This window comes from Tympanuchus pallidicinctus, unplaced genomic scaffold (genome assembly GCF_026119805.1).
Source record: "Tympanuchus pallidicinctus isolate F22 unplaced genomic scaffold, pur_lepc_1.0 scaffold7, whole genome shotgun sequence".
NCBI classification, from domain to species: Eukaryota; Metazoa; Chordata; class Aves; order Galliformes; family Phasianidae; genus Tympanuchus; species Tympanuchus pallidicinctus.
The window spans coordinates 28,688,176-28,796,840 of NW_026294791.1; the positions used below are offsets into that span (position 1 = coordinate 28,688,176).

At 38.9% G+C, this 108,665-nt stretch overlaps 4 protein-coding genes across 7 annotated transcripts; 2 read left to right on the plus strand and 2 right to left on the minus strand.

Moving 5' to 3' along the window:
• The first annotated feature begins 1,096 nt into the window (after positions 1-1,096).
• Positions 1,097-5,096, plus strand: PDC (phosducin). The gene is made up of 3 exons (XM_052665717.1): positions 1,097-2,037; positions 3,719-3,879; positions 4,569-5,096. Exons 1-3 carry the CDS (start codon positions 1,977-1,979, stop codon positions 5,094-5,096), a joined length of 750 nt encoding a protein of 249 aa, XP_052521677.1. The 5' UTR covers positions 1,097-1,976.
• A 4,744-nt stretch (positions 5,097-9,840) lies between these two features.
• ODR4 (odr-4 GPCR localization factor homolog) lies at positions 9,841-33,273 on the minus strand. Of its 2 annotated transcripts, none has more exons than XM_052665696.1 (14): positions 33,169-33,273; positions 32,567-32,701; positions 32,023-32,154; positions 31,542-31,637; positions 30,506-30,612; positions 29,413-29,449; positions 29,148-29,288; positions 28,386-28,481; positions 27,799-27,864; positions 18,896-19,024; positions 18,128-18,218; positions 16,972-17,157; positions 12,203-12,295; positions 9,841-10,912 (listed from the first exon to the last, which is right to left on the minus strand). In XM_052665696.1, the coding sequence occupies exons 2-14, from the start codon at positions 32,663-32,665 to the stop codon at positions 10,845-10,847; spliced, it is 1,341 nt and encodes a 446-aa protein (XP_052521656.1). In that variant the 5' UTR covers positions 32,666-32,701; positions 33,169-33,273; the 3' UTR covers positions 9,841-10,844. The 2 variants fall into 2 exon arrangements, with proteins under 2 accessions (XP_052521656.1, XP_052521657.1); XM_052665697.1 differs by having other exon boundaries at positions 33,212-33,233.
• Positions 33,274-33,714: 441 nt separating this feature from the next.
• On the plus strand, positions 33,715-78,454 carry TPR (translocated promoter region, nuclear basket protein). 3 transcript variants are annotated; one of them, XM_052665661.1, is made up of 51 exons: positions 33,715-33,897; positions 35,412-35,516; positions 35,842-35,915; positions 37,686-37,782; positions 38,180-38,283; positions 38,873-39,037; positions 39,765-39,857; positions 39,967-40,047; positions 41,155-41,242; positions 41,733-41,873; positions 42,656-42,747; positions 43,583-43,780; positions 44,330-44,437; positions 44,963-45,189; positions 46,533-46,696; positions 47,029-47,168; positions 47,282-47,430; positions 47,773-47,935; positions 48,360-48,494; positions 49,202-49,342; positions 49,481-49,649; positions 50,146-50,312; positions 51,672-51,824; positions 52,517-52,633; positions 53,444-53,647; positions 53,731-53,915; positions 54,349-54,496; positions 54,878-55,015; positions 55,695-55,826; positions 56,669-56,799; positions 57,125-57,335; positions 57,665-57,811; positions 57,974-58,172; positions 59,352-59,557; positions 60,261-60,322; positions 61,299-61,507; positions 61,806-62,078; positions 62,867-63,009; positions 63,861-63,944; positions 65,684-65,884; positions 67,245-67,376; positions 70,342-70,432; positions 70,884-71,068; positions 71,896-71,964; positions 72,790-72,884; positions 73,491-73,597; positions 75,327-75,422; positions 75,582-75,738; positions 77,059-77,177; positions 77,724-77,822; positions 78,248-78,454. In XM_052665661.1, the coding sequence occupies exons 1-51, from the start codon at positions 33,747-33,749 to the stop codon at positions 78,301-78,303; spliced, it is 7,101 nt and encodes a 2,366-aa protein (XP_052521621.1). In that variant the 5' UTR covers positions 33,715-33,746; the 3' UTR covers positions 78,304-78,454. The 3 variants fall into 3 exon arrangements, with proteins under 3 accessions (XP_052521621.1, XP_052521619.1, XP_052521620.1); XM_052665659.1 differs by having other exon boundaries at positions 33,716-33,897; positions 62,861-63,009; XM_052665660.1 differs by having other exon boundaries at positions 33,716-33,897; positions 62,861-63,009; positions 72,793-72,884.
• Positions 78,455-78,493: 39 nt separating this feature from the next.
• On the minus strand, positions 78,494-96,690 carry PRG4 (proteoglycan 4). The gene is made up of 12 exons (XM_052666767.1): positions 96,601-96,690; positions 96,115-96,117; positions 92,687-92,803; positions 91,307-91,399; positions 86,184-87,482; positions 82,761-85,802; positions 81,999-82,088; positions 81,694-81,833; positions 80,912-81,068; positions 79,876-80,055; positions 79,536-79,661; positions 78,494-78,597 (listed from the first exon to the last, which is right to left on the minus strand). Exons 1-12 carry the CDS (start codon positions 96,674-96,676, stop codon positions 78,494-78,496), a joined length of 5,427 nt encoding a protein of 1,808 aa, XP_052522727.1. The 5' UTR covers positions 96,677-96,690.
• Between the last annotated feature and the right edge of the window lie 11,975 nt (positions 96,691-108,665).

Genomic DNA, 108,665 nt, shown 5'->3' on the forward strand with positions numbered 1-108,665 from the left:
TTCAGTTTTGGGCACCTCAGTACAGAAAGGACATGGAAGTGCTGGAGCAGGTCCAAAGAAGGACATACAAGGCTTGTGAAGGGCTTGGAGAATACGGCCTATGAGGAGAGACTGGAGGAACTGGGGTTGTTCAGTCTGGGGAGGAAGCTGAGGGGAGACCTTATTGCTCTCTTCCAATATCTGAAAGGTGCTTAGAGCAGAGTGAGGCTGGTTGTCTTCTCACTGGTGATAGGTGACAGCACAAGGGAAAATGGCCTAAAGTTGCACCAGGGGAAGTTTAAGTTGGATATCAGGAAATGCTTCTTCACAGAAAGGCTTGTTAAGCACTGAAATAGGCTCCCCAAGGAGGTGGTTGAGTCACCATCCCTGGATGTGTTTAAAAGCCACTGTGATGTGGTGCTCAGGGACATGATTTAGCAGAGAGTTGATAGAGTTAGGGTAGGATGGTTAGGTTGTGGTTGGACTTGACAATCTTTAAGGTCTTTTCCAACCTGAGTGATTTTATGATTCTGTGGTTTTATGAAAGAAAATTGGGTCCAGTAACAGGATTTATGCACAAAGACCTACCTACAGATATACCTACATAAAGAATTTCTACTGGTTTCTTATATACTTTCATCCCAAAATAATTTTGATTGTTTTGATTAATCACCAGCAACATATGTGTGGAAAGACTTATACTCACATTTACTAATTAGAATTACTAATTAGAATTAATCCCAATGCACCTGAGAATCAGATCCCTCGTGTGTTGCTCAGCCACCATTCCATTTTGTCCTTTGGCTCTAATTGGTAAAAAAAGAAGGTGTATATATATCCTCTTGTGCACACTGGAAACACACTGAAGCCATTCAGGTCTAACTCATCAGCAGCTTTCAAATATGCCATTCTTGGTTGTGTGGCCAAGAATTTAGGATTTGCTTTAAGATTCTACCTTAACACATGAACAGTTAAAACTTAATAGACCTGGTCTAGACTAAATGGGAATACTCAAATTGTCTGCCTTAAAATTCCTGTGAACAGTGACATCTGTTCAGTGTTCAGTGACAAATTACAGTTTTCAACTACAAACGAAACCGTTTTTAACCTTCTGACACAGAAAATTGATCTGCTTGTGGAAGCTGCAAGACCCCAAGAACATTAATTGTGATTATCAGGAAATAGCAAACACCACCTTGACCAGATGAGACCAAATGGTCTCTTCAAATCCTGCTGCTCTGTAATGCTCTGGCAGTACCCAAAACTCATCTTCTGAATTCTTCACACACAGAAACCTCTCTCTTCCCTTAAAGAGCAGTGGTTTTACTTCACTCCTCAAAAAAGGGTACAGCTTGGGCACTGCTGTATCACTGTATTCTATGGTTGGTGCCTTGCTCTTGGGTTTGTTCTATAGAACAGGTAGAAGAAAACAATTTATACAATATTTTCTGTTCCTTAAAAGCTCAGATGAGCCAGTACAAGCAGTCTAGCTCCAGGATATTCTGAAGTCCATTGCCAACAGGTACAAGTACTTAGCTGCATGCTCTGTATGAGAAATGAGCAGTTCAGGCAATCCTTAAAAATGAAGACATTGGCAGAATGGATAATTAATAGGTTTCCACTTTCAAGGGGAACAGAGTCCCATTGCAGAAAAGTTTACAAGCAAGTCTGTGCTATATACAGACTATGCTCTGAATATCCTATGATGACTATGAATCAGCAGCCTAGGCATTCTCAGTGTTTGTTCATAGATCTTTTAGAAGAGATTGACGTATCATCCCAGTTGCTTTTTACAGCAAAATAAACTCTACACCTATGTGTATTCTGACCTTCACTGACACCTAACTGCTACAGAAAACTATACATCACGTGCCATCTTCCTGTAAACATATCCCTTTTCTATCCTGTTTTTGTTTTTTTGTGGGTTTTTTTTTTTTTGTTTTTTGTTTTTTGTTTTTTTTTTTGAACCTGCAGCATCTTCTACTCCAGTCACCAACATGGAAGAAAATGCAAACACCAGTTTGGAAGAAGATTTCGAAGGACAAGCAACACACACAGGCAAGAAAACTGACTATACTTGTTTTCTAAAAATAAGCAAAACCTCCTCTGATCACTAAGGAAGCCTAGAGTCCATCTACACTAACTGGGATGCTGAAGTCCTTGAACAGAAATGTAGGCTCCAAATCCATTGAGAATATATTTTGTATTAAGTGACAGCTCTCATGGGAAGGCAGGTAATACCAAACCAATTTCTGTGACAGTCATCCTCACATCTCAAACAAATGACAAATGTAGACACTTGAAAAAGCCTCCAACAGCAATTGCCCAATGCAGATCTTGTTGTTTTATTGTTTCAGTGACAAACAAACTGCCATTCTTCTTTTTGTGGGAAAAAAAACCAAGGTTACAAGGTTCCACAACAAAGGCTGAATTATTTTTTCCTTCTTTTGGAAGGAACATTCAGTGCTGAAATTGCATCTATTGATTCTTTTGGCAAACACAGCATAGCATTTAAAAGCTTTAAAGGCATTCTTGGAATCACAGTTCTTTTTAATCCAGCGCTCGATCACTAATCCTTTTCATGAGTACTGACACTGCACTCAATTCTACGGACAAGTATCACTGCATCCTATCTCCCTAACAGGTAACTATATATGCTTTAAGACAAGCATTCCTCTCTGTGCTCTGAAGGCTTCTTTTCTTGTGCTGTAATAACTTTTGTAGCTCTTGTAATAACTGTTTTTTAGGGTTCTTTCCCAAGAAGCCTTGCTGCTGTTGGCTAAGTTGGCATTTTTCAAAGAGTCAAATGTAGGGTACTATATCAACACTTAGGCTTCTAAATAATTTTTAAAATCAAGTCACTGTATACTTAAAGTGTTATCACTATGCCAAGACTTACAGGTTAATTCCTGTCTTGGAATCTTGTTTGCAAAAGATAGTTCATCTTTCCTTTCCATCTAGGGGGTGTACTGCTTTTAGCTGCCTTTCAAGATATCAAAATCTAATCCAAAACAGACTCTTAGCAACTGGCAACACTACTCTCTCTCACGAGTGGGAGAGCTTAACTAGCCGCTCCTGAATTTCCACAGAAGTAAACTTGATCTCTGAAAACATTCAAATATTCCTTGGTTTTACTTTATGGTGCAAATTTGTTTTGTTTTGACAAAACAACATAGGAATTTTGAAATGAATGTCTTCTTTTTCTTTCTCCATTCCAAAATTTAACCAATTCAATTAACCAGTTCCAAAGAGCAAGATCTGCATTACCATGAGAGTTACTAGACCACTGCCTTACAGGTTACACTTCCAGTGGAATATACATGGACTTAAAAATAAACAAAATCTTGAGGGCTCCAGGATCTCACTTTTACAATGAATTCCAATTCCTTGTGCCTGGTATGCATTCAGACCCTGTCCATAAGGAAAGGCAAATCCACATTTATGAAGCACTGCCTTTGGCCAAGGTATCAGTTTTAAAAAATTTCCACAACCTCATCCTAGTTAACTATTCATGTAGATCACTATAATATTTTTTATGATAATGATATAAACTAGATCACCTCTTCTGGAGGCTAGTGAATACACTGATTGTAATGCTCTGATTCTCAGCCCTCCTGGAGAGTATTCTGAAGGGAAAAAGAGTGGATAAACTGCAGCATAGGTAGGCAAGCGAATAGAGGGCAAACTTGAGGTAGCTTTTTGTTGCCACCAGTTTCTCATCTAACAACTTCTCTCTTAGGGCCCAAAGGTGTGATCAATGACTGGAGAAAGTTTAAATTAGAAAGTGAAGATAAAGACTCCTTACCCTTGAGCAAGAAAGAAATTCTTAGACAAATGTCTTCACCACACAGGTCCTTCAGTAAAGATGATAAAGATACCAGAGAGAGATTCTGCCGTAAGGTAAGAGAAAACAAAACACAACAAAACAAAAAAAAACAAAAAACATTTTGATTCTATATAAAACACACAATGCCATAAACAAGAAAATCCTGAAATCGTCAGCCTTAATTCCTCTGCAGCTTAGCAGAGGTCACATCAGACAAACAAATCAGAATTACTGACAGTAACTTTACTTTGTATTTATACTGTAAATATAATATGAAGCATCCTCTTGGCCACAGACCATACCACAGTCACAAAGTGGCATGCACATACATAGTGCCACTGAGGAATAAGACCATATTCAAAGAGAAAAGACTGACTTGCCAAGAGAACAGCAGCATTTGACCTAAAACACAGACCCAACCATTTATATAGCCCTCTCTCTCTCCAGAAGGTTTAAAGCTCTGTAAAATAAGCAGTACACTTCACAACAGTCACACGACTCTGAGAGCTTGACCCTTCTTTCTCCAATCCCTGCTTTAATATTCTATCTTTGGTTAGGGCAACTAAAAGTTTGTAATATGCTTAAAAGTCATGGGATGGGATCTTCATACTTATCTCTTCAGAAGCCATGAAAGAAACTGTAGGAAGTTGTTCTTCTAGCTAAGCTTTCTATGCAGTGTTCTTTAGATAGTGACTTCTTATCTTTCTGTTTGGCTATCAATAAACAACCACTTACTCATACAGTATTCTCTCAATATTCACAGATGAGTATGCAGGAGTATGAATTAATAAATGATGAGAAAGAAGATGAAAGTTGCCTACAAAAATACCGTAAGCGCTGCATGCAAGATATGCACCAAAGGCTGAGTTTTGGGCCTAAATATGGCTATCTGTGCGAGCTGCAAAATGGAGAACAGTTCCTGGAAGCCATTGAAAAAGAACGTAAAACTACCACTGTCATTGTTCACATTTATGAAGACGGCGTGAAGGGCTGTGATGCTCTGAACAGCAGCTTAACCTGCCTTGCTGCTGAGTACACTACTGTGAAGTTCTGCAAGATCAAAGCCTCTAATACTGGGGCTGGAGATCGCTTCTCAGACGAAGTGCTTCCCACTCTGCTCATCTATAAGGGCGGAGAGCTTCTGAGCAATTTCATCAGCGTTTCTGAACAATTCAATGAGGAATTCTTTGCTGTGGATGTGGAATCTTTCCTAAACGAGTATGGGTTGCTACCTGAAAGGGAGCTTCCAGCACTGGGAAATGTCAACACGGATGAGCAAGATGTTGAATAGAAAGCCATAGTCCTCGCTGCCTTCCCTTTCTCTCCTGCACATTATATATCATTCTCAGTAATACCCACCTCATTTAGAGAAGGCTGTCATTGCTTCCTAAAGAATTTCTGATATATGCATATTTAAATACTCCTTAACTATTAGCATGTGAATTTTTAAGCAAAGCACATACAACAGCCAGCAATGTACATAGTTATTTCTACACCAGGCACAAGTAACAGGAAGAACAAGAGATGATACTGGTGATCTGCAAGAAACTAGGCAAGCACAAAATTAAAAATCAAGGGCCTGAGCAGGTCTCTGCTATGCACAAGAATGACTTCACATCAATAGGAACAGAACTGATCCGTGCCTGTGCATACAAGAAAAGCCATCTCCATCATCAGAAATTATGGAGAGTCCTGGCTCCACAGATTCACTTTCCCAACTACTTTCAGTAGGAACAAGACTTAGTCAATTCATTTAGTTTTAAGGGCAAACAAATAGCCTGAAGCCCTTGCAATCTTAAATGGCTTAGGTACCTAGGACACTGCTCCATTTTCCGCATTTAAGTCTCAGTAATTGTGAAAATACAACAGTTAACACAAACAACCTACCAGCTAATTTCAGTTCATCGTTTCTCCGTGTTTTGAACTGTATTATTTAAAATATTTGCAAGCTACTGAAAAAGTATATTGTGCTTATGTAATAACTCTGAATAAAGCTTAACAGCTTTCAAAAACTGCCATGAGAAGTGCAAAATATGTTTTTAATCTGTAACGTTAAAAATGTGGGAAGTATCAGAAAGCGCTCATTTATTCAAGTTTTTATCTTTAAAGAAAAGGATACTGCTGATAACAATTTTAAAACTGATTTCAGGAAGACACTTTGTAGATTCCCTACACATCTTACTCACTGCTTCTCTGCACCATGTGAAGATGTTCCGCTTTTGCAGCAAGACATTAGTAAAGTTTCAATAATTTCTTTTGCTAAGTGGCAAATCTGAAGGCTAAACTTTACTCTAAAAACAGAGATATCTGCATCTTAACTGCAGTTTTGCTGATAATGTCTGATATTACCAAAATCTTCTGGCACTCATCAGATTCACTTACCAGTTTCTATTTGATTTGCTAGCTTCACATTTTGACCACTTTAGAGTGAGAGATTCAGTTTTTCTTCAGGTCAGGATTCCATCATGGAAATGTCTCCTTGTGAGAGCCTGAACATGGATCAGTGCGAATGTACAATTCAGCATCAAGGAGCTATGAGATATGGTTTAGAGGCTTGTGGTAGCAGTGGTAATGGGAGGACGATTGGACTAGATGATCTTGCAGGTCGTTTCCAATCTTGTGATTCTATGATCAAGGAACTATTGCTGTGCTCTAACCCACGCTGCATGACTTAAAAGCAGGCTCCTGATCACTCTTTTGAACACATTTTTTTCTACTTTTCATTCATATAGAAAATTCACAGGGTAAACCAAAGTTACACCACTTTCCAACAGATCTGCACAACAAAATTATTGTACTTTAAAAAAAAATAAAATTCCCCTGTAAAAACCTGCTGTAGCAAGATAGCTTTTCAAATAAAATGGTTAGAACAAAACTTCGGATTCGTTTTAAAAAGCGTCCACTTTTAATGGCTATCAAAATATTTCTGAATTTATTTTCAAAATTGTTTTGCCATGGATTTATGTTTTAACAGAGTATTCAAAACCTTACCCTGCATAAATTAAGCAATAAGAATGAAGTTTCATATCTTAACAACACATCAGCTCCTTTAAAATGTGAAACAATGCAGGATTTTATTCCCCCAGGAGGTCAAAGACTATCTTCTCAAAATTTCATGAGTTCTGTGTCATAAATTTCTGAAGAACCAACAAATACACAATACCATACATTTTTCTGACAGACCCCTGATTGGGATAAAACTGGCAGCAGTCTTTTTCCTTAGACCAGACCCTTCCTCTCTTCATCAAGCATGATGCTTACTCCTCAGTTACTAGCATCTTCATTTCCTCTTACTGTTGCATTTGCATCAGCATGCCAACTTTTCAAAAAGCTACAAATTATAGATACACCTACTATCACATGATCATATAGAAGGTTATGCAGAAAATAATCAATTATATTTTGTCCATCACAAATGCAGCTAGCTTCCTGTGTATCAAGACATTTATCTTGGGTTTGGCTGTTTTTGTTTTTTGTTTGTTTGTTTGTTTGTTTTGGGTTTTTTTGGTTTTTGTTTTTTTTTTTGTGAAATATTTGAAACAGGAGGTATAAAAGATTTTTGTAATCCACACACGGGAAAGTCTCCAAATAATTGGTTGGAACTGAACACTCTTGAGAATTCTTCCTTCTATCAAACTTAATTCAAAAGTTGGTAGATGAACTTAAGCAATCTAATCACATAAGCTTCATTTCTTTGAGAAATCAGACTGAAAACAAAACCCCTTTACAAACAGTAACCATCCCAGAAAATGCATTAATAGCTCGCTGTAAGAAACAAGCTGACACTCCAATTTAAAAGACAGATTAAACATGCTTAAGCAGGATTTCTGTCAATCTGTAGTTAAAAAAAGAAAGAGAAATGTGACACCAAGCCTTAACAGCTCATGACTAAGTTTCAAATAAAGTTCTGATCACATCCTTATTTCTGCTAGAAAAGAAAAAAAATAGAACCTTGAAAACATAAAGCAAGACTTGACTCAAACACCACCAAAGGTTCTTGAATAGCAAGCAGCAAATGTTTCAACAATACAATGGGAGAACCCTTTCTGCTTCCTAAATATGAATTTATTCTTCCGTTTGACTCAAAATGGCAGGAACCCTACTGTGTTCACATACACTGCTTCAGACAAAAATGAAGGTGGGAAAACTATCAGTGGTGTCTCTGATGACTAGATTAAAGACAGAAGCTCTAGAAGGAAGGATCACATCAAAATAATACTGTTTAAAAGTGAAGTATTTCATATTTCATAGATTTAAACAATGTAAACAAACAAACAAAAAACACAATAATAAAGACAAGCAGAGAAATAAAGTTTGTATAAAATTATTCCATAACTTCAACTTTACAACTAACAACTACACCTGAAGAAGACAAATATTCAGACATGGAAGTCTCAAAAGCCCCTCTAGACTCCTGCACATTAAAATAAAAATACGTTCTTATCCAGGGATAAGGAGTTAAACATCTCAGTTTCAATCACAATGGAATTTTCACAAATTGTAAGCTTTAGGAGCTTACAGTCAGAAAAAGGACGTGCTTATGTAAAACCTGAGAAAAAGTTAAGAAACAGTCTAGTAATAGACTTTAAAAGCTTTTAATTTTCCTTTAAAAAAAACCAGTATCTTAGGTTGTCAATGGCTAACAGTGGAAAAGGGATGGGAAGCAGAAGACAGTGAAATCATCTTGATCAGTTCTGTAATTCTTAAACAAGCGAGAATCTGCTTTCTTCTACATCCACTGGTTCTCGCAGCACAACGACTGGAAGGTTCAATCTGTAGTTACAAGACAAATTACTCTTTTTTTCTTGGACAGGGCTAAACTGTTTTTGTACTGCAAAGATGAAGTCTCCTGTGATACAAAGCAGAGAGCTTATCCAGAGGAACTTTGTTCTTTGCGTTTCAATATCGAAGTGAGGTATTAGACTTCCACAGATCCTTGATACGTAAAAAAGATTAATTTGATGGTCTGTGATAACACTGTAAAGAGTATTTACTATACCCTGAATGTGCCTGCATGTGCAAAGGGTAATAGAATTCTTCCCTAGGTGATCCACAGAACATCTAAACAAGCTGTACTTTTTACACAACTGCCAAACAAAAAAACTATTGGAAGAGCATTTCATCACTATTTTCCTCTTGGGTGTAACGTAGCACCTGCAATGTTGTTCTTCCCATCCTTTGTGGAGTTGTGAGCAAAGCAGCTACAAAAGAACTGCTTTGTAGTTTTACTTCCATGGAGGCACTCTGCAGTTAAGAACACTTCTGTTTACAAATCAGATGGGCTGTCTGAGACTGAAGAAGAAAACTTAAAACAGTGTTATAGAAACAGTCCCTTTTTCGGCTTTCCTTCATGGTGCTGTATATAGAAATTGCAAGTAAACCTGGGTGAGAGACAGGCAAGTCAAGCAAAAGACTTGCAATTCATTGACTTTGTTGTTGGTACAAATATTCTATCTCATACAGAATGATTTAACCATGAAGTGAATCAGACAAATAGTCACACACACATATGAATATCAAGCAAATACAAGTTTAAAAGTGTGACTGTTTAAAATGCAAGATGTTACTTCTATGAAACCAAGCTTGAGTCCTATCGAGATCTGAGCAAGAATGAGGAAACAGGACAAGGATATTAAACAAAAAAAAAAGAAAAAAAGAGAGTGATAGAGAGAGAGAGGGAGAGAAAACCTTTATTCTTCCCATTACTTCTGTTCCCTTATAATACTCTCTTTACTCTGCTACAGCAGAGTAATTTTTAGACCAACCATATTATAAAGCATATTGGTAAACTCATCTCATTTTCTGGCAGCACTCAATTTCTATTTGCACAGAATATGACTCATCTACAAGCTATGCAGCAGTTGATGGACTTACCTGAAAACAGTATCTTCAATTATAGCCTTCACTTTTCCCTGAGAGGCCCTACTTGACAATACTGAGCACAGAGGAGCTGCATTCCACAATAAGTTACAAAACTAAAAGTAGATAATTTTACCAAATATGTGAAAACAGAATACACAGACAAGGTAAGAGGATTTCAAATGCATACATCCCATTCTTGCTTTTTATTGAAAGTATTCAAATACATACTTACATACTTGATTATGTTTTAGAATCTAATCTTTAAGTGTTCCTGTGGCTTTACACTAAAAAGAAACCTGCAGTGATATTTAACTGTGCTCAAATCTGAAATTCCATTCTACTATGATTCAGATCCAAGCAAACATCACGTTTCATATATGAATTACCTTTATCAACTTTACAAGAACTTTTCCTTCCCCCTGCATTCCTCATGTCAAGTTTAGGATAATGATATTGCCCACTATACCCAGAAGAATATCTAATCATGGAAAGTTACCTGCATGTGGTCTAAATATCAGGATTAGCAAACAAATTTTGACAGCTTAGTTATAAAAAAAAATAGTCTTTAACAGCTGCCTAGATGCAGATCAGAAGTAACAGGATAAAAGGCAGCAGATCCACAAAATTCTACACATTTTACTGATTTTTGAGTTCTCCAGGTCTTAAACTAAGTTATTTACAATCTGAATTGGCCGTCTGGAATATTATCTAAAAAGTGCATGTGGTGAGACGTTGGCTTTGTAAAATCCAATTTTCCCTTAATTAAGTTTAATAAGATGAGATATCTTTTAGCAAAGGAACTCCCGAAGTAAGAATTTTCATACTAAGTAACTCTGCTAATATTACCAATAGCCTGGAAAATACCAGCAGTAACATTTTATGTTAAAATTAGAAGCTAGAGGAAAACGGAGGTTCAGTGTTGGTTTAAGGACACTTTCTACACCATAATGTCATTAATTTACATAAGAGTAACATAACTAGTTTTGTATAAATTTGATTTACCTGCTACTTGATATATTAATTGCATGCAGGAACAAGGTAGCTGAAAATGTAGCAATTTATATTGCGCATCTAACTGGTGGTTTTTAGGCAACAATCCTCAACTACTGGTATATGTTTCCATCTTGTATAAATGTGATTACCAGACTCTACTTCAGTGAGGCTGCTTTGCTCGACTTTAGTCGCTGAAGTAATTGAAAGAGAAGATTGATGCAAAGACTGCAACAGCAACTGCTATTACCACACCTAAAAACAACAAAGGAAATGCTTTCGGTGAGCAGCAAGTTCAGTGAGTGGCATAGTCAGCAGCTAGGGTGTGGAGGGTAGGGTCACTATGAATGACAAGCAAGAGGAGATACAGCAAAAGCCACCCCAAAAGCTATGCACACCACTGCTCAGCCTACATTCAAAGCTATGACCTCAGATAATTAAATTACAGAAGCTTCTCATAAAATCTTTGGTCAGAGCAGGCTCCTTCCAAAAACCAGTTGACAGCACCTTCCCTAGTAACTCGGTCATGCCCTGCCCATAAAATAAGGCAGTGACTCCACACTACTGCTTAATTCTAGGAATACAACTAGCATAATACCCAAAATCTTCAGGCTTGAAGAAACAAAAGCTACTGAGTTTTTCCACAGAGGCACCAGGGTTAGGGTTTTTCTCTGTGGCACTGCATCTATTCCTTAAGTCTCTTTGTACCACAACAACAATTTGCTTGTTGATTAATAGTTTGTTACTGTTGCAGTTGAATAAAATACGCTGGGGTGAGAGGAAGGACTGATGACTGGAGGGAATAATTTGTTATTGTTACACTATTTGCAAATCTAACAGACATTAATACTTTTCTCCATTAAAGTTATCATGTTCTAGAATTAAGAATTAATAGAAAGCAAACGTTATAGTTGACTAAAGTGCAATTATTGTAATACAAAAAGACAGCTAAAGCTCACAGCAAGGAGAACTGCAGTAAGTGCAGATAAATATATGAAAGCTGGAAAGCTGAATCAAGGGGATATAATGGAGAGACAGCAATTGGAAAAATTCTGTAGCTGCTCTTTCCTCTACTGAGGCTGAGAAATACCACCCAAGCCCATATGTATTCATCAAAAGAAGAAGCTTAGTGAGTCACTAGCCAATTTAGGGATGCCTGTTCAACAAAGCCACTCAGATGTGGGTTTTTTTCCCAACTACGAAATTACAGAAGTGATGGCTCTCCAATAACTTAAGCTTTCCATATTGACTTGTAGGCTGAATGAACTATAAGCAGCACTGGTTTTGTTCAAAGAGCGAATTGATATTTCTCCAGAAACACCCTCTATCTACAACAGTAAAGTTCTAGAAAAGCTACTGCATCTCTTCACAGAAGCAATGAAGAGGGCTTTTTTGTTGTTTTTTGTTGTTGTTGTTGTTGTTGTTGTTTTTTAATTAATCTTACCAGCTGTGAGAATAATAATAATGCTGTGGAAGCAAATTATATAGAGAAAGGACCCATCATAATCCCTACACTGCCACAGTAGAAATAGGGAGGTAACATACCCATATTTTGTTGAAATTTCAACAGCAGTGTTGCTTCCGTCAGTTGTTTCTGTTTTGTATCATCCATGTTTTCGGAAATTGGACAAATACCAACTGCATGGAAATCAAGTGAACAAGTAAATACCAGGTGAAAAGATAACATTTGCATTTCAAACCTGAATTAATGCAGAAGACCATAAACTTCCTATCAACTTCACAAAGTAGAAAAATCAGCTTATCCCTGTAGAAACAGCAGCAACAGCACAGTATTAAAAGATTTCCCTTCAAAGCCATTTGTGCAGAATTTAGGGTACATGCAAAATCTACTGCCACTGAAACAGAAAGGCCAGCATCATTCACCTGCTGCACAAAAATAAATGTTCTTTTTGAAGCACAGAAATTTCTTTTCAGAAGTCCCTAAAAAATATACTTCCAGAACAGGAATAGAGGATCTACTCTCCTTGGAACAACTACTAAATTCTTGGGCTGCTCATCCAGGATGAGAGCTTAACTATTTCCAGACTGATGGAATTCAAACCCTTATCTATTTCCTTTCCAAAGATTTCTCTAATCATTTTGATATAACCAGTATGTTGGAGAGAAGGGAGGAGAGAAAGAAGACCTCTACATGAACTTGCTTGTTTATCCCACACAGAGTGAGCACACTTTGGTCTCTGCAGTCTAACGATAAGGTCACTTAGTGGTGGCCATGGGCCAAATGCCTTCAGTTGCCATTCCTGTCCAAAGCACAGTTTGTCAAGCATCAAAAGTTTTAATTACAGTTCAGTAATTACTACTGCATTTCTGCTGTGGAAAAGTACAAAGGAACTGGGAGAAAGTGCTTGTGCTATTGCAGTGAGATTTGGATGCCTTCAGAAAGAAGGGAATACAAACACAGATACAAGAAACTAACATGCTGTTCCTGTTCTGAAGACGAAGGAAAAAACAACAGCAGTGCCAATACTAAGTCTACAAAATATTGATCTAAATTAAAAAAAATTAAAAAAAAGGATGTCTCATTTTCAGAGTGGAGTTGTTTATCAGCTTTAATTACAAATTACATAGCTGAGTAATAGAAGGCACATCTCATTATGATTCATGTGCAGATGATTCATGGAAATGTACTTTATCCTAAAGTCGGAGGGAAATGTATAATCTAAATGTGTGATCAGATAGGTTGTTTCTGTCATCTAAGATGAGTCATGTGTACACATCTTCAAAATCTTAAGTCAAACTTGCACAAGATCTTGCTTTTCACAAAAACATTCAAACTAGCCATTTACAACCTGTCTTTAGCCATTTCTATTCCTTAATCCACTGGCTTTGTATAAACTCCATGGCAGCAATTAAGAACTGCCTGATACAAAACTTAACAGGGTATCTTTAAATTTACACTAATATGTATGCAAATATAAGCATAAATATGGCTGAGATCTGCCAGCAAGCTTCACATTATGTAAAATAAGAATAAAACCATTCAGTGCATGCATTGCTTTCTTGAAATCATCTTAACTTTAATATCTGAGGCTGTTGTTTCATCATTATTTTTTCTGAAGAACAGAACTTCATCTTCCCAAAATATGAGCAGAAATCTGTAGTGTGCAATAAGTAAATGATTAACAGTTACATGACAGCTTTTTAAGTACTGTACCCAGTGTAGTAAGAGCACCACATTCTCTCAAAATTACTTAGAAGAGTTTTCAGTTCCCTAAAATAACCTCTTGCTTTTAGAGAAGTTGACTGCGTTTCTTGGGTCCTTTTTAAAGTCCAGATCTAGCAGGTAACTTTCTGCTCTACCTCTGATGCGCAAGTAGGGCAATTGGTGCCCTCTAAATTTACATTTCTTCGCACTGTTCTAAGAACAGCTACACATTTCTGAAAATAATTTTGAAGCTATACATCAAGGCAGCAATGCCCAGTTATTCATGAAAATAAAGAAAGAGAAGAAGCAAAAAAGAAATACCCTCAGGCTATTTACTTACTGAAGGCATTTATACCATTAAGTTAAGGAAGACCTATATTCGAAGTAGTTGTATTATAAACCATATAAAGTTTTCGAAAGCAGAATTCTACGAATCCTTAATTCCACAGCAATTCCTCAATTTGCTAAAAAAGGTGGAGAAGAGATTACTATCACTGTCTCATCTTCTCAGTCTACTTAATACCCCCACCCTGAGGATGAACAGGGATTTAGAAAAGCCAGTCATAAATGCAGACCTTTCAATTGCTTGCATTAAAGTACCAAATATCTTGAAACCACAGGGTTGAGCTGCTTACATCTTTCAGTTACAAATAGTTCTGGTTTTGCTTTTTATTTTCTGTGTAATAATTTTAAAGCAAGACCTCAGAGTGACCTGGAGAGATGTTCAAGTGATTAAGAAAATAAAGTTGCAGGTGACAGCAACGGGCCTTATGAAGTCAGCACATGAACCTGGCCTTCTCCAAATATCTTCATTTCACATGTGCTGGGTACGTGCTTCTTAATCATAAATCTTTTCACAGTATTGACTGGATGGTCTTCTTATTTATATTTTAAAGAACATTAAAAAAGGCACTATTTGAAAAGCCTCCTTAAGTTTTTGATTTTTAAACAGGTTTTTTTTTTTTTTTAAGTAAATTTTCTGCATAACTTTGCAACAGATATCATTTCTCTCATTAATTCAAGGTCAATGTCTAAAATAACAGTAACTGCGGTATAAACAGGGAGATGTCAAGATTTGCAGCAAATCAGTTTTTATACCATATACTGAGTACTAGAAATATGTTTAGTAATGATAATCAAGCTTTGAGAAACAACAAATGCTGGCCATATTAGAATGATACATTGGGAAAGCACAAGGGAAACTCCAAACTTTCCTGTCACAGAACTATGTTTACAGCAATACACACAGGCTAAATCTCAAAGTATCAAGAGAGCTGTCAAGCTGTAGAATTAATGCTTTTCTTTACAATAAAGCAAGGAAAAACAACATAGCTAGCAGGTCTGGTTTGTAAAATAGCCTTCTGATGCTAATAAATTGAAGAAGCATTTTGATAAATCTCAAGTTAATGATTTCTTAACAGTAATCATCAAACAGCACTGCGTGGACAGCATAATTACCACCAGGAGCAGTGCCAGAACTCATTCTTATGGGCAAACATTTTGATGTTCACCAGGGCGAGGTCAGTCTCATTTCTTTTGTAAAATCTTCTTGGTATGGTTTTCCTTTTCCTCTTTTATGCATTTACTGTAATTCACATTTAAAAAAATCCCACATATCTAGCTCCATAACCAGTAAGTTACAAGAACACAGCTCTACTCTGTGAGCTATCCAGACATCATTTTATACATATTAGCAGCTCCTAGACTTTTTGATGCACTGCTGTTAGATTAAGTACTGCCTTTCTTCCTACCTCTGGATTCTACATCCTTACGTAAGCAGTAAAGCTGAATTGAATCATCACCTCTTCCCACACCTACCTTCAGTGCTGCATTAATTTACTTCCATAAGTTACATTAATTGTTTTAAGTTATTAGTTTTTACTAATAACTAGATTTATGATTAATAAAAGGTACTGTCATAATACAATACAGATTTTTATTGCCTTTACTGTTTTTTCTCCAGGCTCTTACACTGTGCACATCTTTTGCTTCTCAATTCAACGAGTCAGATTCACTGCTAAGCTTAGTTAAAACCTAGAAAATCCAATAATTTCAGAAAGATGTAAGAACTTATGGTTAGTTCTGAAATTAAGAAATTTTTAAAAAGCAAGTGAGCAAGGGGGTCAAGAACATCAGGAATCACAGTTCAATTTAGAAAGCACGCTCTTGGCTATGCTATTTTTGTCCACTAATACCAATATCAAGAAGATATCACTACTATTATCTAAGAAATAGTGACAATTTTTTGTACTTGAACTACAGAACTCTATCCTGCAGCTCACAATGACACTGGGATGGGAATTTCTTCCAAGAGACCACAGGCACTATTACTAGATGCATTTCAAATACAGATTTGACTCCAAGACTGAAATCAAACTCTTATGGACAAAATAGGGTACAATCTAATTCAGATTATACAGGAAAATAAATCAGTAAAGTTTCAGAAAAGAACCAATAACTAGATTGTAGCAAAGCAAGTGTATTAAATAGAGGATAATAGTTTCATGAGATCATAAACTTAAAAAGCATTCAGTAGAAAAAAGAAAGATCTGAGGGAACCACATTCTCTCCAAGTGAACCACAAAACTTCAGTTTTGAGCACTGCATTCAGTACATAAGAAAAAACACTGAGAACAAAGAAGAGACTTCATATTTTTGAAAAAGTAATGCTAAAAGCACTCAACTTCTTTTTCTATCTAGTATCAGAATTACTCTGCTCTTCAACTGCGAAGTTGAATTACTGTAAAAATAAGCAGAGTATAAAGCTTAATAGATTTTTCTCATAGTTTATCCACAAATACAGGATGAGCACAAATAAACATTGTTCAGCTATATACTTACATATCTATTATAGCTCATGAGCTGCAACCACGGTTGCATAGATAATAAAATCGGTAAGAAAGTGCAATATAATTACAGTGCTCTGTTACAAGCCAAAAGCGGATGCTGCAAGAAAACATACAATTTTTGAGAAATATGTTTAAAACATAATTAGATAGATATAAACAAGCTTCAAAAAATATTAAGCAAACCAACTTTAAACACACTAAACTCCATGTCTGCATAAAACTGGCCTTTTTTTACTGGCCAATTAACACTTTGATAATTTCTGATGCACTCCATCGTGGCTCTCAGATACTCTATTTACCTGTGTTAACCTTCTCTGCTATATGGATATCTTCAGCTTGCACAAATTGGTCCAACATCTCAACAAAATGTTCCTGAATTTCTCCAGCAGCCTCATCACCAAACTTATAATCACTGAGCATCACACTGGATCCAGCAAAAGGAACAAACAGTCTTTGAGGTAAGACATGATATACCCTCTCAAAATCTAAAAGGAAAAGGGAAAAAATACCATCTAAATAAAAGCCTTGATAGTTATGATAAGATTCCCAACTAATCCCTGACAGAAAGACAAAGCTGTTGCAAAAGAACTGCTCAAGGTTTCCATGTAAAAATCCTGGTTACAAACATGGTTTGTTTAGATGTTTCTATTTTATGAAAGATTTGGCTGCTATTATACAGATGTTTTTAGTCTCTCCAGAAATATCTGAGAGACCTCCAAAACAGACCACAAATTCTTAACAGATCTTTTATCGTGTTTAGAATGACTAGCAGAAGAACTCTGGGAAACACTGCAGATAAGAGCATGCACAGGACAGCATATAATTTCAACACCACAAAGGCTGCAAACACTTGGCTGCTTTATTCTCTACCTACAGCCACGAAGGAAGGGTGCCCCCTAGAGAGGAAACTGAAAATTGCATGCAACTGAAAACTTCAAAAAGGAGTTGAGATAAAGTTGGCTAACAGAAATGCAGAATGCTACACAGGTAACATAAGAACAAGCAAGGCCATGCCCACAGCTGGTTCTTATAATCTTGCCAAATTTTATCATATCTTTCATTTTAATATTAGTAGGAAGAAACACCGTAGAGGGATTTTGTAAAAACCGCACACTACAAATTAGGAGTTCAATTAGAGTTTGAACTACGGAATTTTGAAAAATTAAAGAATTCACAGTCAATGAGAAAAGGGTTGAAGTTGTATTTTATGGCCATAAGAAGTGAACACAAACTTTGTGTGAAAACTGTGTTACCAAAAAACATATCTGGACTTAATCAAAACTCTCCCGACTTAAGAAAATGTCAATGCCGGCAAATTGAAATTTTGCAGTTTGTTTTGGTGTTTTTTTGTGTTCCTTTTTTTTCTCTAGCAGAACTTCAGTAAGGCAGCATAGCTTTTTACAAGAACAAAAATGTATTGCAAGTGTAAACGTTTTTTTTTCTCTGAATTCCTACTTTTTTTACAATGTCCTTCATTTATTATGAGATCCTCAAACAGTATTTCACAGCGATCACTCAATGTGTTTATTATGTCTCTCTTCAAAGCCTGCAGAAGGAAAAAGTAAAAATCTGAGCAACACAAAAGACATTTGCAAACCTTTCTGTTAGTAAGAAACAAGAACTGAAGTGCCTCATAGGTTGAAACCATGTTGAAAGAATAGTTCTCCAGAACATAAAAAGCTCTGAAGAAAATTAAAATTAGAGATAATCTTATCAGATTTTAAAATCTCCAGTGGGAACTGAAAGTTCAATAAACAGAAGCTAGCATTACAAGAACTAGTATAAAATAGAAAACAACAGAGATGAAAAGCAGAGAAAAAATTTAGTATTGCTAGAACTGATGATTTCTGGACATCAAAATCAAACAAAAATAATGACAACGCATTGACTCGATAAAGAACAAAAAAAACCACTGATCAAACAAAGTTGTATTTTACCTTCTGTGTGTACAAAATTACACAGTCTGCAACATTTTCTTAAGAAAATCTGTAACAGCCTAAACACAAATTATGCAAAGATTCACTAAAGAATAGTTTTAACAGAAGAAATAGTTGAAAAAGTGAAAAATGAACTGAACCTGCGCCCTCTACCCCAGTGATTTCAGAAACTAATCTATATGATCAAGGGGTGAACCCCAGTTTAGGCCACACCATTTCAGTGATGAAAAAAGCATGATAAATTTTACATATTTTGGAAAATTATTTCTGACAAACTAGACATTACCTGAATAGCTTCTTTCACTTTTGGCTTGTTGTTATGTACATAGGCTCTGCACTTCACAGCACCTTTGAGATTTATGGAACCACTGCAGACCTGGACTGTTGCTGTTGATCTGTGACTTGAACCCTGGGACTGAAAAACAAATGTGCTTCAGTTTCATCTTGTTACCTAAGGCACTTGCAGCACGAGTAACAGAAAACACAGCTAGGACATGAAACGCATACTTTAAGATGTTTACACGTAACCTGCCTTCCCTCATTATTTCTCTTTTTCTTTTTTAAGTTTTGTTAATTATAACTCAAAATATCTCTCCTCCTCAATTATTTAAAACTTATTCTTGTGATTTAAATATTTGTGTCTGTGATACTTCCGAAACATTTCAGGAAAGGGATGGTAAGTACTGGTATCACAATCTAGCAAGCTTTTAAACATTTTTTTTTAGTAATTAAGTAGTTATTTTACCATATAATAAGCATAACCTAGGGTATTCAGAGAGCCACCCACCAACAAGCAGTAATCATACATCTATCTAGTATCTATTATATTATATATATAAATAAATAATTATATATATATATATATATATAAATAAATAATATATATTTATATATCGACTATCTACATCTATGTTGTATTTAAAACTGCATCAACCTGTTTCCTAGAGACAGGTTCCTTATTTACAAAAAACGAGTGCATCCTAGGAAGCATTTTAAGATACACCTGGAAACACCCGGATGTGTAACTTCCGCAGGAACTGTGTAATCAACTTCTGTTATGACTGGAAAAAGTAAACGTAACTCTCACTTTTTAAAAAGGAAGGAATGGAAGATCCAGGGAACTGCATCCCCAGGGAACTGCATCCCATTCAGTCTCACCTCTGCACCTGGCAAATCCTCCTGTAAACTATGCTAAGGCACATGGTAGGTGACAGACAACACGGACTCACTAAGGTTAAATTGTGCCTGGCAAATTTGCTGGCCATCTACAATACTGGTGGATAAGCTAAGAGCAACTGATGTCACGGACTGGGAATTGTCCAAAGGATTTGATAATGTCCCACACAACATCCTTGTCTCTAAAATGGAGAAACAGATTTGGCAGATGAATCACTTGATAAGTGATATTAGGTAAGGAATTGCCCAGATCAGGCACATCCTGCAGCCCAATCCAGCCTGTCCTGCAGCCCAGCCCCTGCTCCGCACCCTCATGGCAGTGGCTCTTCCCATTGAGCGGCCTGGCCCAGCCCCAGGTGTGCACCCATTGCTGGGCAATGACCAAACACCAGTGCCAGCTAAAACCAGGGCATGGGCAGGGCGCAGTGCAGTGCTATCTCAAGTCGTGGCAAATAACTGTATGCATTTTGATTTGTTGGCTAAACACAGTCCTGTGAACAGCAAAAAAATTCCAGCCTTGCTTTCCATTGTGATAAAGGAATTTGAGAACAGGTTTCAAGAATGCTGAAAAAAAATCGATTTTTCAATTTTTTTTTTTCTTTTTACTTTTTGGTCTGAGGTCAGTGAGATTATTAATAAAGTTCAACAAAACCAAGTGTCTGATTCTGCACTTCAGTTACAACAACCACGTACAGTGCTATAAGCTTAGGGCACAGTGGCTGGAAAATTGCACAAAAGATCTGCTGGTGTTGGTTGGCTCAACTGAACATGAGCCAGCAGTCTGCTCCATCAGCCAAAATTGCCAATGGCATCGTGGCTTATATCAGAAATAGTGCAGCCAGCAGGAGCAGGGAGGTGATTATTCCTCCATACTCAGCTTTGGTGAGGTCACACCTTGAGTGCCGTGCTCAGTTTTGGACCCCTCAAAGCAAGAGACAGATCAAGACCCTGGAGAGTGTCCAGAAAAGGGCAATGAAGCTGGTGAAGTGCCTGGAGCACAAGTCATGTGGGGAGAGGCTGAGGGAACTGCAATAATGCTGTAGAAGTCTCAGGGGAGACCTTCTTGCTCTCTGTAACTGCCTGAAAGAAGGTTGTGGTGAGGTGGCAATCAGACTCTTCCCTCAGGTAAACAGCAACAAGGGTAAGAGGGAATGGCCTCAAATTGTTCCAGGGGACGTTCATGTTGGATATTAAGAATTTCCTCTCAGAAACAGTGGTCAGGCATTAGAACAGGCTGCCCAGGAAAGCTGTGGAATCATTATTCCTGGAGGTGTTTAAGGAAAGGGTAGATGTAGCATTTAAGCATATTTTAGAATACTGGTGATAGATCATGCGTATCCAACCTTTTGGTTTGCCTGATACACGTTTTGTGAATAGAAATTGTGTTGGGCCACAGATATGTAGGCCACTCCAAAAGTAATGCCTCCTATTTTTTTCAAGGGAAACAACAACATATACAGAGTGCACAATAATGTTATTTGATAGAGCAAATTCTCAGCTACAGAATACTATTGTTCAATATAGTCACCACCATTAACTATGCATTTTTGCTAGTGATAAACAACAGCCTGCATCCCATACTCATAACAATCCGACCCACTGTCACCACTGCTGAAACAAACCACCACTCACATTCACTGTTTGGTCTCAATAACAATTAAGAAAGTTTTAGTGAATGTCAATTGGTGCAATTTTTTTGCATGGAGAAGTTCAGTGACATACCTTTACTTCACACACACATGCACATCAGATGCCATTTTGTCAGACTGCCCCTCTGCTGCCATCTGCCACATGGCAACAAAATGTAACGGAATATTGGTTGGAAGGTTCAACCTTTACTGCCATACCACCAGCATTTGCCTCTGATGTTATGGGCCAACATAATAAAACAGGAGGCGTTACTTTCAGAGCAGCCCTCACAAAATATACAATTCTATAATTAAATTATTTAGTATCAAAACATACTACTTTAAAATATTTTTCTTAAAATACTAAAAAAAATTTAAAAAAAAAAAAAAAAAAAAAAAAAAAAAAGAGAAACAAAAGCATAAAACTTGTGGGATATTTGACTTTGTTTTTGTGAAACTAACACACCGGTCAGATTTGATGGCAGCAGCTGCAATTCGTAGTGAGACATTCAGGTGTTCAATGATTTTTGATAAAATCTTTTACTTCTTTTGTACTTCCACCTTGATGGTAATTGTTCATAATGTCTGTACTGTCAAAAAGCAATGAATATGAATAAGGCACGATTGTGAAACAAAGGATATTTTTTCCTGCTAAGATAGGGATTATAAGAGTCTAGTAAAGAACCACGATCAGATTTTTGAGTTGAATACCTGACTGCAACTCTATACATTCCATTTGAAAATTTGCAGGTCATGTACTTATATCAATTGAAAATGATCTCACAAATGTGAACTGTTTTTTTTTTTCTCTCTCTCTTTTTTTTTTTTTTTTTTTTTTTTTTTTTTTTTTTTTTTGCACCCAAGGGACAGGCTGCCATTCAGACTGACCTACACAGCCTAAGCAATGTGCCCTGGACAACCTCATGAGGTACAATAAATCCAAGTGCAAAGTCTTGCACCTGGGTTGAGGCAACCCCCACTACCAATATAAACTAGGGGATGAAAGGATGGAGCACAGCTCTATTGAAAAGGACTTACAGGTACTGCAGGATGAGAAGCTGGACATGAGCCAGCAACGTGCCCTCACAGCCCAAAAAGCCATCCATACCCCAGGCCGCATCAAAAGCAGTGTGACCAGCAGGGTGAGGGAGGTGATCCTGCCCCTCTGCTCTGTGCTGGTGAGACCTCACCTGGAGCACTGTGTCCAGATGTAGAGTCCTTGGTAGAGACATGGACCTCTGGGAAAGCATCCAGAAGAGGGCTGCAAAAATGATCCAAGGGTTGGAAGACCTCTCTACAAGTACAGGCTGAGAGAGCTGGGGCTGTTTGGCCTGAAGAGATGGCTCCAAGGTGACCTGCAAGTGGTCTTTCAGTATCTAATGGGCAGCTATAAGAAAGAAGGGGACAGACTCTTTAGCGGAGTCCATGGTGATAGGACAAGGGGAAATAGTTTCAAACTAAAAGAGGGTAGATTTGGGTTTGGTATAAGGAAGAAGTCTTCTACAGTGAGAGTGGTGATGCACTGGAACACGTTGTCTAGCTATGTGGTGGAAGTCTCATCCCTGGAGACTTTCAAGGCCAGGCTGGACCACACTCTGAGCACCTGATTGAAATGTGGATGCCCCTGCTCATTGCAGGAGAGTCGGACCAGATAATCTTTAAAGATCCCTTCCAACTGTAAAGGTTCTATGATTCCATTTTCAAATTCCTTTATCAAAACAGAAAGTATAGTTGCATATTCCTTGCTGTTCAAAGCTCTGTCTTTAGACAGTGTATCAAAATGCATATAGTAATTTGCTATTGCTTGAGTCAACACTGCACAGCACTGCCCCCCCCATGCTCTGGTTTCAAGTGACAGTGTTCACAGCACAATGACAGTTTAGCAGTCACTGAGAGATTGGTGTGGGGCCGCCCTGAGGCGCAGAAACACTGCCTTTAAATTGCAGGAAGGGGGTGAGCTGCACTGTAAACCGTGCTGGGCAGGTAGGACATGCCTGGATCTTAATGGCCTTTTGATGATTCTACATTATACATTTCGTAAGTATCCCAAGACAATTCCTCTTCACTCAAATGTGGCCCAGGCAAGCCGAAAAGGTGGACATCCACTGCCTAGATGCTCACTCAAAAAGTTACAGTCAACAATTCAGTGTCCAGGCAGAGACAAGTGATGAGCAGTGTTCCTCAGAGGTTGGCATTGGGACCAGCACTATCTAGCATCTTTGTCAGTGACACAGACAATGGATCTGAGTGCACTCTCAGCAAGTCTGCAGGCAACATGAACCTGCATGATGTGGTCAATAAAAAGGATGCCATCCACAGACATAGACAGACTAGAAAGGTAGGTCCATGTGAAGCTCATGAAATTCACCAAGACAAAGAGCATGATCCTGTACACGAGTCAGAGAGATCCCAGACATGAATATAGGCTGAATGGAGATTGAATTGAGGATCGCTCTGGGAAGGACTTGGAAGTGTTAGTGTACAAAAACTGAACACAAGCCAGAAACGTGAGCTTGCAGCCCACAAAGCCAAACACACCCTATTGTCACACCTAAATCACACCTGCATTAAAAGCACTGTGACCAGCAGGGTAAAGGAGATAACTGTCCGACTGACTTCTGCTTCTCTCTCGTGAGAACATACCTGCAGTGCTGCATTCAGCTCTAGGGCCCCCAGCACCAGAAGGACACAGAGGTGTTGGAGTGAGCTCAGTTGAGGCCACAAGGCTTATCATGGGTCACATGCCGTCTGATCTACTATAAGACATGTTGATGAGGCCTTCTTCCTTCAGCTGCAAGAGGTGTTGCACTCCCAAGCTCTGAACCTAATGGGGGTTTTCAACCACCCGGATATCTGCTGGGAAATGAACATGGTGTGCTGCAAGTGATCCAGGAGACTCCTGGAGTCCATTAATGACAACTTTCTGGTTCGAGTATTGGACAGACCAATCAGAGGGGAAGTGCTGACAGATCTGGTACTCACCAGAGCAGAGGAGCTGCTTAAAGAGGTTAAGATTGGAGGCAACCTGGGCTGCAGTGACCATACCCTGGTCGAACTTGTGATCTCGAGGAACATGGACCAGGAAAAGGGTGGAGTCAGGACACTGAACTCCATGAGAGCAAACTTCAATTCCTGGAATTCCAAGGAATTGTTGGATGAGATCCCCCAGGGAAACTCCCTGTAGGGACAAGAAACAAAACAGAGCTGGCAGTGGTTTAAGAACATGTTTCCAAGAGCACAAGAGCTCTCTGTACTCCAGAATAAGATATCAGGCAGAGAAGGCATCATAGATGAGCAAGGACCTGCTGGTCAAACTGAGGGAAAAGAAGGAAAAGTATAAGCAGTAGAATCAAGGAAGGGTGGCCTAGGAAGAATACAGGGATGCTGTCAGGATGTGCAGGGATGAGATCAAGAAAGCCATGGCATGGATGGAATTTAGTTCAGTAAGGAATGAAGAAAACCAGGCGGGTTTCTTTGGGTACATAGGTCATTAGTGTCAGGTGAAGGAGAGTGCACTCCCTCTGAAAAATGAAAAGGGAAAACTGGCCTCCTCAGATGTGGAGAAGGCTAAGGTACTCAGTGAGTTCTTTGCCTCCGTTTCCACTGCCAGTCAGGCTTCTCAAGTATCTTGAATCCCTGAACTTACAAGCAGAAGTCAGGGTAGCAAAATCCCTCCCAGACTAACAGCAGAGCAGATCTGAGACCACTCATAAGGCTGACCGTGGACAACTCTATGGGACCAGATAATATATATCCCAGGATCCAGAAGGAACTGGCTGATGTGGCTGCCAAACTGCGCTCCATCATATCTGAAAAGTCATGGCTGTTAGGTGAGGTCCCTGGTGACTGGAAAAAGGAAATCATCCTCATTTCTGAAGAAAGGGAAAATGGAAGACCCAGGCAACTACAGGCCAGTGAGTCTCAGGTCTGTGGATGGGAAGATCGTGAGGCAGATCCTCCTGGAAGAGATGCTAAGGCACATGAGATAAGGTGATCTGAGACAGCCAGCACAACTTCACCAAGGGCAGATCATGCCTGACCAATCTGGTGGCCTTCTATGGAGTGATAGCACTGGGGGGGACAAAGGAAGGGCGACTGATTTCATGCACCTGGACTTGTGCAAGGCCTTTGACATAGTTCTGCACCACACCTTTTTCTCTAAATTAATGAGATATGGATTTGAAGGGTGGACTGCTCAGAGGATAAGGAATTGGCTGGATGATCATAACCAGAGGGTTGTTGTAAATGGCTCTGCTTCCAGATGGAGGCCGGTCATAAAGCAGTCCCCCAGGGGTCCATCTTAGGACCAGTGCTCTTTAACATCTTTATCAATGACTCAGACTGTGGGATGCAAGTTTGCAGATGACACTATGACACTGAGTGGTGTAGTCAATAACACAGAAGGAAGGGATGCCATCCAGAGGGACCACAACAAGCCTGAAAAGTGGGCCCATGAGAATCTCGTGAGGTTCCATAAGGCCGAGTGCCAGGTGTTGCACATGGGTCAGGGCAATCCTAGCTATGAGTACAGACTGGGAGATGAACTGTGAGAGCAGCCCTGCCACTTGGGGTCCTGGCAGATAAAAAGCTGGACATGAGCCAGCATGTGCTCTTGGAGCCCAAAATGCCAATGGTACCCTGGACTGCATCAAAAGAAGAATGGCCAACAGGGAAGCGGGAGGGGATTGTCTCTCTACTCTGCCTTTGTGAGCCCCCCTCTGAAGTACTACGTCCAGGACTGGGGCTCCCAGCACAAGAAGGTTGTGGAGCTGTTGGGAGTGGGCCCAGAAAAGGGCCACGAAGATTATCAGAGGACTGGAAACCTCTACAATGAAGAAAGGTTGAGGGAGTTGAAACTGTTTAGCCTGGAGAAGAGAAGGCTACGGGAAGACCTCATTGTGATCTTCCAGTACTTGAAAGGAGCTTTCAAGCAGGAGAGGGACCAACTTTTTAAGCAGGTAGACGATGATAGGACAAAGGGAAATGGATTTAAACAAAAAGAAGATAAATTTAGGCTACATGTTAGGAAGCAATTCTTCACTCAGAGAGTGGTAAGGCGCTGGAATAAACTGCCCAGACAATTTGTGGATGCCCTATTCCTGGAGGCAGCCTAGGCCAGGCTTCATGGGTTCTGGGCAGTCTGATCTAGTGGTTGGCAACCCTGCCCAGAGCAGAGGGTTGGAACTGAATGATCTTTGAAGTCCCTTCCAACTCTAGCCCTTCTTTAATTCTATGAGCACCTCTCTTATGGAGACATGCTGAGAGAGTTAGGGCTTGGTAAGTTAGAACAGCTTTCCTGTATTTAATAGGGATCTACAGGAAGGATGGGGAGGGACTCCTCCAGAGTGCAGTGTTAGGACAGGAGGGAACAGCTCAAAATTTTTGAGAGTAGATTTAGACAAAACACTAGGCATATTTTTTTTACTCACAAGATTGTCAGGCACCGGAATAGCACAGGCTGCCCAGAAAAGCCATGGATGCCCCATTGTGGGAGGTGCTAAAAGCCAGGTTGCACAGGGCCCCGGGCATCCTGATCTGGTGGGAGATGTCCTGCCTATGGCAGGGGGCTGGAATTAGATGGGTCCTTTCAACCCAAACCATTCTTTAATTCCGTAATTACACCAAAATAAAAAGTTTTTTTTTCCACTGTTTTTTTCTGAGATAATTAACCATTGGAACAGTGTAACAATGGAAGTAGCTTAGGTACTCCATAGTCTTTAAAATGACTTTTTATAAGTTTATAGATGTTTTGCTAGACACAGCTTTATGAAATGAAGGAATCAGCTGACAAAACAGAACGACCTGTGCTATGAAGGAAGACTACAAAGCAATGCCTGGGCATAAAACTTCATGACATGACTGGAGCATCTAACTCAGGTGTCATTTCAGCACAACCTCTGCTAGAATGGAAACTTCTAACTTAGATCTGGACAGCTCCAGTTTTTGATTCAGCTCACAAGATCTGTACCTCAATTCAAAACTAGTGACAGCTTCTGATGAAAGTATTCAAGGAAATGTGCATAGCAAGCCATTACAAATAGGATTCATTCTGAAATTCAGAACAAGTGCAGTTACCATGAGTTCAGTGTAAGTGAGGATACACAAGTGCCTTAGTATGAAGTGAACCAGTCTTCATTTCTCTAGTGAATGGTTCAATTTTTCCTCACAATTTTCATCAATGTTGTGCAATTCTTAGTCAACGTGGACATCAAGAAAAGAATTCCAAAGACAAACTATGCAGATCTGTCCACAGCCAGTTTCACAGTCAATATTTCAAAGTCAACATCCAGAGAAAAAAAAAAAAAATTAGGATAAACTAAGGAGGATTTCTAGACTAGAATCTTCTTTCATTTCTTACTGCATTTTATCAGATAGCACTACTTACCAGCTGTGTCAAAACCTTGACATCAAAAATCTGAGTACTGGAATGAGTATTTCCCCTTAACTTTTTCTGAAAGAAAATGTACACGTGTCATATGAAATATGTTAAGCTGCTTTATAATCATTTTCACTATGGCATAAAATGGGCCATAGTTTATATTTTAAGAGGAAAAAAATGCTAAATAGCTGTGAGACTATAGTCACAAAATCAAAAGGAGAAATGACTGGGGCAGCCAATCAAGGTGCTTTTTTTGTTTGTTTGTTTTTGTTTAACATTTAGACATATATAGGTCTTAATAATCTCATCACCTACATCTACACCTACCTTGGATTTTTTAATGAGGCAATAAGGCCAGAGACAACATATAGGATGTTTTTTTTAAGTCAGATGTCATATATTCACAATACTTTCACTATTGCAGAGGAAGAAGAGACAATTTGCAGCAATGAAAAAAGGAAAAACAACAATTTCTGCATACTATTTGAAACAGGCCAATTACATCAATAAATATTGTACAGAAATCCTACTGTTCCCAGTTTTATCAAACTGGAGGTTCATATATTAGTTTTTCCTTATTATATGGCACTCACCTGCCCTTCCAGCAGTTCTGTATCATTGTCTTTAACTTGTCCATTGATCAGAAAAATACTGTCTTCTATCTGCTTTGACCACCGATTTAACCCATTCTTTAAAAAAGTGAAAACAAAAACGTCATTTTGGGCCCCTCACTACAGGAAAGACATGAAGGTCCTGGAGCGTGTCAAGAAGGGCACCAAAGCTGGTAAAGTGTTAGTGAAGTGTTATGGGGAGAGGCTGAGGGAACTGGAATTGTTTAGTCCAAAGAGGAGGCAGCTCAGGGGAGACCTTATTGCTCTCTACGACTGCCTGAAAGGAGGCTGTGGCGAGGTGGGGATCAGCCTCTTCTCCCATATCATTAGCAATAGGAACTGAGAATGGCCTCAAGTTGTGCTTGGGGAGGTTCAGGATGGATGTTAGGAAAAATTTCTCCTCCGAAAGAGTGCTGAGGCACTGGAATGGGCTGCCCAGGGAGGTGGTTGAGTCACCATCTTTGGAGGTGTTCAAGCAACATTTAGATGTGGTACTAAGGGACACAGTTTAGTGAGGAAATTTTAGTGGCAGATGGACAACTGGAATGGAAGTCTTTTCCAACCTTGGCAATTCTATGATCATCATGATAATTGCTAACAATTTTGAGGAAAGGAAACCACAAACACTAAGCACAGCAAAAGAAGAGCTATCAGTATTTCTATATTAGCAATGCTTCAGATTGAATTTAAATAACATTTAAAAGAGGAAAAATAACTAAAAGATTGATGCAGTCAGTTACTTACCTTGGTATTCTTCTCCAAGTCATGGTTGGGTGAAGTCACAAGAAGTGGAATGTGGATGTTAACATTTACTGTGCAGCCCAAGGACAACCAGGAAGCAGACAGAGCACTTTGATATTTCCAGTCTGCTGGTTTAGCTGAACCCTGAGGGCAGAAGTAAGCAAGAAAACACCTATATGAAACATTATGTAACTCACATACGAGGTATTTTTAAAACATGAATTGTCATGCATTAAAAGCTGCACACAATGCAGAGTAACAAACTTACCTTTGGATCCTGTACATCATAGGTCCGGCAAACTATTCTTCACTACTTAAAGAAAAAGATTGAAAGGAAAGCAAAAAGCAAATAGAAACAATTTGCAATTACTTTATCCTTTGTAGTAGTAGCTTCTTTTTTGAGAACTGAGAAAGCTCTCAACTTTAATTAATATAAAAAAGTAGAAAAATATTTGACTCTAAACTCCAAATACCATAGTGATGCTGGGTCACCCATATTAATATCAACAAGTACTCACAAGGAGAACCACCAATGCACATGTTTGCACTTTGCCAGTTTCTCTGAATTTGTTAAGTAAAATCTTGCTTTCTCCTCTTGCATTTACCTCATTATCAACAAACCCAGACTTCTTCTGCAGGACCAGTAGAGATCCCACATGCCTGGCACTTCTCTATTTCCATACGTGTATCGCTTTGAAGTTTAAGTTACGCAATACTTCAGATTTCCTTATTCTACGCAATTTTTTTCTAATGGTGAGAGGCAGTTTGATGCCACCAAACACATACACAAATTTAACAGCAAGAGACTGGGGAAATTTTACCCTAGTAAGAGAGCCAACAGTCCTACTATGGCTTATCAGAAAAGTCCATGATTTCAGCTTAAAGGTCTATCTCAACTAAAAAAAATAACTTTCCCCTCCCTGTTCATCTACCAGCCAAAAACCTTGCTCTCTACTCCAGAAACAATAGACACATCTATCAGCTAATGATTACAGAAGATGCGGTACTGTCTTGCAGCTTCTACATTAGAAGTACCACCAAATGTGGCAAACCCATTCATTTTAATTCACAGAAAACCATAATTTTAGTATGAGCAGTCTTATAGTTCACTGTACTTGTACACAATACAAAAAAAAAAGAGAATATAGATGCCAACTAAACATGCCTTACAAAGCCTTATGATTAGTTACACTAGGCAGAGTTATGATAAATGGACATGGTGCCATGAAATGAGCAAACCAGAAGAGACTCCTTTTCAAGGGTTGTACAGTAAATTAATCCTCTACAAAATCTTGAGTTCAAAAATAACTACAGAAATCAGATTGGGATCTCAGTCAACAAAATTTGCTGAAAAAGGATACTTTTTTGTAGCAGAACAAACTTGAAGAGCTGCTCTGTCCGAGACATCCTCATCAGCAGGTTTCCAGAGCCGTCTCCTAGTCAAGGACTTTTCTATGGAAAAGATTAGCTAAAGATTTAAAGAAAAAAAATATTACAGATTTTTCCAGCCAACTGATCTATTACAAGTTCTGGAAAACAGTTTTGCACTGAGGTTGTAACTCCAACAATCTTGTTATTACGGATAAATAACATTTTCATATATGTCACCAAAATTTCATACTGAAAGAAAATTCAGCAAAGATTCATAGGCTAACACTCCAAAGTGAAAGTTGCATATGCAAGCTTAATTCACCTTCCATATAAACTGAAGCAAGCAATACATATTCACATATTCAAATTGTAAGATTTTCTCCTACAAAAAATGCTACAGCATTTCACCTTAGACCAAAGGCTGCAAATCTTTCACATTAAAATCACTTATGTTCATCCTATGAAAAAAAGAAAATGAACCTACATCTAAAGGACTAAAACTAAGCACAGCACAAGATGTTTCAATACTATAACGATGCATTTTAAGCCTGTAAGACATGACCACAGGTGGTTTCTAAATACAATCCCATGGACCTAAATCAAATAATAATATCTCCACATAAAACATTCCTTTTAGAGAAATTAGAGTTATAGATCTTTCACTATTTTAAATGTCTCTAAACAATCAAAAAGCTAATATGTTCCATTGCTAATGATCGTGCCACGAAGATTTAATAGAAATGGCATTAAAGAGATTTTCTCTAAGCCAAAGCATCTGTTTTTAGTAAATGCTTTAGGATAGTATACTTGAGCATTGTAGTGCTTCAAAACATCACAAGAGACAGAAAGCTAGCAAATGCCAGAGCACAATTTTGGAGGTTTCACTCTCAAAACTCTAAATCAAACCAGAATGTTTTTGCCACTTTATCTTTTAAAAAAAACATATATACTAAAGACAATAACATAACATTACTCAGTTATACACCTAAAAATACCCTAGCCTTTTTCCCATTTTTCTCTACTTACCCTGCGTAAAGCATTTTGACTATCTTTTGATAGTTCTGGAGTTACAATTATAAACACACCAAGAACTAATAAGCCTCCAGGAAGCATTCTAGAAACCTTAAAGACAGGAAACAACATGTATTAATACAAATCATAGCAGAGGCATAACAGAGTGCATCAAAAACTTCTAACAAGATGAGTATGAGTTGAAAGCAGATAAAAGCAAAGCCATTTCTCACATACAGGTTCTTCCAAAATAGAGGAACAGACTATCCTGCAAATTTTCTTGCTTTTTAGCCCTATTATATTTCTGTTTTATCATAAACTTTGGAAGCAAAAAATAAAGACATTTTGGTTTAATAAACCAAAGTGTGCCTGAGAAAGTGTATCTTTAGAAGGAAAAAAAAAAAAAAAAAAGGCTAGAGATTGCAGAAGTGAAGGTAGCTCCATATCATCTCCTTTCCGTTTCTCCCAGCCCCTCCACAAACTCAGATTGCACTACCTGACTGGCATGTGCAGTGATCCATTCTTCATCAATGGAATCCAGTTTTGAAGGACTGGTATTGCCTTCCTTCTGCCCTTCCTTTGGAGGCGTTCGAGCAGCTCGAATTATGTAGTCTCTTTGTGGAGAACACTTGCAAAAACAATAGAAGCCAATAGTTCCATGTTAAACCCAAGTCCAGAAACATACATACTATGTAACACAGCACCTGTAAGTGCCACTTTACAACACTTAGGGCTAAACTGTATAACCTGCTACAAAACTACTTCCTGCATGAACTTTTTCTGTCTTTGCCTTAAAAAACTGATTGAGTGATAAGTGTTACCATTAAGATTTTTCTTTTCCCTGTGTCCAGTCTTTCAAAACATTTTTTTAGAAAACTTGAGTAGTCAGCCGATACTGCAAATGCTTTATGGACCACCCTCCTACAATAGAGAAGACCTGTGGAACTCCAACAGACAACACAGACTTTGGAAGTCAATGGAGTTTTCTCCACCTAATATGAGTACAGAATGGGCTTCGCAATCCTTCCCCACATGCTTACCTGCCCTATTAACAGCCCAGTGACATAAGGCTTAAACTTTACGCTGAGGTCTGAAAGGTACTGCCCAACAGTTTCCTCAACAAAATACGTTCTGCCCATTGCTGCAAGTTCAAGACCAGGTATTTCAGTTTCAGCCTACAAAACAAATCATGTACAAAGTCAAATCAGTTATACAGTGGTAACTACATTGATTACACGAAAACAACAATCAGAAAAAAAAAAATCCTGAGCAGGTTAATTTTTATTTCTCAAGAAAAGTATCCTATGATCTACAACTGTTGTTCAATGAAAAAAATAGAACTCCACAGGCTAGAAAAAAAGTACACGCTAGCCTTACTTGAAAGACTACTTTACAATACCCACTTCAAGTGCCCATCGCTGAAATGACACAAGTCAAGCAAGTAAGCATTAGGAAAATCACACTTTCGAGCAACGACCTTCTGCCGCACCGCGCTGCGCCCAAGCTCACGACTCGCCATTCCTCCTGCGTTCAGAGCCCTTCGAGAGGAACTTGCTTTGGTGCCCAGTTGCACCGCTTAATTATCAGCCCGCGGCACAGCTGGAGCTCAACACCACAACGAGGACGGCCGCCGTCCCCTCACCTCGCCACCGCCGGCACCCACCTCGCTTCAGCCGGCTCCGTACCGCCTCTGCGCCGCTCGATGCTCTGCTGCTGCACCTCAGCACCTCAGCGCCTCGGTCCGCCGCCGGTCCCCCCGGCCTGTGGTGCGCGGCCAACACCGGCCGCACGGCAGCCGCCGACACCTCAGCTTCGCCTCAGCGCCGCATTTCGATGACGCTCAAGAGCGGAATAAAAGCGCGCGGCGGGACAGCCCGCCGCCATGTTTTGTGTGGCCGAGGCTTCAGCACCTTATCCGTACTGCCCAGAATGCTTCGGGAAAGGGAGCGACTGCACGGCAGGTCTCCCCGCAACGTGCCCGAGCCTCCTAGCGCCACAGCAGCCACTCTCACTCGTCCGGCAGCAGCCGTCACCTCACCCAACGTGGTGGGATAAGCGGCTCTACCGGAAGGGCAAGTACCGGTCAGCGCTAGGCCCGCGCCTAGGAAAACTACGCTTCCCATGGTTCCGTGGGGCCCGGCCCGTCGGCCGCGCGGTCGGGAGCGCTGCGCCTGCGCCCTGTGCGCGTCGCGAGAGGTGGCGCCCTGCACTGCGCCCAAGATGGCGGCCGTGCTGCAGCAGGTCCTGGAGCGGGCTGAGCTCGCCAAGCTGTCTAAGCCGGTGCAGGGGAAGCTGGAGCGTTTTCTGGCAGATCAGCAGAGCGAGATCGATGGGCTGCGAGCCAGGCATGAGCGCTTCAAGGTGGACAGCGGTGAGTCTAAGGGCAAGGAGGGCGGGCGACGAGCGGCAGTGGGGCCGGGGCGCCGTGAGGGGCCGAGGCGCTGCCCGGCAGTGGCTGGGCAGAGTGGCTCGTCCTGCTGCCCGGTGGGGCCGTTGTTCCCTCAGCCGGGGCCTGGGCCGTGGCAGAGACTGAGGGGTGGCGGCGGCGAGGTGCCCTCTGACAGGAATGTCGGGACAGGAGGATGTAGCGCTCGGTGTCTGCCGCGGCCTGCGCGGTTCCTGGGTCCCTGGCCCGCGGGTCTCTGCCGGGCCCTACCGGCGTCTCCTGCTGCAGGGAGTGCGTGCTGCGAGGGAACGACGCCTTGTCGCTTTTCTGTGAAGCTACAAACCGCTTTAAAACTGCCTTCAGAATGGACCTAAGGAACAGCTCTTTGTCAGGCTTGTAACGAGCCCTGGGTCTGCTTTGATCTTTGCCGTGGAGGAGCAATAATTGTTTGTTCGCTCAACCCTCGAATAGTTTTCCTTCTTGATTCTCTGTTGGAAATCATAACATATGTGGATAAAACACACCATATAGAAACTAAATCTTTCTATTGATTTGGAGATTACTTGGTCACAGAAGACTGGATGGTTGTAGAGAGCTGGAGCAGAAGTTCAAACAGAGGGGAGGAGTGAGAGCACTGGGCAGTGCTGGGAAAGTGGCTCAAGTTGTTGGGGACTGCGACCTGCTGCCTCCCCCTCAGCCTCTGTGTTTTTCATGGTAGAAGTCTTATGGAAGTACGTGAATAAATACTGTGAGTTAAGTTGAGGTAACTACATGCTGTAGCGCGTTATTCTCTTTCATGTCCATGCTTCTCTCACATAACTGGAGGGAAGTATTACTTGGAGCTATAAAATATGCTCTGAAGCATAAAATATGCAAAAATCATTCAGTGCTTCCCCAGAAGTCCACCGTGCCTGATAACAACACAAACACTGGTTTTACAACGTATTGTGTGGTTAAGTGCTGTAACACACTGTTTCAGATGATAAATCAAAATGTCTGCCTAATTATTTTTTGAGTATGCTGGGAAGTGCAGCGTAGACCTGCATAGAGTTAGTTTTAAGAATCATTGAACGTTTTCCAAATCTCACAATACATGTCTTTTATTTTATGTATTTAGAATTAGTCTACACATGCAAGAAATTTTAAGGTGACGTGAGTGAGCCAAGGCTTATGGTTGTGCTGCTGTGACACTCTAGCTAAATAAAAAATGTTCAAGTGTAACAGTTAAGTAGAGTTTATTTGTTGATTGGTTTTGCAAGCATATCCCTTTCCCATATTAATGAAGAGTTTAAAACAACGTTAATTCAATATGAAAGTTCAACTTTTGGCTTCAAAAGGATATTTTCTTTCAAAATCTACAATAGTGTTATTATTTTTAAAATATTTTATGATTAAATACTGTTTTAAACTAATGTTCGATAGTATGCATCCTCCGTAAGGAGAAGAAAGAAGAAAAGTGCATTTGAAGTAGAACTCAGGTAATGTTATTAACTTTGCAGAACAACAGTACTTTGAAGTAGAAAAGCGTCTGGCTCAAAGTCAGGAGAGACTTGTAAATGAGACACAAGAATGTCAAACTCTCCGTGAGGAGCTTAAAAAACTTCGTGAGTATTATTGCTTGTTCATAAGACTGGGCAAAGTTGTCACTCTTTAGTCCAATATTGTATTGAAATGTCTTAAGTTTTCACTAGGAGTTAAAATTCATAAAATACATTTATTATTTCTGCAAATAGAGACTTTGCTTTTAGTGAAATTTTCCATTTTAATGGGAAAAAAACTGTAATAGCTTTAGAGTCATTTACATTTTGTTCTTCACTATAAATGCCTCTGGCCCCATGATGGTTTTAGTTTGTCACAGTACTGTCTTCCCATCCCATTTACTGGATTTTTGTTACAGATGCCTCACAACTGTTTGTTTTTATCTAATAGATGAACAGCTGAAGTTGCTGAATGAGAAAAACAAAGAGCTCGAAGCTGCTCAGGATCGTAATGCAGCCATTCAGGTACTGGAAGAACTAGACACAGTAAACAAAGAGTTGAGTTTACCTGTCTGATCCTGCAAAGAACACATACAGTCCAACTTGAAATTTGGTTTAGTACCAGTACGTGTATCGATAAACATGTTTACATGTCTTTGTGGATGTGTGAGCAAGATAACTGCATGTCTTTTTTTTTTTTTTTTTTTTTTTTTTAAAGAAGTTAATGTTCTAGCAAACTGAGTTACAGGCGAGCATAAGCCAGAGTAGATCCTTTTATTTGAATTTGAGTATGCTCTTACCCCATCTGAAACCTACCAAAGTGTTCCAAAGTGACTTTAAAGTGAACCTCAGAAATCAAGGGTGTGTTTTATATTACTCCTTATCAAACACTGAGCTGCAAATTAGAGATCTGTTTTTCCTCCATCCTTTCCCCTACTCTGGTACACTTTTCCTTGCATTATGCTCATAAGTCATGAGGAATTGCAGGATGAGTGACATTGGATGACTGATCCAGCAGATCACTAATTTGTGGAGCGGGAAGATAAAATATTGTTATACTAATTCTTCAAGCATGAAAGAGCTATCTGATGTTTCCATGCAGGGCTGTACTTCAGCTTTGCTGAAGTAGTTCATAGTACTTCCTTAGAAGACAACGGCAATGCTTTGGCTTGTAAATCATGCAAGGGTATTCAGTTCGTGTTCCGTTTTTTTCTTTTATGTGTGTTCATTCCTTGATTACTCTGTTATCTTTTGTTTAACGAAATAAAACTGTTTCAATGAACTCTGTAGCTAACAAAGCTGTCCTGCAAAGCACGTTATAATTACATGTTGTTCTAGACAGTTCTTTTTGTTGTTTCTTTTGTATTTCTACTGGCCCTTTTGTTGATTTCATCTGCTTTATGTACAAAAATTTCCATTCTAGTCTTCGTTTGCATACAGCTATAATCCTGTGGCAGTCATAGAATCATAGAATCACCAAGGTTGGAAAAGACCTAAAAGATCACCCAGTCCAACCGTTCACCTATTCCCAATAGCTCCTACTAAACCATGTCCCTCAACACAACATCCAGCCTTTCCTTGAACACCCCCAGGGTCGGTGACTCCACCACCTCCCTGGGCAGTCCGTTCCAGTGCCTGACCACCCTTTCTGAGAAGTAATACTTCCTGATGTCCAGCCTGAATCTCCCCTGCCGTAGCTTGAAACCATTCCCTCTGGTCCTATCACTAATGACACGAGAGAAGAGGCCGACCCCCAGCTCACTACAACCTCCCTTCAGGAAGTTACAGAGAGCAATGAGGTCTCCCCTGACCCTCCTCTTCTCCAGGCTGAGTCTGGATCTCTATATCCCAGTTAAAAGGCAAAGGCATGGACTCTACCTATGCTGCTGTTGGAAGTTGTGTGATGCTTCTTTCTCTGCTTTACTGTCTGATATTAGACATTTTGTGTTTAAGGACATAAGTCCTGTTGGACATGAATAGCAGAATGATTTATGAGAAAAAAAATAAAAATTGAAACCTGTTATTTATTATGCACTAGAAGAAAAATGTGTTAACTTGCAGTTGTTTGACTTGTTCCCAGTGTGACAGAAACATTGGACTCAGCCATAGTTTCATGTTATGTAGTTTAGACTGATTCAGTTGTCCATCATAGAAGCCTCTTACCCAGTTTTCATTTGCTAACATTGGAGGGGATAGCATTTAACACACTTCTCTGTGATGATAAATGTAAATAGTGACTAATCTCTCATAGAAAGCTGATCACATTTCTTTATTACTTTTTTTTAATCTTTTCAGAGCCATTTAGGTAGAGAAAAAGAAGAATTGGAAGCTGAAAAGAGAGATTTGGTTCGAACAAGTGAAAGACGATCTCAGGAAGTTGAGCATTTGAATGGTATAACCAAGAATATATAAACAAATTGGTTCACATAATTATTCTAAGTAGAAGACTTATCTGAGCAATTTTACAAGTATGGAATATCCAGTTAGTATAGGCAGTTCCAGAAAATGGATTGGAAAACTAGACAAAAGGAAGCAAAGCAGAAAGTTTTATGGTAATTGGAAAAAACAAAATGTCTCGCAACAGTCTGATAACAAATGTACATGATGTGATTTTACATTTACAAAAAAATCAAACAATATATCATTTTACAGTATACAATTATATACTTTATATGTCATTTGTCCTCATTCTTTAGAACTTATTTGAATTTGGGCAGTAATGAAAACTGATAGTTCTACAGTTAATTCTGCAATTAGCATTTTTCAAATATTGGTTTTGCTTTCCACAGAGGATGTTAAACGCTTAAATGAAAAGCTTACAGAAGCAAACACAGAAAAAGTGAAACTGCAGCTGAAGTTGGATGAACTTCAAACATCAGATGTTACTGTGAAGGTTAGTGGTTTTTCCGTGCATAACGCGTGTTAAGGCTAAAACTACCAGTGAGTGGTTGTTTACAAGTGATGTGGTCATTTTGTCATTGTTGACGTTAAAAGTAGGTCAAGGCTATTCCTGCTACTATGACTAATGACTTTGTTATAAAACTGATGGTTGCGGCTGGAGGTGACAAGTGTGTTTATAGAAGACAAGGAAAGACATTAAGTTAAATAAACATGCCTCAGCTTCAGCCGTGGCAGTGGTAGCTGCTTTTGCCAATGAAAAGTAGTGATTCCATATCCACAAAAGCAGGTAAAAAGGAGAGAACCAATTGTTTGGTAAAAGGAGAAGAGGAGGAAAATTTTGATGTCTTAATGTATTGCTTTGATTAGGATAATATGTAGTTAAATGTTCCAAACTACGATAAATGTTGAGGAATGTGTGTCGGGAGGTTCTTAGTAGTCTGAGACCTGTAAGTCAGTATTGCCAATACAACAACTTCATTTATGGTTACCATAAATCATTGTTACATCTACTCTGTAGTGCTTTATTAACTTCTTTTCTTTCTATGGAACCAGTACAATTGTGTTTTCATTTCTCTTTTTAGTACCGTGAGAAGAGGTTGGAGCAAGAAAAAGAACTGCTGCAGAGTCAAAACACTTGGCTGAACTCTGAGTTGAAAGCCAAAACAGATGAACTTCTACATATTGCCAGGGAGAAAGGCAGTGAAATCTTAGAACTTAAATGTAATCTGGAGAACAAGAAAGAGGAGGTATTTTTAAATTGAGTGCTTTCGCCTTTCTTTTCTTTTTTCCAAATTATACTTCCTGATTAGCTGAATTAAACGAAAACAAATACTTCATTAACTATTATAAGAAAAAGAAGTGTAATTTCTGCCAGCAGTAAAGAGGTTTTTCGTTTAACTTGTGAATTATAAGGAATATATAGGGAATATATGAGTGTTGAAAATCAGAGTCAGAGATTTTAATGGTAAGCTAGAGATTTTTGGCATCACTGATAACAAAAGGATATAACGATATCATGCTATTAAAATGCATGGGAATATAATTCTCAATTGTGTAAGAAGCAGAAGAATCTGCTTTAACTTTTGGTGGGAGGAAGAGCAAGGAATGATGTGTTGTTTTGTTTGTTTGTTTTCCTGGAATCAAAATACATGGCAAAATCATATTTTTTGAAAATGTTCAGCTTTATTGAGTTTCTGTTTGGGTACTTAAGTAGTTTGAACTGTGTCAGTTGGTCAGGTTTTCTGTACTGTTTTTCTCCTCTGAGGCTCATGAAGTTACATGAGCGGTTTGAGGATTGTCACTATTTCATTTAGCTGAATATATGAGAGCCCATTAGAAATGTAAACTAATGCTCTTTCTGGTATCTTTGTTTGATTTTAAGTGAAAGACAGATGGTATTTTCTAAAATAAGTTACTAATTTGTATGATATAATGACAAATCTATACACGATACTCTCATTTACTGTTTGACAGGTTTCCCGGATGGAAGAACAGGTAAACAGCTTAAAACAGTCTAATGAAAATCTTCAGAAACATGTGGAAGACCTTTTGAATAAACTGAAGGAGGTAGGGCAGCTTGAAGTGCATGTATAACAGCATTACAGTTGATTCTACAAAATAAAAAATGTGTGAAATTAATGGTGAATTGCTCCACACCCTGGCTCTTCTTTACTAGGCAAAAGAACAACAAGCTGGTATGGAGGAAAGATTCCACAATGAGCTGAATGCCCACATCAAATTATCTAATTTGTATAAGGTAAGCTGATAAGTCAGCAGTACATGTTGTTAGCATTACTTGGGGCTGAGTTTTAGGTTTAAGAACATTGCACACTGGTTGGCTGGTTGCTTTTCTCCCCCCATGAAGTGGTGGATTTGAGAAAGGCTATCTTACATTACAAAATATTGTAAAATGTCCTGTTTTAGGTGACATTTGTAATCTTAAGTTGTTTGCAGTTGTTTGCAGTTTAATCAAAACTGCTTAAAACAGTAATTTTATGCTTACTGATTTAGTGCTTCATATTGTATCATATGAGTTGTATTTTATGATGTTGTATTGACAGTTAAAGCTTCTTACGTAGAGGTTGACTATGGAGGTGTTTTAGGTTTGGCTATTTGAAGTTTACTGCAACGAACAGCACAAATACCAGTGATGTGGTTCAGGCAGCTGGATGTTACACAGTGTCAAATAAGCAGCCATCTAAGCAAGAATTTGTGTTGATTGTTTTGTCAGCTGAGAGTGAAAAATATTCTGTAGTGTGTTAAGACAGCTGAAAGAGCCAGCTGACTGGTCCTCCGTTTATCTGCTGATTTCACGGATTAAGTAATCCTGTTTTGTGAGTTTTCATGCATTGATAGTTACATACCTAGCATTAAGTGCAATAGAACGTATAATTTCTGCATGAGTATTTTGTCTGGTCAGATCATAGATGATGTTACCCCTGCCGAAGCATTGTACAGTCTTGTACTTCTGAAATCTTTAACTGAAAACAAAGAAACACAAACTGTGTATATAATATTTTGAATCTCAAATTCTTAAGGAGATCAAATTTGAATACTCAAAATTTCTTATAACTGTTCCTTTTCTTCAATAAATAAAAAGCTATTACCACCTATAAAGCAGCTAAAGGGCATGCCAACATTAGTTAGCTTTGTCGTAGCATATTGGTGTCTGATGTGTCTTATTTTCAGGTAAGTGGCTTGCATCAATTGAGATTTAATCCGTGTGGAAACAGAGTTGTCCAGCTTAGGTGAATCTCCTACTATTTTACTCAAAATCTCTATAGTTTTGGTCTGTTTGAACTTTATTATGAAGATAGATGCTCTTACTACATAGTAAAAAGTTACACGAAATGCTTTTATTTAGAGTGCTGCTGATGACTCAGAGGCAAAGAGCAATGAACTAACAGGTGCGGTAGAAGAGCTGCACAAGCTTCTAAAGGAAGCAGGTGAAGGTAAGCTTTGAATGAGAAGTGGAGGAACAGAACCTAACAACCTCTTTATAACTAAGTTGATAAGCTTTATAACTAAGTTGAGCATTTATGAAGGGATGATCCTTAGGATTTGGGGATGGAGGAAACACTACATTTTGTAACAAACATTTTATGTGTCTATTTTAATTTCCTTGGAGGTCTGTGTGTACGAGGGAATCCTCAGATACACATGAAATTTTATTTTGAATGTTGAGGAGAGGACCTAATTTTGCAGCTTTTCTTTTCCATTTTATTTCTCGGTTTGGATTTCATTGATAAAAGGGCAGTTCTCATTTTATCTCTCTTCTATGCGAAGGTGATAGGCAGCAGTTCTTGTTTCTGTCATTATACTGGGTGTTCTTATAAGCATGAGCTTCTGCAAGCTCTGTAAAGTGGAGTTTAAAGTTCATATGTCAACTTAGATTGTTCTAAGTGTGGGGGGGAAAAAATGAAAATTGCCTTTCAATTTTAGCTAATAAAGCAACCCAAGAGCATTTGGCTGAGTTGGAAGAGGCAAAAGCTGTAATGGAAAAAGAATTGAGAGAGAAGATAAGTAAGCTGGAAAAGGAACTGGAGAATGCTAACGATCTACTGTCAGCAACAAAACGTAAAGGTAGGAGTGACATTAGGAACTAAAATGCGTAGAGTCTCAGACATTTTATCCTTACCAGTTTTCCATGAAATTAGTAATGCTGCATGTATATAGGGAATGCAATAATTCATATGTAATGTGTATGTAGGTAGGTGTTTTTCCCCACTAGAGAAATACATTTTTTTTTCAAGTTCCTCTGTTAATCTGATATATCTTTTCATATAAAAAGTAGAGGAAAATTTCTCTAATGCTGAATCCATCCTACTGTTAATGGTTTTATGGTGACTATAGCAAGAATGGTAGACTTCTAACAAAGAAATCTGTCCTTAAATTTCTATTTACTGCTAAATCTTGCTCATAATTGCTCTAGTTTTTTGTTGTTTTGTTTGTTTGTTTTTGAAAAGAAGAGCCTGTTCATTCAGTACCTGTAGGAAGTTTGTGGAGGCAAGAGAACAGTCCAAGAGGGAACAGAGGCATCAAGTACATTTGTTATCTCTGTAAGGAATGTCAACAAATCCTCTGCAAAAGCTGTTCATAATTTCAAATTAAAATGGTTGAAGGGCCTGATGATGTGCAATAAAGAATACAAAGTATATAAATCACTTGCAACGTATACCTAGAGAAAACATTTCCACCAGTTAAGAACTTAAAATATAATTATTTAGAATACACTAGTTGTAAAGTACAAAGGTATATGAGAACATTCTTTATTTTTAATAAAGAATATTTATAATGGTATTATTGCTCCTTTTTTTTTTTTTTTTTTTTTTTTTTTTGGCTAATTGGTGGTATTATGTGTTCAGGAGCCATATTGTCTGAGGAGGAACTGGCAGCCATGTCTCCCACTGCTGCAGCAGTCGCTAAAGTAGTAAAACCTGGAATGAAATTAACGGAGGTAAGTGAGAAGAAATTTGCCAAGTTTCAAGGCCCTTGAAAAGCCAGCAGAGAGATACTAGTAATGGAGGAGTGTAGATTTTCATTCACTGGCTGAGAACTGGTACAATTCCCAACTAAAGTAAACAAAATGTTGTGTTTCAGGCAGGCTTGACTAGCTATAATATTGACGTGTTTATGCAATATACGTTTTAGATTCAACTTAGTATATTAAAACATACAGAAGTTTTGGTTTTGTGTCTTTTTTTTTTTTTTTTTTTTTTTTTTTTTTGTATTCCTGGATTTTTTGTGTATGTGCCCACAGCTTATTTTCTGTATTTTTGACAGGACGTTTTCTTTGTTGATACATATTTGCATAATTTAGGTATTTTTTTCTGCTGTGGGGTTGGCTTATACTTGAAGGAAAAAATGAATGTAATGATACATGAACGTGTAGATTTTTTTCCATCTGTCTATGGAAATGTGTTCTTTTTGTTTTGGTCATTCTGTTCAGTCATAAAATTATATTCCATGCTTGCTATTTTCTGTTGTGATACTACATTTTATATTTCTATTATCTTAAGTTTTCTTAAGGTTTGTCACTTCTACGTGGAATTCTTTAATTGCATACAGTTGCACTGTAACAGTTTGCATTTCTGAACTGCTCTGCCATGGTGTGAGTTATAAGAACTTTTTTTTTTCTTTTTAAGTCAGTCTGGTTCCTTTGAATTAATTTGGTTACCACTGTATAAACCTACAGTGCTCTAAGATACCAATTGTGTAATTACCAGTGGTTCTTTGATACATCTGGCCAGATTTGTCTGTAAAAATAAATAAATAAAAATCTTTTGTTGCAGCTCTACAATGCATATGTAGAAACTCAGGATCAGTTGCTTTTGGAAAAGCTGGAGAATAAGAGAATCAATAAATATTTGGATGAAATAGTGCAGGAGGTTGAAGCCAAAGCACCAATTCTGAAACGTCAGCGTGAGGAATTTGAGCGTTCCCAAAAAGCTGTTGCTAGTCTATCTGCAAAGCTTGAGCAAGCTATGAAGGTTAGTATAAAAGGAAAAGAAGCACAAAAAATATGAAAAAAAAGAAGATTTTGATGTTTTTAATTCCAAAGACTGCTAAAATATGTATAAATAGGGTCTTTTGTTCAACTGTTCCTGCAGGGGAAATGCCCATTGAACTTCAGCTTGAGAACTATCGAGCTTTTACAGAATTACATTGTGTTTTACAGAAACAACATTTTTATTACTTTGAAGTTAGCCTTTAGATGTGATTTTTGTGGTGGAAAAAGAATATAGACTTCAGTGTTTCTATTAATGCACACTCTAATGAAGCATTATACATCGTGGCTTCTGATTCCTAAGTACATGAGGTTTAACCTTTTAACTTGAGGAAATAAAGCTTGATTTTAATTGAAAAAGTAAAGCTGCTGGTTAGTCTTGAAGTAAGCAAGATTAGTAAAAATCTCTTATGCATATTTAATTCACAGTGCATACCTCAGTAATTGACATCGTATTTCTCTCTCTCTCCAAAAAAAAAAAAAAAAAAAAGAATTTTCTTGAATGAATTACTACATATTTTTTTAACTGCAGGAAATCCAGAGATTGCAGGAGGATGCTGATAAAGCCAATAAGCAGACCTCTGTGCTTGAAAGAGAAAACCAGAGACTGGAAATACAAGTGAAAGACCTCTCACAGCAGGTAGAACAAATGCTGCTGTAGTTTTAAAATGTGCTGTTTACAGTTTGTTTAGTAATATAGTGCTGTTTTTCTAAATCTACTTGAAAGCTGTGTTCAGCTATGCTCGTTCTTGGGCTGTCATAAGAATTATTAATAGCATTTCCCTGAGATAATATGATATTTACATTTCTGCTTACAGAACTGGATTAAGTTTATGGATAGAGGAGAGGCATCTTTAGAGTAATACCGTTCAACATCTGTCTGGAAAACTAAAGTATAATTTGTTTTTTGTTTTATTGGAAAGCCCAGTGGTAGGTTTCAGGAATTGAACACCAGAAATATCTACTTCTGATTTTGATGTGGTTTTCATTCTGCCAATCTGTCTTTTTAATAATGCATTTGCCTCACAAGGATGTGTTTATTGTAACAGTTCTTGTGTTGTAGGAAAAAGAAAATACTTGAAATTATTTTGTAATACTGTTTTTTTTTTTCTGAATGAACTTTTAATACTATGTGCAAGTCTTATGCTAGATTGTTCTCTTTCAGATTCGTGTGCTGTTAATGGAACTTGAAGAAGCTAGAGGCAATCATGTGATTCGTGATGAAGAAGTGAGCTCTGCTGACATCAGTAGCTCTTCCGAAGTAATATCTCAACATCTGGTGTCTTACAGAAACATTGAAGAACTTCAGCAGCAGAATCAGCGTCTCCTGGTGGCTCTTAGGGAGCTGGGAGAGGCTAGAGAAAAAGAAGAGCAAGAAACAACATCATCCAAGTAAATAATTTGTTCTTTCTATTGAAGTGTTCATACTGTGTAGTAACGGAATTACCTGCAAACTGTTCACTTTTTTGTTCTTACTGAGTATGTGTATATAAGTTAATATATGCTCATGAGCAACTCCATAATTGTGGTTTAACCTGGGAGAGGGAGCTCAGCACCACACAGCTCTTTGCTCATCCCCGCTCCCAGGGGGATGAGGGAGAGAACTGAAAGGGGAGAAAAAAAAGTGGAACTTAAGAGTTGAGATTAACAACTATTTACTAAGACAGAAAAGGAAGTGGGTAAAAGATTAATAGTTACGATAATCACACACACAAACACACAGAACAAGTGATGTACAAGCAGTTACTGCCCCCCCTTGCCAACTCCTCACTGTTTTCCAGTTCTTCGTTTTTTTGCACTATGTCATATGGGATGGAATATCCCTTTGGCCAGGTTAGGGCAGCTGTCCAGGTTCTGTCCCCTCCCAGCTCCTTGTGTTCTCAGTGCCCCACCTGTGGGGGGCTGGGGAAATAGCTGAAAAGCAGAATGTCCTTGGCTCTGTGCAGCACTGCTTAGCAACAACTGAAACATTGGTGTGTTATCAACATTGTTTTTCTCCTGAAGCCAAAATACAGCCTTGTACCAGGCATAGTGAAGGAGAAATCTATACTGTCTCAGCTGAAACTAGGACAGTAATATATAAGGGCAATTGTTATTAAGCAGATGCCATATTGCTGTATCGCTTTATGTCTCATCATTCCCCCTTCAACATTGTTTATTTGACTAATGAAAATAATTTTTCTTCAAACATTCTTCCTAAACATTTTTTTTTTCATAGATACACAGGTCTGAGAATACACAGTGAAATGACAGCCTATCATAAAATAGGAGTAGTCTGTGTGAAAATCTTTTAAACTTGTGACATTCAAGAAAAATGATTGTCAGTCCTCCACTAAATGCAATTCCACGCATAGATGTTATTCAAAGAGGATTAAGTTTTCATTTGTGCTGAGGAAAAAAGAAAAGCATATGAGCTATAAAGCTCATAAATAATGTGATTCTATATTAAACAGTCTCAGCACGATTTTCTGTTAATGCTGCTGTTCAAAGTTACTCACGTGAACAGAATTACCTCTATTCTGCCTTTCATGAAAGGGGACGCCTACTGTCTTTCAGTCATCTACAAAAATCAAGACCTTATGCCATTTTTCCCATATGTTTTCTGAAACATCTCAGTGATGCTTAGCTTTCAAAGGTAACGTGTACTCTGGAAGACTTGTCACAGAATCTGAGAAGTGTGTAACCTTGGTAAGCCTTGTTGTTATATTACTAAAAACAACTGGTCTTGGTTTCAGAATTTCTGAGCTTCAAAGTCAACTTGATGAAGCTCTCAATGAGCTAGAAAAACTGCGTGAGTCACGTCATCATCAGTTGCAGCTTGTTGAGTCTATCGTTCGTCAGCGTGACATGTTTCGCATATTGTTGGCACAGACCACGGGAGCTGTCATTCCTTTGCAAGGTCAGTTCTGTGCTTCTGTGCCAATTGTTACAAGCTTCCAGGGGTGATGCTAAAATGAGACTAGTAATTTCTGTTAATTTCCTATTCCACTTGCATTTGGACACATGATTCTATTTCTGTAGTGTAATAACTTCCACGTAATGACTCGCCTGTAGTGGTGACTACATATGTGATGTAGTAGAATACTGTAGGTGTAAAGAATGGGCAGTCAGTCACTTGCTTAGGAAAACACACGACTTTCCTAGCAACATAGTACTGTTCTTAGGTTATATGATTTTCTGCTTTGCAAAGCCTTCATTCAGTTGTCACCTTTAAAATTTATTTTTTTCTAGCATCTGGTATCTTGCCAGAAGAGATTTCTCTTACATCTACTCCAAAGCGCTCAAGTATACCTCAAGCCATGTCAACTCCAGCTGCAGCGTCAATGAGTGAGTCGGTGGAGACTGCGGAGGCTAAAGCTGCACTTAAGCAGGTATTATTTTTTTTTCAGAAAACACTGCACAAAGCTGTTATTGTGGTGTTGTTTTTGGTTTGTTTTTTTTTTTTCACTTTTCTAAGCACATTGATGTCTGTTCTTTGATGCAGTTGCAGGAAGTTTTTGAGAACTATAAAAAAGAGAAAGCAGAGAATGACAAGTTGCTGAATGAACAAAATGAAAAGCTTCAGGAGCAAGTCACAGAATTGAGGTCACAAAATGCAAAGATATCCACACAGCTGGAGTTTGCCTCCAAACGGTAAACTGGCAATTTAATTGTGTTACATTATGTATGTGCTCTTATCAGAAGAATCACATGGACTGCTTGATATAGGTTGCTTGGGAAGAATTACCAGTTAAGTATCAGCATTGTCTATTTTGTTAAAAAAAAAAAAAAAAAAAAACCAACACAATATCATAAGGGTGGGGTTGAGAATATACACCGTAGTTAAGTACAGGATATATGAGGCTATCTGAAAACCAGTGCATATCAACATGAAATATACGTCTGTGTACTTACACATCTTATGTTTAAATTTAAAAAGAAAAGAAAAAAAAAGTATGATGGCAAACATTCTTTGCTATGTTGTTCTCTGTGAAGTTATGAAATGCTGCAAGATAATGTTGAAGGCTATCGTCGAGAAATAACATCTCTACATGAAAGAACCCAGAAACTCACAGCAACAACTCAGAAGCAAGAACAGATCATTAACACTATGACTCAAGACCTGAGAGGAGCTAATGAAAAACTGGCAGTGGCAGAGGTGAGTACTACAATGGATGAGGCTTCACGTATCCCAAGTTAGTGCTAGAATTTTTCTTAGAAGTTGTTAAAATTGGATGTGTGATAGTTTTAAATGTCAACTACTGTATTCGTAGTATGTATACTTGTGTGTTTTTGAATCTAATGGTGTTTGTTTGCAACTTCACAGAAAATATCTCAAGTACTGAGTAAAGATGGAATAAGTTATCCAAGGTGTTTCAGTACCCGTATTTACATAGTAAATAGAATGTGATAAATGAAGCAGTTATGTTATTACTGTTCTTGGCCTTGATTTATACCCTGTAGTTTTAAATCAAAAGCTTGCTGCAGTAGTATTAAGTGACCATGCTAGTACTATCTGAAGTAAAAAATAAAGACCAGATTTGGGACAGATAACAAAATTTGTATTGTTTGCTATCTTAAAGGTGAGAGCAGAAAATCTAAAAAAGGAGAAAGATATCTTGAAAATGTCGGATGTGCGTTTGACTCAGCAACGTGAGTCTCTACTGGTTGAACAAAGAGGACAGAACTTGCTACTTACTAATTTGCGAACTATTCAGGTATGGAATGTTACTCATGGTAAATATCTGTCAGTCTTCGGTAAATGTCAATTGAAATTGACTTCCTGAGTCATAGAATAGGGTCTGAAAGAGGATTGTTTGTTTGTTACAAGTTGACACTAAACATAAATTATTTGAGCAACTTCTTTAAGATCTTTTTAATTCCTGTCTTGCATTTAAGATTTTGCCTGTGTAGATAATAGAGAGTTTTGAAATGATGAACAGGGTTTTTGCTTTAAGGTGGAGACAAACTGTGAAACAAAGAAAAAGGAAAAAAAAGGTTGTGTATTTTTATAATAGTAAAATTTACCAATGCTTGCCTTAATAAAGTATGCCTTAAAGCAATAGGAGAATAGACTATTTTTTTCAGTTTTTAAGGTAAACTTACTTTTGCAACATAAATATGTAAGGTTGCACATTTTGTCATATTCAACTTTTGTAGAAGGCTTTTTGTTTTTTTAATCCCAGTATTAGACCACTTGAGTAATGGGTTTTCTCCTAATAATACTTGTTGTATCGTATTATTAAAGAATATTTCAAAACTAAGTCTAAGTCTTAACTGCTGTTTCATGTATAATTATTGCTCCACTTAGTAATTAGTGTGGTTAGAAGTGTTATGACAATAAACCATTATGAAGTGATGCAATAATTCCGAAGAAAATTATTGAAATATGTTGTAAGCATACTGCATTATGTTCTTTTATCAGGGAATACTGGAGAGGTCTGAGACGGAAACAAAACAAAGGCTCAATAATCAGGTAGAAAAGCTGGAGCGTGAGATATCTCAGCTAAAGAAGAAACTAGAAAACGAGGTGGAACAAAGACATGCTCTTACCAAAAATCAGGAGGTAAATATAACTATGCTAAACTTGCCTTAGTGAAAATAAAGCAAGAGTTGAATGAATGGCTTCTGCCAGCTTGCAGTGGATTTTCAGATGTGAAATTTAGGAGCTCAGGTGTATTGGAACTTCCTGCTGTGTGTTCAGGTTCACATCCTGGATCTTAAGAGGCAGCTAGAGACTGAGACAAACCGTCATGTTCACACGAAGGAGCTTTTGAAGAATGCCCAGAAAGAAACTACAGTGTTGAAACAACAGCTTAATAATACAGAGGCTCAGCTAGCATCTCAATCATCACAGAGGGCTCCAGGGAAAGGTAAAGATGTTTTCCTACATTGAATTTCTCTTTATTTTAAACACTATTATGTGCAGAATGGTAAGATTCATTACAATTTAGAATTAAGGAGGAAATATAGTAAATAATAAATCACTTCATTTTTGCAACCACAAATTTGAGTGAAAGATAACCAGGATGAGTTTTTAAAGTAAAATCAATGTCCAGCAGATTTTAAAAATGGAAAAAAGTAAAACCAAACTAAACGAAGAATCGCTTTTATTTTTATTTCAGGGCTTTTACATCTTTAAAGTATCTGTTTTTAAGTAGCCAATTTTTTGTGAATCAGCAGTTTGTTGTAAGCCATTCTTTTGTTTATAAATAACAACTTTCTTTAGGGATGCTTTATGAGGGTGATTTTATTTTCTTCTAATTTTTCTCCCAGTTATCCTCAAAAAATGTCAGTTTTTAAATGGAGCAGCTGTCTAAAAAGCTGAAGTAGACTTTCACAGTTAATGAATATCTCCTGATGTTATAGGTCAGCCTGGTACAAGTGAAGATGTGGATGATCTTGTAAGTCGACTAAGACAAGCTGATGAACAAGTCAATGACCTAAGAGAAAGACTCAAGACTAGTTCTAGCAATGTGGACCAGTACAGAGCCATGGTTCTTAGTCTAGAGGAATCTCTTAATAAGGAAAAACAAGTAAGTAGTTAGCATCTAACACTATTAAAGCAAAACGAGAAATATAATGGAAGATTTTACTTTTTGTTTGTACTGTGTTCTGTAGATTTATGGGAGGAATTAGAAAGCACCTCAGGGTAGTTTAGTTTTAGCACTGTAAAATAATGTAGTTAGATCAGACTTTACACAACTTGATTAAAAATACTTATAATGAAGGAAATATTAAATGTCTTGCAACATATTTTTAAAATGTTGAATTGTAAGTTTGACTTAGCTTTATACTTCCTTCAAAAGAGGAAATTCTTCCAAAAATTCTCCCTATAACACTGTGATCATTGTTCTAAAAATATTATCTCTCAGTCAAAGCAGTTAAATCCATACCTTCTTTAGCTAAATAATAATCTTCAGTGATTCTGAAGAACATTCTTGATGTGTTCACGGGAAGAGCTTTATAACAACTCTCCCTTCTGTGAAATACTTGACCATTTTAATGGTGGACGAGGTGATCTTCTTGCAAGATGTTCAGCATATCAAAATAAGATCGGGGAAGTAGGACACTCATTTTCTAGTGAAGTTACAGCTTCATAAGATGGTGTGTTTTTCTAGTATCCAGTTCTCTTCTGATCTGTGATCTGTCTTCTGTTACTGTAAAACTTAATCTTAATTGTGGCTTGATTTGCCTTATGAGTGTTCCAGGTTTAGTGTGTTTTAAAAAAATAAAAATAAAAAAAATCTTGATGCATGTCTGAATGTAGTCATCTAAACCGTATCTTAGGTGTACTTCTAGCTTGGAGAAGAGAAGGTTCTGAGAAGACTTTATTGTGTGCTTTCAATACTTAAAGGGATCTGTTAAGCAGGAGGGAGACCAGCTTTTTACATGGCCTAGTGATAGGAAAAAGGGGGGGGATGGCTTTTAAACTAAGACAAAGGAAATTTAGGTTAGATATTAGGCAGAAATTCTTTACTCGGAGAGTGGTGAGGCACTGGAAAAGGTTGCCCAGAGAAATTATGGATGCCCCATCCCTGAGGGCATTTAAGCCCAGGTTGAATCAGGGCCCTGAGCAATCTGATCTAGTGGAAGGCAACCTTGCCCGAAGAAGAGGGTTGGAACAAGATGATCTCTATGGTCTCTTCCAATCCAAGATATTCTATGATTCTATGTATTGTAGTTTTGAAAAAATAAAATTTTTTCAGTGCTATTTTTTAGTTTCAGCATCTTCAGTGATGTACTAAATGAGATGTTGAGAATACCTTCTGTATTACTAAATATTACTAAAATCAAAGTGCCATATTTAAAGAAAAAAAAAAAAAAACAACAAAACAAACGAACAAAAAAAAAACCCAAACGTATCTATATCTAATTATGAGCTTTGATGAAAGGTGACAGAAGAAGTTCGTGCAACAGTTGAAGCTCGTCTGAAGGAGTCTTCAGAGTATCAAGCACAGCTGGAAAAGAAGTTGATGGAGTCAGAAAAAGAAAAGCAGGAACTTCAAGAGGAAAAGCGTAAAGCAGTGGAGAATATGGAACAACAGGTACACATCAAATACCACCTCTCTTAGGCTCTCTTGCATTGTCCTCAAGAATGAGTTTTTACTTGATTCCCTCCTTCTGTAGGAGCAGTGCATTGTAGTAGTGCCCAAAACTAAATCTCCTAGGATATACTGAAGTCTAACTAAATTTGAGAGGTTTCCAAACATGAAGTTTATCACTTCATTGGGATAGTGACAGCTTTAAATGGACTACCATCCTCTTGAACTCTAAGCACTAGTTACAGTAAAATGTGAGCAAGCCTTTGAGAAAGGTTTTGTGTAATGTGTTTTGGAACATGAACCAAAGCAGTAGGATGCATGTATCCTAAAACTAGAGTAACCTTTGTCTCTATTTGTATCTTATTTGGGCTCTAACTGGACTGGAAAGAAACATCATGAATGCAGTTAGTACTGCATTGAAACCAGACTCTGAAAGAACAGTATTATTTTTTACCTGAGAAAGAACTTTGAATGTTTGTAAGACAAAGATGAGGGAGTGTTTCTTTTTATGTTTTAACTGTTATAGAATAATTATGCTTCAGCTTTAATTTATTCACAACTGCCTACAGTCAAAGCTGCATTCAATACTTAGTTAAATACTTTGTCAGTTAGTCTTTAAATTTTTATTTGATTTTTTGTTTGTGTTTGATTTTTTTTTTTTATTTTTTTTTTCCTTCCCTCATTCATCACTGTAGCTATCAGAACTAAAGAAGAGCCTGTCAGCTTTGCAATCAGAAGTTCAGGAGGCCCTTCAGAGAGCCAGCGCAGCTCTAAGTAATGAACAGCAAGCCAGACGTGACTGTCAGGAACAAGTATGTTTGTTGTATTTGCCTGTTTTAGCCAAACGTAGTAAAATTAATGTTAGTTTTTCATTGTTTTTCTCTTGAACTCAGGGCATTTTTCAAGGTTATCCTGCCAATCGTATTAGAGAAAATGAAAACAACTGTAAGAGCATTTTATCTGTTTTATGAATCTGCCTTCTTAATGCATCACTGTTTTACATTATCAAACGTTTGTAAATTAAACTGACTTTGAGATAAAGTGATGCTGCAAGCACAGTTTTTGTCATTAAAAAAAGCAATGAATTCCAAGGTTTGCTTCATTAGGTAAAAAATATATTAGCAGCATGTGATAAGGTTAGCTGTTGTTTAATCCAGCCCCAAAATTTATTAGACAGTCTTCCTTTTTTTTTTTTTTTTTTTTTTAACCTAATGTTACAACTGCAGGCTGTCCTTAGCTTTTTACCCTCATGTACTATATATCTTTCCCATTCACATGCAGAAATAATTGGCAGATGTTTTTATAAAAATTTCCATGTCTCATCTGTGCAGAATCTACAGCAAGAGCATTGACTGTAGATTATCTACAGAAAGTGTTTCTTCCACCGACCCTGTCAAAAGAAATGATTACACTTTCTAACTTTTTAAAAAGAATAATTTCTTCAATTAATTTCAATAATTTCTAAAAGTGTCAATATCTTCTACACTTAAGAATGATGAAAGGTTTTGGTCAGTGGTTTTGTTTTTGATCCGCATTCACTAATTTTGTCCAGCATTTGAGAATCTCCAGGTAGTATCAAGCACAACATAAAAGGTAACAGAATCTGTAATTGTTTTCTTCAGGCAAAAATGGCTTCTGAAGCTCAGAATAAATATGAACGGGAATTAATGCTTCATGCTGCTGATGTTGAGGCATTACAGGCTATTAAAGAACAAGTTGCCAAGAATACAGCAGTAAAGCAGCAGCTTGAGGAAGCTGCACAGAAAGCTGAGTCTACGTTGCTAGAATGCAAAGCCTCCTGGGAAGAGAGGGAAAGAATGATGAAGGTATGATTGTTTTTATGGTTGCAGTAGGTGTTATCAGTTGCTAGTCTACATGAACTTTAAATTACTGAATAATTTTGTTGTAGGATGAAGCTTCAACACTTGCATCCCGCTGTGAAGATTTAGAAAAACAAAATCGATTATTACATGAGCAACTGGAAAGTCTGAGTGACAAGATGGTGACCTCTATGAAAGAAGCTATGCCAGCTGCATTAAATGTTTCTCTCAATGAGGAAGGGAAATCTCAGGAACAAATTTTAGAAATTCTTAGGTAAATTCAGCTCTGAGCTCCTTCTGTTGCTGGTTTTAATCCAATTTCCCAAATAAATAGTTCAGTTTTACTTCATATTTGAGAGACAATGTATAAAACTTAACTATGTTTTTAGTAGGTAGGAGATGATTGTCCTATATCAGTAAATAGTAAAGAGAATTTCTTTCTACTCCTAGAAAAACAGCAAAGTCAGTTTTAACAGGAAGCTAAGGTAGATTTTACAATATGTGACTGGCAGGAAAGTTTCATAGAGATTTTCTTTTTTTTTTTTTTTTTTTTTTTTTTAAATCTAATTTTTCTGTGGTTTTTGTCTCAAATTTTCATCTTTATGGATCAATTTCTATACTCTTACTTCTTTAGATAGAGGATGCTTCTATTTAAAATGCCTTGCTTCATGTTTTCATTGACATGATGCCTTGTTTGTCTTGCGCAGATTTATACGTCGAGAAAAGGAGATTGCAGAAACTAGATTTGAGGTGGCCCAGGTGGAAAGTTTGCGTTTTCGTCAGAGAGTGGAGCATCTGGAAAGAGAGCTCCAGGAAGTGCAAGACAGTCTCAATGCAGAGAGAGAGAAGGTGCAGGTATGATTCAGTATTAATGTTTATGATGTCAGTAAGTAGAGGGTTGCTCTCTGTGTTCTGCTTTTTCTCATTGCTGCTTGTGCTCAAGAATTTTGGAAGAATCAGAACCTTCTGTATTGAGGTTGGTATCTAGCCAAACGGAGAGTTTTGTCCTGGATCCTGTCAATCCTGGCAATACCAAAAGCACGTAAGTGGGGAAAATAAAGATCCTTTATCTGTTTTTTCCCAAACTCTTTTTTTCTTCAGTGATATTTATTTGTTTTGAATGTCTGTGTGAGATAATGAATTTCCACAGTAGTTACATAAGTTAGCATTATGCCTAGTCTCAGTCAGTATGGATATGTGTACAAGCAAAACAAATGAGTTAAATATTTTTAAAAGGTAACAGCAAAAACCATTGCACAACATGAAGAATTAATGAAGAAGACAGAAACCATGAATGTACTTATAGAAACCAACAAGATGCTAAGAGAAGAGAAAGAGAGGCTAGAACAGGAGCTGCAGCAAATGCAAGCAAAGGTTAGTACTGGTCTCACGTATGTTTGCAGGCATTCAACTTGGTGAGTTAACATCTGGATATACTGTTAATTACTTAAATTGTGAGTATTCTTTTACATCAAACTTGTATGAGGAGATGTTCCATTTTGGATTTAAGGTGACATTGCTCTTAGAATATTGCAGAGTCACAAGTTCAGTTTTCCTTACTGAAAATCAGCATTTATCACTGATGTTGTAACAAGGATATTATCAGCAGATAATGGCACAAAAATACATGCAAAGTAGGCCACAATTTTATTGAGAATGTAAAAACAAAATGTATAGATATCTCTTCCCAGTTCTACCTACGCATTGCTTTAATAGAATCCAGTGTAGTTTTGCTTGACTTCTAATACACAGTGATTCATTTCTTACAGCAAAGGACAAAGTAATGGTTTTGAGATTGTGAAGCTATAACTATAGTTGTTTTTCCGGTAGGATCATAGTCTACTCTTGCTTTCTGTTACTTTTCCTGCCTCCAGCTGGCTACTGAGAGGCAGAGTTGGGGAAAAAAAGCTTTATCATGACTTTCTTGGGGATGTTTTGTTTTTTTTCTACAGTCTTTTTGCTGTCTCTGTCTTTCTTGTAGTCATTAAACAAAGCCTACCATATTCCATTTTCTTGAGTCTCATTCAGTTTAATCTCCAATTGTGATTTTCAGGTACGCAAGCTTGAGGCAGACATTCTACCTCTACAGGAGTCTAATGCTGAACTGAGTGAGAAGAGTGGAATGTTGCAGGCAGAGAAAAAGCTTTTGGAAGAAGATGTCAAACGCTGGAAAACCCGAACACAGGTGGGAAATGTACATTTTAAGAAGCATTTTGGAAGAGAAAGAAGAGGAAAAAAGTTCCAAAACATTTTTTAAAACAAAAAAACCCACACAAAACTATGTAATTTAAGTGACAGAAAAAAAGGAAATGTATTTAAATTTAAATCTGCATAAGCAATGTTTTATAGGTAGGCTGTTCTAATTCATAGGCAGACTAAATCAAAACACAGAATGACAGAATCATAGGGTTTGGTAGGGATCATCGAGTCCAGCTGCCCCAGCAAAAGCAGGTTTGCTTCAGTAGGTTTTACAGGAAACCATCCAGGAAGGTCTTTAATGTCTCCAGAGAAGGAGTCTCCACAACCTCTCTGGGAGGACTCTTCCTATGTTCCAGTTTGTGCCCATTGCCACTTGTTCTGTTGCTGTGCACCGCTTAAAAGTGCCTGGCTTCATCTACTTGACTCCCACATTTTAGGTATTTTTAAATAGTGATCCCTTCTCCAAGTTGGCAGTCTGAGATCTCTCAGCCTTTACTTGTATGGGCGATACTCCAAGCCCCTCCTCGTCTCTGTGACCCACCACTTGACTCTCTAGAAGTTCCTTGTCTGTTTCAAACCCTTAGTTTTGAAGTCCAGAGCTGGATGCAGTCCTCCAGATGTAGCTTCACCAGGACAGAGTAGAGGGAGAGGGGTAGCCTTCTTGACTGTGAGAGCACACTGCTGTCTCATCGCCAGCCTGTTATCAACCAGGACATCCAGGTCCTTCTCTGCAGAGCTCACAAAACAGTAACTCTGTTTAAAAAGATAGCCTGAATGTGTCTGTTTAATCATCTTGTGAAAACGCAGACTGTTTTGTCAACCTTTCAGCATTTGTTGAGTCAGCAGAAGGACACAGATCTTGAAGAATATCGGAAGCTACTTTCAGAAAAGGAGGCAAATACCAAGCGTATACAACAAATGAGTGAAGAAACAGGCAGGCTTAAAGCTGAAATAGCCAGGTATTGTAAAAGTCAATCAGTAAAAAAGCTTAATGTTTATAATAAAATTGCATATGGAAATGTAACTTCTTCACTATTTCCATGTAATTATTAAACTTTTGGTGTTATTGATGTAGCCTGATAACATACAAATAAAATAAGAATTGTTTTGGAAGATGTCTCATAGCTAAAGAAGCTCTAAAAAGCACTAAACATTTGTACTGTAAAATCCTAGAGAATACGATTTACTGTGGATGGTGCCTACAGTATTGCATAAATGAGTGATATTGCAGTATATTATTTCAGACTTCTCACTTGCATCTCCTTTTTCTTTCTTGCTATTTAGAACTAATGCATCCTTGACTACAAGCCAGAATCTTCTTCAGAACTTGAAGGATGAAGTAGCCAAAATAAGAACAGAGAAGGAAACTTTGCAGAAAGAACTAGATGTTAAGGTAGCTGATATACAGGAAAAAGTGAAAACTATAACACAGGTCAAGAAAATTGGGCGCAGATACAAGACTCAGTATGAGGAGCTGAAAGCACAGCATGATAAGGTAGATATGATTTTGTTTACAAAGAAATTCAGTTGTGTGTTTTCATGTAAAGGTCATTAGCTGGATTATACATTCCCTTTGCTGTAACACGAGCACTTACTTGCAAAGGGAAAAGCAGAAAATTACATAGTTATGCTAACTCAGAAAATGAGTTCTATATCATTTAATACTTTGCTATGTTGTTAACACAACACTGGAGTTCATTAGAATGCCTGTGTTCTACCCAGAACTTTTAAAATTATTGCTTTGCATGCAACTGCAACTTGTGAAAGTGAATGTGTTCTAACTGGACAGCATCATTCAGCCTGATACCACTTGACATATTTCAGATGGTTGCCGAAGCAACAACTCAGTCTTTAGTAGAGCAACAAGAAGAACAAGTTTCTGTCCAGGAAGTACAAGAACTGAAAGACTCTCTCAGTCAGTCTGAAGTGAAGACAAAGACTTTGGAGAATCAGGTTGAAAATTTACAAAAGGTAAGAACAGAGCAAACAATTTCAGAGGAATTTTTCTGGAGTCTCAAATAAATAACTGTGAAGACCATGATGGTGGTGGTCTGTGTGCATTTGCGCATAAATGTGTGTACACACAGAAACATAGTTTTCTCAAATAGCTCATTGTGGCCAATCTTTTTATAGACTATAACAGAAAAGGAAACTGAAGCTAGAAATCTTCAGGATCAGGTATCACAGCTACAGTCAGAGCTTGCTCGTTTTCGTCAAGATCTGCAAGAGAAGACTACACAGGAGGAGCAGCTTAGGCAACAAATCTCTGAGAAGGAAGAGAAAACTAGGAAAACCTTTCTCGCAGCCAAGCAGAAAATTGCGCAATTAGCTGGTATTATTAATTTTTTTTCCTGTTCTTAAGGTGTCTTCCATTTGGGTTTTTGAGTATTCCTCTGGGGAAGTATTCAGACAGTATTCTTAACGGTATTTTCTACATTAGATGTCTTAAAATTGTTCTAAGATTGAGAAAATTTAGTTCCTTAAGGAGATGGTGCAGGTACATAACTACTGTACATCTGGGGAATCAAAATTTGTCTAATTTTGGCCAACCAATTTTTTTATGGTCTTGTTGATTACAGCAGATTGACTCTCCTAAAGACTTCAGTAATTTTCCCCTTGCCTCCTCAGAATGTAAGGGTGCAAAATATCATAGAATCATAGAATCACCAAGGTTGGAAAAGACCTAAAAGATCACCCAGTCCAACCGTTCACCTATTCCCAATAGCTCCTACTAAACCATGTCCCTCAACACAACATCCAGCCTTTCCTTGAACACCCCCAGGGTCGGTGACTCCACCACCTCCCTGGGCAGTCCGTTCCAGTGCCTGACCACCCTTTCTGAGAAGTAATACTTCCTGATGTCCAGCCTGAATCTCCCCTGCCGTAGCTTGAAACCATTCCCTCTGGTCCTATCACTAATGACACGAGAGAAGAGGCCGACCCCCAGCTCACTACAACCTCCCTTCAGGAAGTTACAGAGAGCAATGAGGTCTCCCCTGAGCCTCCTCTTCTCCAGGCTGAACATTCCCAGCTCCTTCAGCCTCTCCTCATATGGCCTGTGTTCCAGACCCCTCACCAGCTTTGTTGCCCTCCTTTGAACACGTTCCAGGGCCTCAATGTCTTTCTTGCAGTGAGGGGCCCAAAACTGGACACAGTACTCAAGGTGCGGCCTCACCAGTGCTGAATACAGGGGAAATGTATATGCCACTTCTTCTATTTTAAATAGATATTGAGAGGAATGATGGTGCAAGTACTTGCTGAAAATATCTTGTCCTCCTATGACTGCTTATTTATTTATTGGATATATTTTTATATTCAATTTTTTTATTTAATTGCAATTAAATGAATGATATGCAGAAGTTAAAATTGTCTTGAAGAACTCCTAAAGCTTAACATATTTAGGATTTCAAAATTATTCAGTCATCTTATAAAATCAGATGGGCATTCAGCATGCAGCGACCTAGTATGCAGTTTTACAGTAGCAAAACTGGATCCTTTCCTATTAAATTAGGTACAAAAGAACAGCTAACTAAAGAAAATGAAGAGTGGAAGCAGAAGAGCAATTCATTAGAAGAGCAGAAGACTGAACTGGAAGTACGGATGAGTGCACTCAAGTCACAGTATGAAGGTCGAATCTGCCGCCTGGAAAGAGAGCTTAGAGAGCAGCAAGAGCGACACCATGAGCAGCGAGATGAGCCAGCAGAATCTACAAATAAGGTACAGAATCTGTCTATATGGCTGCATGAGAACAGGTTAGCCTTTTTTATGTGTCTCGTACTGAACTACAGCAGCTTTCAGCCCTAGCTCTGTTGTACAGTTTGGCTTGTTTTTTTAATGTATTCATATGGGAGAACTTTAGGTGAAGGCTGGTTTATCTAATACTAAACAGTAGATGAAAATTCTTCTTATAAATAAATAGCAGTGAACCTAGCAAACAGCACTACTCAAGTTCCATTAGCCCCAGACTAGTGGTTTTGGAGATATGCAGGCTGGCTTTAGTAAGGATTCAGAACTTAATTTAAAACTTGTTTCTTGCCAGTGTCATAATACCCAACGCTGGCAAGCATGCGGTTATCTTGATCACGGTGAATTAGCTGATAAATTGTTTTCACTATGCTTTTGATTTTTATATTTTCATACATATGTTCAGCTATTTTTGGCAGTGTTTTATATTTCAACAGCTTCAAAAAATATCTGAATAGTCTTGAGAAATTACTGAATTAGTTTACATACTTGGTATGACTGCTGTGATTTTTTTGAGAGAACTTTTGATTAATCATGGAGTCTGATTAGGCACACTAACAAAGATGTTCTTAAAAACAATTGTTAATGAAAAGATTTGTCTGCTGAAGTATTCTACCTAGTTGCCTGCTCTGTTTTGTATTTATATGTCACAATGCTTTTGTTTCCTACTTTATAGGTTCCAGAGCAGCAGAGGCAAATTTCACTCAAGTCTACTCCAGCTTCAGGTGAAAGAGGAATGTGAGTTACAGGGCTTGGGGTTTTCTGCAGAGTTTCTGCTGTTTTTATCTTCATTTAAGTTGTGTGGGGTTTTTTTTTGGTGGTTTTTTTTTTTTTCAGAAAACAATTGGCTTTTTCCAAGTTTTCTTAAGCAGCTGTAAAATACTGATTGGCATATGTTCTTCCTGTTTTCTTAGACCCATTTAATCATTAATCAATAAAGCTTTCCAGATTTGTCATATAACTACCAGGAACAAGATACATGCAAAACACTAGGTCTGAAAATTCTTCAAAAATACTTGAACATTCATAAAGTTGTTCAATTTTGGTTATTACCTTTAACCTATTTGTAACAGTGGAGGGTGAGATGGGGAAAGTTTCTTGTGCAAGGAGCTCAGACGTGAGAAATGGAATAAGTTGATGGTAACTAGCAGATAAAATTGTCGAATGGAACAGCAGCCAAGCTCCAAAATGCATAATATTATCTTTTTACTAAGTTTAGTGAACTGAATCTCTTTTAATTTTTATTATATCATACATTTAAACTAAGACTCTGGTCTTCAAAAATACCTTGTAAATTTGACTGATCCTCATGTCAGTCAAGAAATTATATTGTTCTGTATTTAGTGAACCAATTAGTTTTAATATAAACTGCATTACTCACCTTAACAAAAATACCAGTGCAGCTAACATTATTAGCTGTGCTTGTCCTTTTGATCTGCTTACAGGTTGCTCACAGATTGTTAGTGAAGAAACCTGTCAGTCCTCTAAGCTGGACAGAATGTTACTGATGGAATTGTTGGCCTGTTTGTTTGTTTTTTCCTTTATTTATCATTAAAAATTAAGCAAATTTTGGAAGACAAATTGTTATGTCCTTGTCAGGTTTTCAAAATCTTCAAGAATGAATATTTCAGAATATGATAATATATTTAAATTCAATATTTTAAAAATTTTGCTTTCTGTGATACCATGATGAATCCAATACTCTCTTTTTCAGTGCTAGCACTTCAGATCCACCAACAGCAAATATTAAGCCAACACCTGTTGTGTCAACTCCAAGTAAAGTGACTGCTGCTGCTATAGCTGGGAATAAATCTACTCCAAGAGCTAGTATTCGTCCAATGGTTACTCCTGCTACAGTCACTAATCCTACCACTACTCCAACAGCCACAGTTATGCCTACAACACAAGTGGAGACTCAGGAAGGTGAGCATTTTAGTAGAGCTGGGATCTACATCAGCTATAAGGTCTGTATTTTTTCCTTGAAGTCTCACTAGATGTTTGAGGTACTTTCATTGATACCGTGTCTCTTTAAATACTGCTCTCTTGTGAACACTTTTGTTGCCACACAGTTCTCAGTTCCTCATCTGAGCATAGATAGAAGCAGTGTTAACTGAATCTGAGAAACATTTCATCTGCATATTCAGGATGTTCTGATATTGAGAAATGTGAACCTCATTTGATTATATGATGACAGTTGAATGTACTACTGTTTGCCTTTCAGCTATGCAGTCAGAAGGACCTGTGGAGCATGTTCCTGTCTTTGGAAGCACTAGTGGATCTGTGCGTTCCACCAGTCCAAATGTTCAAACATCTCTCTCTCAGCCTATCTTGACTGTTCAGCAGCAGACTCAAGCAACTGCTTTTGTGCAGCCCACTCAGCAAAGTCATCCTCAAATCGAGCCTGCTAATCAGGAGCCATCCCCTACCATTGTAGAAGTTGTACAGAGCTCTCAAATAGAGAGGCCATCCACTTCTACAGCAGTGTTTGGCACAGGTTGGTTTCAATTTATTGGCCTACCTTCTTGAACAGTTCCTTTGAAGTAGCTCCATTGTCAAACCAGGTCTAATTTCAGCCAAGGCATATACTTTTTTTTTTCTTTCCCTTATTATATTGCATGTTCTACAAAATCTCTTTGAGTGGACTTCTTTCATAAACTTTCATAAACCTTCAGGAGAGCTACCCCTGAAATGCAATTGTCAGGACATTCCTTAAATAGGGATTAAAACTCATGTGTATCTATCCATAGCAGTCTTGGGGTTTAATACATTAAACTTTTTTGCTCCTGTTTCCATAATAGATTTGGAACAAAGTTAATTTTAGGATTCACGAGTAAAATACTTAAGTTGGAATTCAAGATATAGAGAAAAACACTGAAACTACTCTGTGTAGTGCATTTACATCTGTTTGCCACACATAGTATGGAACTCAGTTTATTTCCCAAAAAACACTTTTGCAAACAGTTTTTTTGTTTTTCAGTACATATTCTGTTAGTTCTTAGGTGCACTTTTCAGAAGCAATGATGTGGTAAAAAAGTATTTTAGTTGTAACCCTGGGAATCTTACATTGGAGTCCAGTTAGAGAATATGGATCCAAGAACATAAGATTTGTAACCCAGCGTACTTATGTTTTCTTGTCCTAGAAGACAGCAAAACACAGTTCCAGTTCTGTTATTCAGAGCAGAAGAGTTGGTTTTACAGAGTAAAACACCTAACCTTCCAGTTTTCTGTTTTGTACGTTTATAGTTCTCCTCCAAATAACTGAGAGTTTTTTCTAAGTTTCAGCTACCCCAAGTTCTTCACTGTCTAAACGTCCACGAGAGGAAGAGGAAGATAACACTGTGGAAAACTCAGACCAGATTTCAGAGGAAACAGTGGATGTACCTCTTCCAAAGAAACTGAGGAGCATACAGAGGGTTGGACCTGAGGTTTGTAAGAACATAAAAATGCTGCTGGTACATTGCTGCTTTGGTTGATTTTTAATGGGAAGAGGAAGTATATTACTTCGGAGTTAAGTCAGTTAATTTTAAGCATGAGTCTTTAATCTATCAGAGAAGAAGCAAGTTTGGATGTTTTAAAAGGCAGATGTTGTCCCAGCTACAATGGCTAGCACAAATCATAGTGAACTGGAGTGTGGGTGGGGAGAGAGAGAGCCATAGCCTAGCACAGAAGAGGAAGAAGTTAAAATATTTTTAGATGTGGTCTGAAAGATCATTATCTACACTGATTGTGGAAGAAAATGGCGTGCTTGAGGAGATGCCAGAAAAGCAAAAACGAAGTGCTTTGTTGAAAAACATCGAGACGATGCACATGAAATGTTGGTGTGAGGGAACCAGGATATCCTGAGAAAATAGAGTGAGCTTGAGACTCCTCACAGCAGACAATTTATGAAAAATGTTAAGGAATACAGACACTTCATTAGCTGTGCAGGATAGGAGTGGTGCATAACATAGAAGGACAAGATTGTAATGAGATTATCACTTAATTAGCTGAGAGGATAGGGACTGAATAGGAAACTGAGGATTTTGTTTAGTTTTATGTAGATCTAGGAACACTGAAGAGAGTCAGGCCAGTGAACCAGAATGAGAAGATGGTATTTCAGGACAGAGAAATCGGAGGTGCTAGATAAAAACAAAGCTAAGGAATAGTAGCAAAAGGAGAAAAAATGTTATCCATAATCTTTGTGGGAAAAGAAGGAATAGAAAAGAAGTCTAATATGCTAGAGAATCAAACTTTCAGGATTAACGATATGTCTTAAGAAAGGTATATGATGTTTCAGGAGGAAGTGACAGCAGAAGAAAGCACTGATGGTGAAGTAGAAGCTCAGACATACAATCAAGACTCACAGGACTCCATTGGAGAAGTAAGTATATTTGAAAAGAAAAAAAATCGTAGTTTAAGAAAAAAAACTTTTTCTTTTTTACTATTATGTCATACAACACTTTTGAAAGAGGGCTCTCAAATCAGATCCTACAGAATGTCAGTTGTAAACAGTAATAACCATTTGAAGTTGAAACTTGCTATCTTTAAGAATAGATACTGATTTTTTTAATTGCACTCTACGTGCACCTATATAAGTAACAGTGAGAATGTTAATGAGTCTTTACAATTTAATATGACATTTTAGAAATCCTGGTATCTTTAGCCCCAGGGCTGTGTAGTGAAGCTGAGACATAGAGGTTAAATGTATCACAGTATAAAAACAGATGTGGAATTTACATTTCTTCATTTACTTCTTTGCTATCTGGCTTTAGTTTTAAAGAAATATTTGACATGTCCTTGGATCATGGTATCATAAACAAAGGAAAAGAAGTTGCTTTTGTGCTAGTTCTGTAAAATGCATGTTACAGCTGTGTTAGGAATGCTAAATATAAGTGAAAAGCAGATATTTAATCTTCTTTGTCTTTAGAAACAAGCACAAGTCATGGTAGTTCTCTAACTTAGCATAGTCCCATCTAGAGTTGTGAAATCTATTTTGTTTAAGCAGTGGTAAGTACTCTTTAGTCAGGCATTTTCCCTCATATCCTTTATTTATTTAGAAGACATGATAGGTGTTTACCAATAAATGCTAGCTGTGTGCTTTCTATCTGTGCCATGTATTCTTAAAATTTAATACTACTACTCAGTGTGATTATTTAAATTCTGCTGCTGAACACCACCTATTTGCATTACAGTGACACATTGCTTGGTAAATAACAGAACCTAGTTATCTAACCTGAGCCAGAAAACTTGAGTGCTATAAAATATATCCAGTAGAGTCCTAATTTAAGTTTCGTGAGAGTTTTCTCCCTGAAACATTTTATTTCTCTTGAAATACTTTCAATACTTTCAATACTTTCTCTTGAGTACTTTCAATCATACTTGTATATTCAAAATGTTTATACTGAATCTGACATTTGTACTGAATGTGAAGAGAACATGATGACTCTGTCCGACTGTCATGCAAATTTCATAACTTTTCATACAGACTGAAAGAAATCTAGTAAAATAGTAACTCAGATTTCATTTTTCAGAAGAGAGATTGTTATTTCTTGATCCTGAAGAGACTCCTAGTTGTTTGTATTCAGTGGCATCACAATCTCTAGCATTGTCTTGTTTTCTCCTATTTTGTTGGTTCTTAATGAAGTGATAAGCAGTGTTTCTCTTGCAAGTATCGATCTGTTTCTCATCTGATTATCTACAGTGTTGTGCACTGCCATTAACTGCAATGTCCTTAGGCTGCTCAGGGAGTTAGTGGAGTGCTGCCTCAGCTGTCAGCAGTGTTCCACACACCCGTATTCACTTACTGTGCAGGTGTTGATGATGGCTTCTTGGTTATCTGAAATAGAAGGTTGAACATTCGGATGGCAGCTTTTTATGGCTGTGTTTTTGAATACATCCTATATGAACACAGAGCGCGTAGTAATAGTCCCCCATCTCAAATCAGAGTTGGAAGCGTAGATCGAAATACTTGTGTTGTTCAACAGGTCTTCTGTTTTATTGAGCTTAGAAGTGAAAGCAGGGAACTCCTAGAAGTGCAGTGGGTGCTTTCGAGATGAGCACTTTAAAGGATACATATGCTGCATTTCATTTCCTATTGTAATTTACTCTTATCTTCTACAGGGTGTTACACAGGGAGAGTATGCTCCCATGGAGGATAATGAAGAAACTTCTCAGTCTATCCCAATAGATCTTGGGCCTCTTCAGTCAGATCAGCAAAATACTACTTCATCTCAGGATGGTCAGTCCAAGAGAGACGATGTCATTGTGATCGACAGTGATGATGAAGATGATGATGATGATGAAAATGAAGGCGAACAGGAAGTATGTATACTGAGGAATTAATTCTATTTAGGAATTACTTTACTTACCTTTTCTGTCTTTGATCAACTGCAAAGCTAATCTTGCACAACTATTTTAATCAAAAATATCTTTTTTTGTGTGTGTGTAAGTGTTGTCTCTGTTTCTGTTGCCTGGATGTTTAATGTTTTAAAGACTCTTGATAATTTCACCTGTTGTTTTGGGGTTTTTTGTTTTGTTTTTTAAGTTTTAGAACTCTACGATGGCTCTGAGTTCCAGAAGGAAATCTTTGTTTAGCCAAGCAAGCCCTGTGCAGCCTTTGTTCCACTTGTGTCAAATTGGAGTTGTCTGTTCATATTTTCTTAAAAAAATGGCTCTTGAAAAGTAACAAAATGGTTATGGACCTCAGTGGCTTCAAAAGCAGATTTCCAGAGGATCTTACTAACCAGTTTCTTGAGCTGTCTACGGTCTGCTGCCGCAACATCCAAGATAGTAGCTTTACTGCTAGTTTTTATTGTATCAGAAAAAATTCATGTGCACAGTGGCCAAGACAGTCACAGAGTATCTCTTCACCCACAAGTCCATCTCTGCTCACAAAGAACAGATCAAGGAGGATACTTTCCAAGTCAGCTCTCTTAGTCAATCTATCACAAATTATCTTCAGTGTGCTTCAGGAATTTCCTGGACTTGTTCATGGAAGACTTGGTTAACATTCGGGAAGTTGAAGTAACCTGTAAAGACAAGGGCAACTAATTAGAGATTTCCTTTAATTCCTTATAGAATAATGCATCAGTATTGTCATCCTGACGCGGTGAACTGTAGTAGACTCGTACAATATCTGCTTTATTGTTTTTTCCTCTAATCGGGGCTGGAAACTCTCAACCCTGTTGTCCCCAGCTTGAAGTGCTTTACAGTCCAGCCATTCCTTTTCATACAGTGCTGCCTCTCTTTGTCGCCTGCCCTACTTGTGTGTCCTGTAGAGTCTATAACTGTCCATCACGACATATTGCTTATAGTACTCTTCTCACCAAGACTCTTTTTTTCTCTCCCAAGTTTATTCTGTTTTGCCCGTGGCTGTAGATGGTAAGCCATCTCTCAATCTTTATCTTGCTCCTCAAATTTTTCCATTTTATTTTGTCCATCTGTCCTGTTGAAGAGAGGGAATGAGAGCAGCTGGTGGATGTCTGGCATCCCGCCAGTTGTCGGAAAATACATACAACCAGTCTACCAATGGTAAATGCTGAAAATCTTCGCATCACATCTTCACACAAATCTTCACACTTGCTTCTCTGTACGTGAAGCAAGTGAAGTTTACCACTTTACCATGTGAAGAATTCCTACTGTTTCAGCATTTCTGTAAGATGTTTTTATGGTACTATCACAGGATTATGAAGATGAGGAAGAGGAAGATGAAGATGATGATGAAGACACAGGGATGGGAGACGAAGGTGATGACAGTAATGAAGGAACTGGTAGTGCTGATGGTAATGATGGATATGAAGCAGATGATGCTGAGGTGAGATTTGCGCTTTTTTATAGTTTGTTAAAGTACTTGGAATAAATTGGCATTGTAATGCAACTGTAAATATTTGAATATTTGAAAATCTTAGTGTGAATTTCTCCCAGAAAATTGAGGCTGTATAGTAGATGACAGTGATTTCTGTTAGAACTGGTCTTTTCACAAGAAAAGGTCAGCTTTGAATATATAAAGGAACTGAATGAAAATGGAAAATATAAGACACAGCATCAATTACTATGGATGCAAAGTTAATAAGGCAGTTTCTTCAAATGCCAGGTATTTCATTGTCATTAAGTGGTGATGGCTATGGCATTCACATTTGTGTCTGCAGATATGCAGAATTTTTAACATAGTTAAACATAGTTATGTACATTAACATAGTTGTGTACATTTAGTCTAGGAGGTTTCTGGAGTGTATGGAGGATAATTTTTTGATGCAGCTGGTGAGAGAGCCCAAGAGAAGAGCTGCCCCACTAGACCTGCTGTTCACAGACAGAGAAAGTCTGGTGGGAGATGTGGAGGTTGGGGGCTGTCTTGGACAGAGTGACCATGAAATGATAGAGTTCTCGATTCTTGGTGGAGCCAGGAGGAGGAGCAGCAGCAAAACTGCTACCTTCAACTTCCAGAGGGCGGACTTTGAATTGTTGAGAAGGCTAGTAGGGGGAGTCCACTGAGATTCAGTCTTAGAGAGTAAAGGACTCCAAGATGGCTGGTCGCTCTTCAAGAAGGAAGTCTTAAAGGTGCAGGAGCTGGCTGTTCCCTTGAGCCGCAAAAAGAACTGGTGCGGAAGAAGACCGGCGTGGATGAACAGGGAGCTATTCTTGAGGCTCCGGGAGAAAAAGAGAATCTACCTCCTGTGGAAGAAAGACTGGGCGACTCAGAAAGAGTACAGAGAAGTTGTTAAGGTATGTAGAGAGCAAATCAGAGAGGCAAGCAAAAGCCCAGCTTGAACTCAACCTGGCTGCTGAGATAAAAAGGAACAAGAAACCCTTTTACAAATACATCAACGGTAAGCAGAGGACTCAGGAGAATCTTCATTTTTTACTGGATAAGGCTGAGAATGTGAGCACTGAGGATAAGGAGAAGGCAGAGGTTCTGAACGCATTTCTTTCATCTGTCTTTAAAGGGGTCAGACCAGTTATCCTCAGGATACTACACTCTCTGACCTGGTAGTCTTGGCTGGGGAGCAGACTGAGCCCCCTGTGATTCAGGAGGATGCGGAAACCTACTACTCCAGCTGGACAAGTCCCTGGGGCTGGATGGGATTCACCCTAGAGTGCTGAGGAAACTGGCGCAGGTGACAGCTGAGCCACTTGCTATTATCTATCAGCGCTCTTTGTTGACTGGTGAGGTCCCAGAAGACCAGGGCTTGCCAATATGACTCCCATCTACAAGAAGGGTTGTAAGGAGGATCCAGGGAACTACAGGCCTGTTAGCTTGACTCCTGTGCCAGGGAAGGTTGTGGAGCATATTGCCTTGAGGGAGATCATGTGGCACGTGCTGGACAACTGGGGGATCAGACCTAGCAGCATGGGTTCACAAAGGGCAGGTGCTGCTTGACCAACCTAATCTCCTTCTGTGAACAGTGACCCATCTGGTAGACGAGGGAAAGGCTGTTGATGTAGTCTCCCACAGCATTCTCCTGCGGAAGCTGACAGCCCGTGGCTTGGACAGATCCACTCTAGGCTGGATAAGGAACTGGCTGTAGAGCCAGGCCCAGGGAATGATGGTGAATGGAACTAAATGCAGCTGGAGACCTGTCATGAGCAGTGTTCCCCAGTGGTTGGTGCTGGGGCCTGTCCTCTTCAATATCTTTATTGATGACATTTGACTTTATTGAGGGCATTGAGTGTACCATCAGTAACTTTGCAGATGACACCAAGCTGGCTGGAAGTGTTGATCTGCCAGGAGGTAGCGAGGCCCTACAGAGGGAGCTGGACAGACTGGAATGCTGGGCTGAAGCCAGTGGGGTGAGGTTCAACAAAACCAAGTGTTGAGTCCTGCACTATGGCCACAACAACCCCAGGCAACGCTACAGGCCTGGGGCAGAGTGGCTGGAAGACTCTGTAGAGGAAATGCACCTGAGGGTTTGATTGATGCTCGGCTGAATATGAGCCAGCAGTGTGCCCAGGTGGCCAAGAAGCCCAATGGCATCCTGGCTTGCATCAGAAACGGTGTTGCCAGCAGAGACAGGGAAGTGATTGTCCCCTGTACTCAGCTCTGGTGAGGCCGCACCTCGAGTACTGTGTCCAGTTTTGGGCCCCTCAGTGCAAGAAAGACATTGAGGCCCTGGAGCGGGTTCAAAGGAGGGCAACAAAGCTGGTGAGGGGTCTGGAGCACAGGGCTGATGAGGAGCGGCTGAAGGAGCTGGGAATGTTCAGCCTGGAGAAGAGGAGGCTCAGGGGAGAACTCATTGCTCTCTACAACTTCCTGAAGGGAGGTTGTAGTGAGCTGGGGTTCAGCCTCTTCTCTCATGTGACTGGTGATAGAACTAGAGGGAATGGCTTCAAGCTGCACCAGGGGAGATTTAGGCTGGATGTTAGGAAATACTACTTCTCAGAAAGGGTGGTCAGGCACTGGAATGGGCTGCCCAGGGAGGTGGTGGAGTCACCGAGCCTGGAGGTATTCAAGGAATGTTTGGATTTTGCGTCGAGGGACATGGTTTAGTGAGAACTATTGGTGATAGGTGCGTGGTTGGACTGGATGATCTTTTAGGTCTTTTCCATCCTTGCTGAATCTGTGATTCTATGATATAGATAATTTTGTAAAAATTTACGGAAATAACTTGAAGATTTTTTCATATATGTTTATTTACTTTCCGAATGCTTTTACACTGCTTATAGTTTTTTGCTTATATTTTTTATAATTTTTTTTTTTATTTTTTTATTTTTATATACACTGCTTATATTTTTTTGCAGACAGTAGGTGTTTGGTGCTAAATCATTATGTCTGTGGATTTTAGGGTGCTGATGGTACTGATCCTGGAACAGAAACTGAGGAAAGTATGGGAGGAGGTGAAAGCAACCAGAGGGCAGCAGATTCTCAAAACAGCTGTACGGTTAATTCTTGCTTCTTCAAAATCTCTTTGTAAAGGGAAAAACATAACAGTGATTTTGCATGTGTTTAAAAAGTTAATGTAAAATAATGTAACATCAAAAGTGGATTATTTTGAAATGATCTCTTCTAGATATAGTCTACTTTCCTTTGAAAACACAGTAGATGCAATTTGCTAATGCTATCAAGCTGCTGTTGATGTTCCAAAGGATGAACCTCCTCTGTGTGAATCACTGCTTGAATAATCACTGATTTGTTTCAGTGCTGGTGTTGACTTAGCTCACACAAATCTTCTTTTAAATGACTTTAAATAATACTGAGAAGTCTATTTATGCAAGAGTAAAAAATGCCTGTTTAAATGTGGTAGCAGAATTTGAAGACTTAATATCTTCAACTCAGGAAAATGTTGGATGGCATAAATTTAATTCTCTGAATTTCCATACTTTTTAGGTGAAGGAAGTACAAGTGCCGCGGAGTCCACTTTTCCTCAAGAAAGTTCTAGAGAACAACAGCCATCATCTGCCTCAGAGAGGCAGGCCCCTCGACCACCACAGTCACCACGCAGACCACCACATCCACTGCCTCCACGATTGACTATTCACGCTCCTCCTCAAGAGCTAGGTCCCCCAGTCCAGGTATAAAATAGTTCAGAAGAGCCTTTGTAAAATGCCTTTTTTAACTTAAATTTCTTTTAACTTAAGTCTGAGCGCTGAGCAAATTGTAAAAATTGTTCCTATCTATTTAGTATCCTCAAAATGGAAACTGAGCAAGTTGACTTAACGTTTCTTGTTCTGCAGATTATTTATGGAGAAGGAATGCTGAAAACAGACAAGTACTCATCACGAATATATATCTTGAAGTGATTATACCAATGTTATTTGTTAATGCAGAAAAAACCCTCTTCTCAAACAGACTGTATGTCAGAATGCTAGGGGTTTTTATTAGTCTCTACCCCTACACAGATTGGGCAAAGGAATGTCCATATTCATTATCTAAGCTAAAACTTTCACTTCAGTATTTGACTGATGATTATGCATTGACATAAGCGTAAATTTATTAAATGAAAACATCACAACATAAATTTTGCTAAATAAAAAATGTAATGGCTATGAAATTATGCTTTACTGTTAACTTGTTGTGAGGACTGTGACCATTATATTTTTGTGTCCAAGTTTTCTGTCCTCAGTAGAAAGTTGAATGAAACAGTAATAGTGTTTATCCAAGATTTAAATCTGTATGTTTCTCTTCTGTAGTTAGGCCAGGCAGCAGATGTGAGATGCTGGCTATCTCCTGCCATAATCTGTTTAAAGAGACATGATGCTGTATTGGGCAGTGTTATATAATGAAATACATTTGTTACACTATTACCAATGTAGCTGCTATTCTTTACTCTGAATAACTCCTTGCTATTGGAATTCTAGAGAAGCATTCACACAATTTTTTTCTTTTCTTTGCTGTAAAGAGAATCCAGATGACTCGAAGACAGTCAGTGGGACGTGGACTTCAGCTAACTCCTGGTATAGGTGGGATGGTAAGTACATGAAAGTCTACTACTAAAATCCTGTGTTGTAAGGATATTTGTAACTTTAGTTTTATTTTGGTGAGTTTTGTTTTGTTTTCTTTTTAGAAGTCTAGCTGCTGAAGTCAGGAATGGCATGACTTCTGTAGCCTTGCAGGTCACATTAGTGCTGTTAATTTCTGCATTAATGGAAGACAAACTTGAGAAAAGTCTGAGAAAGCAGAAACTCTTCTTAAAGTTGAACTTATTTTGTCCAAGTCAGTTTTAATTACTTACTTTTAGAATCAGTCTTTTACAGTTCATATATTATTGAAAGAAGTAGTTTTCAGTCTCTCACTAAAGGAGCAAGGCAATTCATGTATGTTCTCTGGAGATGAAGAGAATGATGAATTTAGGATAAGAGAGAAAGGAAGATGAGATGTCTGGCTTTGTAGGTAATGTAAGTGCGAAGGATACAAATCCATAGAAAACAGATGATTTGACTCATGTTGTGAAGAGTCCCATATATTAGGTTATGTTACAACAATCCAAACTAAGACAGGTCATTTCTATCTATTTATGAATGAGTCACCTCAATATTTGTTTGTAGTCAACAGGGAGATGTGACACTTCAACATAGTGTTCTCATGCAGTAGATGTCACCCATTAGGGCAATCTGTATAACTAGCTCAGATTCAGACATCTGAAATTATGCATGATTTATTTTAGAGTTAATTCTGGTGTTGGTTTTTGGGTTTTTTACTCAACAGTATGGAAAGAGCAAACCATGTTTTAATTTGACTAGATAGGAACTGGAAATATGTTGTAGGCTTTCAGTTCGGCCTCTTTTTTTTCCAGCAGCAACACTTCTTTGATGATGAGGACAGAACAGTTCCAAGCACACCAACTCTAGTAGTTCCACATCGTACAGATGGATTTGCTGAAGCAATTCAGTAAGTAGTAATTTAAAAATAAAAGAGTAGATTTTTGGTGTCTGCATTTTTTTTTTTTTTTTTTTACTTAGTGGAATGAAAAGAAATGAAATGAACTTGTGATTGGAGTGACATGCTAAGTAGTATGACATATACTTCATCTACGGATATTAAACTCTGTATTGCAAAACTTAGCAACGAATCAGGAAAGAGGTCATCTACACTGTATGATAGCATGTTGACCTAAGAGGGAGGCGATGTGCAAAAAATAAGGATCTTTTATTTCTTTCAGCCCATATGCTAATATTTTAACAATTAGTAGCAACTGGATAGATTTGTAATATTTGTGCTACTGACCAGCAAAAGGTTATCTCAGGTTCTAGTTTTGAGATGGTTCTACAGGTGTTCAGTTATCCATGTAAAATTGTGAGGATTAGTAGCGTGAGTAAGCAAAGAATATTCCATTCAGGATTTGCCTCCAAATAAGTTTGAAAAACTCATCACTGTTGAATTACTAGTACTTCAGCTGTTTTTTATGGTAATTATTGATTAATTTTGTCTCATGTAACTTGTTTTCTTCTCATGTTTGGGAAAATCACAGAATTCTTTAAATCTTTATTTTGATAGTTCCCCTCAGGTAGCTGGAGTTCCTCGATTCCGATTTGGACCCCCTGAAGATATGCCACAAACCAGTTCAAGTCACTCTGACCTCGGTCAGCTTGCCTCACAAGGAGGTAAGTCATTTCTATACTTCTGTCTACTTTTCCATGGTTGTTTGAGTATAGAAATAATAATAATTCCTCCATAGAAAGGCAGTTCTGCTTTGTGTGCTTGCAGCTTCTCTGTTAGCAGACAGAGACTAGTGGAAAATGGGAAAGTGTTTCCTTCAAGGTGCTATATTTCTATTTTTAATATGATTTTAAAAGTACAAAGCTTTTGTGGGTGAGAAAGACAGCTTCTGAAGTGAAGAAACATAGCTGCAGTTTTATGCAGGATAGATTGACTGCTGGGTGAATGAAGCTTAATTTAAGGAGGATTGAAATACTGAAGGAGTGCCTTTTTTTTTTTTTTCTTCTAGTTTTCCTGTTGATAATAGCTTTTCTATAGTGAATTTGTGTGGTTGTGTGCAGAGCTGAAAGTTGTACTCTACACCAAATGCAAACTGTATGTGTAAGAGCAGTGTCCGAATGCTCCTTGAGCTCTGGCAGCTTGAGACCGTGCCTGCTGCCCTCTAGTGCAGGGTCTTTTCCTAATGTACAGCCTGATGCTCCTCTGGCATATCTACATGCTGTTCCCTTAGGTTCTCTTGCTGTCATGAGAGAGCAGGGATCCGACGGAGCTGCAGGCTGCCGTGAAGGCTCTTCTTAACATCCTAGGTTGAACAAACCTACGGACCTCAGCTCCTCCACACATCTTGCTCCCAAGACTCATTCCCATCTCCCTGACCCTCCTTTGGATGTCCTCTGGTAGTTTTATGTCCTTACTTTGTAGCACTCAAACCCACACACAGTGCTTGAGGTAAGGCAGTGCCAGGCAGAGCAGGGTGGTCCCTTCCCTCACCCAGCTGGCAGTGCTGGGCCTTATGCACCCAGTGCACACTGCTGGCTCAGATTCAGCTTGCTGCCAGCCATAACCCCCAGGTCCCTTTCCAAGGGGCTGCTCACCAGCTTCTTGTTCCTCTGTTTGTACATACAGCCAAGGTTGTCCCATCCTGCACACGTTTGTTAAACTCCATGCAGTTGGTGATTGCCTTCCAGTTTGTCAAAATCTCTCTTCAGTCTACCCTCAAAGGAGTCAACACATCCTCTTAAGTTAATATAATATGTGAACTTACTTAATATGCATCTAGTCCTGCATCTAGATCGTGTATGAAAACATTAAAGGGCATTTCCCTAAAGTGGAGTACATCCTACTAGTGACCAGCCATCAGCCTGATGGAGTTCCATCTGCTATAACCCTTTGATCCAAATCCATCACCCGGTTGTTCACCTGTCATTTTATGTACTTATGTACTAGCTGTATGCTGGATGTTTTGTTCAGATGGATATAATTAATAGAAGAAAACAGCAATTAAAAATAAATTTTCAGGGTATATCCTTACTTGCTAAGAGAAGACCAGACAATCTGTCTATATTGTCTTCACTGTTGTTCTGACTTGGTACCTTTTTCTTGCGTCCTTGTTAGCATGGAACAGTGTGCTGTGCTTTGAAGAAAGGTCAGTGCAAAATAATAACGTAGAAGAAATGGCTAAAGTAAAGTGAGTGGTAGTATTTTTATCAAGTTGGTACCTTTTAAGAAATTCTAACTAGCTACGGCAATAAGTCAAAGCCACTTGCAATAACGCATCTCCATATTTAAATATGTATAATTGGATTTCATCAAGTGTGTAGAGAGAAGACAGCAGCTAATGTGTCGGGTTTTTTTTGTCTGTTTTTAATGTCACTGCAACATTGTGTGTTGCAGGTTTGGGAATGTATGAAACTCCGCTCTTCCTTGCTCATGAGGAAGAATCAGGCGGTCGTAGTGTTCCAACAACACCTTTACAAATAGCAGCACCAGGTAAGCAGCAGGAAATTCACAGGTAAAAGTTTGAAACTTTGACTTTCCAGAAAAGGTTACACAGTCAGGAATATTCCAGTAGCTTTTCCTCGTGCTTAAGATTTCCATAAATTTTATTTAGGAAATTCAAGTTAACTCCATGCTTGCCTTTCTGTACAGTTACAGTTTTTACTGAAAGTACATCAGCTGACGCTTCAGAGCATGCTTCTCAGTCTGTTCCGATGGTTACCACATCTACTGGCAACCTGTCCACAACTACAGAGGCTGGAGCAGGTGATGATGGGGATGAAGTTTTTGCGGAGGCAGAATCTGAAGGGTAAGCTGTGATTGTTTGACTTGAAGTCACCTTAGTTTTTGTAATGATGTTTCATTCAAATATGCCCTGCAATCCACTAAGTTTTGATTTAACCTGTTCTGGTAGGAAGGATGCTCAAGCAAGCTTTGGTAATTTTGCGAAGTAATGTTATTTGACCTTTTCGTGTAGAAGCAAAGCTTTTCTTCTGGTAGTTTAACATTGCTAATACATGTCACCTTAAAAAAAATAAGACATTTCTGTAAATGTTCATAATGTAAGGGGTCCTATGGCAGTCAAATAGAGATGGTAGAGGCCCCAGATTGAGTGACTGGGGTTTGTAGAATAAAAATAAAGCATTTCTGTTGGTCAGCAAAGAAAATCACTTGTACAGTCATTTTGTTAAACCAGTCCAGAAGGGCAGAAAATTAGTAACTTTTTAAAGAACTTGATAGACAAATAATTTACCTCCTTCCTTGCTATTGCTTTTTTTTTCATTATTCTTACAATGATTCCTGTATTCTGTATTGTGAACAAACAAATTATGAATCTAGAAGGGAGGAAGTTATATTTTTATCATACATTTTGATTTTTATTGGTTGCAAAGTGATAAAAGATACTGTAATGCACAGTTTTTCAAAACTTGCATCTACTAATTATTGGTTTCATCATAAGCAGATGGAATGTTACTGCTGCAGATTAGATGTGCCATACAGGTTTCTTGATGCAGCACCAGATTGGTTTATACAGTCTGTCTATATTGTGCTTTTAAGTAGCAATTGTTACTCAAGATGGGTTTTTGGATGTTACAGTCATGAATTGTTTCCTACCAAATACCTAATTCTTACTGAATTACATCCAGAGAAATAAAATGGTTCGTAGAACTATGTCTGTACTTAGGAATAGGCCTTTAGCTTGACAGGAGAACAGATCAACAAGTATTTCTCATGTCTTAGGAGTTTTACTTGTCTTGTAACTTTTTTTTTTTTTTTTTTTTTTTATAACTGAAGTAAATGTAAACCACGTGGCAAGCTGCATTTTAACAAAATTGAGACCTTCTCTGGGAGGTAATTAATGTTATGTGTACATTGTATGTTGAGCTACATATCAAAGAAAATATTTATTTATTTACTTACTTTAAAGCCATATGAATCTCTTATAGTTAGGCAAAGAGAGCACAGAAGAAAATTTCTGGGAATAGATGTTTGGATAGAAATCTTTCTGCTTTGTGATGAGGACTTTTTTTTTTTTTTTTTTTTTTTTTTTTTTTTTTTGCTGAGTTGTTTGACACTGAGTACATTTGTATCTCTTCTCATCCCTTGTCCCCCTCCCTTTCTCTTTTAGAATTACTTCAGAAGCTGGCCTAGAAATTGATAGTCAGCAAGAAGAGGAATCTGTTCAAGCATCTGATGAGTCAGATCTTCCTTCTACAAGTCAAGATCCTCCATCTAGTTCCTCTGCAGGTACTGGTTAATTACTAGAAACTAAGTTGCTTTGCACAATTCTATTAAGTGTGAGGACTTCTTGGAGTAGGATCATGGGCTGTTAATGACTAAGATATAGAAAATAGGGCAGCAAGTCTTACATAAAATAAGAACATGCTTGTATGTTTTTAGTCCTAATGGCAAATCATTTTTACTTGGACCAGAGTAATTAATGTGTCCATGGTAAGTATTCTTCAAAGAGCAAGTTCCTGATACATAGATGATTCCATCCAATGATAATTATGTCAGATTTAAAATAGTTTTCATTCAATTAAATTGTCAGAGAATTATGTTTATCACTGTTCTGTTACCATGTTACCAGATAGCATAGACAATGAACAAAATACCAAACTTACATGTTCTGAGGCTTTTATTTGTATCAGAGATTATGTCAATTAAATAGGATGTACCTTCATAATTTAAGGCAAGTTCAAGAGCATAATGTATATCAAATCATGTAAATGCTAATGGTGCAAAACTGTACTAAACATAGATGTTCTTCCCTGTACTTCCACTTTTTCACAGACACCAGCAGTAATCAGCTTAAGCTGTTTCGACGTGTAAGGCTTCAGCCACCAACTTTAAGAACTGGTGTTCGTGGTCGTCAGTTCAACAGACAGAGGGGTAAGTGTTCAGGGCTTTTTACCCTCTCTGACTAGTCTTTAATACTTTGTCCCTTTGGGGACTGCATATGTCCTACTTTCTATGCATATGTTTGCTTGTAAGACAGTAATACCACATCCCTGAATTAAATTTTTAATTTAATTATCAGGAAACTGATACCAAATATGGCAAGAATGCCATATTTGTTCTTTTGCCAAACAGCCTGAGATAGACCGTAAGTCAACAACATTCTCTTAATGACAGAAGTATAATGTAGCCATAGCAGCAGACTTTGGGGAAAAAGAGGGAGATGGAGTTTTTCCAGAAGGGAAGTGTCTCATTGCCATAGCAGTTGTTTATGGGAGGATGAAACGTCATATGCATCAGTGTTTGATTAAATGGCTGAAAAGGATTTCTGTTAATGCATTTTTTCTTTCCCAACACAGGTGTAACTCATGCAATGGGAGGCAGAGGAGGCCTGAACAGAGGCAATATTAGTTAAATGATCTGTAATTACAGCTATGTATACAAATGTGCCAGTTTTTGCCTGTGGTTGGTTTAGTGTAATGAATGCATAAAGCAGCATTTTATACTTAGATTTGTGTGCACACATTTCAATGTCTTTATTAATAAAACTAGACAAACTGTCAAAATTCAAATGGTATCTTTTCTAAAAAATCCTCTGCTCTGCATCACTTTTCAGGACAGTTGTACCAGTCTTTAGATACAGTCTTTCCTGTGAGAGCAGTTACAGGTCTTGCTATTCTTTTGCCCACATCCAGACTGTAGTACCGATCTGAAATGAATAGACATTAGAATTAAATTTCATAAGCTACAGAAAGAATCTTGAAATTAAAGCCTGCCTTTTAATTTTGTTAAGCATGAATAGTAGATTTTCATTCCATATCTATACAAGGATTTGAAAAGCTGTAAAAATCCATTTTTATCCTCAACTTTTTTGACATGCAGATCATTGTTTAGCTAAATTTAATTTCCACAATACCACTAATAATTAAGTCTGTCGCAAGAATAAGGAATACAGGAGACGCCAGCACTGCTAGAACACAGAAATATTTTTAAGAATTGAGAAACCAAACAAACTAGAAACAAAACAGTCCTGCACCAGTTGTGAAAGTGGGAACTTCTGTGGTCTCTGAGTGTAATTACGTAAAAGTTATCAAATTATTTTGGCAGGAACTTATTTTAGTATCCTCCTGTATTTGGATATGTGTCTAATACTTCTAAATTTTTTTTTCCACTGGTTAACCAAGAAAATTTCAAGAAATGTTTTTATCTGATCCTGGCTGAAGGAGAAAGATCTTCTTAAACTGGAACTAGAAGTATTATTTCCTGGGAAATCAAATGGTTCATGTTGCCAGTGAAAAATCTATCAATGTGTAATGGTCCAAGGATTTTGATACATAATTGCTCATTTAAGTGACAAGATTTTCTCTTTTTATAAATACTAGGACAATGCATTCCTCCACAACTGTACAGTTTGAATTATTGTACCTCATTGCTCATAGTTCTGTAACTTGATTTTTGAATAGAAATATCTCTCAGTGACAGGCAACATTTTATTTCTCAGGGCTTTTCAGTAGTGCTTGCTCAAAATTAGTGATGCAGAATCACAAGTTGTAACTGTGCTTTAGAGAGCTCAGAGGTTTCTTTCTTGCCTACTCATTCGCTCCTTACTCTTTTTAAATAGAGTAACTTGTGTTAGCTTTAACTTACTGTAAGAGAAGGCATAATAATCGTAGCCATCTGGTTTATTGTAGTTGGGTACTGAGATCGTTGAATGAACTACTTTGGGGAGCCCTCTCCAGTAGGCAGTCACTTTAATTTCCTTGCGCAAAACTCCTGCAAGCAAAAGAAAAGTTAGGAAGTGTCACAGTGTGTCTGCCAAAAGCTATCATCTACTTGTATTATCTAGATCAAACAACAATTACTAGATTGAGAAAAAACTGAAGTATTATATTAGGAAAAAAATGGAACAATGTTACATTTCAGAAGCTACAAAGATTACAATGGTTGTATTTTTAAAAAAAAAAAAAAAAGAATAAACATCAGTTACCAGATTGGTATGGATTGATTCTGACAGTCTGAATAACTGTTGGCATTCCTACTGCACGTTGAAAGCGTCTCCTTATTACAAGTCTTGGGACAAAAGCTGGGTATCTTATAGTAATGCGTGCTTTCCGTTGGCACTTCCTGGCTGGTTCTTGCCTGTATACGTACTGTTGCATGTTGCCATCTAAAACAGACATTGGTTTAATATGTTTAAAAAAAGAAGAAAAAAAAAAAAGCCAGCTTGATAACGATGGTGATGTTGGGTAGTATTTTTGTAGTGGGTAGGAAAACAGTACCACTTTGATACTCCTACAGCTGTCTAATGATGTTGCAACTTGCAGCTTTTTATATTCGTTCCTACAATCTAATGTAAAAGCCTTGCTCTCTAAATCCATCATACACTTCTAGATGTAGTAATAACTCCAACAGCTTCATTAACATTACTGTAGTAAGTACAGTTCCAAGGGAACTACTTTGATTGCCATCGTACCTGTTTATCAAGACCAGCGTGAGACCATCTCTTTGGGGTAGGTAATGGGAAGGCTAGAGTCCAGAAAAGGACTTGTATTTAATTATCCTAAGCTTTCTTTTGTTCCCAAAACAGTTCTTCTGTTGCCATACATCGTACATACACAGTAAGGAAACTATGCTCATTTGAAACAGGATAAATAGTTAAGAATGAAAGAACAGAGGTAAATTTCCATGCTTTAGTTCTGAACTAAAAAGGTTATTTAAGCCTTTCCTTTGATTAATTTAAGACTGATTTTTTTTTCCTATCAGATAAAACTTATCTTTACATTTGTCTTCTGAGATGTAATCTCATGCAATCTGATATATTTTGAAAAGCACTTAAAAATTTGTAGAACTTAGAGATGTTTAAAGCCTCAGGCTGTGTTTTGACTAGCAAGTGTACTCTGATATTCACTTAGATGTCTGTTTTTGAAAGAGATATGCCTATCAGTGAGTAACTGTTGTATTCCTCACTAATGCACTTCAAGTATATTTTGATCATTTGTGAACATCTGAAATATGAGACTTACCTCTTTTGATAAAATAAACAGATTCTGGTCTGCCATTGTAACTTGCCACTGGGAGGGCTGCCCTTATTTTCCCACTTAGCCCTGCAAATCCATTTGTGAGAGGTTTGGGATAGCCTTTATCCATTACACCATTAGTGAAACGCCAGTATAGAGGACCCTAGTGATTTAAGCAAAATATGAACTTGAGAGGAAATTCATTATTGGTAACTGGGCTCCAGTCAAAAGTAATTGCAGTAAATGCAAGCATTTTGAGAACCACCTTGTTGTCCTTGTATTTAGGGGCTGCTAAAAACAAACAACTACAATGCTAATTTAGCAGTGCCTTTAAGCAGGAGGAGAGTGTTTCAGAAATTATCTGAAACGATTGCTAAGCAGAACAACTTGCTTTCTAACTGTATAACATTCTTAATTAGACATGCATCTATCATTCCTTATGGATGGGGAAAGTATTGGGAGCAAACCTGGTCATCTTTGGGCAAAGGAAAGATTCAATGGAATAACTGCATTTTAAAGGTTTGGGGCGGGGGGGGGGGGAGAGAGGGGCAGATAGGGGAGTGTTGGAGTAGATAGTTGATCAGTAAGCATGGAATTTGGCATTCTGAGAAGCACAGTGCCAAGGCAGGGGCGATGGAACATGGGAAAAGTTTCACTTCACTTAATTTCACATGTGAAAATGCTGAATGTTCTACAAAATGAGCAACGTGGCCTTGGAGCACAAGGTTGCACTGAACAGCCACATTATGTGTCAGGTCTGTGCTTCAAAGCCTCCCTACTTTTCCCACCTTGATGAAGAAGGTCTTGCCATCACAGTTGCATCTGGAGAAGACAGCATCAATGGGGGACGGGATGCCCCAGCCTACACTGATCCTCTGGGGACTGGTTGTTGGTGGTGTCCTGCCATTCAGCAGCCAGTAGTAGTGACCTGCAGGGGGGAGGAATCATGGCCTGCACCATGAAGCACATGGCCAGATAGCGAAAAAAGCAGGGAAAAAAGCTTGGGAGGGGAAGGAAGGAGGGGAAGATGTCTCCTGCACCTCCTGCCCCTCAGGCAACAGTGAGGCCAATGGAGGGCATGGGGCCTGCGTACCTCTGAAGACGGCCAGGGTTCCATTGGGCAGGGCGACCATGCTATCTGCTGGCTTCCCACTGCACAGGTCCTTCTCATTGGCCTTCCCCACTGCAAAACAGCGTGTCTCGGGATGGTTGGTTCTTTTAACAAAAAGTACATTGCCTCCCCCATCGTCTGAAACAGCGCTACCACAGTTAAGTGTACTTTTTTGTCTGTAGGACCAAGTTCAGGGCTCTCTTTGGGCCTTGCTCAGGATATATTCTTGAAAAGTTTAATCTTGTGTTTTCCTCCAAGGAACGTAAGACCAGCTCTTTACACAGCTACATGCAGTTATTGTAATTTGTTGTTTACCTCAGTACCTATAATTCAGATAAAGGTCTATAGGTGCTTCACATGCTGCGTCTTGTGTTCAATTCCTTCATGCTTACGGATGCTTACTCCAAATTTCCCTAACAAGACTCCATCCTTCATTCTTTAGAGTGCATTTACAGAGTGCATTTATTTCAGTTAAATGTAAAGGAAGGATATCTTTTCAACAAGAATCCCAAGTATTTTCATGCAAAAGACCTATTTGTATTTATATACATATATATTTATCAGTGGATCTAAAAGTGCCCAAGAGCTTCTGCACTGTATCTTACTATGGTACATAGTGAGGACATCAAAAAAGTTACTGAAAAATCAAGTACTACCCATTCAGGATGCTGACATGGTCTAATTAGAAAGTTGCACATCCTTTACTCACAAGTTTTGCTGTGCTCTCTGGTTTTGTACACTTACTTTCTGCTCCTCCAGATAAAACTGGCAAGTCTGCAGTTTGTATTAAAGGCTTGTTTATCTCAGGCTCTTCTACTGGCATGGTTTTAGGGCTGGGTGGAGAGGGCTCATCATGTGTGTCAGTAATCTCCTGGAAGCGTATAGCTGGCTTGGATGTCCCTCTAGGAACAAGAAACATTTCTTCTATTGTGTCTTTTTTATCTGTTGTTGTTCTACCTCTGATCACTGTAGTTTCTTCTTTCTTGTCAAGGGTAGGGGACTTTCCAGGGGCATCTTCTGTTTCTTTTTCAGTAGTATAGCTAGTTTCCTTCGCAAGGGTGGTCAACTCTTTTTCACCAGCTGTTGTCTCTTTAGAGGGAATGATGCACTCAGCAACTGCTGGTACAGCCGGTGTAGTTTCCATAGTTGTGTCTCTTTTAGTTGTTGTCACAATCTCCCTGGGTTTGGGAGTTGAATCTGTTTTGGCAGTTGTTGGCAGCATAGTGGGCTTGCGTATAATGCTTGTAGCTGCTGATGTTGTTACAATTATGGTTCCCACAGCATGTTCTTCTCTTTTAGCTGTAGATGGTAAAGTCTCTTTTGGTGTGGGAGTTTTGTCTTGTGTAGCTGGGGTTGCTTCTCCTTCCGTAGCTGCTGTTGCAGCCTTTTTGTATGTAGTAGTTGCTTCTAATTCAGCTGTTGTACTAACAGCTTGACTGGGTGCAGGGGTTGCATCCAGAGTAGTTACAGTAGTTCTTCTACCTTTCAACATGTCTTTAAGCACAGTAGTTTTGTCTTTCTTGGGTATTGTTACTTCCTTTTTCTCCGTGGTTGTTCCTTTTTTAGTTGAGGACTCCATGGTTACCGGGGTCATAATAGGTTTAGTTGTTGTTCTGTCACTTTTATCGGTTATACTTACTAGTTTGCTATATATAGTAGTTGTGCCTTGTTTAACATTTGTGGGTGCAGGTGTAGAAAGTTCAACTTCAGGAGTGGTGGGAGAGTCAGACAGGGATATTGGAGCATCTGTGACCTTAGGCATTATTTCTTTCTCTTTGGGGATTGTTGACACCTTTGTGGCACTAGCAGTTTTCTCCTCGGCTTTGGGAGTGGTGGGAGAATCAACCTTGGTTGTTGGTGCTTCTGTGGCTTTAGGGGTTGTCTCCTCAGCTTTAGGGGTTGTTGGTGCTTCTGTGGCTTCAGGGATTTTCTGTTCAGATTTAGGTGCTATTGGTCTCTCTGTGCCTTTAGGGGTTGTTCCTTTCATTTTAGGGGTCGTTGGAGGATCTGTTGCCTCAGGGATTGACTCCTTGGTTTTGGAGGTTGTCAGTACCTTTGTGGCAACAGGGGTTGTCTCTGCAACTTCAGGGGTTGTAGTCTCTTTGGCTCTGGGGGTTGCCTCTTTGGCCTTGGGAGTCGTTGAGGCCACAGTGGCTGCAGGGGTTGTCTCTTTGACGTTCATAGTTGCTGGAGCTTCTGTGCGTGCAGGGGTTGTCTCTTCAGCTTTTGGAGTAGTCACAGCCACTGTGGCTGCAGGGTTTGTGTCTTCAGCTTTGGGGGTTGTTGGTTCCTCAAGGGCATCAGGGGTTGTGTCATCAGCTTTTGAGGTTGTTGGGAACTCTGTGGCTGCAAGGGTTGTCTCCGTGACTTTGGGGGTTGTTGGTGCCTCAGTGCCTTCAGGGGTTGTCTCTTCCACTATGGGGGTTGTTGTGACCTCCATTGCTTCAGAGGTCATCTCTTTGACTTTGGGGACTGTTGGTGCCTCAGTGGTTTCCAAGGTTGTGTCCTCAGACTTGGGTGTTGTTGGTGCCTCAGTGACTTCAGAGGTCATCTCTTCATCTTTTGGGGTTGTTGGTGCTTCTGTGACTTCAGGGGTCATCTCTTCTTTGGATGTTGGTGCCTCAGTGGCTTCAGATGTTGTGTCTTCCTCTTTGGGTGTTGTTGGTGCCTCAGTAGCTTCAGGGGTTGTGTCTTCTTCTTTGGGGGTTGTTGGTGCATCCTCAGTGGCTTCAGGGATTGTCTCTTCATCTTTGGGTGTTGTTGGTGCCTCAGTGGCTTCAGGGGTTGTGTCTTCAGGTTTGGGTGTTGTTGGTGCCTCAGTGTCTTCTGGGGTTGTGTCTTCAGGTTTAGGTGTTGTTGGTGCTTCCATGAGTTCGGGCGTTGTCTCTTCATCTTTTGGAGTTGTTGGGGCCTCAGTGGCTTCAGGTATTGTCTCTTCATCTTTTGGAGTTGTTGGTGCCTCAGTGGCCTCAGGGGTTGTGTCTTCTTCTTTTGGTGTTGTTGGTGCTTCTGTGACTTCAGGGGTTGTCTCTTCTTTGGATCTTGGTGTCTCATTGGCTTCAGGTGTTGTCTTTTCATCTTTGGGGGTTGTTGGTGCCTCAGTGGCTTCAGATGTTGTGTATTCCTCTTTGGGTGTTGTTGGTGCCTCAGTGGCGTCAGGGGTTGTCTCTTCTTCTTTGGGGGTTGTTGGTGCATCCTCAGTGGCTTCAGGGGTTGTGTCTTCAGGTTTAGGTGTTGTTGGTGCCTCAGTGGCTTCTGGGGTTGTGTCTTCAGGTTTAGGTGTTGTTGGTGCTTCCGTGAGTTCGGGCGTTGTCTCTTCATCTTTTGGAGTTGTTGGGGCCTCAGTGGCTTCAGGTATTGTCTCTTCATCTTTGGGTGTTGTTGGTGCCTCAGTGACCTCAGCGTTTGTTTCTTCAGCTTTTGGTGTTGTTGGTGCTTCCGTGAGTTCGGGCGTGGTCTCTTCATCTTTTGGATTTGTTGGGGCCTCAGTGGCATCAGGGGTTGTCTCTTCAGGTTTGGGTGTTGGTGGTGCTTCCGTGACTTCAGGGGTTGTCGCTTCATCTTTTGGAGTTGTTTGAGCATCAGTGGCTTCAGGCATTGTCTCTTCTTCTTTGGGTGTTGTTGGTGCCTCAGTGACTTCAGGCGTTGTCTCTTCAGGTTTGGGTGTTGTTGGTGCCTCAGTGGCTTCCGGTGTTGTCTCTTCTTCTTCGGGTGTTGTTGGTGCCTCTGTGGCTTCAGGAGTTGTCTCTTCATCTTTTGGAGCAGTTGGAGCCTCAGTGGCTTCAGGTGTTGTCTCTTCTTTTGGAGTTGTTGGTGCCTCAGTGGCTTCAGGCATTGTCTCTTCATCTTTTGGAGTTGTTGGTGCTTCCGTAAGTTCGGGCGTTGTCTCTTCATCTTTCGGAGTTGTTGGGGCCTCAGTGGCGTCAGGGGTTGTGTCTTCATCTTTTGGTGTTGTTGGTGCCTCAGTAGCTTCAGGGGTTGTGTCTTCTTCTTTGGTGGTTGTTGGTGCATCAGTGGCCTCAGGGGTGGTCTCTTCTTCGTTTGGTGTTGTTGGTGCATCAGTGGCTTCAGGGGTTGTGTCTTCATCTTTTGGAGCAGTTGGTGCCTCAGTGGCTTCAGATGTTATCTCTTCTTCTTTTGGAGTTGTTGCTGCCTCAGTGGCTTCAGGTGTTGTCTCTTCTTCTTTTGGAGTTGTTGGTGCCTCAGTGGCTTCAGGGGTTGTGTCTTCAGGTTTGGGTGTTGTTGGTGCTTCCGTGACTTCAGGGGTTGTCTCTTCATCTTTGGGTGTTGTTGGTGCCTCAGTGGCTTCAGGTGTTGTCTCTTCATCTTTGGGTGTTGTTGGTGCCTCAGTAGCTTCAGGGGTTGTGTCTTCCTCTTTGGGTGTTATTGGTGCCTCAGTGGCCTCAGGGGTTGTCTCTTCTCTGGGGGTTGTTGGTGCCTCAGTGGCTTCAGGTGTTGTCTCTTCTTCTTCGGGTGTTGTTGGTGCCTCAGTGGCTTCTGGGGTTGTGTCTTCAGGTTTGGGTGTTGTTGGTGCCTCAGTGGCTTCAGGTGTTGTGTCTTCCTCTTTGGGTGTTGTTGGTGCTTCAGTGGCCTCAGGGGTTGTCTCTTCTTCTTTGGGGGTTGTTGGTGCCTCAGTGGCTTCTGGGGTTGTGTCTTCATCTTTGGGTGTTGTTGGTGCTTCCATGAGTTCGGGCGTTGTGTCTTCATCTTTGGGTGTTGTTGGTGCTTCCATGAGTTCAGGCGTTGTCTCTTTCTCTTTGGGTGTTGTTGGTGCCTCAGTGGCGTCAGGGGTTGTCTCTTCTTCTTTGGGGGTTGTTGGTGCCTCAGTGGCTTCAGGTGTTGTGTCTTCAGCTTTTGGTGTTGTTGGTGCTTCCGTGAGTTCGGGCGTTGTCTCTTCATCTTTCGGAGCAGTTGGTGCCTCAGTGGCTTCAGGGGTTGTGTCTTCAGCTTTAGATGTTGTTGGTGCCTCTGTGGCTTCAGGTGTTGTCTTTTCTTCTTTGGGGGTTGTTGGTGCCTCAGTGGCTTCAGGCGTTGTGTCTTCAAGTTTGGGTGTTGTTGGTGCCTCAGTGGCTTCAGGGGTTGTGTCTTCAGGTTTGGGTGTTGTTGGTGCTTCCGTGACTTCAGGGGTTGTCTCTTCATCTTTGGGTGTTGTTGGTGCCTCAGTGGCTTCAGGTGTTGTCTCTTCATCTTTGGGTGTTGTTGGTGCCTCAGTAGCTTCAGGGGTTGTGTCTTCCTCTTTGGGTGTTATTGGTGCCTCAGTGGCCTCAGGGGTTGTCTCTTCTCTGGGGGTTGTTGGTGCCTCAGTGGCTTCAGGTGTTGTCTCTTCTTCTTCGGGTGTTGTTGGTGCCTCAGTGGCTTCTGGGGTTGTGTCTTCAGGTTTGGGTGTTGTTGGTGATTCCGTGAGTTCAGCCGTTGTCTCTTCATCTTTGGGAGTTGTTGGGGGAGGACTGGTCACAGTGCCAGTATCTGTAAGAGGAAAAACATATTTTATGGCATAGGAATTGCAATGCATGCACATTTTTTTATTTTTTTTACTACACTGATAGAAAATAGCTTCTTGTCTTATGAATAGCAATAGTACATTGTTTTCATAGCCTTTGCTGAAAAAAAGAAAAAGCTTTCTGTGTAAATCTGTATTTAATTTGTGTTACAGCTGTTGAAACCTCCATTGTTTTTTGCCGGTTTGTAAAAGTGCATTGAAACCTACGTTAGATACCTGTTACAACAAGTGAAAAGATACATTCATAGAGTCATAAACATACGTTCTTTAAAAGAGCTGAACTAACCTGTACAGTGAATTTTTTTTGTATGTCTGGGACTTTGCAGCAGCTAGATTTTAACTAGTAGCATTGATTAACCCAGGCATGTCCCACCGACACCAGCGCAGCTCACCATGTGGCTGCCCCATGCCATTATGTCTCTGCTGTGCACAGCCCAGCCCAGCCCCGTGCACATAACCATCACTCAGCACCAATTGAACATCGGTGTACTATGAACCCCATCTGGGGTGAATGCAAGGCACAGGGAGGGTAGAGTGCAGTGCTAATTCAAGTTGTGGTGAATCAGTTTATGGATTTTCACCCTCAGCAAGTTTGCTGATGATACGAAGTTGGGAGGATTGGCTGACACGCCTGAAGGCTGTGCTGCCATTCAGCGAGACCTGGACAGGCTGGAGAGCTGGGCAGAAAAAAAACGGATGAGGTTTAACAAAAGCAAGTGTAGAGTCTTGCATCTGGGGAGGAATAATTGCATGCACCAGTACAGGCTGGGGGATGACCTGCTGAAGGGGAGCTCTGCGGAGAGGGACCTGGGTGTCCTGGTGGACCACGGGGTGGCCATGAGCCAGCAGTGTGCCCTTGTGGCCAAGAGGGCCAATGGCATCCTGGGATGCATTAAAAAGAGCGTGGCCAGCAGATCGAGGGAGGTGATCCTCCCCCTCTACTCTGCCCTGGTAAGGCCTCATCTGGAGTACTGCGTCCAGTTCTGGGCTCCCCAGTACAAAAAAGACAGGGATCTCTTGGAAAGAGTCCAGCAGAGGGCCACGAAGATGGTGAAGGGCCTGGAGCATCTCTCCTATGAAGAAAGGCTGAGTGAGCTGGGTCTGTTCAGCCTTGAGAAAAGAAGACTGAGAGGGGACCTGATCCAGGTCTATAAGTACCTAAGGTGTGGGGGGCCGAATGGCGAGGCCAGACTGTTTTCAGTGGTGAATGGTGACAGGACAAGGGGAAATGGCCGGAAACTGCAGCATAGGAAGTTCTGCACAAATGTGCGAAGGGACTTCTTTACAGTGAGGGTGACGGAGCACTGGAACAGGCTGCCCAGGGAGGTGGTGGAGTCTCCTTCTCTGGAGATGTTCAAGACCTGCCTGGATGCCTACCTGTGCTACCTGGTGTAGGGAACCTGCTTTGGCAGGGGGTTGGACTAGATGAGCTCTGGAGGTCCCTTCTAACCCCTACAATTCTGTGATTCTGTGATTCTGTGATTCTCTTACCAGAAAGAAATACCTCTAGCTTCACAATCGTGCCTCAGTCATATAATAACTTTTTGGCTGTACACACACTTGTGAACAACTATTTTCAAGAATGAAGCTTAGGAAGATTAGCATTTTATCAAAAGTCTCTGATGAGCACTTCCAGAACTCAATATGAATTGTAACCACTGTTGCTGAACCACTGGTTTCACAAAAACCGGGTCACATATTCCACTAGCTTTATGCTTTTTTTTTTTTCTTTTTTTTTCTTTTTTTTTCTCTTTTTTATATGTTTTAGTGAAAAGAAAATAATTTAAAAAATAAAATAAGCTTTGTTACTTATATACATTAACTATATTATATACTTTATGAGGGCTGCTCTGAAAGTAATGCTTCCTATTTTATTTTATTTTCCCACGACATCATAGGTGGGTGTTGTGGCATTAAAGGTTGAACCTTTTCACCAAGATTCCATTACATTTTGCTACCATGCAACAGATTGGCAGCAGAGGGGTAATCTGAGAGAACGACATCTGATATTGAAGTACATATGAAGCCAAGTGGTGGAACTGAATTTTTTCATGAAGAAAAAAACTGTCATTCATTGACACTTGCTGAACATTTATGGAGACCAATCAGTGGATGTGAGTGCAGTGAGGGGTGGGTGATGAATTTAAGCAGGGAGTCACTTCCACTGGTGCAGATTTTTACATGTATAGCATGCATTTCTTGTTCATCACCGCTGAAACTTCTTAGCCAACAGTGGTGACAGTGCTGAAGAGCATTTTGTAGCTGAAAATTTGCTCTATTTAATAGTGTTATGCTCTCTGTATTGATTATAGATTCCAAGGAAGTGATCAGAAGGCATTATTTTCAGAGCAACCTCCATAAATGCAGCCCTGTACAATTCCTCTTCATTCAGTGCTGCCCAGGAAAGCCAAAAGATTGGACTTCCATAGATTAACCCATAGTGACTCTGAATTCAATAGGAAAGATTTAAAATTGTGTTTATATGTGAAGCCATATAACGTTTCTATCTTTTTTCATGGAAGAGGACCTACATTATAAAATATAGTTCTTTTAATAGGATACTTCACAATCAGTTCCTTTGATTTATTCTCTTTTCCTTAATAAAGCCTGCACCTGTGTCCTAGACCTTGTGGAGAGAGCTACAGGAACAGGAGGAAAAGGAACTTTCTGAATACAGATACCTAGTAACATCTCCTGTGTTGTGTCTTTGGTATTTTTCCTCTTTGTGACGTGCAGCTTTAAGACTCTACTTTTATAGGTAGCTACACAAACCTGGGTCAAATTATTAATATAGATAGATTCAGCAGAAACTGACAAAAAATGTCTGCCATTACAGACATTACAACCAAATTAACACTTGGTTCTTGAAAATCTGAAAATATCAGGAGCAGCATGACGTGACTTTGGACCTCATTGTTTTGAACAAATCCCCTAAAAAAGGTATTTCGAGATCTGAGCTGCTGCTGACAGTCTCTCAGCAGGCTGGAAGCACTGAGGACTTTACAGTATGAGAAATAATCCCTACAGAGACAGTGCAGTGTGAGCAGAGCATTACAGAATAGGATTTCATCCTACCCAATATATCTGAAATACCAACAGTCATGTGGGGTCCTGTTGTCTACTTTTCCTTAATTTTGTTCCATTTAACCTTCTAGATTGACTTTGCAACAGGAAATTTCCACAACAGAAAGGTAAATAGTCAAAACTGAAAAACAAACTAAGGGCTAAGCTATTGGCCAGTGTTGACTTACAAGCCTTGTTTCATTGTTATAACTTCAAGGTTTCAAGTTCAAAGGGATCTCCCAAGTTAGCATTAATAATGCTGGAATAGAGTATCAAAGAGCACAGGAACATGGCATGTTTTCCATTCAGAAGAAAATAAGTTATGTGTGTTTTCTGAAGCTGCAGGACGCCTGACTTGGTTAAAGCTTAAGAAACCTGTTTGTCTGTTCTGGTTCTGCCAGATCTTCACTGTCCCAGAATACAGCACCCTGTCTGTTCCTGCAGTGGATATTGTCCAAAACTGACAGTGGTGTGTTATCTTATTGAAGATATGTGTGGAAATCAAATAAGGGCACAGGGGATGTCACCACACCCCAACATGTCTTAAGCAAACTCCGCAAAGTCAGTAGAGTCTTTCTTGAAATGTAGGTGAGGTAATTAATTTATACTCTGAGTGGTTCCAAGGTGGGTAATGTCTCACATCACTTTTCTATTTCCAGAGCAGAAAAACAGTCTCTAATGTCCCTCCATATAACACCCACCCTTTTTCATTCATATCCTTTCCTACCTTCCTCTGGCTTCTTTTGCTCATCTGTAGATGACCTTTTGGACGTCGATTTATTTAGGGGAGGAGTCTTGGGCACTGGCTTTTCTGTGTGTACTGAAAGAAACGACACAGTTTGTTAATGGGATCGCATTGAGATGTTTGTTGTAAGCAGGTGGTACTGTGGTACACAACTTCAATGATACTTCTCCACATCCATTTTTTTAAATATATTATTTATTGTCCGTGGGATTTTTTAGGGCATTATTGGGAAAAAGAGAAATGGAAAAGAGAAAAATACTCTGGGGATCCCTAAGTGCTTATCACAGACCTGAGCAATCTTTTTCCCAGAGGTGAGAGGTGAGGCATTCCAAGCTAAAAGGAATTTTCAGGTGAGAAGAATATGAATACTAAGTGGAGTTCTATGCTCTGAGAACTTGTCTAATCATAGAATCATAGAATGCTTTGTGTTGGAAGAGACCTTTAAGTTCATCTAGTTCCAATCCCCTGCTATAGGCAGAAACATCTCTTTTGGTTACAAATACATAAATTACAATGAGGTATAGCATCATTCCAAAGACTTTAGCAGGTTTCTTAGTTACTCACAGACAGCAAGATCATTTAAATGTTGGTAGAGAGCAGAGCGGATTTGGGAACATTTGGTTTTGTGTTGATATCTGTTGTTGGTTTGACAAAAATTAACAGCAAACCAAAGTAGCAGTGGCTGCTGTCACTGTGGAAAGCTGCTGTGTGGTGCTGGATGGGACCTGTGGGACCCATGTGCATTCCTGCCTGGGGCAGAGCCACTACCAAGCCAGCAGGCCATGCTTTTCTCAAAGGCAGAGTTGCTATCTCTTTCTGAGTCACAGAGAGATCTGCTCAACCAGCAGCTCTGAGTGAGGTGTTTCCATTTTGTCTACACCCCTCGCAGTCCCAGTGTTACACCTGTAACCCTTGGGGAATCTTGCTCTAACTGAAGGGGTTTTATCACAGGGATTAAAAAGCAAGAAGGAAAATAAGATGGAATGCAATCACTGACAAAATGGTAGATAATATCACTTAAATCAGGTGGCATCCTGGCACAACAGCTGAGAAAAGCAGGTTTTAAACAGCCTCAAAGACAGCAAATTCACCTCAAGACATTTATCTTCTTCTGCACATTCAGTCAGGAGTGCTCAGAACAGAATCTATTTCAGTATAAACTGCTGTGCACCTGGGGATTGGGACAGCCATACTTTAGGTGTACTGGCCAACAGTAGGATTGGATTAATTTTATGGTAAGATTCACCTGAGAAGGTGGATAATAACCAGAACAAAGTCTGTGTGGTCCACATTTTATGGCTGCCCAAGGTATCTAAATTTATATATATATTGGGAAAACATTGTGATTAAGAAATTTCTTACATTCTTTACAGTGTTCTTCGTAGTCTGGGCAGCATTTTCCATATCGTTTACAGTCTATGTCACAGTCGCACTCTCTTCCTCTTTGATAGACTTCAAAGCAACGTCCTTTGCAGGAGACTGTTACATAAGGCAGAACAAACAATGGAGTTAATACTTTTGTGCAGCTCATATTGTGACACTGGGACCTTTCTACAGTGACTTAAGCTGACCAGCTTCCTATGTGATTATTCTGGTCTGACCCAGAATTTGATTGTGTGATTAATTGCAATGAATTTTGGATCAGGCCACGTAACCAGAACAGTGCTTTGCTTGGGATCTGTGGCAGAATTAAAACATAACCATGGAGCTCACTTTAGATAGGTCCCATCACAGAAGACTTGACAGAACCAGAGACGGCTGAGGCTGTCAGGGACCTCTGAAGGTCACATCGTCCCCTGCTCTAGCAGGGCCACCAGAGCTGGGCACGCTGGACCACATCAAGGTGGTTTTGGAGATCTGCAGGGAAGAGACTCCACAGCCTCTCTGGACGTGTGCTGTTTCCCTGATCACACAGAAGTTGTTTCAAGAATGATGGTTAAAATCAGTAAGAAAATAATTTTGAGCCACATTTTCAAAAAGGATTTGCACTGGGGCACTTCTCTGCATCAACAGTGGTGTGTCTACCAAAGCATTTCTGAAAAGGAATAGGGCCTACATATGTTGTGATTGACTGCACTAGTTGTCAGTGTGCAAGTACTGCATCTTAGTTGTTGGTGTACTGCACTGGAATACTTTAGACCTAAAGTGGATATTTTGGGGGGTGGGTTTTTTTTTTGTTTGTTTAGGATGCTTAGCATCTCATAGAATGGAGCTAAGAATTAACCATTACTTGGTATTTCCAAAATTATCATATGATCTGTTGCATAGAGTTGTATTTTACAATTAAGTAATTATCTAGCAAAGTTATGATTACTGCATAGGCAGGATCGGAACAGCTTTAGACCAGCAGGGGAGTGCTCTGCTGATGCAGTGGATTAATTCCACGTGCCTGAGCAAAAATGGTTTTTATTTTTTAAAGAATTATCATTTTAGGTAATGCTTTTTCTGCATTAAAATTGTTAACCTGTACTGCTAAATCTAAGACCTTGAATCTTGGTCTCACACCTTTAGTCTTACTGGAATTATGCTGTAGTGCAGCTATGCTTATCTAAAACCCTGCTATTTTTTGACATATGGGTAATGCATATGAAAATAATTTGAGAACTTCTCCAGAAGAACAAGTTTGAAGTATCTGTATTTTTTTATGCCATACAGTCATAAATTTCACACATACTAATACATGTCCATTCATCTTATCCATCACACTCCAGCCACAGTTCTGATCCACTCAGTTTCTGTCAGGACTTCCTCTGACTCCTCACAGACTCCATTCCTCTTAAATTTGGGTGGGACTCCCTAAAAAATTTTCTCTGGAAGATCCTGAAACTTTCCTTCTTACCTGAACTTATTTTTAATTTTTCTTGTTGTTGTTGTTAAATATTACAGACAAACAAATACAGTACAAGTGCACAAAGGAGGAGATAACAAGCAATAGGGAAAATCCCTCTCTTGCTCTGTTCTTCCAAAAAGCAAACTCCTTTTCTTGGTGACGACCTGCAGATGCAAAATTTTCATTGAATTGGCTGTGAGAGGTTATCACCAAGCTTTTGAGGGGGAGCATTATACATAGATGAGAGGAGCACAAGGATGAGCAAACTGAAAAAAAGAGTCTAAGCATTCAGAGGATATAGGCTGGTGCAAGCAGGAGAAGCCTTTGCTGATAGGAGCTGGCTATGTTTGGGAACTTACCCCCTGTGCAGACTTTGTTGAAGTCAGGGCAGCACTCCTTGTAGTGTTGGCAGCTATAATCACAGTGGCAGACATGCTCTCTAGAATACCTTTCCCCACATCTCCCTGTACAGCTCCATAAATCTAAAATCACACGACACATGTAAACATTGCCAAACTGAAGTGGTATGTGAGGAAACTGAATGGCAAAGCAGGAAGATTTAAGTTTCCCTGAAGAATGCCATTTCTTTATTCAGAGCAATGGAAGCTGTGAGCCAGTGCAGCCCGTTTGGAAGTCCTGCAGATCAGAGCTGATCCCTGGGCTGGCCAGAGAGCAGGTAGCAGAGATGGGCTCTGTCTGGTTTGTCCTGTTTCTCCTAAAGATCAGAGGATCCTGAGGACCAGTTCGGTGACACGGCTGCACTGGTTATGGCATTCAGACTTGTTCCAATTTATCTGAGGCAATGTATCAGGCACTATGTCGTTTCATTTTCTAACTTAATACAGTCTAAGCATGGCCACAGAAGTGTACCTGCACCAGTGTACCTGACAGATATGTTAGGCCTGCCTGATTTTTACTTTGGTAATGTTCTTTGTAATAAAATCAGCTCAAGTTTTAAATAGTGAGCACTGCCCTTATAAATATAGGTCCCCAGAGCCATTTTTAAGCCTGCCCTTCACATGGTTGTTTTTTGCTTTTTTTTCCTCCAAAGTCAGAGAAGAATTTGGTGCTCATCCTGAGGCTAGGAGAAGTTGAGATCTGGTCCTGCAGCATTCTACAAAGTGCTCCTGTTTACTAATGAGAAGGTTGCTACTAGCAGAATAACCTAGGTGCTTATTTCACACTGGCAATACGGCTTGACTGCTGCAGTGCTGCAAAATGCCAGATAATAAATATGTGGTGCAGGCCACAGGTGGCAAGCAAGACAGCAGATATCTGCTTCCAAAGTATCAGATATTCACCTGGGCTTACTCCCCCTCCTACCTGAATCTCCCACTAATGTGATGCTTTATCACTTCTTCTGGAAATGTAGGACCACAAGTGGAGTGTCCCTAAATACAAACAAAAAGCTGAACAATCAGCGAGCTACAACAGACTTTGGGTAATCAGCTGAAACATCGAGGAACAACAAAGAAACAACAAGGAATAACATGTAACACAACACAACATCAAAGACAACCATTTCTACCTGTACACACACTGTGCATGTGGAGGTAGAACATAGCATAACAAAAGATTGAACCTGTGAACCTGCATTGAGATTTTTCAGCAATTCAGTAGTGAAGGATGGAAAACATCTCAATGCTTACAGCTGCTCTTGGCAAGAATCTGATTTTTGGTGGAAATAGTATGAAGGCACCCAACGACCTCAGGGGGAGCAGAGCCAGACATTGCTGCCCTGCGGGTACTGCCTGACATCTGCTGAGCCCTGGTGAGCTGCTCACCTGCGCAGTAAAATGTGTTTCACAAGCCAGTGATACACTGTGTTATCAGTGTAACCACTTCAGAGCCCCTTGAGAAGAAGCACAGCAGGGGGCTTGCCAGGCTATTGGTCCTTCCATTCCTTCTTTATGGGGCTGTTCAGTTAGAAGGCAACTGCAGAGCTTTGAGAGTAAATTACGATCTGCAGTATTGTACATGCAATTGCCAAAATCAGCCTGTGCATTTACAAGCAAAGGACTTAGTCCCACGTGCACATTCCTTTCCCCATCCCATCCTGTTTAGGTATTTCTATCTCAATTTTATGGATATTATAATTCTAAATTCTTCCTTGAAGTATATGGCCAATCATTTCTGCTAAATATATCAGCAGAAGGACAACAGGATCAGTAGAATATGTCTGCAGGAAGAGACGTAAATTCATATGAATCTTGCCTAATATTCATACATATGCTATTTCTCAAAAACATAGGACTGTGGTCTACCAAAATTAATTTATGAAATTATTCAGTGAAGATAAAACTGAATCATAATGACTGCGTGTGAAAAAAAAAATGTTTTACAGCTTAGTATTTTTATGAAGATAAATTCAAAGCTTCATTTTGAAGCTTTCTTATCATTTTTCAGATCTCCTTGGCAGCCTCCCTTCAACCGGATGTTACAGTACCTTGAGAAGCCACTCCTTGAATCAGGGACAGTGAAAGGATCACCAGGGGTATGTAAACTATGTTCCATATGATCATTACTTTCAGGTACGACATCATCCCTAAAAAGAAATCATTTCACATAATTACATGCAATTCTTGTATTTTTTAATAATCAATTTGTTAAACTTGAAATGCATATCTTTATACAGAACACGAGTTTCATTGCAACATACAGCTCACATTAAAATTACTCCAGGAGAAGTTGGTAATTTATAATTACTCCTTAAACCCTCTCATAGTAGCTGATTAGCTGCTAAATTTTTCAGTAAGACTAGGAATATTCATTATTAACAAATGGGATCTGAAGTCAGTCTCCTCGTTTGAAATGGGTGGAGTTTGGTACACCAGTCTCTAAGACTACAATACTGATAAAGGTAAATCTAGAACCAAAATCAATACTGCCAAAAGAGTGATTAATCAGCATATTTTTATAAACATAATCCGTCATCAAAATATTAGTGCTTAAGCATGACAAATGAAATGACAAAAGTAAATCTCTCTCAAAAAGGAAAAAGTCTGTTCTTTCTGCTGCAGCCCATCATTTTCTTTGCATCAGAATGCTCTGAGTAGAGAAGGGAATTACACTTACCTAACGAAGAATGTGCCTGCTCTGAGGGATGCTTCAGATGCCTTATATATCACTTTATAACTACGCTAGGGTGAACTGATTAGTCTGCTTGTTAAACATAACTGCCAATGACAGCCTATGACAGCAGACTTTCCACATGTATTGGAAGAGATCCCAGATGACTAGACTAACAGAACATCTGGAAAACACTCCCATTAAGAAAAAAGATTACTGAACAAAATAAACAGAGACTTACTAGTCAAAACACATTTTGATCACTGAGTGAAATGAACAAATTGTCCTGAATGTATCTGGAACATATTAGGTATTATTGTAGCAATAAAAAATCATTATAGGCAAATGCTGAGTATATTTTCTTTCCTGTCAAAAGAAGCTTGGGTGACAGTAACCTAAAATTATGCAGTACTATCTGCTACTGATGGTGTTTCTTCTCCAAAAATACTCAAGATCAATTCATTCAACAATATATAATTCACCACTTGTGCACTGAATGTGTGCTACTTTCCCCTGAGCTGAATAGAAATGTTGCCAAGGTGTTGGCTAGAAATCAAGCAATTTAGTCAAATCTCAAATTGATTCTATCTATTCTATGCAAAACATCAAAAATGAATGGAAGAGACATTAAACTGTTCTAAAAGCCTTTGTGATCATCCATTTCCTATTCAGAGTATTAGGAATGGCTGGCTACTTGTAATGCCCAGAGCTAAAGGACGCTTCTTGGAAACCTGAATGTCTAAATGACATTTAAAAATTAAATATTTAAATGTAGCAACAGATCTGGTGCTGTCAAGGACTAGCATTTAAGAATTGGCATACATGTAATATCTATTTGTCTGGTTTTGTTTTACAAGAGGAATTTCACTTCATTTTGTAAAAAAAGTGGCAAAAGACTCCACCTGAAAATGCTGCATTTCTTGTATTCCATGTAATTACTATACTCTAAATTACAGTTTTCTGTTGTCAGGCCTTTGGAGCCCCTGAAAAACTAGCTTTCTATTCAAAACTTTCTCAAAGGAGAGTATTAATCACACAAAGCTATCTTGAACTGTCAGGTGATTTTCATGTTCTGGACAAGCTGTACATGTGTCACTAGGGATATCAGCAAACCCTTCCTCATTCATCATACTGGTTACTTTTGAATGTAGGCTTTTAAAGCTAAAACACCGGTGTGTCAACTGGTGTCAACTGGTGTGTCTCCATTCACTATTATAAAAACCTAGTACTCGACCTCTACAGAATGTGCCCACTCTATGGCTTCATTTAATTTACGTAGCAACTTCACAGCATTACGCTGCTTTAAACCACTTTGAAGGAAAACATTTCCAGCTAACCACCCTGCCCAATCCAATTTGACAGAAAATGGTTTTGTTGTGTTTGTTGTTTTTTGTTTGTTTGTTTGTTTGTTTGAATTTCAGAACAGACTAGTTTTTATAAAAGGGCTCAAATCAAGTAAATGATTTTGAAGAGTATTACTTGGTCAGAAAGCCAACATTTTCAATGAACATTTTATCTCTACACTGTAACGTTCTGAAAAGTAATGTTTGCTTTGTCTTTCAGGCAAAATATATAAAACCTTATAATTAGTTCTATTGGGTAGATATGAGCTGAGCAGTAATTTAATTAGACAAAGTCTTCAGGCAGCATAAGCCCTTGATGAAATATTTTTATGCGTATCCCAAATGTTATCTATATTTCCTAGCTTCACAGACTGAGCACATTGAAAATAAAATAAATTGCTTTGCACACTGAAATCATCACAGTTATAGCACTATTTTTTGTATTTAATTTTTGACTAACGAAACCCACATGCTGATGCCCATTACTCAGCTATATTCTTACGCCTTTCCAGGTCTTGGCTTTTTCTGAAGTTCATCAGGCAGTTACACTCATGATAGTGCTTTCTGGGCTGTGCTCATATCCTCTGAGATTCAGGCAGAAAATATATGCCAGTAAGATCCAAGAAAATGGTCATGGTGTCAGTCTGAGTCTGGTCTGACTCATGCTTTATTGCTTGTCGGTCTTGTTATTGATCCCCAGTGTTAACCCATTAGTATCCTCAAAGTACAATTTCTTTTTATTAAAAATATTTTTTTAAATTAAAAACATTAAAAATAAAAGTTACGTTTGGAACATTATGGATCCCTGTGAGAACTCAGGTGGCTGCACTAGCAGGAGGAATGTGCCAGCAGGAGTCATACAGAGAAACAGCTGAGCAACAGTACAGCAAGTGAAGAGAAAACAAAAGAGAATGTTTTTAGGGTAGTGCTTATCTACTGAATACTCACTGATTAGTGTACCCCTTTTTAATCTTTACATAGTAGGAATCATATAAGAAATGTAACTGAAAAATTAGACAAGAGTTGAATTAAATTAGTTCCTAAGAAGAAGAATTATGAAGAATCCAGGAACACTTTTGCTTTCTTTCTTGGTGGGGAGAGGAAGGAGAATGATGCAGAGAAGGAAGAAGCCCTAACGTGGGAAGGGCATGGGGTTACAAATTAATTCTTCTGTGCAACTGGCAACTGACCAAGGGAAATTTCCTTCTGTTACCTTTTATGATCAATCACCTTGTCCTTACAGATACTGGTTACATCTTATTTGCATATTTTATTTGATTCTAGGGGAAAGAAAAAAAAAAAAAAAGGAAGAAAAAGAAATACTTAACTTTGAAAAACACTTAAATATACTGACTTAATGACTGTTAAGAATACTTTTAAGAATATTAACACCATTGTTTTTCTGTGATATAGGAGTATTGTGAGAAGTATTTTTCCACACAGCGACATCAGGTGAGGCAGTAACAATAGATGGAAGATGAAGACTGAAATCTGCATGGTGTCTGTGCTATTTTTATAGGACTATTGAGATCAGTAGGAGAACAGCTTTTATTCCAGAAGACCCTGTAGTAGTTCTCACAGCTGCAGACATTACTGAATATCCTGAGAGGCAGAACAAGGGGAAGCCAATCTGCTGGCTGTTACACATGGAGATATACATAACTTGATTTTCTCTGAAACCTTATCTCTAATAATCACTCAATAGCTATTATAATTAGTCTCTGAAGATCCTAAATCTTTCCTCTGGAAGAAACGTACAGAATTTTGTCTCAAAGCTAGAGTGTGTATTTACTTGAACTAGGCTGGGATCACATTCTGTGTGAATGCATACTGAGTCGTGCAAGTGGGCAGTTCCATGTCAGAAAGTTACTGGGGAAATCTTCCAAAGGACAGTGTCTGACAGTGCAGGGGCAGGATGCTACTAAATCACAGCTATTAATCTTCCCTTTATTTCCAAGCATATTAGTTAGTCTGATGAAATGGTTATTGATTTCAATCAAGACAGACTAAAAAGTGGCTATTGCTTCATTCAAAGTGTCTCACAAAATGAATTGCTTTCCATATTTTTTGTTCTTTTTCAGTAAGGTACATATGAAATAGCTCTTCTACTGAATAAAAGCAGGAAGAAAGCAAGATGCAGCTACAGGAAGAAAAAAAAATCACAAGAGGTTTGGCTGACATGAGGATTGCAGATGACCAGAATTATAAGGAAAACAAACATGAGAGAGGTGAGTGGAATAGGAGAAAGGTAAACTTGGGAGAGTTGAAAAGGGAGTTCCCAATTAAACTGCAGAAGCTGAAAGAGCAGAGGCTCTTGTTTAACTTGTGAATGAAGGACGCAGAAAATTATTTCAGACTGTAGTGATTTCATCCCCATCTACAGGATTGTTATTAAAGATTCCCAAAACCAAACACCACTCTTTACATGGCTTTTGCGAAGTGTCAGCAAAAGAATCTGGGACAGCACTGCAAGTTTTTGTTCTACTCTCAGACTTAGTGTGAAGTAATTTTCCTGTTACACAAAGAATCATCTTCCTTAAACATCTCACTCAGGCTACTATAAATAATTTCCTTTACGCTCAAGATTTTGCCTCATACACTGAAGCAAAAATATCTGTTTAAATGTCTGTATTTAAGGGGAAAGTCTAACTGTGCAAGTATACCACTTTTGAAAAGATTTTACTGAATAAAACAGTTCTTTATTAAGTAAACAAATAAATGTAATGGACTAGGATTTTGTTAGGTAGAAAAATATAACATAGAGTACAAGAATTGGCATTATCTTAAGTAAGGAAGGCTTCTGCAGCAGATGCCTGCAACAAATAAGATCATTCCAAAAACATAAATTATTCAGTGAAGCTGTATTACAGCACAGGTTGTGCAGTGCTTTTCTAAATCTGATGGAATAACTGGCAGCAAAGGCAAGCCTCTTCGCCTGGCATTCTGAGGGAGTTGCAGGGCAAAATGAGAAAAATAACTAGATTTACTTGCTTGTATCTTTCTGCTCTGTCAGGAAATTTATAGACATTGGTGTCTGTTTGCATATCATTCATCTGAAATTAGAAGTGAAGTGAGTATTACTTGTTAGAAACCTGGAAGTCTGTTAAATTACGTGACTGTCACGGGCACAAATAGATGGCTGCAGGAATGGTCCTGACAAGGAGTTCAGTTCTTTGCCTCCCCTGGACTGTTCACTTTTATAGTATGGGCTGCCACAACTAGAAGCTGCAATCAGGGCTGGGGATCTAAGTTGTTTTCATATCCTTCCCCAGATGCAGCTATGCTTGAGGATGGGTCATGCTTTAGAATGATAAAATTTCCAAGAACTCCATTGACAATTTTTTAAAGCTCAAAGTGTTAAATGGGACTGGCAGTTGCAGGGATTACAGCAGGAGGCCTGTAGAAGGGTGGTTGGAAATAGATTATCTTCAAGGTCCCTTCCAACCCAAACCATTCTATGGTTCTATAGGGGGGCATGGGTGGAGGAGATTGTGTTTTAATGATTCATTCCACATCTAGACTTCAATTTAAGGTTATGTTTTGGATTAAATTGAGATTATAAGAACGTAGTGATTCATCTCTGTGGCTTTCAATTTTAGGAGTGTGTCTCTGGCAGAGACTGTTTAATCCCATTTGCAATAGGGATTGATAAATATATTGATGTTACTGAATATATATTTGCACTCAGAACAGCTGCTTTTCTATTCAGGTACTAGAGACACTAAAAGCCTAAAAGGAGTACTGGGGATTCACGGACATGTTCTGTTTTACTGTGGGAACTGACCTGCCAAGTAAAATACAGTTTTTTTGAGTTTGTGCCAGTGAGATCCTACTTTACGGCTAACTGAGTAAATGCTCAGTCATGGTGTTTCAGTGTACTTCTGTAATGTTCAATTTATGTTTCAGCTTCAGTCTGTGTTTTCAAATTACTTGCTGTGTTCCTTTCTGTAAAGGTTGGACATATAAGTGATGCTAATGTAAGGATGTGAGTTAGAATTAGTATTTAGGCATTTACCACTTTAAGAAACAGTAAACACAGGCAGATGTGCACCATAGCCATGCATGTGACTTTTTTAAAGGGATTGATCTCCAGATATAAAGTTTCAAGGATCTAACAATTCAATAAATCAGTAGATACATTATCAAGGGCCTACAGATGTAGGGTTTGGGCAAGGCAAAACCAGTGTTTTACTTTTATTCTCAAAGGAATGAGTCTTGTAACTGAGTTACAGTGGGTAGTGTGCGAAAAAGTCTTGTTTTACCTGTTAAAAAAGAGGAGGGTTAAAATCACAATTGGATTAGGAACCATTTAATTTTAGAGTGAATTAACACCTGTTCTATATATTTCACAGGCACATTACATCTGAGTATTGGATTGATGGTAACAAGAGATCATGTTTCATGGTAGAGAGTTCATAATCTAGGTGAGTTCCAAACTTTTGAAGTGGTCTTTGGTATCTGTAAGGTTTGACATCTACCACTAGGAAGATTTATTAGCACAGACATCAGGATGAAGCAGCTAAAGAAGGTGGACTACACTCAATTTCTGAAATTCATCTTAGAAATTAACAATGATGCACAAGTTGTGCTTGCAGATAAAGAAAGACCTCCAGTGAAAGTATTGTATTTGTCCTGAATCAATATGTTTTAATTTGAAATCACAAGACATTTAAAGTAAAAAGACCTGACATCAACACATATGCCTAAAGATATTAGATAAATAAATTAGATACTGTGGTAATGTATTCTTTCTTTTTAATTTACTATTTAGTGAAAATACTACGAAGAATACAACATGTTTCTTTCCCTGTATGTGATAGATTTTAAACATGACAATGCTTACAAATTCCCAGGACAAATGTAAAAGTGAAGTCATTTCCCATTCTAAAGGAGTTTCAGAATATGTACAAAATCATTGAATTTTTGAGCTTACCAATTCTGTCGAGAAAACATGAAGGATAGACTGGCACTACTACCTGATTGCCCTCTTTCTATGTGATGTAAGTGTGTGATGAGCCCTTTTGTTTCACTTTAGAATTCAAATAGGCATCCAGTGTTCGTAGTTGCCTTCTGTTTTGATCAGATGCATTATTAGATCCAGTGACAAATTGGGATAATTAATGTAAACTTTACATTTCATATCTTAATGTGAAGGTTAGCAGCAGTGTTACAGGAAAGCTTGACTCGAGAGTAGTAAAGTGCAAGGAGGTTGTAGAGAACACAAGTAAAGACCAAGAGGCATTTAAAGCATAAATGAATGCTTCATTATGGGTGGAGATGAAGTATTGGTTTCTTCAGCCAGCGTGGCACTGATGGTAACAGGCTGGGTCACAGACACAGGATGTGTGAGAAATACAGTTTAGCATCAGTAATCAGCTGCCAGATTGTAGGCAGTGAGACTAACTGGAATATACAGTCATGAGGGGAACAGGAGCAACTCCCTCTGCCAACAGATAGTGTGTTTTTGTACTTGCGAATTTACAGAGGCTAAATAAAAGGGCTGTGGAATTTGCAGAGGTTGCAGGAGCCTGGCATGGTTTTAGGGGTGATGTTATATTTGTAACATTATGTTCCAGAGCACTGTCTTAGACTGATGACTCTGCCTTACTTCATGGTAACGCCCCAATGTTCTCCTTCTGAGGGCTCAGACTGCTCAGAGAAGTTCGTTATTTGGCCAGATAAAACTTTGCAGTTATTGTGACATGTTGTTGAGATTTTCTGATGATATTTAGCCCAGCACATCTAAGGGCTTCAGTGTCCTCCATTCAGTGAAAGTGGAGAAAATAAAAATATTAACTAAATGCTGTGGTCTCATTTGGAACGCTGTGAGCAGTTTGATCAGCTTGTGTACATGGTACTGAAACTATGACAGGTGAGAAGAGGGGCTATGATAACAGATCAAGTAATGGAAAAATGCAGTAGGAAACTCTCTAGAAGAGTTTGGCTTGTTAATTCCAGCAGAGAAGGGCTTTGGTTTTTGTGTGTAAATACCTCCAGGCAGTAAGGACTGGGAAGACTGAGCTGAAGAGGGTTATTGGAGCTAAAGGAAAACAACAGCCTAAAGTCAAATAGTTCTAAGCAGTGTGTAAGCAAAATGAGGCAGGAAATTAAAACAAGGCTCCTAAGGACTGTATTGCTGAGGGTTTTAAAGTGCTTTCCCATCAGACAAGTTTTGAAGTGGAGCTTGACACTTTTTCACAGAATCATTAAGGTTGGAAAAGACCTCTAAGACCATCAGGTCCAACTGTCAGCCCATCCCCACCATGCTCTGGAAAGCATGTCCCACAGCGCTCCAGCTCCCCACCTCCAGGGACAACAACCCCAACATTTCCCTGGGCAGCTTTTTCCAATGCTTTTGGATTTTTTCTAATGTCTGATCCAATCTTAAATGTGGTAAAAGGCTGCAGCAGCTGTGAATGATGCAGGAGTGCCTTCCTGCTTCCCCTCACCTGTGGAAGCTGAGATGGAAGCTCTACTGCTAACCTGCTGTCATTCTGACACAGGACTGCTGAGCGGGGAGACATTACTTCACTGTAGATGGATGTGATTTTTTTTCCATTTACTAAGCTGAGTATCATGACCATCTGCTGAAAAGTCCTGTTTGGGCAGCTGGTAATGCTTTGCTATTGCATAATTACATGAAGAGGCAACAAGAGTCTTTTCCAGCTTCCCGAGACTGGAGCTGATATTCCATTTGAATCCCTTCCCTCCTGAGGGTAGTTTCCTTCTTAGTAGATTAGAGTGTTGAGGAAGTGGAGTGGAGAGCTCTTGTACCTCTGAAATCAGTTCTTTTACTTCTGTAAGCTTCCTGCTTTCCTTGCTGGCTTTCTCTTGCTCATCATTGAAGCAGTATAGACTTCTATGAGAGTGAGAGTAGGAAAAAACAGTATGCAGCACCGCAGTCTAAAAACTAAAGCATATATAATATAATATAATATAATATAATATAATATAATATAATATAATATAATATAATATAATATAATATAATATAATATAATATAATATAATATAATATAATATAATATAATATAATATATCTTATATGAAAAATATATGATATTTTATATATTATATATATAATAATTCTTGCTGTTCAAAACAGTATATTAGATGAAATGAGGTTGACTGTATAGTTGAAGGTCATTTTAAAATCCAATTATGAAATGAGAGCAAAATGTAAACTTGTATCTTCTTAGGGACTAAGAGGATAATCTTCAGTGTTGTGCTGTAGTATCTGACTGAAATACCAGTTTAGGATAACACAAAATCAGTTAAGCAGAGCTTTCCATGTTCATGCATTTTGCAGCAAATTCACATTACTAAATAGCAGAGTGTGAGAAAGCGTGTGTTAACCATTAGTCTGTCCATGTGACCTTCAAATGAAAGGCATTAGCTCAGCTGTAAAATAAGGTCATGTTTTTTGAAGTCCATCGCGATATGACTGTTCCATGGAAACAGTCTCAAATATAGCTATCTTATTTCATTTATGAATGCAAGAATATTCTCACTGAAGAGTGAAGACATCCACAGAACATGATAAATTGTTGTTTTCTCCTCTTTTAGTGTCATGTAAGCAGCATTCACCTCTGGAATCTTAGCCTTATGCCAGGACAGAAGTTCACGTCTGACTTGTGAGCGAACTGCAGAATTTATGACTGCTTAGTGATGATTCTGGGGATGTGATGTTACTTCTGCTCTTTTAAAGTTTTTTACATTTATTATAATCACTGTCTTGGTGTAAAACTGCAGTAACACTTATTTGGAATGATTACTCTTTCACAAGACTCCCTGGCAGATTGCAGACTTTTACCAGATGTTCTGATCTACAAGTGCTGTTGTTCATCCTTCAAGTTAAAATTACCTTAAATAGGGCCAAAACAGCTTTAAAAAACCCCACTGCATAATATGTGGATGCATTCAAATAATTTACCTACACAATCTCTGTTGAAAGCTGCAGAAGAAAGTTAACCAAGTAACTCTTACATAGATGTTGCTGTTGCCAGCAGAGGTTTTTTAATAATACCTTGTTTGTGCTGCTTGTGCTGTTGATGTTGTTCATGCTTAACCTAAAAATATGAATTAATTTTGTTGTGATAATTCAGGTGATAGCAATGATTATTAGCAAACCTAAAACTGCAGTACTTGCTCCCAAATCAGTGTCATTCAGTACTTCAGGAATGTTATGAAACCAAGACTTGGGCAGGATTGTCTTCTTCCTTTTTCTAGTCTGGAACCACCTGAGGTGCATGGGTTACCCCATTCATTGTCTAGCTGCTTAAGATGCAAGAAGTACATTAGTCCCTTTATTTTGCAACTCTCTTTCACCCTTTGCAGAATGTTGCCATGTCTACCCTTAATTTACCACCACAGAGTGACAAAATTTAATTCCTTCGAATTTTGGAGGGCTGCTCCAAGAGTAATGCCTTCTATTGTAAGATACTGGCCCATGATATCAGAGGCAGATGTTGGTGGGATAACAATAGAGATTGAACCTTTCCACCTATACTCCATTACAAGCTGTTGCTGTGTGGCAAATGGCAGCAGAGGGGCAGTCTGACACAATGTTGTCTGTCTCAGAAGTGTGTATGAAACAAAAATATGTAATTGAATTCCTCCATGTGGGGGAAAAAAATGGCACCGATCTACATTTCTACATGTATGATACATAATGATCTACATTACATAATCTACCGAACATTTGCTGAACATTTATGGATCCCAAGAAGTGGATGCGAGCACACTGAAGGGTGGGTGGTGCATTTCAGCAGTGGTGACAGAGACAGTGGGTCATCTCTACTGGTGCGGGCTTCTACGGGCATGACATGCAGGTTTCTGTTCATCACTGGCAAAAATGTGTAGTTAATGATGGGCACTATCTTGAACAGTGTTATTCTGTAAATGTGAATCTGCTCTACCAAATAGTGTAATCGTTATCATTGCATCTGTTGTAATTTCCAAGGAAATAAATATGAGATGTTACTTTAAAGCAACCTACATAACTTTCCACAGATAGCCACATTGTTTTCATGTATATGAAAAAACTTTTACTTCAGTGCAATTCAGACTAAATGTATCACCTGAGGATGGTGTCTGGGTTGTTCAGAGTATTCAAAACATCTGTTCAAAGAGGCAAAGGCTGGGAGAAAAGCCACTGAGGAGACTATTTTGGTTTTGCCATCATCCATCCACCAGAGTATGTCAGAGGCTGAGGTTTATTTTAGCTAGAAGAAAAATGTGTGGGATTTTCTCAGTTCTTCTTTAAGTGCTTAGAGATCTTTGGCATAGAGCTATATGTCTTTCAGGCTGATTATTTTCTATTAATTTGTTTATAGCACAAAAGATGGAATCAAAACCTGCACCATATGATTTAAGTAAAGCTTTATGAATAACCAATGTCTTCTCAGAGTTTCTCAGAGTCTGCTGAGCCTAACTGCTCAGATAAAAATCTTCCATCACAGAAAGCTACTTCTCAGCAAAAGTCACTGCTCATTAGACAGTTTGTTTTTAATGCTGCATTAATTCATTCTATGGTGTATCCTTGTTCTAGTTATCATTTTCATATCTCTACCAGGAATATCCATTTTACATCAGTCAAGTAACTTGAGGGAAATTTTTGCTCTTTTTCATAGTATATACCAAAGGCTGTTTGTTGATTAGGAGAGATTTTTATTAGATGAGGCCTCCAATTCAAGGAGTCTCGGGGTTTTCTAGAAAGGTAGTGGCTGTCTTCCACTTGCAGTGACAGTTTGGAAAACACTGACATCTTTCTCTGTTTGTCTGCAGTCAAGTTTCACTGTACATGGTGAAGATACCATGGCACTGCCTTCTCGCGCAATGCAGTTGGTGAATGCATACCTCTTCTGTGATATGGCCTCATCTGCTAAAGGGCATCATTGCTTTTAGATCCCCAAACTTTTCAAAACATGAGCTATGAGACGTTAGTGGTGATATTTTGGGTAAGGCTTTGCAGAGTTACACCCAATTTAAGTTTCTCTATTTGTGTCCACATTGCTGAGAGTGATCACAAGGGAACCAGCAAGCAAACCAGAAATACTTTAGTCCAAAAAAAAAACTAGAACACAGAACAGTTGTCTCA

Excerpts from the sequence above, each read along its gene's own strand:
- PDC (XM_052665717.1), top strand. The coding sequence starts at position 1,977 with ATGGAAGAAAATGCAAACACCAGTTTGGAAGAAGATTTCGAAGGACAA. Across the intron at positions 2,038-3,718 it reads AGGACAAGCAACACACACAG|GGCCCAAAGGTGTGATCAAT; the intron begins GCAAGAAAACTG and ends CTTCTCTCTTAG. Across the intron at positions 3,880-4,568 it reads GAGAGAGATTCTGCCGTAAG|ATGAGTATGCAGGAGTATGA; the intron begins GTAAGAGAAAAC and ends CAATATTCACAG.
- ODR4 (XM_052665696.1), bottom strand. The coding sequence starts at position 32,665 with ATGGGCAGAACGTATTTTGTTGAGGAAACTGTTGGGCAGTACCTTTCA. Across the intron at positions 18,219-18,895 it reads AAGTGAAAGAAGCTATTCAG|GCTTTGAAGAGAGACATAAT; the intron begins GTAATGTCTAGT and ends TTCCTTCTGCAG. Across the intron at positions 10,913-12,202 it reads GAAATTTCAACAAAATATGG|GTGTGGTAATAGCAGTTGCT; the intron begins GTATGTTACCTC and ends TGTTGTTTTTAG.
- TPR (XM_052665659.1), top strand. The coding sequence starts at position 33,747 with ATGGCGGCCGTGCTGCAGCAGGTCCTGGAGCGGGCTGAGCTCGCCAAG. Across the intron at positions 37,783-38,179 it reads GGAAGTTGAGCATTTGAATG|AGGATGTTAAACGCTTAAAT; the intron begins GTATAACCAAGA and ends TGCTTTCCACAG. Across the intron at positions 62,079-62,860 it reads TACAGCAGTGTTTGGCACAG|TTTCAGCTACCCCAAGTTCT; the intron begins GTTGGTTTCAAT and ends GTTTTTTCTAAG.
- PRG4 (XM_052666767.1), bottom strand. The coding sequence starts at position 96,676 with ATGATCATATGGAACATAGTTTACATACCCCTGGTGATCCTTTCACTG. Across the intron at positions 82,089-82,760 it reads TTTATCTGGAGGAGCAGAAA|TGGGGAAGGCCAATGAGAAG; the intron begins GTAAGTGTACAA and ends GCTGTTTTGCAG. Across the intron at positions 81,069-81,693 it reads GCAAGACCTTCTTCATCAAG|GGTCCTCTATACTGGCGTTT; the intron begins GTGGGAAAAGTA and ends TTAAATCACTAG.